This window comes from Ammospiza nelsoni, chromosome 8 (assembly GCF_027579445.1).
Source record: "Ammospiza nelsoni isolate bAmmNel1 chromosome 8, bAmmNel1.pri, whole genome shotgun sequence".
NCBI classification, from domain to species: Eukaryota; Metazoa; Chordata; class Aves; order Passeriformes; family Passerellidae; genus Ammospiza; species Ammospiza nelsoni.
In genome coordinates this window covers 19,122,581-19,266,759 of record NC_080640.1, presented here as the reverse complement: position 1 = coordinate 19,266,759, position 144,179 = coordinate 19,122,581, and the positions used below count along the sequence as shown (strand labels likewise).

The window sequence follows — 144,179 nt, the reverse complement described above, 5'->3', positions numbered from 1 at the left end:
CTGTCCTAATGCCTACAGGGGCATTGTCTTTAGCTCTTTCATTTTTATGCTATTTTATTGAGATTTTCATCTTATGTTCTTTGGACAGTTCTGCAGAGTGGTGCTCTAGGGTGCTGGTTCATACAGCTCATTTGGGCATGTATTCCTTGCAGTTTACCCTTTGTTGGCACCCCTTTGTATGCTGAAGGATGAATATTGATGGTGATTTCAACTTTGTCATGATCTACCTGCATGCTTTTCTGCTTTTGCTGGAGGGTATGTTGTCTCTCTTAAATGGGATTTACATATTTCATGCTCATTCAGCCCAGCAGCTTTTGCTCTCTTCACAATTGCCTTAAGCCTTTGATGATTTTCTTCTGCTGTTTTACCCCAGCTTAAAATGCCATCTGTATCCATACCATCAACAGTTTGTTGTTCTAGTAACAACCCAAATGGCAGTCTGCACAAACAGCATTTCTCTAAAGGATGTGCAGTCTGCACAAGTGAGAGCACCGTTTTTTTTGAATACTGCTGATATATCTACTGTAGAGTGTCAAATTTTTTTCTTTGTCCAATACTTTTCTTCTTGCAGACAAGAAAATCTATTCCTTTTTGCATTGTTAGTTACCAATTAGTCTCTACAGTAGTAAAAGATTCTTCAGCCTTGTCCCACAAAAGCCAAAGAGCGTCCTCATTTTGATGTTTCTTCTGGTTACATTATGATTTGTAGTTTTTTTTAGCTTTTGATTTAGCAACAATAGAATCTGAGACAGCACAGCTTTTCCACTTGTATTACTTACTGTCCTCATTCTGACTCCTTGTAATAGATCTTTGACTCTTCTTTGATAGTTTGTCTTCCTGGCACTCCAGTTACTATATTTGCTGTGTAACATCCAAGATGGTATATTTTTGTATATCATCGTGTACTTTTTCCCTTGGTGTTGTTGCAATGAATATTGAAAGATGTATTCTTCCCAACTTGTGATTTTTCTATATGATCCTGCCTTCACTTTCCCCCCACCTCTTATTTTGACCTTTAAAATGACTTATTTATAGTATTTTTGATAATATATTGGCTGAAGCTCATATATCCAGCTGAAGACTATCAAGTATCTCAATTGTTCTGAAGCTGGTAAAGCATTCATCTTAAACATCTTGTGCCCATACCACCTTGGAGGAATTTGGAGGGCTCTGGTGGTACCCTCCTGTCCCTGCCTGTTGCTGGTGACTTCTTTATCTGCTGCAACGACTAATCCAGAGTCACACAATGGTTCTGTGCTACAAGAGGTAGCCTGAAACCTGGCTTTGGGTGGGAGGCTGGACATCACCCACAGCAAGGTGGGGGTGATAGAGCGCATTGCAGCAGCAGAATGGTTGTGCCTGTCTAACACAGCACAGCAACACTTGCTTCTTTTACTGGGAAGCAGTAGTGACCAGCTACTTTGCCGTTCACTCTTCTCTCTCCTTCTAAGCCTTGGTGGAAATCAAACTTTAGGGCAAAGAGCAATATGGCTGCCTGCACCAGCTACCTACAACAGTTTTGGTGACAGCCATACCCAGCAGACACAAAAGCTGTAAGAAGGGGCCTATCTGATAAAGGCAGTAGTTGGGCATGTGCTGGCAGAGAGGTGGCCTTTTAGAATAGGAGTAATCAAATGCTCATTAGATTAAAATGACCACCTTCAGATGCACTTGGGAGCAGATGGGAAGCTGGTACAATACCCAGAGGACAGGTGGGCTGTGCTTATTCCAGGTTGCTTGTCTAAGCAGGTGATTTCTGTCTCTGGACTAGCTGAGGCTCTCCAGGGGTCTTTGAGGTGTTTCACTGTTTCTAGCAGAAGGAAACAGAAGCCATGCACACACAGTGTAAACTACATTAACAGCTAGGCAGACAGCTGCCTGCTTTCAGACTAGGGCTGTCCTGAACTGAGCAGTGCACTGTGCTTCCAGCAGGGCAGCTTGGCACAGAGCACTTGCTGTGCCAAGTGCTGAGAACATCCTCGGTAATGCTGTGTGTTTGTACTTCCTCAGCTGAAGATCAGCAGTGGCCTTGGAAAGGAAGGAGCTCCTGTTTATTAGTACGGCCTTGATGTGTAATCGTTTGTGTGCTGCCAGCATTTAGGGCCTTATCTGAAATCCACTAGAACTGTAGGAATCTCTTCAGCTTTTAAAAGTAGATATTTAGTTTTCCCTGTGCCTGCAAAGTTTCCCTGGGGAGAAACAGCAGTGCTTTCCAGGTTCCAGTGTGCAGCTGCAGATCTGAGCTGTGCTATGTGCCAGGGTGGCTCCAGCATACAGTGATCAGATGGCCCAGAGGTGTTAAATTTAGAACTCTCAGTGGTGAAGAAAACCAAGATAAAGGGATGCTTCATGGCCAAATAATTTTGTAGCTAAACCTACCCACTGCCTGGGAAATACAGGCGCTTTTGAGGCCAAGTGCTGGCTTTCTGAGCAAAACCTGTGCTCCAGACACTTGAAAAACGTCTGGCCACTGTTTTTCATTAGTAACAGAGTCATAATACCTTCCCATTTACACCATGCTGAGATACATATGCTCAGCTCAGTAGCCCCTGAATGAGGATGGGAGATGTCAATGGTGAGAGATTTCTATTTTTCTCTTCAACACTCTCCCCCAAAGAACCCTCAAATTGATTGAAATTATGTGGAGGAGAAAGAGGGGCTCACAGAGAGAAGCTGGCTCGCTTTACAGGGTGTATGGTGAGTTGGGTTTTGTTCAGCTAGGAAGAAAGTCAAATGTTCCCAGCCACCTTGTCACATTCAGAACTACAGGGACAATTACTGACACACTGCTTTCCTCAAAGACTAAGGACATCTGAAAAGGAAGGACACCCTGTCACAACAATTCATTAAAAAAAAAGGTAGCGATAAAGTTCTTTAAAACCATTAACCAGACACACTGGTAATCGGTTCATGATAATTTCCTTGCTTGGTTGCCAACTCTCTTAGATTCAAGAGGTAGCCCTTGAGAACAGACTTGATACATTGAGATGTACTTGGCCTCAGACATAGTTACTGCTGTGTCTTCTTGGTGGTCATCAGGAAAGTCCACTTCATCATCTGCATAACCAGTAATGTGGATGATGGAAACTTGGGTTCAAAAAGTGGTGCAAATGTGTGAATTCTGTTTTTAAAGACTTGAGATAAACTATCATGCTGGATCTTCTGTCTGTTCTGGCTGTTTTTGGTGGAATAAATAGCTTCTAAAGAAACAGTTGATCTTTATGTAAACATAATCTCTTTCATACCTATCTCTAGTTTCCTCAGAACAGTCTTAAAACTGAGGAATAAATTCAACCCATAGGGAGCTGCTTATGGTTTCATCCTGTGTTACACTTAAGTATTTTCTGAGTTGTAGGTGCCTTCATATTCTTACAGAAAACAGGATGGCTATGGGGTCACCAGGTCAGTATGCAGTCGGTCACAGCCACCAGCTAACCTTGAAGTAGACTGTGATCTACTTCAAGACACAGGAAAATGTAAAATGAAACAGAGGAAAAGCTCAGCTGAGCAAGGAAGGCTGGTAGAGCCTATTCTTCTTATCTTTTTCCTTCTCTGTCCCAGATGGGTACCAACAAATAACACCTGTTTGCTGACCACCACTATTTCACTTCTCTCCTTCTCTTCTTTCCCCTTTCTGGTCAGATACTTCATTTTCTTGTATAGAAATGAACTTGGCAAGAGAGCACACCTTACCCTCTAAGAAAAATTCCTTGATTATTGTGAGATTGTTTCCTTTAGATCTGTGCTGAAGTGCAGTGGAAGATTTGTCTATGGCCAAACTCCAAGTCTGTGGTGAATGCAGACAGGGAGGATGGAAGGACAGAATAAGAGAAAGAGGGAAGGAGGAAAAGGGAGGCACTGTGACCCCTGCACCGAAGCCTTGTGAGCGTGGCAGAGACTTCTGTGTGTTTGTGTGGAATGGTGGCTGTTTAGATAAACAGATGGCAACAAATGGCATAAAATTATATACCCATAATGTCAGTTCATAACATTTTGTTCGACATACTTGATTTAATCGCTTAGCTGACGATTTTGCTTTTGGGCCCATATGGTGGCAAATGGCAAATGAACCCTCTTTACACAGCAACTCCAATCTGGCACTTTTATCACTGAGACTTAGAGAAGAATCCAGGAGGAGAGAGATGCAGATGGAAAATGAATGAGCAAGCAGGGTGGGGTACATGTGTGGGAAGAGGAGGTTTTGAAGGTGCAGCCAGGGGAGTGTTCTTGGGAGATGGAATTGGGGGGTGGTGGTGAAATGGGAAAGGGAGGGCTGGGGCAAAGGAAATCAGGATGTACTATTTTTAAGAACATCTAAGATGAAACGAGGAATTTATCAGGGAGAATCTGAGAGAAAACCTGTGGAGAGAAAATCCCCACATGAAAGTATAAGGAGAATGATGCCAAGAAGAAAGGAGAGAAGTAGACAAGGTAGGGATAATAGCAGACTTTTAGGAAGTATATTCAAAACTGATCTACAAACATAAGTGAAATGAGTGCAAAACCAAGAGAACAGATTGATTGACTGGACTCTTCAAAAGACCTAGGAACAAATTAATAGGAAATGTACCTGATGAGATTTAGTTTTCCTGTGCTGTTATCAGTGTGGTACTCCTGAGAAGAGAGATCGCGAGAAGGGCAACACAACAGTGATGACTGAGTTCCTATGGCAGATGACTTTGTCACTAAGACTTTGGTCATATCTGGCATGATTACTTGTATTACAGTATTCTGAATAATTGCTTTCTTCCACTTAGCTTTTTCTTAAGTTTTGAGAAGGCTGGATCTTTGAATGTTTTTTTCAGCCAGGGTGTGGTCTTGCAAAATGTTGAGGACTATAAGTTTGCCTGTCTGTCAGTGAGCAGGGCAGTTCCCTCAGGCACATCCAGTGTGCCTTCATGTATTTACTCTGTGATGGGGATTTTCTTTTGCATGTGCCAAGGAGAAAACAGAAGAGGCACCCTTTGAAAGATGCTGCTTCAGTGACTAGGAAATAGTCCTCAGTAGGATGGAAGTGATATGATCTGGCAAGACTGAGAAGTTAGAAGACAAATGAAGCTGAATATGTGCCTTTTGATAAGACATTTTTCCTAGCACATCAGCACTTCATTGCTTATAGTGCAGAATGAAAAAAAAAAGCATTCACCAAAATCCTTACTTAATCCAAATAATTGGTCAATAAAGGCTTGGAGAAATGTATTTCCTGTGGTTCTGAGAAGTATGTTGCCAGGGAAATTTCATAATGGCAAGATAACGGTCTCAGAGTAACAATACAAATAAAAAGTCCAAAGACCACAAGAAATTTATGACCATTTAGGCAAGCTTTCTCTAATATCTCTTCCCCTTTTTTGGTATTCTTTTGTGAGCCCTGTTCAGTAGAGAAATGCCAGGCTGGTTCTGCTCATTGCACTGTGTTGATTGGTCCAGCAGTTGATCAGAATTTGGTTTGCACCCTACTTGGGATGCTGAAGAGGGCTAGCTGCTGGGGAGTTTATAGCTCCTTCATGGCAAAATTGTATCCTTCTAACCTATTGTTGTATATCTTTAATTACTGGGGGATTCAGCTACAGAAAATAAATTCTGTCCAAGTTTCTTCTGAGATGTCCTGTGCACATCTGGGTGTACTGAGCCCTCAGTTTCACTCTTATTTCTCCGGATCTTTGCTTCATGCAGCTGTGGCTGGGACTTCCCCATTGTTCAACTAGTTCGCTTGTGACCAATTAGTACTGATTAGTTTAAGACTTCTTGTTTGATTGAGACTTGCTGTAGTTAAGTCTAGATGTGGCTCATGTCTATCAAAAGGTTAGGGTGACTCATATTTGTGGTCACCCTACAAATCATCTCTTTCTGATGAAAATTAGGGCTTCCTCTTCTGCCCAGCTTTCCTTTTTTCTTCTCCTGAACAACTGAAACTGCCTCCCAAACAATGCAGTCCAGCAGACAGCCATGTAGTGGCAGTTGGCTGTGGACTCGGTTGTTCCCAGCGTTACTGGATCTTGTGGTGACAGGTGCTAGGTAAGTCCCAAATTTGCTGTCAGAATCCACATTGAAGGATTATGGACTTCCAGGGTAAGGTTTGGGTGTTGGAGGTTGGTTTCCCTCCTTTCCCTCCCTGTTTTATGTGTTCAATTTCAAAGTATCTGCAAACTAGCCTGACACAGCTCCCTCCTTCTCCCTTACTCCCCCCACCACCCTCCCCCGTTCACATCCCCCAGGCTCTTTACAACTAAACAGTTTGTCCTTTTCCCAACGTTTTGGAGAATCTGGGAACGTAAGTGCTCCAATAACTCATGTCTGAGCTCTCATTTACCCCCTGCCGGCATGGGGATGCTGCGCACCAGCCTCTCAGAATGCCAAATGAGTCGTGGCTGCCGCCTTGTCCCCCGCGCCCCCCGAGGCCAGCGAAGGGACCCTCTGCCTTGCTGGGGCTGCTCAGAGACAGCCAGCTGGGCATCCTCGCCTGCTCCTGAGTGAGAACCTCTGGAACTGGGAGGTGCTGTGTGCAGGACAGGTGACTCCACTGCTTCAACTTTTTGGATACAGGGAGAGAAGGGGGAAGGCTAGGTCCCAGAGCTTAAGAGTTTTGTAGCTTGGATCCTAAGAGATGGCTTCATGCAGGGAACGCCTTTGAAGTTTGCCTCTGCCACTGGTATGTCCCATTGTCTTGGCTCAGTCACTTAGCTTCTGCCCAGTTAGCTTCTGCTTCAGTTTCTCACATTATCTGAAGGACAGAAGAGCATTTTCCCCCCCATCCCTATGCAGCTGTGAGGTTCACACTGAGAACTGTTGCAAAATGTTTTGAGATCCTTGATTTGAGCAGAGCAGACTGCAATGAAAACCAGGATAGAAAAAGACATCAATAGCTTTTGGAAAAGTGGGGATGCTTCTCATGCACTGGGCTTTGCAGCTGATGGACTGGACAGCTCCCAAATATCTTTTGAAAACAATTGAGGATGATTGAGGGTTTAAATCCAGTCATGGTAGGACTTGTTTTTAATCTGCAGGAAAACTTTGGAATTGTGGATTTTTCCTGACACCATATCTTCCCTTTGCCTCTGACTACATCAGCTGCTTTTCATTTACATTCACCCTGTCCCTCCTTCACTGTTCTCTGAGTACTCTGGTGTTCTCCCCAAGTGTTGTGGTTTTGGTTTTTTTTTTCTTTTTGTGTAACTGGCACGGGTTTCACTACCCACCCAGCTCATGAAGCTGCGTCTGCTCACTTAAGGAGTACTATTCTCATTTTACAGAAGGAAGCATGGCACAAAATGGCCTAAGTCTATTCGTCTGCTCTGGTCTCAGCCCAGAAGTGGTGACTCTCTACACAATTCTCACTCCTGTGAACCTGCAAGCTCATTGCGGTGTTACCAGCACCGGCAGGTGGGTTATCAGCTGTTTGGTCCCTGAGTGCCAGGCCCATTTTCTCTGTGCTCGGGCTGGCTGCTCGACTGGATCGGACCCAAGCCCCGGCCTGCGTTGCCGAGGGATGGTGCCGGCAGCGGGCGCTGACCCTGTGGTGTCGGGTTTGCTGCCATGAGGAGGTGGCCCCGATCCGTCCGTGCACGCCTTGCAGCCGCTCCCCACAGGGTGCAGGGGCTCTCGGGGTGTCTGGAGAACAGCCTGCTCCCAAGCTTCCAGAGACGGGATGAAGCTAGCACTCCCTGGAGCCTCGGGAGAGAGCGATTCGAAGGCGTCTCTTTCCGGAGCCCTCGCTCACGCTCCTCCCTGCTCTTTTTCCAGGATTCCCTGGGGAGGGGGGGTACCCAGCCGGGCATCATTCGGTGGTCGGAGCGCCGCAGACCGCCGTGCCGGAGCCTCACTCACCGCGGCGTCGCTCACCCTCCTTCCCCCTTTCGCGTTCCCTGCCTGTGGCCCTGGCAGGCGACGGGAAGTGCCAAGGATGAGAGCAGGTCCCTGGTGTCTCCTTTAGCTGCCATTGCAGTTAAATTAGAACAGAGACCTGCAAATAAAGCACCCCCTCCCCTACCCTCCCCCCCTCCCCGCTGCCAGAAGCTCTGCATTTCACTCAAGTGCCCACCGGGGAATTTGCCCATTTACTCTTGTTATTTGCATGATAAAGGCTGTTCTGCTGCCTTTTCTGCAGCCTGCCTTAAAAAGGCAGGGAAGTTGGAGCAGACGGGTAGGAGAGCCAGAGAGGTCAGGGCACCCAGCCCCGAGCCCTCCGCCCCCGGCTGAGTCGCCGAGGGTGCTGCGGCGAGGAGGAGGGAGGGAGGAAGGCTCTCCTCAGCCCGAGGTTTTGCTTTCCAGTTTTGTTCTCATTAGCGTCTCTGTGCATTCCCTTCGCTCCTCACAAAGACGCGGATTCTGGCACGGAAATGTGCCCTCTGGGATTCACTGAGAGAGAAAGGGAGGGGAAAGAGGGAGATAGACGGAGAGAGAATAGGCGTTTATCCTGGGTTGCATCCAAGCTGTCTTAGCTGAAAGTCGGGATGGAAGCGTAAAGGTGGCTGTAAACCTTTCTGGTTGCACCACCCCAATCATGGATTAATCACCTGAAGCAGTCTCCGTGTTTTGCTAGTTTTGTCCTGGCTTCTTCTGCCAGGTGTTTTTGAAATGTAATTTTCTTGAAGTAAGATGAAGTGGAAATACTCTGCGGTGATATGCCACTTTCAGTTCAGTTTTCACCCTGGCTCTGATTTAGATGAAGAGCCCCATGTCCCTTCTGACTAAGGAAAATTTACCAAAATGAAAATATGACTTAGCAGAAGAAACACAAATTTTGAGATCTAATCAGCAGTCAGGAAATTGTTTGGCTAGCTTTATGGGGCAAGGGTGGCTGGTGCTCAGCCCTGCCCTATTCCCATGCTTTCCAGCTTGATGAGGCTTCTTGTGCCTGTGATGAGGCCAGTGGCCACACAGGAGCTGCAGTAGTGACACTTTCACCAAGGCAATCTTCTGTTGTCTGCTAAGCTGGCATCGCATGTACTCTGTAGCTGTGGAGCTCTCTCTAGCCAGGCCACAGTCACGGGCCATAGTGGAGCTGCATCTTTAATAGTCTGTCTCCCTCAAATACCTCTCAGCTGAAGTGTACCCTTTTACCTCCCTGTCAGTAAGTACAGCCAGCCCCAGCACTCAGTCTCTGAAGCACTATGTCTGTGTTGACTGTAGCTGCCCTCAGCCTTCTCCCAAAGGCTACAACAGGAGGAAACTGTGAAGGCTATGTAAAAAGATGGCCTGAGGAAAGATGTCCAGAGAAGGGAAGAAAAAAGTCCTCTCTGTCTAGGATGTTGAACTGTGTCATGTGGTCTTTTTTCTATGTTTTATTCCCTTTTTAAAATTCTCATTTCTTTGTAAGTGGCTTTACCGCACACTGTGTGTACAATGTGACAAAAGTTTGGAAGCTATCCCCATTCATTGTACACCTCAGGCCTGGATGGGAGTATTGCCTTATGGGGAGTCCATATGGAATGGGGTGTAGGACTTCTTATAATTGATATTGTACTGACAGTGTATGCAGGAAAAGAGAGAGTGTTTGGAGTCCTGATGTAGAGATGCAGTAAGATCTCTTTGAAAACATTATTTTCCTTTTGCCCTTTCTTTCTTGTGATGCTTCTCCAGAGAGGAACAGTGCCCCAGAGTGAATGTGTGGAAAATTTCTGATCTGTGCATAGGATCTTTTTGTGTGAACTTACACTTCACTTGGACCCTAAACCCTTTTGAAGAGATCCCAAGGGCTGTCCAGCCAGGAACATCCCAAACTGCTGCTCTCTGCTGCTTTATTCTCTTTTTAAGCAATTTTAAAGAGGCAGAGGAAGGTATGGGTGTGAGGGTCTGCCCTCTGGATCTCAGCTGGAATTCTCCACTGAAGAAAGCATCACTGCATCTGTAGGTTTTGAGGTTTTGCACTCTAGCAGTAACCTCCATAAAAAAAAAATACTGCTGTGCATTGGAGCCTTCTAAAAAATCTTGCAGATGTTTGAGGGTAGGTTCCAAAATTTTTTTACTCAGTGTAGATGTCCTAGGTGTATATGGAGCGATTTACTGATCCAGAACTTCACAAGCAGAATTTGATCAGTGTTTTTACATTTCCCACCAGACTGCATCCTGACTGCATCCACCGAGGGCTTGAGAACCAGGATGCTGCTGGTGTATGGTCAGGCTAGAATGTGGAGTGAGACAAGGCTACTGCAGAGCCTGGGACCAGGCCCATTGCAGTTTCTCACTGCTGCTCAAGATGGGTTCCAGAAACAAAGCTCTACAAGCTTGCATTAAATTAGGGAAGCAGGTTTCTGCAAGCATGTGGCAGGCTGCACAGCCAGGATTCTGGCATCCTAAGTGGCTTCTGGAGCCAGCAGTCTGGGAGCTTGTGGCCGCTCAGGGCTAGTGCTCGGGAAAGGTTCCAGGATGAGGTCTCAGTGGCATCCTCTTTTTTCACCGTTGATCAACAAGTTCAGAGCATCTGTTCTTGAATCTGAATTCTGTATCTGGTGAACTTTTACATTTTCAGCATGGGTAATGATACCAACTCCATCCTCTCTTCTTGTCTGAAGAATCAGATATACAGCCCTACCTGTTGTATGAGTGCTCCTTCCCAGCTGCAAAGCTCTGAATCTTCTGGAACAGGATCAGTGTGGAAATTCCTTTCATTGTCTTACTAGTAACTTTGCTCCCCAGGTCTGGTTTTCCCTGGCACACTGACACCAGTGTTACATCTGAGAATAAACATTCCTTCTGAGATTTGTAACTTACTTTTTGGTGGTATTTGTTGCATGGTTGACCTAAAGGAGGCGCTCAGTTTAACAAGGAGCTCTTAACTAGTGGGTTTCTGGGAGGCCTGTCAGCCTCTTCTGATGGCTTTCATCTTGTACTATTTATAGATTAAAATTAATTTGAAATGGCTAAGCAGGGGTTTTACTCACTCTGAAATGATTTTATTTATTCACTACCCTTGCCATCAAGAAGACCAGACATAGAGAGAGAGCTTGGCTGTGTCTGTTTCTTGCACCTGGAAAGCACTGTGGGGAAGATGGCAGAGGGATGTTGCAGGCATGTCCAGTAATAGTCTGGATAGGTTCAAGTAGTCTGGCTGAGAAAAGCACTGCTGAGGGTATTGGGCAGGTCTGTCTGATTAGTGACATCCAGAAAGATGGAATCAGAATGCAGAGACTAAAGCTGTGTAATTCCTGGCACCTTCCACTGTGTGCTGGACAACCACAGCATATTTTATGTGCCTAGGATGTCTTCAGGTAAGGAGAAGCAATTCTTTATTTGAGCACAGACTTCTTATGTAGTTCGGAGAAAACCATTTAAGGTAGGGTTTATCTCACCCTGCTTTAAATATCTGGGAGTGATCTTATTCTAGGATACTTACCTACACTGTAGTTACCACCTGTAATTACACAGCATGTTACTACTGTTAATGTTCTCTCCATTGTCCACAGAGGGCCTACATAGATGAAAATATAGCTGGTTTTAATGTGGCAGGAACCTGGTGTGGTGAGTGTCTCTGAGCCTCAGTTTTCATATGAAAGGTGGAAGCATTGCATAGTGAAATGACTGCACGGTTAGACAGGGAATGGCATAGTGGGCTATGATTCTGCATTGGTGAAGAGGCAGGAGAGGAGCAGAGGAGGTGTCTGTGGAGTAGTTTACCTGTGACCTTCTGGCATTTGGCCCTATGCAGGTGGAAAGGAGTTTAGGTTATTCCAGTAAACCTTATGAAAACTCATTTATGTTTTTTTCCTCCAAAGCCATGTTTAGGTTGCTAAAACTACACTAGCTGTCTCTTGGCTTTTCCTGGACAATGATCAGACAACAAAGAATACAGTATACATCATCATATCGGGAAACAGCATCATAGCTCAGCTGCTGGTTTGTTTAGAGGCATCTGGACTATTTTTTCACTTTTTCAGGTTTCTTTCTGAAGGTTTCACTGCCTAGATGTAACCATTATGGACTTCTGCTCTCTATTTTTACCAGTTCAGATGGGAAATGTTTAAAAAGTAGAATGAAACAAGAATGAAAGCATTTAGAGTCTCTTCCTCACTGCATTAGGAGGCCAAAGGTTATGAAAGGAGAGTTTATGCTGAAGACATTCTTTGAAAGCCCTCTCAAGCAAGTGTTCTGCTTTTTATTACTGGCTTGAATTAAGATTGATTTTCCTCAGATTCCTGGTCTCCCTCTTGGGACCAGCTCCAAAAACCCTGAGGCTCAAATGAAAATGGAAGGTGCTAATTAAAAGCACCATTTATCTCTCTTTGAAAATAGACCCCAAGAGTATGTGGGGATTGGCGGGAGTTGCTCCTGGAAATAAGCTGCTCTCCTGCTTGATGTTGCAGGTGTTCCATGCTGTCAGGACTGTTAAGAGTCATATGTTAGTGTCAGAGATATGTAAAATATTATCTGTGAGCCCTAGGTCTGTCTCAGTACAGCCACAGCTTTGGGGTCTCAGGAACCTGTGACCTTTGGCCATTGTTGGTCAGGAATTACGGGGACTGTTGTGTATCCAGGAGATGAGTGCATGCAATATCCCCACTGTACCCAATGTAGTGTCAGAGTTGAACTGAATGCTGTTAGCCTGAACATCTTGAATTAATTTTTTAGGGTATTGGCCAAGCAGGGCTGTCACACTCTAACACCTTAGGACTGAGACCATCCTCTGGCTGTCTGCCTTGTTCTCTCCTTCTATCCCCAAACCCAACAAGCCTTGGAATAAGTTATGTTGGCACACCAAGAAGAGGAGGTGGAGCAGCCAGGGACTGATAATGAGGAAATGATCCAAAACCTTCCCCTCCTTTGAACTCAACTGAGTGCAACCAAATGGTCAGTTTATTTATTCTTTCATCAAGTAGACCTGATCCAAACTGCTGATCCAGGATGATGCTACTATCACTTCACAAAGAATATAGAGCTAGGGCTGTATTAACTCCTCATTGGAACAGAACTGGGAAGTCTGCTGTGTAGGATCATGGAATTGTTTAGGTTGGAGATTTCCAAGGTCATTGAATCCAATCATCAACCTGGCACTGCCAAGTTCACTACTAAACCATATTCCTAAGTGCCAAATCTACATGTATTTGTACTGCAGAAGATGCACAGGAAATTGATATGAATAAAAGTAAGAAGCCTTTCTTACTTTTATTTTACTTGCTTTAATTCACATTTGAGATGCTAGGCAGTTAGTTAAAGGGTCAAAGTAAGAAAGCCTAACTGTTGCTATTTAATGAGCTATTAAAAACAGACTCTGGAAGTTTGGTATGAGATTGCTGTAGGAACCAAAAAGGCATACCTACCTACCTTTGTCTTCATGGATATTCCTAGTCTGACCATAGATGTCTAGAGTTGTTTGGATGAGGTGCTTCCATCTCATGGTGATTCTCCAGGGTGTTATCCCTACCATGCTACTTTCCACAGTCAGATTATCCTCATAGTGCTGAGTTTAGTGCAGTCTCTTTGCTCTCATTATACATACCTAGAAAATGTTTAGATCATTTTGTGCAGGCAGAACTTAAAAATTCTGTCCTTTAGAGGCTCCCAACCCATTTAAAAGAGTTCAGAGAAAATATATGCTAAAGGAGAAATATCATCCCTGATCTCCTATTGCCTGCTTCTTACTGTGGGTGGCTAAATGTCTCTTGGAACTGGTGATGGGATAGGAAATATTTTGTTTTTTATCATTGGCTGCTAATGCCAGTGTACAGAAGTTCTCAATTTCTGCAGCCAAACTGGGAAAGTGTAAGAAATAAAGATCTGGAAGCTGAATATGGTTTTTGATCTGTACAAATGACAAAAGAGTAAACACTTTTCTAACAGTGACAGAGGATGGACTAAGCTCTGGATCAGTGAGACTGGGGGGCATAGTTTCTTTCCAGATCTGGAGGAACATATTCTCTGTTCTAAACCAGCTAACTGTTGCTTTGGTGGCAAAAACACCCCAAGCCATGATGGCTGGCTTCCCTGTCTTTCCCTTGTATCTGTTGTTGGTTACTAGGAGAAAGTGGCCACAATTTGGTTGTCATGGTGCCCCAGCAGCCAAAAGAAAATGTCATCCTTTTGCCATTGTAAGGAGAAGCTTTGCTGCAGGAACTTGGCAAGCTGGTCAGAGGGGAAATGATAAAACATCCCTGGTACCTATCAAGGGGTTAATGTTGATAGTTCTGATACAAATGGCATCCTGCAAGTAAAACTGCAATCACTATGCCTGCTGTTGATTTCTGGGCTATAGCAACTGCTCTGGAATGCTTGTGCCTGTCTTTTCCAGGTCTCTGTTGGCAGTTTCTGTGGAATAACCTGTACCAGCTCCATTGCTGCCAGGTTGATGTATTCCCAGAGTAAGGAATCTGTGTTCTCTCATATTTTAGTAAGAGACACCTGATTTTCTGCCTTATAATAAACTATTTCAAACTAGTCACATTGCTGTATGCAGTTCATTTTCTCTACTAGAGAATCAGGGACAAAGTTACCATTGCTCTTTGCTAAGCCTTTTCTTGGCCTGAAGTGGAAGGGGCCTTCTGACATCTTCATGGAGAGACAGACAATGGATGCAGGAAATCCACAGCCCAGATGACACAGGCAGCATCCAGGAGATTTCCCTATCTCATTCCAGCAGGGAGACACAGGTGACACCTTGGTAAACGTTTCCAAGCAACTTGGCCTGGAGCAACGCAGGAGAGCACTTGAGTGTGCTCCCCACCGAGTGTCCCAGTGCCCCGTGCAGCATCTTTGGCTGTTGGAAACCAGATCTGGGCAGCATGGAGCAGCCAGACCAGGAGGTGGTGAGGGCAGGAGGAGATGGGCGCGTGTGGAGTGCCCTTGGGGCTGCCAGGCACCTCTCATTAGAATACATTTGTTCCACAGTATTACAGCCGGCTGGTTCATCTCTTAGTCTCTTTGCAAGACTGTTGCTTACAGAAGGTAGAGGCAGGGACTTGGTCTGGGTCCAAACTCTGGTGCTGCTCTGCCTCTCCTCTCCTCGGTCTCTCGCTGTGCGCAGAGCCGGGCCCCCTGCTGTGCCCTCGCCAGCTTTTACAGCCGCCCTGCCTGTCAGAACAAATGGTACGGCTCAGAAAATAAACTCATCTCATTTGTATGACAACACGGCCCCTCCGGTTAGAATGCTGCACCATTGCTTTTAACAAGGCTTTAAGCTGTTCAGTTCAGAGATTGTTACAGCCCCTGGTTTATTGAAATACAAACCTTCTCCTGCTCAGTCATCCTAGGCATGTTCCCTAATGCCTAACCTAGGCTATGATACCCTCAGTGCTCTGTGCCCTGGCTAAGGATGCCCAAGCTCAATGATTTCACTCTTCTGCCTTCATCATAACCTGGGCCCTACATCCCGAGTACTGCTCCCTACAGGGATGAAAGGAAGGATGAAAAAGACCTTTATTGCTAAATAGTGAAAGTGTGCTCTATTGTGACTTTAGCGTGTGTGCAGGGCACTGTCTGGATGTGGCTCCGGTGGGGTGTGTGTGTGTGAATGCAGGCAATTTTCATTTCTGTGTGTCTCCCATGCTGCGAGAGTCTATGTTCATAAGGGTTGAGTTTATGTGTTCCTGTTTACCTGTGTGTATCCACCTGTGTGTTCATGTCTTGTTTCTGTGTGTTTGATGTATTGGGTTTTAAGGATGCTTCTGCCTGTGCCTGTCTTTATGTAGCCAATGTTTTTGTATTTATGCCTCTCAGATGTGTATATGTATTCCAGTGAGCATGCTTTCATAAGCCTCCTGCTTACCAGTACTGAAGGGTGTGCAAAGGTTCTCATTATATTGCACGTTTCCCCTTGGTGTGACACATTCCAGCAGTTCATAGGCAGGTGATTGACAGTGTCTGTTCCTTACATGCTGCTTGGAGCAAAGTAGCCCAAAAAGGAACCCTGGAGCTTTAGATGATCCTAAAGGGTGCCTTGTTAATAAGGAAGGAAAAAATTACAAGGAGATGGAAATAAATATTCAGTATATATTTGGTGGCATGCAGCTCTTTCTAAAGCACACCATATGTTTTTTCTGATGATAAACAGAAGATCTGGTCCTCTACTGTCAAAGGAGTTGCAGATTTTCTAGGGTAAATGGTTGCAAAATCACATATGTAGAACAAGTGAAGCTGTGCATTAGATAGAGATGGACACATGTGCTTGTAGATGGGTCTGTTATTCTCCCTTTTCAGCACTTTCACTACAGAGTAACTACGGTGTTCCTGTCTTCCATACCTGTTCAACTTGTGGTGGACCAAATGTGTAACTGTTTCATCTTCTCATTAGCGCAAATGCATAGAATCAAGACACCTGAATCCTTACTTTGGCACTAGCTTCCTATGTGACCTTGACAAATTACTGTGTGTTTATGCCTCCTTCATTTGCAGGAAGGGCAACTCATAGTGGGTGACCTTACAGGGATGCCAGAGGGCTGACATTGCTCACATATTTTGAGAGCCCCAGAGTAAAGTGGTACTGGCAATCACAAAGTATTAACTCTTTAGCAATATTAGTGTTGCTGACAACCAAACCTGTGATACATCCTTAAGCATGTGATGGATTTCCCTTAGGTGAAAGAGAATCTCTGGGATGCTAAAAGCAAAATCCTGGCTGTCAGTAAAACATGGGGTCTAACATGGATCCAGCTGAAAAGGTTTGCTCCCCTGACTGGACAATAGGTAGTGGATGCTGCACTCCTTGATAAGCTGGGCTTTGGCTTCACAAAGCTTCTGTCCCCAGATGCTGGGCATAGGGGCAGAGGCTCCCCCTGCATATCTTCTAATGCCTGCAAACAAGGATTTCCATGGTGGAGAGGGAGCACTAATGGAGTGCACAGCCATTTGTTAGCCAGGGGCTTGGGGGTTTGCAGAGCTGTGCACATTCCTGCTGACGAGTGCATAGACAGAGGAGTAAACAATGGCTGTCAGATTTACTGCTGCAGCAAAAACAAACCATTTGTCAAAGCGGGGATAACACAGGGATGCCAACAACTTGAGGCCACACCTCCTTGGGATGTGACCTGGTTATACCTCTCAAAGCCAGCAGGATGGGACGGAAGCTCTACTGGGATTTAGCCTGAGTCCATTCAGAAGTGCTTCCTCCAGAGTAGTAGAGAGGAGAGTGCTGAGGAGTTAGCAGGGGGTGCACAAAATATTTCTTTATACAATGTTGTGAGGTCCTGGCAAATAACAGTCTAAGTAAAAACCTAGTGTTAGTCTAAACTCTATGCTGTAAAGCATTTCTGTCCTATAAATCAGATGTTCCCAAACACAATGCAAAACTAGATTTTTCTCTATAGACAAAAGATGGTCTCAAGGCTTTGCTGGACATTCTACATTATTTTAAGAGAACTGCTCTCTGCATGTGATACAGCAGCATTGATCAGAACATTTGTGGTAATTAAAAACCCCATGGCAAGTTTCATCAGGGACAGGTGACAGGTCAGTTAATTATTTTTAGGAAGCAAAATTCCCTCTTCAGTTCGGAACAAAAGATAAAAGTAACAGCAAAATTAACCTTTCCCAGGGGTGATGGGATATTGTGATAATTATTAGTAGAATATACTTCCTTTCATATTTGGCAAAATTTTGATGAATGGTAATATACAGTATACATTAATTTTGTGTTTGGTAAAAATTAGCAAGAGTTAGCAAAGAGTTACTTAACCTGGAAAACTGAAGCTGATTTTATAACAAAAGGAGATGGAAATTTAACCTGAAACACAGATTTCTAATAGCAGGAATAATGCTGGAAAGTAGAAACATTGATACAGGTTTTCCTGATGAAAAGTTAGATGCTAGAGTGTACAGAGATATGTCATGAACACTAGTTGTCTTCCCCTTGTATGTTGGTATTACAAAACGTTTGTAATATTTTCTATATAGTTAAAGTGGCATGATACTGAAAGGGATTTGTCCCCTTAACTTTTCACTGGAGTTACTGACTCCCAGGTTGACAAATTAAAGGGATTAAGGTTTGGTGAAGGACCAGGCTTTGCCTAGAGATTCAGCATGCCAGAGCACTGCTGCAACAGTGCTCCTTTGTCTAGGTCCTGGCAGATGCAAATTGAAATACATCACTTGTATGAGCTTCACTACTAGGGTGGATTGTCCTGGAGCACGAGGAGTTTGATCCCACTCACACTCTGGATTGTGACTGGATGCAGAATAATGTGGGGTACTTTGGTACCGGGAGGAGCATGATCAGAGAAAAACAGAGCATAGCATAGCACAGGCTGAAAATTCCCTTACTTGTAAGAGAATTGAAAGGTCTCTGTTAAAATCTGAGAGAGCCTTCCAACTCCCAACAGAATGAAAGTGGGAAGGAGCAAACATCAAAATGATAAGCAGAATTGGAGTAAGGAAGATGGAGTGCAGAGTTCTGAAGATCTGTGCCTACCTATCTTTTATGACTGTAACAATTAAGATTAATTGTCTAATGTTAAGCTGCTGTTTTGTTGTATGAGAAATTTAATGACTCCCAGAGATGAAACTTGCAATTGCTGTAGCTGAAGCTGTTACAAGGGGATTAGGCTTTGATAGTCTTCATGGGCTGGGCACAGGGTAAACCTAAAAGCTACTGACAAACAGGTTATCCTGGGATCTTTTGTACAACTGCAGAGCAAACACCACAGCACATTCTGGTCCAACACAGCAGAACTGGCTCACATTAGGCCCTTGGAAAGGGTGTGATGCATGCACCCAGTTGTCTGCCATGTTCAAGGGAGCCATGCTTATCACTATAACATCCCTCTTCTATAGGCAACCTACCACCTCTACCAAAAACAAGAATGAAAGAAAGCCTAAAAAGGTGAAGAAGGATTTTCATTATGAAGTTAATTAGCTTCTGAGCCAAGCTGCACCTTTTCAAGGGGAGGAATTAGAGGGATTTAATTGCTTTATCAGCCTTCTCTTTGATTTTCAGCAATCAGGCCGATTCCATTTAATTTAACTGCCACAGATGAGAAGAAAATTGATGCACTCACCTGCCTTGGAGCAGAAAGAGAGAGTGAGAAAGAAAAGTTGGAGAAATTGGCAAATATAGTGTCTGCAGATTAATGAAAACCAACAGCATTTGCTCACAATTGGAAATGATGTGCCTGCCCTGAGGTGTTGGAGCTGTGCGTGTGCTGCTGTGCATGGTGATGTGAGGCCCATGTTAATGGCAGAGAACAGGGAAAAGCGGATGGACCTGCCCTGGGGAGAGAAGGAAATATTTGTGAGATGATCAGGGATCAATTAATGACTGGATGTGCGGGGGGGTAGAGAAGAATGGGGGAGAAAGTGGCCAAAGACTCCTGCTAGCAGACAGGCAAGCAGAGGTCAATGTGCTGAGTGGCTTGGTGTGATATCTATTGTCATCCTCTACCAGTGGGATGCATTTCTGGGTCAGAGGGTTGGTTCATGTTACAGGTAACTGATGTTTGTTTGTTTTACTGAGGTACAAGGGAGAGGTTAGAAACGGCAACACAGGTTTTTGGCATACATCATGCCTCTGGTAAAGCGCCTTTCCTTGTCAGAATGAGATTTCCTGTTGCTTCCTTCAATGTTTCTAGAAACATTTCATGCAGGCGTGAATAAGACAAAACCCAAGGTGTTGAAGAGAAAGAAGGTGAATAGATGTGGTGGGAGTAGCAGAGGATGGTCCATCAGGAAGTGATGAGGAGAAAGTGGCGTGAGAGGAGCTGAGACCTGTAGAACTGTGACCCACAGGGTGAGAGTTGACTTCCCCCAGCTAAGGTGTGCCTTTGGAGAGCATCTGCTGAGCTTTAGTCACCTGTTAAACAAAACAAGTGCCTGCAGCTGTCTGTAGCCATAATAACAGTCTGGGAAAGATGTGTAGTTCTCAGACCCTTCCTTTTCAAAAATGAGGACTCCTAGAGGTGTCTAGAGGTAATCCTTCAAAAATGGGCTCAAGTAATTGTTTTTTAAAGTGATGACCCAAAATTGTAACGTGACTATACTGGGAAGTTTGATTTTCAGTGGCAGAGTACTTGAACAATGCATTGCTTTGGGAGTATATGAGCTAATTTCTTCACCTTTGCTGGTCCCATTTAAAGACAGCTCCTCCCTGACTTAAAGAATTTTGGGCCAAAGTCTTGACTGGAAAACTTTGTGTCCTTTTGATCTGTGCAGGAGAGGTGAGACTTCTTCCTGGTTCTCTGGCCAAGTCTTCATTTGAGGGAAGATGGTAAGAGTGGGTAAATAAAAAGCATTCCAGAAGATGGCACTTCCTTTTTCTGTGTCCTCTCAAAAAAATATAATTAAGGGAATGTATTGGTATTAAAAGAGTGTTTCCTGCCACAGAAGATTGTTTAATTGAAAAGAGAAACTTATCTCTGAAATGTCAGTTTTACTGATATTTTGTTTCACAAAAGTTTTTGACAGAAGCCTGTTGGTAGAATTGTCACCTTCCATTTCCCTTCTTCAAAAGGAAAAGGTGTTTTTCACTTTGAAATGACTTTTTTTCAAGAAGAATTTGATTCTGTAATATTCAAAGGGGGTTTAAATCAGAAAATTAATTTTTTTAAAAATTATTTTATCAAAATAAAAAATTTTGACCCAATTTTTTTTTTTTGGCCAGGAAATGTATTCTATTATAGATTTCATTCTGTGTGGATTATTTTCAGTCCCATGCTAAACAAATTTCAAAATTGGAAGCTTTTTAGAAAATGAGAATTTTCAAATTCCCTATAGTTGCCAAAACTGGGACTTTCTTATCCCTGGGATTCTGCGTCTGATTTCTGTTTCAGCACTACATATTGAATTTAAGACATTTCTTATAAATAGCACTTCTCCCATTGTTTAGATATCATATTATCTTTGGTGCAACCTGATTATGAGAATGTCTAATTATTTGTTGAAGTCCACATTAAATTTTGAGCCGATTAGCTGCATTATGTTAGGTCCTACTGGAACTCCATGTTAAGAAATGGCATTTTCTCAGGCAAAAGAGCAGAAACGAGGGAAAGGGAGGGTTGAGTGACTTGGCCAGGGCTTTGCAGCAGCGAGGAGTGGACTTGGAAACACTGTCCATGTGTGTGGACCTGTAGGGAATTGGTAAAAGCTGATAGCTTGGGCTGTGTCTCTGTCAGTTCATTGCTGGGCTTGACATTGGTGGTCAGTCTAGAGTAGAAGCAGGAGCATTTAGAAGCTGTCATTGCCCTCACAAATCAGTTTATAGGTCTTTTGAGATGGAGGTCATTCCTTTCTGGAATTTAACACCTTTAGGTATAGTTTCAAGAAGCAGCAGCTTTGTGGGCTGTAATTAAGACTCTGGAGGAGAGTTTTTTTCTGGTGATTCTCTCTACTCACCCACAGCAGGTTAAATGAAGGGGTTAATAAGGTATTATTTCCCCACAAAAGCCCTGACGGTGCATTTCCTCACAGCTTGCCTGCCAGGCTTGGCCTAGCTCTGTGGATCAAAGGCTGGTTATCGCTAATATTGAGCTGTTGTAACCTCTGTCCCCTTTGATTAAAGTGGCGCTGCTGTGAATTTCTCAGTTAATCACACCTTGGCTCACAGGGTCAGCTTGCAACTTGGCAAGTTCAGAAAACTACAGCAGAGGAGAGAAAGGTAAAATGTATTATGCAAATGCAATTATGATTGAGTCTGACTCCATCCGGCCAAGGCCTTGTACTGCTGGAGAGGCTGGAGGGAGAAGAATCAATATCCCATCCTTCAACAAGGGCCTCTAGGCAAAGAAAAAGGAATGGAACAGGAGACTCTCCTTTCTTCTCCCTAGAACTTCCCACAGTATTGAGGAGAGCAGCATTTTGAGGACCCTTAAGCCTTCGGCAGGTGCAGTGTGTTCAGAGGAGAATGTGACCTCCCAGACATTTTCCATCCCTGGGAGCTATGATTTACAGTTTTTCCTTGGACTACATCAAAATGGGAGCTCTGCCAATGGGTTCAGGACTGCTAATTCTGCTTTCCACTCCACATCACTTCCCAGAGCCTCAGGATGAGAGGAATCAGCAGGCATCATGGCAATGTGGCTCCAATTTCTAAGCACACAGTAAGATAAGTCACCAGGTGTATGTGCAGGGCAAGAGATGAAGATTTGAGCCCCAGGAAGGCCATGGTGTGGAACGTGAAATTTGACACAGTTGGCAGTTGAATTAGGTTAGTGAACACAGCAGCCTAACCTTGTTTTTAGGATCCTGAGGGACAGGACTGCTGAATAGAAAGAAAAGATAATAAGAGTTGAGCCTTTTTATGAAAATCACTTTCCTGTTGTACATTTTGATTTCATTACCTGCAACATAGAATGTGACTGATTGTCCTGCCAGATGGAGGGGGATATGGGAGTTCCTCAGCACTCAGGATATGGGCTATTTTTTTATATAGGAAGGTGCCCTATTCTTAGCAGCATTTCAATGGTCTGTAGAATCAGCCTGTCAAGAACTGGGCAATCTGCAGGCATGTGGTAAAGCCATATGTACATGCAGAGATTTTAATGATGTAGAAACTCCAGGATGACTTATCAGTTTTGCAACTGCAACTGAAAAGCTTCACTGAGCTCTGTACTTTCCTAGCGAATCCAAGTGAAACGAATTATGGCTATAACTCCATTTTTGCTATTATTATTGCATCTTCAGGTGTGGTTCGGCCAACCATCTATTTATCAGGGTTCAAGTCCTCAAGCAGAGTTGCTCCATGAGAGGTGTGCAGCCTAGGAAAGTGGATGGAGTGACGTGGTTACGAACAGTTCAGTAGCATATCCAGGAGCAGAATTGTGTACCCAGAGCTACAGCCCCTCATGTGACAAAATTCATGCTTCTGGTGGCCCTGGCTGACTTCAGCATTGATTCTCAGATTCTGCAGGTTGCCTCCAGGCAAAGGGTATTCGCTGTTTTCACTAACTGGCAGCATCTTTTCTTATCAGTACACAATCTGTTGGAATCCCAAATTAATACACTAAATTATCACATTCCTACCTTTCTTCCTACTCCTAAGGAAAGAGGTGTTTTACTGCCACTGCTGAGACCGGTTGTGCTTTGTAGCTGTGACAGTGAGAAGAGGGAGAGAAAAGAATGAGCTGTTTCTAGGGAGACTGGTGTTCAGGAGTGCTGGTTGTGGTGTCACAGGGGGCTGTTTCAGCTCCAGCTGTGCTGCAGAGCTGAGGTGAGGGGAGCAGGCACACAGGGGCCTCTGCGCTGCAGTGCGGCTCTGAGCGGAGCGCTGAGCACAGAGTGGGAAGGCTGGAGGACGAAAGAGCACGGCAGGGCATTCTTGATCAGACCCACTAATTAACTGCTTTATCTTCTTTTATTTACTCCAGTCTTTCTATTTTTGCATGATTTGTTTCCTTATTCAAGTGAAACAGCAAGTAACTTTTTAAAATGTAAATTCAGAAGTGCTGGAACTGAGTTCCTGCTGGGAAGAAAGTCTTGGAACTCTGCTCCTGATGGCTTTTGGGAACATTTTCATTGTCTCTTGCTCCCTTCTAAAAGCAGGTACCATTCTGCTCAGTGGGGGCATGTGGTTCTTATTATGCTATCAAACCTCACAAGCATGGGAACAGAACCACAATTCCTGCTGCTGTTTCAAAGACCCCAAAGCTTGAATTTTAGTAGGTAGCACATACAGGCATCTTCACATTGTGAGCTTTTCTTCACTTTATGTATATCTTTCCCTTGTGTGCTTCTCAATCCCTTTGCACTGTTTTGTTGCTCTGAATTCCTAATGTATGATTATTCTGATTTTCTTAGAGATGTCAAAGATACGATCTAGCTGGCTCAAAGGTGTGACATGGTCCTAAGAGGATTTTAATTAAAATTGTCATTAATAATAAAATATAATAACAATAATAATGCTAAATTACAGCTTTTTTTTTGTCAAAGTGCTTTGGAAAGGTAATGGCAGTGGCACTGCTGTCTCCATTGCAAGGTTAATGTGTCTGGGAGAAATGATTCACCCAAGGTCATGGGTGAGGTTTGTACCAGAGTCGGGAGGTGAATAAGTGTTCCTGGTAGTCAGTCTGTTCTATCATGGCTTCCTTCCTACAGAAAGTTTGCTTTCCTCCAGCTTCCATTTTCCCATGTACTGAATGTCCCTCTGACTTCTGTTCAAGACTCCAAGAGAAGAAACGGGCGTTGTGCTCTGAGCCAAGGACTAACAGACTTTGCTCAGGCCCAAAACGAGTGATTCAGTCTAAGCACTTGCAGGTTCACTGTCCAGGAGATAGTCATGAAACAGCCAGTGAAACTGCTCCTCAGGACTCAGGCTTTGGTAGGGCTCTACAAAACAGGAGCTGTGCCTTGGACTTTCTCTGTAAACTAATGCAACTCTGAAAGAAAGGGTGTGATGGGCCAAAACCAAAACTCTTAAATCTCTGCTTCTTACCCCACACACATTATGTTTCACCTGGCAAGAGTGAGGACCTTCATCCCAGATGAACCTTTCAGCATCCTTTATGTGGTTTCCTTTGCAAATCTGGATCATCTATAAATGTGATCAGTAAAGGAGCTCAATGAAATTAGGCTCCCAGGTCCTTTTGAAATCCAGTGGAAGCTGGGCACCTCTAACTATTCACTTTGTTAAACAAATCTCTGACAGGGACATAAAATGGGCTCATCAGAGCAGGCTTCTTTGAAAGACTTAATTCCATATTTCTGTAGTCATTCATACCTGATCCTCTAATATGGTTGATTCAGCTGTGGTGCAGGTGGAACTCCTGTTCAGTTTGATGGAGCACTTGGTAGTTTTTCTAGGCATGCAATGTTTTTAAGCTTTACAGGGCATGCAGGAGAGTTGTGCCTGGTCAAACAGAAGTCATGGTGTGATGGGTCTGTGACTCAGGTCGTTATAGAGTCTTTTGAAGAGATATTTATACGGACAGTTCTTTCCATAAAATACAGCATTCTGGAAGCTGCTCTGATATATTCCAGTTTCCCCCTGCAACAGCCCAGTATGCCAAAGTTACACAGGAGGTAAATGCTAACCCCTTTAGTTTAGAGGTCCAACATAAAAGCTTATTCCTTATTTATTTCATTTTATTTTTTCAGTGGTGCCTATTACTTTAATGTCTTGCTTTCTTTCCTTGCACTTTTCCTTTCCTCCTTCTTCCTCTTGCCCTTCTTTTCTTTCCTTTCTTCCCCTCAGCCCTCTACTTCCCTGCCTCTTGATTAAAATGTTGACTTTAACTTGGAATTAACCTGATTAATGTAATTGAAAGTAAAAGTCCGCTGCTCAGCACTTTGGGTGATGAGTGGAGATGGATTGAGAAAGAAAGCTTTCAGATTGAATACACTTCTCTCCTCTGGCTGTTAATTGCACCGTTTACTGGTACCTGACTCACTGACCGTCAGTGTTTAGTCCAGTTAATGATGATACACAGTCCATACTTTCCAGAGATAATTAAAAAACATTCCAGCAGACACTGCTGCACAGAGCTTTTCTATCTGTCGCAGTCAGCAGGCCCCAGGGGTTAGGGGTTCTAGTGTGTAAAGACAGAGTTCTCTGGGCAGAGTTGAGCTGGCCTTGGTTATGCAGGCATTTTGAGGAGTATCACAGAATGGTTTGGGCTGGAAGGGATCCTAAAGATCACCTGGTTTTGCCCTCTGGGTTGTTGGCAGCGTTGGCTTCCACACAGGTGAAAGGTGGATTGTCCAGCTGTGGGGCTCAGCCACTGCTCAGCAGCTGTCTCCCCCAGCAGCCTGTGCATGCCAGTCTCCCCAGCTGCTGACATACAGGCTGCTGAGGCTGCAGCCCTGCTCCAGCTGCTCATACACACCATCACACTGGCCAGGAATTTCCAGGTCCCCAGTAGCTGATCCACCTGATCTGGAGAGCTGTTCCCAGTGGCTCATGGCTGTGGGTTTCACACCTGGAGAACAGAGCTGATGAAGCAGCATGGTAACTACTTCACATGTTGGCTTTAGTGGGTCTGTCTCTTGACTCTACAGTGCAGTGTGCAGGTGAGCATGGAGGCTTTCTGGAGCTGGGAGTCTGCTTCTGTACTTCTAAAGCACTTTGCCTAAGACATAAGATTTTTGAGTAGAGTGCTCTCCCCACAGTCATTTGAGATCTTATCCATACGGGATAAGAGTTCAGTGAGAATTAGACATTTAAAGCTTTATGCATCAGGATGTAGGTCTCTTGTGGCATACTTTTACATTTGCAAAATAGGAATGCTCAGACTTACAGGAGGGGCACTCTCAAACTACGCTGGACAGAAATTTACAGAAAATGCCTTGGTTAACATATTCTGGAGACTCACATACACTGAAGTGATAGAAAAAAATTCTTCAAATATGAGAATCCATTAAGAAGCAGACTGGCAAGGGGTATGGTGAAAATTTTCCTATCACTGAAAGAAGTATTCAGGCAAAACAGGCAATCTGTAACAATGCCAGAATTGGTTAATATATTTGTTAATTATCTGAAAAAGTAATAAATATACGTAAGAGGAATTTGTAGGTGTGACAAAGTTTGGCATGCTGATCAAGATCAGGAAAGACTATAAGGATCATGTGAGGGACTGGCAGCAGTGGACAAGTAGGTAAGAGAAAAAATTGATTTGCACACAGAAGGAATCCTGAAATAATCTACTTTGACCTCCTGAGCAAGACATATAGTGTACAGTTTACATTGTGAGAATAAGAACTCACTATTTCGGTTGACGCTTTCAATTGCTAATCACAGTGAATTGAAACAGTGGAGTATATTTTTCATCTGAATTTGTGTTCTATCTTCTTGTGTTCTATCACTGTTTTTTGTTAGGCTTTTTTTCTACTAGACTAAAATAAAATCCCTTTTATACATTGTTTTTTCTCTGTTCAGATACTTCTCTGTTAGACTCAGTGCAAGATTATGCACACCCAAAGCTATGATTTACATTTCTTGTATGCTTTATGCTGTCAACTCAGGGAAAAAAAGCTAGGTGTCACTGTGACCAGCTCAACAAACATAAGTATTCAGCATGTCCTCATCCACCCTCTCTTGTCCTGCTGCCATTTCCCTTTACACATGGGCTATGTTCAGTGACCTGACTATGAGCAGTGTTGAAGCTCTGGGGAAGAAGATGAGATTTTAATGAGAGGAGTGGGGTTAGTGTTTGTGTTACAATAGCAACGAAAGGCTCTCGTGAGATCAGAGCCCCTGTCATGATAGGATTTGTCTCTTGTTTAAAAAAAAAGGCAAGCAGATAATAATTTGGCTTTGTAATCCAACTGATCTGAAATTTGGGAAGGCTGTATCCTCACACACAGGAAATCAAGTATTTGGGTTTTCAACCACACAGGGGAGCAAAATGAGAACTCTTGCTTATTAGTCCAGGTCTGATTTTGCAGGATTCTTCTGTGTCTTGGGAAACTTTTATATTTTTACTTGGATTTAGAAAGAGTAAAGATGGTGCTTTTCTATACTGTCTCCTACTTCCAAAAGATTGTAAGTCTGTATATAGTCATGGTATATTTTTATACAGTGAAATGAATAATAATAGCAGTTGTAGTAAATTTTAGGGGCTGCAAAGCTCCTCTTCTCTGATCAGGTGACTCCTCTAGGGGATTTTCAAGCATTTAAACCTGGCCCGTTCCAGACACAGTGTCAGTCAGACATCAGTCTGGATACCTAGCCAAAGCATCCAAAAATACAGAGTCCTGCTTCCCATCTGAAGACATGTGTTATTTGGGGGTTTGTGGTGTTTTTGAGTTTTTGTTTTGGTTTTTTGTTTGTTTTTGTTTTGTTTGGGGGTTTTGTTTTGTTTTTTGGGTTTTTTTCTTTGTAGAAACTTTGAAAAATCTCTGGGAAATCCCAACTTATAAGAAAAAGGCAAAATGTCAGAGCATGAATGAAGAGCTGTATCATGGCTCTGTTCCACAGCCTTTATCTTTTTAAATTTTTTACTTCCATTCCTATATCTGCTTTAGCACTTGTTTCATGATCTTTTCTATGGTTATCCCATCTTTGGTGCACTTCTCTCTGCTCTGTATCACAGCTGCTTGTACCCTTCCCACATTTATCTTTGTCCATAGCCCCACATTGTTCTTTGTCAGATTTACCCTTAAGGCCATCCCATGGAGTATAAGGAGCACTTTTTCTCCATTCAGCAACAGAAAAAATAAGACTCAGGAGAGCAAAGGGGCTTGGGTAGGAACCACTAGCAAGTGTTGACTTGGTTTGACCAGCCCCTAAGACCAGGGATACTTAGTCACTTAAGAGCTGGATAACCTTCCTCTAGATTTGTAGTGGGATTTTCTTCGCTGAAATTTTCCCCATCATACTAAGAATGCTAAGGTGAAAAGAGGGATCATTTCCTTGCAGTGGGCTGGTTCCTGCTCCTGACTGACCTGTGCCTCTGGAAGTGGGACACAGATGCACCTGAGGGCAGTGTCCTTGAGAGCTGGCCACTGGGTGGGTTTCCAAGGGACACTGACCTGTCACAGTGGAGACTAGTCCTGCTCTGATTGCCTTGGGCTTGGTCTTGATGCTGCAGTGGGCTTTTGATGGTGCCTGAGTGTGGCTGGTGGTGAGGTTTGCTGAGGCAGAGCACAGAAAGAGGATGCTGCCATGGGACCAATTGTGCTGGCACCTGTGAGGAGGCCAGACTGGCTGTTGTTTGCTATTCCCTGCACACACGCAGGGAGCCTCGTGCACTAAGTGACATCAAGGCTCATTATTTTCATCAGATGCCACATTTGTAACCTGTTACCAAGTAAATTGTGATAAAATAGACTGGAGCAGCCCAGAGTCTGACACTGTGTGCTGAGATGGCTGCTGTGTGCACAGCAGGCAGGTACAGAGCTTTACAGGACTGCTGCTTTCAGCATCCTAAAGGAGCGGGGAGCTCTCATGGATAGCAGAGTGCTCAGGTCAAAACCAGCTTATGATGCATCTTTTGCAGACACTGTGTGCTTGGATGAGGGTGAACTGTCTTTCCAGTGTTTCCAGGAGGTATGTCATTTACCTCCCTCCTTCTTCTTGCTAATGGGGGAACTGAGACAAGGGGAAAAGAAGTAACACCCAGTGTCACATAGTAAATCTACAGCTTCATGTTGTTGTTCTTGCCCCTGTGCTTGGAGCCAAGAACGGGTCCCTCACATGTTGCAATCCAAATGGTAGGGTGTACAGCAATGTATCTGCAGTTTTCACATTCTCTTTCCCCCAAGCTGGAATCCAGATGATGTGTGTGATTTGCAATGACATCTGAGGGCGCAGAAGAAAACCCAGCTCATTGCTGGAGTTTAGTTTTCTGTCTTTAAAGATTCTTAAAATCTGCCCAGGATGTTCAGGTTTTTGAAGATGAACTCTGTGTGTTTCTGAATTAGGAGATACCAATTGTTTTGTTTCTGTTGCTTTGTCCTCCCAAGCCTCTGTCTGCTCTACTGGCAGAGACAAATATATTTGCCCTACAACATATTGTGGAGCTGTATTAAGTAATATCTTCAGTTTGTATGTGTAGAAACTGAGGCAAATGGGAAGCTATTCAATGTCTGCAAGGACTCTTCTGTGCCTTTGAGAGTTAGAAAGCTGGGAGCAGGAGCCTCTCCAGAGCTCTCCCCACTTTGCAAGATTTCTAGCCTGTTTCTGACAACAGAAGAACATGCTGTGGTTTTAAGGATCAAATGGGACCTTTAGTGGAGATCAAATCCTCCAGTGCTGTGCATATACAGAATTAAACTAACACACTTTATTTGCTTCTAAATAAATGTCTTTTTACAGGACTAATAGATGCTGAATAGCAAATACTAAAATGCTTCACATGTGAACAGTCTGTGTTACTTGTGGTGCTGCAGTGGAAGAAGCTGGAGGTAGTCATGATGATAGCTATAAATAGAGAGTTTCTTGGGAATCAAAAGTATTCGGTGATCCATAATAGTTGGAGAAGTTTGGCTAAACGGGAATGAAGGAATTTTAATAGCAATGTGAATGTTTCACTTTGGAAAAATTACCATGATATTAAATTTAGAACCCTTCTGTATTCTGGCGTTTACAAATAGAAGAAAATGTTAAAGTGAAAATGTTTTTAATAGAAATACAAACAAATAAACTGGTAATATTTGCTTCCAGGTTAGTTAAAAATATCTTTGGCATAGCTAAATTATGAAATACTTTATTGTATTGATATGAAAGGTATATTGAGGGGTGGAAGGGGAGTGCATGAACTTTTTTTTTTTAACTTTAGCTTTGTGCATCTGGACTATGGTTACCAGCTAACTAGGTCTTTACTGCAGCACTTCTTTAATGCTTACTGATCCTTTATAAATATAATAGAAGGCGTGCTCTACTCTCTGCCCCAAAGGTCTTACAATTTAAATTGGCAGTTCAGAAGAATTATCTCCCTATTTCAGGAACTGGAGCATAGCAAGATCAGTGATTTGCTCAAGGTGACATGGAATGTACAAAAACCAGCCCCAGCTCATTCCACTGTCCGGCTGAGATCCATCCTCCAAGTTACCCCTCACTTTGGGAGCGCTCTGACACCTGAGCTGCCTGGCTTTACTGCCCTGAGGCTTGAGGTGTGCACATGGCCAGTGGCTGGGCTGGGAGTGGCTGGCCAGCCCTGCTGCAGCTGTCGCTGCTCTTTGTTGACAGTTGCTGTAATCCATGGTACCTGCTCCTATGGAGCTAATGAATCTCTTTTAATTAATGAAATCCTTCCACTTCATGTTCCTCCCCTTCTTTTCCTCTTTGCATCTCTCCAGCTTCCACAGCTGAAACCTTCAGCCCTCCTTGAGCAGGGACTGATAAAATCTCTAGCCTTTAAACATCTCTGTGTACTCATCTGTGGCAGTGCTGGTGGCTCCATCTGCTTTCCTCCTTTGGTGCAGTAGCAGCTTAATCTTCATGGCCTGTTATCTTTAAAGCACACTTGATTTCTCAAAAGAAAAACAGCTAAGCATTTTAGCACCTGCTGCTTTCCTTCATAGGCTGCTACATGTCATTGCTGTTTAATCATGGCCTGAGTTTGCAAACACTGTGTTTGTACAAAGTACTCCTTTGAATAGATTTATGGGCTTGATTGGGACAACACATCCAGATAATACTGCTTGCCTGCATCTTTGCACTCCAGGATTGCTTATTTTCTTTCATTTCATCCATTAAGTCCTACTCATAACCTTTCCTCTCTTCTCAGGGCACAAATTCTGATTCTTGCCCTTTTGCTATGAAACTTGTAATTCCATGTCAGGTAAATCCACAAGCAGAAAACTGGCTTGGGAACTGCAGGACTGGGTGTATCCAGCCTGTCCACCAAGTTATCACTTCTGGTATTCCTAAAAAAGCAAGGACCAGAGCACATTGCATAAACAACAACACACAACAAAATATAGTCTTCATTCAGTTCATGTTGGGACACAGACCACCTTTCTGGCCTCACAGAGACATGTCACTGCTTGGCTGAAAGGTGATAGAAAATTCTAGGCAGCACAGCCATCAGCATTACAAAAGAAAGCTTCCATACTTCTGCATATTCTAGTGCTAATCACAGCATAATCTTCCCCTCTGTAAACCCTGCCAGATAGTTCTCTGTTTACATTTTTTTCATCAGCTTCTTTACCTCTCTCAATATCTAAGTTTACAGTGTCTTTCCTCCAGCTCAAGTGGCTGATTTACATACAAAAGTGATCAGCTGTGGGATGAACAGTCTAGCGAATCAAATAATAAGTGACGTTAAGTGGCATCTAAATGACATTACTTCGATTCTCTGCTGAGCTATGAGTTGCAGTGTGACCATGCACACAGTAATTAATTCCTGTGCCTCAGGTCCCCAGCTGTAAAATGGGCAAGGTTCTGAGTTCCTGGGAAGTCCTGCATTAGTCTGGAGTCAAAGTGAGCAGTGCCTGTGCAGAACTGAGAAACCATGGGGGTGGGATGCATTCAAACATGTCCTTAGAAAGCTGCTAGAAAGGCAGTTACTGTGAGTGAAAAGAATTATATTGTGTCTTGTTTATATGACAGAGAAGTGCTTTTATATGAAATAAGGACTGCATAGGGATCCTCTAGTTGTATTGACTTTTGGTTTTTTTTTCTGTTCCTCCCCATCCTTTTTTGTCAGAACATACAAACAAATCAGTGAAAGGTAGAATTGATTGATTCATTAGCATGGCGGAGGTCCAGCCACACAAAGCACTATAGGGAGATACAGTGAAATCAGAAAAACTTGCATGGCTCATATAAAATTTAATAGTTTAGTCAGAGAGAGAGAAAGAGAGAAGAGACAAAAAAGCATGTGTAAAGAGTGATCATACAAAATTTACAGTAATAGAACCCAAACAAACCCAAATAATTCTATTTTGCTGAATGCATCAACTCACACTCTATGATTCTCACTTTCCTCATGGACTTACAGGTGTAAATCTGTAAGATTTGTTCTGTTAAAGTCAACAAGAATAAAATAATTTTCAGTGTATGTTTTCCATGTACTTGAACAAAATCAAGTCACTGCTGTATCATCAAGTCACTGTTACACCAGAAACTGTAAATGCACTGAGAAAGAGATATGGTTTTTAACAGTAAAGGACTAGATTATTTTCCTGGTTGGACTCATGTATATCACAGATGATTTTTTCCAGGTCAGGGTGAACCCTGACAGGCTGAATAAAGCCTGATCAAGATGCAGAATTACCTGGAAAAGGAAGGGAGTAACAGGGAGACCACAGAAACTTGGTAAAAGCTCCTTTCATCACCTTCTCTCATGGCTGCACACAAAAGCTCTACCCCTGCTTAGACTGTACCAAAAATACACCCCAAGCATCCCTTGCAGAGACCTTTGCCTCTGGATCAGGAGCAATTTCAGCCAAGCAGTGAGGTGGGCATACTGACCTTTTCTCCCCAAGGACAATCTCATCCCTCCTTGAAAGGAGACCTGAGCAGCAGTGTGCAGTCTCATGCTCCACCACGCTTCTCAAGTGGTAAATGGGTAGCACAGAGAGAGGCTGTGGCATCTCCACTGACACCAGACATGTCACTGAGCTGCCAACACAATGGGAGCTGGGAGAGCTGCTGGCCTAGGATCGGATGTCAAGGAGAGGTGGCAGGAGGTGAGAAGTGCCAGGAATACTGCTTCCCAGCTGGCTCTGGAAACAGTTTATGCCTGTGTCCATCTGCACTCAGATCAAAGCCTCCCTGAATTATTCAGGTGCTCTTTGAAAATTTGCATCATGCAGAAAGTGAAGGCAGCTTGGCTTTACCTGCTGGAAAACAAGCATTCATTGTAAGCTCCAGGGCCAAACCAAGGTTCTTCTGCTCACAGAATGACAGCAGCTCCTCCCACCTTTATGGTAGAGTTCTCTCCTCCTGTTACACCAAGTTCTTACATATATGTCTCAAGTGTGTATATGTCTCAGACCTCACAGGCTTCAGTAGGTACTTTGCATCTAATTGAGGCTGGCCTCGCAGTCCTGATCCTGCCTTCTCCAATGTGTTGGGCATACTGATACGTGTGCTTAAGAACAACCACTGGCAAACACACCTGGATGGTGTTGAGTGCTTCCAGCTATATCAGTGAGAAGAACATTCAGTTCAGCCTAAAAAAATAAGATAACAAAAACTTGAGACTTCCAGGAGGGCAAGGGCATCAAGTGTGATCCTTTGTGCTGTGATGCTGCAAACACTGTTAAAGTAATTGGGCCCCAGCACTGACCCCCATACTCTGAGAGCTGCTGTGTACAGCAGCTTAAAATAGAAAAAATGGCTTGAGAAGGAGGAGATGGGGTCAGAGCTCTCTGCTGTCCTTTAAGCTATCAACAACAACTCCTTCTGGGGCGTGAGTCCAGAACTCTTTGTATTAGAAGAGCTGTTTTGGTGTCATGGGCAGACACATCTGTTTTATAAGAAAAGACTATAGACAGTCTTCCTACTGCTTTCTGCATAATAAGCCCTCTGCATATCCAAGGCTGGAATGACTCTGGCATTATAAGCTGTTACGTCTTTATAATATTTTAATTGTGTATTTTCTTTTAAATGTCAGCAGCAGGAGAAAAATTATTACCCTAAAAACTAACTTTCACTTTAGAATGTAGCTTTAGTAGCCATGTAAAAGGTGAAAGGGTTAAAGTAAGATGAAAACACTCAGTCATCCCTGTCATTTTTTGCTTTTGGACTTTTCAGGCTGTTTTCTGACTTGCTGAACACTTGCAGATAGCAACCCCCATTATTAGAAAGCTCATCAGCCAAATACCACTTTTCATCCTCTGCTGTTGACTAAGTTAACAGCCTACGGAGTCAGACTGTTCTTACAAGAAAAGGTATCAGCAATAATAGTGCTCATGACGGTCCATATTGATCTCCTAGAATCACAGGATTCTTTTCTCTGATTGTCAGTATTAGTTACACTGCAAAGTCTGTGTCCTTGATATGCATAAGCTCGGATGATGATGGTCTGTACCCTCTGAAACCCCCAGCCTCCTCCTCATAAATCATTATCATTATTAGCTGCATCACAGTGTAATTTCCCAGTACACAGTGAAGTGGTTTGACATTTTCACACTAGGAACTAATGACCTGTTGTGTTTTAGCTTAGGCAGGTAAGTTGCTAGGTATGTTCTCCCCTCTGTGTACCGTGATAGGCAGGGAAAGGATTTCTGGCCTCTTTAAACTGAACCACGATGGGGTTGAGAAAGGTAAAGGCAACATCTTTTTGCCAAGATACAACTGCAGTAGTTCATAAACTCAGACTTTTGCTGTGGTTTTGCTTTTCCTTATTATGCTGATGAGAATGAAGAGACAGATGTTTATTTGGAGAGACGTCTGCAGAAGAAATGCACTTAAGCCTTGTTCTTGGGTATTCCCGAAGGTTAGTAAAATCCAGATCAGGAATCAAAGACTTGGAAGTATAGGTCTGTTTCTTCAGGCATCAGATGAAATAATATGGCAGAACAGTCTGACTTGGAAGGGACTCACAATGATCATCGAGTCCAACTCCTGAGCGAATGGCTCGTATAGAGATTGAAGCCACAACCATGGCATTATTAGCACCTTACTCTAATCAGTTGAACTAATCTCAGAGTCAGCTGGAAGGGTCCAACAGTGCAGTTCTTCACTGGACATCAAATGTGAAGGAAAAGTTGTTTCTTCTTCAGTGGGGGACTTGAAAGAGCAGAGCTACTAGTGAGAGGTCTAAAATCTGCAATGCTAGTGCAGTATCACCACTCCCAGGATTTCTTCATGGTTTTAAGCTGTCTAATGGAAGATGAAAATTTGGTTCTACTGACCCAGTTGGAAAATTCATGTTCTGTTAGATTAAACTAGAATGCATCCTGTTGTTTTATAAGCAGGCAAGAAAATATTAAAGAGCAGCCCATGCATCATCTGTAAATCTATACCATGTGGTAGAGACATGTCTGTCTCTTACTTAAAGGTGGAGATACATTTCAGGACCTGGCTTGATGGGTTTTTTTTGTGAGGGAATTGATGTTTTCAAACTCTAAAGCCACGTGCAGGGTGAAGAGCAAAATGGGGTGGTGGAGCACTGAGGAGGACTGTATTGGGAGGTTGTATAGCCTTTTTTGTTGATAAGACTTGTTTGGCCAGACAAAAAGGTTTAGTACTTTAACGGTGGTTGAACCTGTCTTGGCAAAGGCATGGTCTTATCAATCTCCTAAGGCCAACTTCAGTTTTATTTTCTGTAATTCTGTGAAAGGACAGAATTGTGTTATAATAATAATAATAATAATAACTTATTATTATAATAATAACTGTTGTTATTATTCTTTCTGTTACTACCATTTGAGGAGGACTTCTCAGAGATCAGGCATTGCCTGGTGCTGTACTTGTGTGTGAGAGAAGGATGGTCTTGCCCTCAGAGAGCTTACGAATATGAGCCAAGAGGCAACGGCTAGTACGGACAGCTGGGGGAATACAGCAAGGAGCAATGAGACACTATTGATCAGCAGGATAGGCAGTACTCATAATACATCAGCAGCCTAACTGCTGTCAGATTTTTGCAGGCATCATGGCTAAGGAGAGTTTGAAGGAGGATAATGAGGAAGCTTTGCAAATGAAATCTCCAGGCTCCCACCATCCCTGCTCTAGAGCTGGGCAGCAGCAGGATAATGGTTTGCCTTCTACCTCTGGATGTCCTTGTGTCCCCATCTGGCGCTGCCCACTCTCACTGAGGGCACAAGTGGTCCTCTTCCAAACTTGCTTCTACCCTGTATTGTAGCAGGGTGGCAGGAGACAGAGCCAGAAAAAGGCCTGGCCCTCTATCTCACATGCTGTGGGATCTCTCCCAGTGACAAGAAGTAAAGTTGATGAGTCTGTATCGAGACAGTGAAGTGACCCCCGTGCTGCTCCACATAATTAATAAATAAAGCACTGGGGGAGTTTTTGCCATGCCGGCTGCTATGACAGGGCTGTCTACAGTGCACTTAAGCATTAAATGACCAATTTCTGTCAGACTAACTTCCCAAGCCTCTCTCTCTCTCTCTCTCACACACACACAAAGCTAGCTTCCTCGCTCCCTGCACTTGGAGTTTTTCAGCAACTGATGGCTCCTGGTTCATTTCTGTGGAATTAATTGGTCCCTGAATGAATTCTGTTGACAGGGCAATTTATCATGTGTTTGGGTTGACAGTGTTGGATACCGGTAAAGGGGGGGAGTGGTGTGTGAGTAGGATGAGGGGAGATGGACAGGATGGGGGTGGGTGGGAGGATGAAGAAGAGGAGGAGTAGAAGAAAGAAGAGGTGGAGGAAGAGATTGCTTAAAAAATAAAATGAAAGACAAGAAAAATTCTGTTCCTTTTCGGCACTCTTCATTACAACTCAGTGCGATGGATAATGCACAAGGAGGATTGGGAGAGGAAGGGAGTGCCACGTCTCTCATAGTGGGAGTCACAGTGCTGCTTTTCCACAAATAGCACCATGACTTGGGAGGAAGAAAAAGGAAGAAAAAAACCCCAACAATAAAAGCTCATAGTTGTTCTGTGGTGTCTTGGAGGCTCAGCCACAAGCTTCCACCTGTAATGCTTACATCTCTATTTCTCCCTCATAACAAAGTGACTGGGAAGTTAGGGACACATCTGGTTAACCCTCAAAAATCTGATGGGTGCCCAAATACAGTTTCAGTAGATACTGAGTGATGTCTGGCACCTTGGGAGTGATTGGTGTCTGTCATTGTCAGGGATGTCCAAGAAGGCATCACATCTTGCAAAACAAATTCTGTGATTTGGGTTCCTAGTTTTGTCTCTGTATGAGTTGTAAAGGGGTGCCTGGTCTTATATATGTCACAGATGATCCCAGGTTATATAATTTCACATTGTCCACAATTGAGACAATGCAGGGCTTCCCAATATAATTAAAATTACATCACTGTTACATTTTCATTAAAATGTCGTGACTCTCACATAGGGATTCAGTTTTTAGTCAGAGCAATGTATCTGATCATTTTACTGCTTTTGACTTCACAACTTCTGAATGCAGAAGAGTGGGTATGCATGCACATGCATGCGCTATAGCATGGATAATGTTAAAACCAACCAAAGACAGAAAGAAATTCAATTTGGGTGCAACAAAAGTATGTGCATAAACATTAAATGAATTTTTAAATTATGTATCTTCTAGGAATCTTTGAGTGTCCTAAAGAGATGTACTACAGACTTGGTCAGGGAGAGATAGGTCTGTGAAATGTTGGTTGTATGCATGGGTAGAGGACCAGCTTCATTATCTTCATCTTGACCTCAGCCTCCTCCTGTGGACTTCTCTCTCCTGTAAGTGGGATGTATCAAAATAACTCAATGCTGAGATCAGTGGAAGAATTACCAGTAGCATTCCTGCTCATCTCATTGCAAGCAGCATTAAGTCAGAGCTCAGCATTTCTGGAACAGCCATCCAGAGCCTTTAGCTGCCGGCTAGTTGGGCATGTCTTGGTTTTGGAGCACTGTGGCTCAGTTTACCAGCCTTCAGCCATCTTGGGACTCAAGATTTCATCAGTCCACCTGTCAAAATGAGTGTCCATATCATAAACAGCCTGGAGACAGAACTGAATTTGAGCGGCAAGCCCCAAACTGGGGGTGGTAAAACACAACAATGTGTGGTAGATGGTCTCTCTTTATTTTGTTCGGTCATATTAAAAGCAAACACAAATATAATTCTCATCTATTAAAAACTGTGTAACTGGGCTTTGAGGAGACCAAATGCTTGTTTATGGTTGTCTTTGTATTGTTGCTTTTATGCTGGGTTGGGTCAAGCCTCTAGCTTTCATCCTGCCAGACAATGTACGAGCATCAGAACTTGTAGGGTGCTAAAACAAAGTAGGTTGGGTGAGGAGATGTAGGAAGCCAGCAGCTATCATAGTAAAACTGCAAAGGATTTGAGACAGTCTTCTTGTAGAGCCCCCAAGTTTTCTGCCGGTTAGAAAGACATTTAAAGCTACTGTGCTAAGAGCAAGTGTACAGGAAAGAACATAAGAATAGTCTCTTATTTAGGGTGACTCCATACACAGATGTAAAGTCTAAATTCAGGTTATTTATAAAAGGATTTATTTCCTCCATATAAGTAAGATTAATAGTGTTACAGTTTACAACAAAAAAATGAAGGACATATTGTATGGTAGCAAAGAACTCTGCAATATAGCTTGGTCGCAATTTGCTATCTGAGAAGCTCCAGCACCTATAAGTTGATACCAGGTAAATTCAACCAGAAAAAATGTGCATATTTCCAACAGTGCAGGTAATCAGCTGTCAAAATATTACAGTTAGGGTTCACTGTATTTTCCAGCACTTGAACTTTTACAGTTGATAGCAAATGTTCCTCAGAAACAGATTCTCCTACTTCAGCTCCAGTTATTGGACCCACAGCAGGAATTAATTCAGAGCAGCCCTATGGGTATCTCATATCAGAGGCCAGACAAGATGATCACAGTGCAATAGGAGTTTCCTCTGGGGTGGCTGTGGCAATGAACTTGAAAACAGCTATCTTAAAAGTCAGTGCCTGATTCCAGTTTCACTTGCTCACTGTTTACATGAATGTTACTCTTTTGACTTCAGAGGGCTGACTGACAGTGGTGCATACAGAAGGCAAATCAAGCTTCTGCGAAAAATGGTTATGATCAAGCTGTCCTGAGCCAGTGAGGTGAACATGACATAGGACACATTAAAGAAGTAAACAGGCATATTTTCTCCTATGACACTGAATCTTTGAGACAGAAACACAAACAATTTTATTTAAAAATTACCCCTAAAAATTGAAGAGAGAGAGTAAAACCTGAAAAAATACAAATCTTCATGCATTGTGAAATACAGATGAAAACTCCTGTTACTGAAGAGGCAGTTCATTCAAAACTGAACTCTGCATAAAATAATGGAGATAAAATGAACCAAAATAAGCTTCAAGAGGGTTGCATTTAGAACTAACCAGGATATAATAGGTAGCTAAAGCAGCAAGACAAATTACTTAAAATTATTCAATATGCAGCTCCTTCAGCAGGCCCCACAGTTAGAAATGCAAGCCAAAGTTGCAGGCTGTTTCCTCCCTTTTAATGGTATTTCTGTGTATTTAAAAGTATAGGATTTGTAAGAAATGCTCATGTTTTGCATGGTCAACCATCTCTAGCAGTAGTTTCAACAGATTCCTCACAGGAAGGTAGAATTGTGCAATGGGCAGACAGAGGAATCTCCTCCACTTTGTTGTGAGCTTAGATAATCTGCAGAATGCTTGTTGGGTGCTCATAACTCTGGATTTTTTTTCTGTTTATAAAACTGTCAAGAATTTTCTGGAATCTTCGTAACTTCCTGTGGTTACAAATTCAGTTGGTCAAAATACAAACTGGTGGGGAAAAATTTTAATCAACTTTTAATTTGCTACTTTGTAGTTTAATCAATTGCCATCTTTTTCTTGTGTTCTTGTGACCTGCAGAGTCTGGTTCTGCTAAGGAAGCCTGTCGCTTATCTTCTGGGGAGTGTTTAGGAACCTTTTTAATGAATTCCAATTAAGAGTCTTTCTGACACCAGGGGATGCAGAGGTCAAAGAATGCCCTGAGCAGCACAGCAACAGACCATGTGGAGCACAGATAAAGGTAAGAAAATGTCACAATTATGAATTTGAACATAAATTCCTGAAGACATGAAAAGCATTTGAATTTGGAAGAGTTTTTGAGTGAATTGTGCAGCTAAGATTTCTGCCTGGAGCCCTGAAGAGCTATGTACAGATTCTTGTATACTTGGTGGAGGAAGTAATAACAATGCTATGCCTCATTTATGCAGTGACTAATCTGGAATGGAGGTTTACAGAAAGTTGTAGATGGTCTAGTCAGAAACAAGAGGTTTTTATTCATGTGTGACTTGTAAGGGAGAATTATTGTGGTTGCTTGAAGATAAGAGATCCCCGAGTGCCTTCTGATTGCTTGTGATTCAAGCAGAAGATGGCACTGGTCTTCATAGCAATTTGTCTTTAAGCAACTCTGTTTATGGCTAGTAAAATGAAATTTAGAGGACTAACCTCATGGCCAAGTGGATACTCAGTCAGGAGCAGAAGTGACAGATTCTCACTGGCATTTGTAGAGTCAACCTCTGTTTTTAGCACAGCGCAGGTAACTTGTGGTACCAATACTGCATTGTTAACTGAGCTTGATAGGAGCTCTCCAGTGAGTCTGAGTGAGCTAACCATTATAAAGATGAACATCCTGCAAGATTAAGAAAAGGTACAGAAAGGACAAAAAAGCAAAATCTCATTGTTCAAGTTGTGAACCATAATTGATTGTATGTACAAGTTGGTTGCTATCAATATCATATATTTTCAAACACTGGAGTCGTGCCTGAATTCACAGCAGAAACTTCTGTAAGTATCAGTCTGCTACTTTGGCAGCACAGAGAGTCACATGAAGGAGTTCTTTAGCACTGTGTTTATTCAAGGGACCTGAAGCCTTCCATGGAGGAGGTCTGGCTGGTGCTTTTGGTTTCAAACTCTTTCCCCTCCTCCTTCTAATGACCATTTTCTTCTCTCTTTGGCTTCTTCAGTCTGGGCTGTATCTTAGGTGACTTGCTCAGCATTTAAATAAGAGGTTGACAAAAGCTCATTTTAAGGGAAAAATATAATACAATAGGAATAGATGGCAGAAACAGTATGTTGTTACTATTTTGGCCCTGCTAACCAAAACTAGAATCCTGAATTTTTTTCAAGGTTGAGCAGTTTAGGAGCAAGCCATATTAGACAGACTGCCCACTAGTTCTGAATGCCAAAGGAGAAACAGTGTCAGGAAAAATGTTTTCTGTCTTTGCTAAGCAAACCAAATGATCAATGGCTTACATATTTACCGTGCTTTGAAATAGGTGAGAGGACCTGCAATCACAACACTTATGTCTGAAGAGAAGGAGTGTAAGGAAGTTCTTGCCTCTGTATGATTGTTGTCAGTATGTATCTCCTGTAGTAGCAGCATCGGGTGTTTCAAAATTAGTATCTGTTTTGGCAAATTAGGAACTATTCTGGAGCATAAACCAAGCTCATTAGTCTAAGCTTTCTGGGGTTTTTGGTTGGCCATTTAACGTGTGCTCTGGTGCTCACTGTTAACATGCACAGATAGATACGTATCGCACAAAAAACATGTTCTGTGCATAAGCAACCAAATAATCCAGCCTCAATTTTGCTGTGTTCTGAGTGGTTATGCAAGGGAAGAGATACACCAAAGCTTTGATTTTCATGAATTAAAATATTTGTAGTTCAGAGATGACAAAAATAACCCAGTACCCTTGCCAATGTATGACTCACTTAGAAGGAAAGACTCCAAAAAGCCTTCCAGTCACCTTAGAATGGAACACAAAAATGATGAGGCCCAGCCATGAGATATGTCCTTGGAAACATCTGCCTTTCCCTGCAGACTGTTCGCCATGGGTCTCAAATGTTCTGGTGTCTCACTCTTCTGAGGGAATGGATGATATCTGTGCTCAGACTCAGCTTGGGACTGCAAATAAAAATGTTATTTCTTTTTTTTAGTTTTGTTGTATTATCAAAGCAAAATACAAATGAAGATGTAAAACACAAGAGTAAACAAACAATAATCAGTCAAAATGGGCAATCCATACTCAAAGACAAAACTAGAAAGGCATTTTTGACAATATCAGAGATATTTATAGAGACTGACAACTCTCCAGAATCAAGACTGTTCTGAGATACTTTTAGTTTTGTTTCCACTCTCTCCCCTCTTTTGGTGGAAACTTCATATCTAGCACTGTGACCCAGAGCAGGAATTTCCAGGAAGGCAGTAATTTCAGAGAATTCACCTCCAAGGAGAAGATACATTCAACATCACCCAAATGTTTCACAACAATGCTATTTGGTGGCCTTTTCTCCAAAAGTATTTTGCTGTTCAAAGTTTATTTTGTTGGGAGCTCTTTGAGGTTTCTGGAGGGGGCCAAGAGCCCACTGTGGTACCTGTTGTACAAACACAAAGCAGCAAGAGAATTTCTGCTGCAGACAGTAATATCTACATCTAGTGAGAATGATCAGCTGATACAGACAGAAGGAAAAGCACAATGAAATAGCTGGAGACGGGGTATAATTTAAGTTTGTTTTGATTTATACTAAAATTCAAAAGAAAGTTGAATGGTGAATATGTAATCTAGTTGGTAGAAGAACAGGATGAGTTTTTCCTAATCAACCTAAACCCCAGAGCTTTCAAAGAAGAGCAAGTTAAGCATAAATGAATTAATTTATGTGAGTAGATAGACATGAAAATCATGGATAGGTTTTCAGGGGGCTTTAACAAAAAAATTCAAAAAAGCTAAAACTCATTGTATAATGTGCAACTGAGTGTCCAAACACTTTTCAAAGTCTTGTAGTGAAAATACTGAACTGTACATATTTACATACCTAGCTCACATTTGAACTCTTTAGAAGAGCTGGTCACAACTGCAGAGACTGAGCCTCTGGAATATTTTGACAAAGGAGAAACCAAATAACAAAAGATTATGCAGTTCAGAATACTGGCCAGTATCTTGCAGTTGTTGGGCAGTGAACCTACAAAGCAGAGTCCTGAGGTGGGAATAAATCATGGAAGGAATTCCACTCCTGCGTGCATCCACAACAAGAAAAGATGCTTGTGAACAGGGAAGGTGCTGGGCTCTTGGTGATTCTGGGAAACCTGTGATGTTTGGTTAGATTCTTCAGTATGAGTTACATTTTAGAGAGCTGCTTTTGGAATCTTGGCTGAGTGTCTCCCGAAACACTTAAAAACTTTATGGACATTCTTTGGCCTATTGGTGTGCTCTCTGTTAGCACTTTATTTCCACAAAACAGCCTTATAAAGTTTCTCTTTTTTTGTCACAGTGTTTTCCAGTTCATTTGCATAGACATTGTTATGTATTACATGTATGTACTCCCCTGCCAGAATATGATGTAGCAGGTAGAAAAGCTGTGTTGAAAATTTATTATCTCTTCTTTCATTTACTGTCACAAGAATCTGTTAAAAAAATAATCAAAACAAAAAAAGAAAAAACCCCAAACCAATTGATGATAGTTCCCTTTGCTTTTATCCATACCTGCATAAAGAGCAGGAGGTTCCAGCTGGCAGAGCTGTTGAGATTTATGTGCTGTTCCTTTGCTGTCAATGATCAGGTGAGCAGCTCTGAATGAGTCACTTTCCCTTTCAGTTTTCTCTAATGATAAGTAGGCTGCTCAGGACAGGAATGATGTCTTACTGTGTACGGTGCATGAGGCACAGAGTCATTGTCTCAGGATCTGTAGGTGATATTAATATGGTTGATAGTCACAGTTTGCAATGTTCCTTTCCAAGGTTGCAGCCTGTGGCTATGCTGCTTTGTGTATTCACTCCTTACTCTGTAACCTGCCTGCTAAAAGCAGTCTTTTAGCAATCTGTTCAAGACCTTAGACACCGAGGTACAAATTGTATTTTGGCCTTATATGTGTAGCCCAGCAGGTGTGTATATGAGGCTAACTAGTATCACCTGGTCAATATTTTACCAGATTCATCTCACATGAAAATCTGTACTATGTCCAGTTTGGCAAGTCTCATACACCCAGTAAGTAAGAATAATGATATGACCTTTAATATTGTAAAGAGCTTTTTTGCAGTTTGATTTTAGGCTTTTTGTCTTTTGTTTTTGAGCCTGTAATTGACACTGGATGGTAGAACCAAAAGAACTCACAACTCTTTAGGAAGGCTGAGGTTTCAATCTTTTATCACATATCCTTCTTGGAGCAAAAGCACAAAACTTTGATGAGACTTGCATGGTAACTGTGAGAAATAGTCATGTACTGTATTCTGATTTTGAGAGAACTGTTTGGCTACTGCCTTGCCAAGATAATTACAATGATTCCTGCAAACAGTGTAAGTCACATATGAAGGCAGGGATGTTCTGAGCAAAAAAAGTAGAAAAAAAAAAGGAGGTACCTGAGATGAGGTTTGTGATGGGGTGCCTAAGAGGCAACATAAATCCACCATCAAGCAACAGTTCTGTGGAAGAAAAAGTTCCTTGATTGATTTAATAGCAACCTAAAGCAAGTATGCAAATGAGAACATTTAAAAAAATAATTTCAAATCAGTTTTTGGAAAGCAAAAGAAAAAAATAATAAAGATTTGGCCTCCTTTTTTGGGGCAGACAGCAGAGTTCAGAATTTTCCAGTGAAAACTGGACAAGTTGAGATGTCCTATGAAGTTCTGCTCTCTCTGGGGTTTGTTCCCAGAGTATCATCAGCTCCTAAGTGCCAGCTCCTCTCAGGTCTGGTGGAGTGAGCTATTGATCTTTGCTGCCATTTTATTCCCTCTTTTATGCCTTTATATATGAAATACTTCCTTTGAAATGCAAACAGTTTGCAAACCCCTTCTTTCCTAGCAGAGAGGTAAAAATACTTTCTCTGCTTCTCCTCAGTGGCTGACCAGATAGGCACAGTGGCACAGCAGCTTTGGAAAGGGGTTTGGAATATGTCCTGTCTCTCCTCTGGTATTGTGGCTTAGTTCCCAGAGCCCCAGGGATATGGCATGTCATATTTACTGCTCCTTTTAGCCACCAGAAAACCTGCAGTTTAAGAAATCAAAGTGCTTGCTTAAGATGTGAAAAAAGCATTTCCAGAACAAAAGGTGATGCCAGTTCCTTGCCTCCCACCAGTGCTATGAGGAAGGAGCCAAGCTGCAGATTGTACTGAAAGTGAGAAGGGTAAACTCCCCCTTCCTCCTTTCCCATGCCAGCCCCAACCCAGCCCCCAATAAGGCTTCATCTCTCTGGGAATGGAGTCCCTCTGAGCATGATGCTGAGCCAGAGGAGTGACAGGTGCCTCCTGATATGCCTAAATGAGAAGAACCAATCGGAGGAGCCTGCCCAGCTTTTGTTGTCATCTGGCTTTGCTCACGAAAGATGAGTTTGATTGACAGATGCATCAAGGTTCACAGTTTATTGGTTTTTGCAAAAGAGCCAGATCTGCCAATTTAGACAGGGGAGTGACACAAAACTTTCCATCTAAATGGACTAATTTTACCACAGGGAATTCCCAGGCAGAGCGCTCCAAGGCAGGCGCAGTCCTGTTTTATATTTTAACAAGGACTGAATGACAAATATAAACGACAGTTCTAGGCTGACGGAACATCAGCATTTGACACTTCACAGGGGAGCGGTGAAATAAACAATAGGCAGAGAAATTGAATTAGAATCAGATGAGAGTCAGCTAGAGAGGGCGAGGAGGGCCTGATTCTCTACCAAATCATTTTTAAAATAGCAAACTGAATACTAAGTAGCTATAACATGCTCACATCCTGGTTGATTAGGAAATTTAACCTACTAGCATATTATACTTGCTTGATGTTAATGGGTTGCTGGACAAAGGTGGATGATGGTGTGTACAAGGAGTTTCTGTTCATGATGGTGCAAACCCCTTCTGCTAATCTTACCCTGTTACTAATAGACTACCAAGTTAGAGAGCAAAAAGTATTACAGGTTGATTTAATTTCTCTCCTGTTCCCTCTGGCACATTGCCTGCAGAATTCTGTCCAATCTCCCTGTATTCTGGCACTTACTAAATTTTGGGTACCCTCCTTTGTTGCTTTGGCTCAATTATTGTACTACTCTTTTTTTTTTCTCTGGGACTTTTCAAGTTCAAACAGGCAATTCACAACATTTTAAGGAGAATGATTCTGTGCAGAGTCTGTCTGGAACTTTCTGACTGTGAACTGTATTGGCCTGAGAAAAAAGGTTGACTTAGCTGGTAGCATTAGCAAGCTGTTATCCTATTTCTGCTCAGTTTTGATGGGAGATAGGATATATAAACTTTCCTGATAGGTCAGACAGCTAACTGTTAGCTAGATGTTACTGGTTAAAATTTGGGTTCCTGGATTTTATGTCATGTTCCGTGATATGAAGCATATCTAGATAAATGATTTTCAATCTTATTCAATTAGCAAAGAGTAAGAACAAAAAGCAAGCAGTAGAAGAATAACTGCTTGTACAGTCCATCTCTGTCCACAAGCTTACCTTTCCCAGTTACATTAAAGGCATTTTCCTTAAAAATAAACCAGTGATTTTAAAAGTGTACACTAAAAACTACTGGTCTTGATGTTAGAGAAAGCAGCATGAAAATAGGGGGCTTTGGGTTGATTTGCTTGAAAATGATGATTTGACTTTCATATATGAGTCTGTGAAGTATATATGTGGAAGCTGCCTGATTATTTAGGCAGTGTAACTAACCCTTGCTGGTGTATTAAAGACATTCTAAATGCAGCTCTGTGGTTTAGACAGGATTCTCATGGATGCTAACACAGAAAAAAAAAAAAGCTTCTTTCTTCTGTGAAGAGAGGTTCTCTACCTGTGTGAAGTTTCACCCTGTTCAGTCCATTTGAGTTTTCTGTGTAGATTTTGTTTGTCTTCCTTTTGTGGATGTTCAACAGGATGTGTTTGAAATTAGTCTCAGGTTAAAAGTCATTACAGAATCGTAGAATGTTTTGGGTTGGAAGGAACCTTAAATTTTGTCTCACTCCAACTCACCTGCAGTGGGCAAGGATGCCACCCTCTAGATCAGGTTTCCTCAAGCCCCATCCAGCCTGGCCTTGAACACTTCTTGGGATGGGGCATCCACAACTTCTCTGGGCAACCTGTTCTAATGTATCACCACCTCACAGTCAAAATTACTCCCTAAAAATCTAATCTAATCTAAATCTATCTTCTTTGAGTTTAAAATAAAACCAAACAAACCCTTCAAAACAGTCCCCTACAGCTTTTCTCCCAATGGTCAGAAGCCACAGAAGGTTGCAGTTTCAGAGGGTCAGCATTTGCTTACAAATTGCAGAAAAAAGTTAGGGTGCTGTAGTAAAGATGTTGCCTCCTTCCTGAAACTTTCTGTTCCTTACTAAAGGAGACTGTGAAGAACAATGAAAACAGTAAGGACAGAGAAGTTGCTTTGAATGTGTGAGGGAAATGGAGTAGTGTGGAGAAGCCACTAGTACCTGAGCATGGAGTGTAGGGTGCTGGATGCTCTCCCCAGTGTGTGTAAGAAACACGTGGGAGGTTATACCTGGGAGGGTAGGAGGAGAGAAGGAGGAACAGAGTTTACAGACAGTCCATGTATTCCTCATTGTGAGCAACATCAGGGGTCAGCATGCCTGGGGAAGAGCTGGCAAGGCACAGAAAGAGATCTTGAAAGAAGGGCCTGGCAAGAAGCAGCCAAGGTTCACAAGAGGGGTTCTCCTGGTACATGGATAAGAACCAGTGGAAAACAGTCCTTTCCAAGCTGCTACTACAGAATGAATTTCCAGGTAGAATTTTGAACCTGAAATTATCAAATAGGCTTTGGATGGCATCTTCCACCAAAATGTCACACAGGAGAAAACACCCAAGCCTTTGATAAGCTTTGGTATCAGACCAGCCCTGTCAGCCTTGCCAGGAGTTGCTGGGCCATTTCCAGGTCTTGTGACATTTGAGCTGCTTCCAAAAGCACTGAGCCACAAGGTCCCTGTGATGCAATGAGATGCTTCCTTTTCACTAGAAGTAAATTTCTGGCTCTTACAGAGGAAGAGGCACCATTAATAATGTAGCTGTAGATGTCCTGAGAACACTGAAACTAGAAGTCAGATAAACATTCTTTTGTATTTATGTTATATTCATGTATATAAATATACATATATACAAAATGTTGTTATATACAAATTACATTATTTCTAAAGTATCTTGTGATTTTTGCCTGTACTTGGATCATGATTTTTAAGTATGAAGTGCTGACAATACAAACATTCTTTACTTCGCTGCAGACGGGGCCTGAATCATGTAAGTTAACTGTCCTGAGGATTTTTCCAGTTTTTTTCTAAAGAAGAGAAAAATTTATATACAGACTGTTTATAAGGCATATCTTCATTAACTGCTACTTTTTTAGCGAGTGGATCCTTCCCTTAATATTTTCAAGCATTTTTCTTTGGACACAGACATCATTGTATAGGTTTGCTAGACTATAGTTTTCAGGATGGTCTTTTTCCTTGTTCCTTTCCACTGATGTCATGTTTGCTGTTCTTCCATTTTTGCCCCTCCTCAGGTTTTTACGGTTTTTCAGTACTGATTTTGTGTCCAGTATATTCATCTGCTACCTAAATGAATACCTTCAGATGTGTATTATCTTTTCTTGCCTACACTCATTATTAAAGAGTGTATTTAAAGAAGGTTGTCATCATCTCAGAGTGTTCAATCTTTTCTTTATTTTTCTTGTCAGAGTAATCATAAAGAGGATTTCTTTACTTAGTGTTGTATAAACCTTCACAATATCATTTTCCTCATTAGGAGACAGACTGTGGTGCTCTTTTTAGTTCTATCATATAACATTTTCACACTGAGAAAACTCCCATTGACTATGCAGAATTATTAAAGGAAAATAATACTAGTCTGAATGGTGGAAATAGTTCTTTCATGCAAGTATTTATTTTTGCAAGATATATAAGTTCTTGAAAGTTGCAAAAGTTTTGCTGTAGTTCTACTGCCAGTTATGGAGACTTACACAGGAATGTCAGGGCAAAGATCTCTGGGCTGTATTTTGTGATACAAATGAGATAATCATGCTAGTTTCTAAATCATTCTTATAAGATTATTTTACCAGGATGAATTTTGAAAATCCATTTTGTGTTTGTCTGACACATCTATCTGGTGATTCTTAGCCTGTCTTTCACCTCTGACAGTGAATGTACATTAATAATTTCCTTTTATTCCAGTCAATTTAACATCTAGAATTCATCTATCAATTTTCTTTTTGATTCTTATCACTGAAACTTTGGTAGAGAAAGAGAATTCTGATGCATAAAAAGTGTCCGAATTGGGGAATCCAGTTTTATTCCAATTTTGAGTGCAAGCCTATCCCTACATCACATCCCAGGCCTGTCTCTCGCAGGCAGCAAACCCTGTCAACTTGAGGCCTCCAACTTCAGGAGAGTTGCCAGGTAGTTTTGCTGCAGTATTGTGAAAACTTTTGCAGTCTGTCTGGATTTCAATGAACTGACTTTCACTTACAGAAAATGTCCTGTTGGGGGATTTTCAGCCTATGCTATTAATACTGCAAGGGAAAAATAGAAAATAAACAAAAGGCAATTTAACTCTCTGATGAGCAAAAATATTTGATTTCATGACAGCACTTAGGGCAGACTTGCCTTAAGATACACATGCACTGGCAGAAAATGGGGCCCACTGGCTTTTATGAGGAGTTATGAAAATATTTTATAATGACTAAAATTGTAGGAGCAAAATGGGTTTGGCCTAGTCTGACTTCTTGCTACATTTTTAGTCCACCTCTACGACCTTAAACTGTACAGGACTTCCTGGAGAACTAATGCTTAACTGAGGAGGAATTGACTGAATACCTCAGTATTTGGTATGTTTATAGCATACCAGAATATAATGCCCAGCTTTTGTTAGGTGGATGACGAATAGCTTGGAGAATGGGTAATTTATGACTTTACATTGGGTTTTGTTCCCCAGTTCATCTAGACAGAGTCTCCCAGTTGGGCTATGAGGAATGGGATTGAAGAGGGAGGAGGCTCTGCGTTTCACTCCACATCTTTCTGATGTTGTGGCTACCCAATAGCATTTTGATTTTTCGAACTACCTGGGGGTACCTGATGTGTTATGGATCATTGGGAATCAATTGAGTGAGATCAATAGAAGAGGGAGTCCTGCTGGCAATGCACAGGAGCATGTGGTGGCTGCTGGGGGCTCAGAGGCTGGATTGTGCTGTAGGGTGTTGCAAGCATGTGCAGTGCCGTCCATCACGCAGCGTGGTGGAAGTTAACAATCATAATGTTGTTTACACGGTGCCCAAAGGGTGCCAGGTGCAACAAATGTAACTTCCCAGAGACCTCAAGGCGAATCTATTGGAGAGTGAAGTGTTGTGGGAGTGGAGGAAGAGAGAGAAAGAAGGAGAGGGGAAGAGAAACAAGCCAGAGGCCACAAAAATGACATAGAAAAAAAAATTTGCTTTTATTTCTCATGTGCACAAAAGAGAAAAGAAAAGAGTCAAACAGAACTGAAGTGATGAGGAAAAGCCAAGAGGGGCTGCAGAAGCCTAGAATGGATGTGACCCTGCACCTGGCACTGGCCCCCTCCCTCCCTGGTCTCACATCTGGCTTAGCCTGGAGATCATCAGCAGAGCTGCTCTACAGTTACATTTGTTATCAGTTCTGTAATTGTTGGTTTGGTCCCTCCTTCCTGCTTTGCCAGTTTGCCACCATCCTGGGCTCAGCCAAGGAGCACTCTGTGGTAATTGTGGGTCCCTCAGAAGCCCTCACTCTCTCAGTGCCAAAGGGGGCAGCTCAGCTGTGATTCTTATTTCTTTTTCCAGAGGGGTGCTTTTCCTTGGGGACAAAAGGGTAGAGTTTTTCCAACAGTTCAGCAAAACAAAAATTCCTTTAGGAAAATGTTAATAAGTATATATAAAATTATATTCAAGAGAAGAAAGAGGTGCAGGGCTTTTTGCTTTCCTTTTCTTGTTTAACATCCTCACATTTATGTTGTGATTAATTCCAAAGTCTTACTCTGAGTTTGATTCATCGCTACTGATGGGTCAGACAGCATGCAAACTTCTCCCTGTTTCCACGGCAGGGCTCATTGCCACCAACCCTCCCCAACAGATTTACAGGCCATAAGTGTCAGCTTTACTGCATCCACCTCATGCAATCCACCCCACATCCCTTTGGGCCAAAGGGATGAGAGCTTCAGAGGGCAGGACTCAAAGGTACTGCCCAGTTTGGAATGCCATGGTCCCTGTTGTTTCCAGCCAAGCACAGCATTTGAGATTTGGTAAGATTCTTTCCCCATGATCGAGTAGAGACTGAGGACACCCAGTCTCACAACATTTCTGCTTGGTCCATTAGCTAAACCAAACATAGCAACATAAGAATGACTTGAGAAAAAAGAAGTGAAGGGAGAGCTAAGGAAGAAGAATAAAGAAACAAAGAATGATTTGTGTGAAAAAGAAAAACAGAAATGTCATGGAAACATTAATTATTATTCACAATAATGCTTAAAATTTTGATAGAATTTTCTATCCAGAATCTCAAAGCACTGAGCCAGTGCTAATTAATTCAGCTGTGCAATCCCCCTGTGAACTAGAAACTGTTGTTATTCCCATTTGACAGTGTTGGAATTGAGGTGTTTGGGGAAGTTAGAGTTGACAAAGGTTTTCTAGACCCACAAGGAGAACTAGGATGTTTGAGATCCCAGAAACCTGTTCTCATATCAGTAATGCTCTTCTCTCCCTGGATAGAAAAGCACATTGGGAATAAGAAATAATAAAAGAGAGGGATAGAAATTGATTGGAAAGAGAGTATGAGAAAGAAATGTGAGAAAGGTAAGAGACAGCAGAATGGAGGAGAGGTTTGTGTTATAGGCTTCACTGGATTTTGCATAATGATTTCTTCCTCCAATCCTTGTTCTTTTTCCTGTAACATTTTTAAAAGGAAAATAATTAAAACCCCCCACCTATAGCAAAGCAGCTGTTGGCCTGTTGAGGAAAGGGTCCTTACAAGGTTTGGCTGTTCCCTCAAGTTCTGGATTTGTGCTGTGCTTTATTGAACACATTGTTTTGTTTTCAGTGAGCACAACGAGACTTGCACAGTACACACAGCGTGTTCCTTATCTACAGGATGAGACGAGGCTGTTTTAATAACTACCATGATGAAGATGGAGATGAACTTATATACAAGAGGAATTGCCTTCACATTACACACATTATCTTCCTACAAAGCAGCAATTGTTTTTTGCAAATAACATAATATTAAATAATTGGTAGAATTTTTGCGTTTCCTGCATAGTCCAGTCTAATGGAATCTAGATGAATATTGATGGTTTTCTTCTGCATAATATCACCACATAAATCCCCATGTCAGCTACTAGACTTGGGCTATAATACTGCTTTACAATGCATCCACCGACTGTAAATCAAAACAACCAACACAAGAAACTCTTTGGCAAATGTAATTCAGTACATTCGCATGAGGGTCTACAGATGGTGGTGGAAGAGGATTAGACTGCCCAGTCCTTTGCATAATTCTGCTTTTCTTTGTATTTTCCTGGTCAAACTACATGCTGTACTTATGAACTTTCCAGACCAATTCAATGCCTGGTGGAAATCCTCTTTTACCAGTGGAGTTAAACCAGCAATAGATTTGGCCTTCCAAGAGTCAAATCAAGCCAGCCATGAGTGAGACAACTAAATTCTGCTTTCAGACTCTAGCTCATGTCCACAAGTTTAGTGAAACACCATTAGAAAAATAAGCATTTCTGAGCTTCTGGCTTCTCTCAACCTGGGCCCTGGGCTTCAGGTGGCCAAGTGTGAGTTGTGACACTCCTTTTCTCTAGCTTCCTCAGGAGCTTCTCTTTGCTGATCCTGGGGTTTCTTGCCTGTGCACTACCTCCTGAGTGAATCTGTATGGTGCACAAGTAGAGCAGAGGTTGTACTGAGAGACTAAAAGAGAGACCATTCTAACAGGGTTCAGCATCTATCTGGTGTCTGTGAAGGAAAACAGAAGGAGTGGTGAAAGCATTTGTTTAGAAATTGAACAGAATTTTCTTCTCTCACAGAGTAAGATCAGACAACAGGCCAAATTCTGGTTGTGGTGATAGTGTAATCACTCCGCTATATGAAGCAGGTTACTCAGAGGTAAGATGTGCAGAATGACACTTTTAATAGATCAGAAGTAACCTCTTGGATTTTATTCTGTACAGGAACAGATTTTAGCTCTATATCTTCTATGTAAATGTCCCCCCAAACACCCTTATTCATTTGGGCACCCCATTAAAGAAGACACAGACCTATAATCAGCTAAAGCCATGCAGCGGCTGAAAAAGTTAAGTGAAAGGGGCCTTTGGGATCAACACAGCTGTTTACTGAAGGTGGATTTCATACATACAAGTTAAACTTGGAGACAGAATACCAAGTCCACTACCACATCTCCTCAGAGGCTTGGAACTTTGGATTTTATACATGATGTTGGCTGTAGAGATTGCTCCACTGTTCACTTTTATGCCCTTTGGGGGTTTTATTCTCAATCCTGTCTTTGTCCATGGACAATAGCCCATGAGTTTTATCTGAAACATCTCTAAAACAACAAGGATCTACTTTGGCAGACTTGGTGCCCTGGGGACAGGCTATAGCTGCCTTCATGTTTTCTTTGAGTAATTTTGAGGAAGTGTCAGTGCAAGGAACAGTTTATGAGTTTGCTGACAATACAGGATAATAAGCATTTCTATTGACATTCAGCCTTTGCAGAACAGTGTTTGTCCATCAGTTGTGAACCAAAATGAGCAGAGAATCCCTTGAGAATCATCAGGTGAGCATTTGGGATAAGGGGTAGATATTAGGGTGCACAATACAGGATTGAAGATGAAAAGATGGGACTGTATATTGGGTCTGGCTGGTAGGATGCAAGCATATGGATTTGAATGGAGGCCTATAAATTAGTAGGTGTATGAGCAGATGGGTGGGGAATCAAAGGGGGGGCCCATATAGCAGGGCTGTAATGGTTAGAAAATTAGGTGTTGAGCACAGATAATGACATGGTTGTCACCAGCAGTGGAGATCTGGAGAATGGGTGTTGGGCATATGTAAAATTGTAAAAGTTGGGATGCGGGTGAATTGAAGTCATCACAGGTACAGAGTTTAAGGTAAAAGGACTGAAGGCTAAGGACTAGGGAACCAAGCAATTATCCCAGCCAATCCTGAATTTGTCCATCTCAGTCTCAGCTGTCCAGAGGGCAATCAGATGGGCCCACATGAAGCCCCACACTTTCCACCACTCAGCGCAGTGAGAGCGCAGCTGGGCTTGTTTTCTTTGTTTGCCAACCAGTGACATGGAAAACGTTTGTTGCCTCAGAGTGCTTTTTTTTTTTGTCGACTGATGCATTTGGTAACTTTGTCAGATGTGACTTGTCCATACTGCTCCCCAGAGACAGGATTTGGGAAAGGAGGGGGAGGAGGAGGCGACTGGGTGGAGCTGGCATCCAATCCTCTCCAATACCATCATCCCATTGTAGTGCAAAACAGAAAGGAAACAAAACCCTAGAGTGAAAGAGGAGCATCAAACGTCAGAGGAACTCTGTCTGCCATTCAGGTGGTGGGGAGGGATGGGACTTGGAGTTTTATTTTTGTAGGGTTTTTTAATTATTATTTTGGTTTTTTTGTTGGTTTTGTTTGCTTGGGTTTTTTAGAAAATTGGGGATTTTTTTGTTCCTTTTTACAGACCTTCATGACAAAGCATAAAAACACAGTTATATTTATATATCTATTTATATATTTCTTCATTTCGTCGGTTTGTTTGTAAATGTTGCTCCATTCTCCTGTCTGAGCTGATTGTGTGTCACAGAAATTGTGGGTGTATGTGTGAGGTTCTTCCCAACTCAGGCCTGCAAAGTCACCACCTGTGAGGTGCAGCCAACTCTGGGGGAATCCATGCTGGAAAGTGGGGATGAGGTGCACAGAGAAGCCCTCATGGGGTGCAGATCTTTACTTGGTCCTTTCTTCATTTGCCAGATGGGCCAGGTGCTGCCATCTTTGCTCTAGCCAGACTGTTCCCTCTGTCCAGGGAAAGAGGGTGAGCATCACAGGTTACATAAAGAGTCCACCACAGAAGAGTATATCTTTGGGGAACAGTGTTTCACAAGCGGCATTCTCCCGTGCTTCCCTGGCCCTTACCGCTCCCAGAAAGGGGTCCTGTAAGGCAATGGTTGCCAGCTGCATTGCTTCCCAGTGCCCCTGGAGTCCTGGAAGCTGAGGGGACTTGGCATGGCTGAGCTTTACCCAGGGGTGTTGGAGGGCTCCTGCAGGGGAAGCCACTTGGCCGCAGGCTGTTTCCGCGGAGGCGGAGGGCAGGGGGAATGAGGGGGTCTCAGTCTCGTGTGGTGAGCGTTCGGTCTGGCGCCTTCGTGGCGAAGAGGAAGGAACTGGACTGTGGGGAGGAACGGAGAAGGTCTCTTCACCCTTCCCAGGGATGGAGGGAGGTGATCAGACAGGTACAATGTGGAGGCCTAAGCTGTCGCCCTGCAGTTTCATGTGGTTTCCATGGTAACTAGTGGCGGTCATAGGCAGCGGCAGCAGTGGGAGGTGCGGAGCCCCGGGATGTGGCACTATAATAATAAGGGGAACCTGAAAGTTAACACAGGAGAAGAATGGACTGGTTGAAAGGACAAACAGTAAACAAAAAAAAACCAAAACGAAACAAAAAACAGAAACAATCAAACTAAGAAAAGAAATTAAGGACAACTGAAAACAAAAAGAAAGGTAGAAAGAAAGAAAAGCAAAAGAACCAAAAGAAGAACTTGGAGACTGAGCTCCTAATGGGATTAGCGAAAGGCAGTAAGTGGAAGCCAACTGAGGGCCATACTTCAGTCGATACATGCTATGGTGGCCTCTGGATAGGACACCCCTCTACGGCAAGGAGATCTTTTTGCATCCTCTGACAATCAATGAATAAGCCCATGAGCATTTGTGCAGGTTTTGGCTGGGGTAGAGTTAGTTTTCTCCACAGTGGCTGGTAAAGGGCTGTGTTTTGGATTTGTGCTGAGCACAGGGTTGATAGTACAGAGATGTTTTTGCTATTGCTGAGCAGGGCTCACATAGAGCCAAGGCTTTTTTGCTTCTCCTGCTGCCACACCAGTGAGGAGTCTGGGGATGCATGGGAAGGAAAGAGAGACAGCTGGGACAGATGACCTGAACTGGCCAAAGGGATATTCCAGACCAGAAAATATCCTGGTCACTATCTGAAAACAGGGGAGGAAGGAGGAAGGAGAGATGTTTGGAGTGACACTGTCTATCTTCCCAAGTAACCATTGTGCATAATGGGGCTCTGCTCTCCTGGAGATGCCTGCCCATGGGAAGGAGTGAATTCATTCCTTGTTTTGCTTTGCTTGTGTGTGTGGCTTTTGCTTTTAAACTGTCTCAGCCCAGGAATATTCTAGTTTTTATCCTTCCAATTTTCTCCCTGATCCTCCTGGTGGGAGAGTGAATGGGTGGCTGCATGGGGCTTGGCTAATGCCTGGGGCTAAACCACAACAAACACTGCAGCACGATATGGCACACCTCATCCATAGCCACAAAGAAAGTGTCAGGGCCAGATGTTCTGAGTGCATCTGACAAAGTGACTTTAAAACCAGTAGGGGAGAAAAGAAACAAAATTACAGTGTTTTATTAATTGGGACTGGGGTCACAATTGGCATGGAAGCTCTTTAGATGGTTATCGAATGTGTGTTACATAGTGATTGATTATTAAGATCACATTTACTGCAGTTTAACGGCACTGGAATAAAAATGTGCATCTATTATCCAGTTGTTAAACCTCAGTAAATACATAGATAATAATCTCAACTGATTTATTTTACATATAGTAAATATCTTCCTATTCCCCTGCAAAGAAATGTTGTATTAGAAGCTAATGTCTTATAGGAAGTTTTTTCCCTTCTGAAAAAACCCTTGACTATTTCTGAGCATATCAGTGACTGGAGATGGATATATATCCCTGCATGGGAACTCTACTGACTATTATAAATCTTGTCTCCTGCTCTAGACATTAGTCCAACTTTGTCCAGTAGGAAGAAATTCTATGAGATTTAAAGATTTCCTAGGAATTGACTCTGGATTTAGCCTGGGAGAGGAGTGAAACCTTACCTGAATTTTTAACCAGGCCTTGAAAGTATGCTGGTTGTGGCTTAAGAGTAGCAGAACCTAAATTTACCTTTTGATATAATTTGTTGATGTAAGTGTGGATGCAGCCCATGGAGAAGCCAGAGCCAGAACTCGAGTTCTGAACTGTCTCATGAAAGAGGAATCCACTTCAGAACTGGTACAAAATATGCATGCGGTATATACCCATGTCAAACTGGACTGGAGAGTGAGGAAAAAGGCCTCTCACCTGCCCAAATACTTGAAACCCCTCTTCAGAAACAAACAAACAAACAAAGAACCCAAAGAGAACAAAGAAAAGAAAACAAAGAGACAAACAGAAGGAGCGCGAGGCTGGGGGCGTGCTGTGGGAAGGAGGTACTCACTTAGTAATGCAGGGTTGCTGAACCGCCAGGCCTCGTTGTAGGTCGTGTACTGAGGGTGGCTGTAGGGATTCCCTGAGAACTCGCTCCCTGGAAGAAACCAAGGAAGGTGTGAAATGCAGTAAGCAATAAAGATTAATGTCTGCTGTTCCATCAGACCAGTGTTCATGCTGAATCCATTTGCCAGCAGGAAAACTGGAGCATGTAGCTTCCTTATCTAACTGGAACTCTTCCATTCAAGGCACTGCTGTGCCTGTTCAGTGCAAAGTTGCTTACCCATACCATTAAGCATCACAAAATTGACATCTTCACAATCAAGAAATCAGTTCAAATTCAATAATACAAATAAATTATTTAAGTGGGGTGGCTTTTCTCCTTTTTTTTTTCATTGCCTTCTGTCTTCCAATTCTCAAGCTGCAGTAGGACTGCATATGCAAGTTTTTATGCACTTAATTATCAGCTTTCTTATCAATAACATTGAAGGTTCTCCAGTAGCATCGAGACAGCAGGCATGGAAGGTTAATGGGACAAGCTCACAAGAAACTCTTTGGAGCTAGCAGTGCTGTTGATAGCAATACGTATTGCTAATTTTTTTTTTTTATTAGGGTACTGAGGGTGATGGCATAATTGTGAAGAAGAGTATCATTCATTTTTGGAAATGTTCTGAGTTGGCTGTGCTTAGATACAAAACAAAATGGAAGACACATGAATCACTTTCTTTCTTACTCTGGATGATGGTATTAGTCAGAAAAGTGATTCATACATGATTAACCTCTCTTTTATGCTTAGTTAGTGAATTATAGAGAAAGCTTCCTGCATTCTAGCTCTGGAAAATGTTTTTCTAATGATTAGCACTTTAGGTACTGTGCTGAATCTGAAAGACAAGTTGTGCTACAGCTCCCCTTTTCACATTAGGAAAATGGGCCCAAAACAAAATACTTCCAAATTTTGTGACCTAGTAACGGCTCTGAACCCAGATGTGAATGGTGCAGAGTCTTCCAAAACATTCAGTTTTATTGTGCAGAAGGAGTTGAGTCTCCCTGTTTCTTAGAAGGCTGTGCAGGGTATTTGGTAACTGAAGGGGTCTGGTGCTGCATTCAAAATAAACAAATCTCCAAACTTAAACATGTATGCTTCTCTTATGGAAAATCATGACATGATCTGATCATAAGCTCAATTTAATGTAGTATCAACAAACTGTGGACAATTAAGGCCATGTGAAAGGCCTTATGTGCTTAGAATACTGTAGGTATTAGCTTCTAGTCTGCCTGAAGGCAGAGGTGGAATTGTTCAAACAGAAGTGTTTGAGAAGCACCTGGCAGTTCCTGCTAGATAGCATGGAAGAGGAAAAGAAGGTAATGCAAGATGGGATGGATGCCTGTGATACAATTACCAAAGAATGTCAATTAATTATGGCATAATCTCTGCAAATCTCCTCTCACTGGAGTATTAAAGCCAAAACCACAGATTCTCAGATGGTGGAAATGAAGTCTGTTCAAGTTAGGGGATTTGCACTGCTTTAAACTTGAAGAGAATCTTTCCAGCAAGGTTTTTAGAGGTACTCAGGGTGATAACCAAAGTACTCAGTGCAAAATTGAGTATGAATCAAACGAAATAATAATCCAAAGATATTTTAGTCACAGGAGCATTTAGTTTCAGTATAAAACCTCATTTTGTGTGAGAGTTCTTGCTAACTACTGTTTTAGTGATGATAATTCAGCATAATTCCATAGCTAGAAACATCCTGCAAGGAAAATTGGCAACTAGCTAGGAAGGAATAGGTGAAACCTGTGAAGATGACCGTGCAATGCACGGTCCAGATTTTTCTCTACTGAATTGACTTATCTCTGGAGTATACTGGAATTGGTTTGCTTCCCAAAGAAGGAGAAAAAAACTATCCTTATGAGAATTTCTGCTTTTGAAGTGTTTCATATGACATAACTGTATGGAGAGACATTGTTCTGGTATTTCAAGACTTTTCTCTCACTCCCTGCTGAGTTGACACACTAAACTGTTTATAGTGTTGCTAAAGCATGGGTTAAGCACAGGAGAAAGAGCCACAGCTATGGAGCGTGGGGAGGAGGGAGGGCAGCCACTGGAAACAGTGTTTATTGACGAGGAGTGAAAGCATGCATGCAGCAGGATAATGAGCTTTTGAGCTCAACTGTGACCAAGAGGAACTGAGCTATCGCCTTCCCCGATCACTAATGAAACAAGTGTAATTTCCTCATCAACATTGGATTCTGTTTAACGACTCCCTGCCGCTGCCGTCCCCAGCCCTCTGCAGGCTCTGCACTGCTCTGTGTAAACTTCAGTTCCTGCAGTGGATGCTGACTGCACTAAAACAGTTTGCAGAAACTTGATGTCCTTTCTGGGAAAGAGGAATAATTGAGACAGGAATCAAAGGTATTCTGTTACCTTTGTGGGAAACTTCTCTCAGATGTGTAGGTTAAGTGTAGCCCAATACCTGATTCATCTGTCTGAGTGACTAAGCCCTGCTTTTCCAAGTGTGTGCTCAGGACCACTGGCCTTCGTCCATGTTTACAGCCTGGGACCTGAAGTTACAGGAAGGGCAAATGCAGGGATATGTATCTTGTCATCTGCATAATCCTCAGAGACATTTGCATTTGTTGGCCATGCTGCATGAATGCAGTGCAACAGGAGACACGGTTTTCTCTAGACTATGTGAGTAGAAGTCTAGTGAAAGGTTGTCATGGGTAGAAAATAGCAGCTTTGATTAGCACTGGTTAAGCAATCTTCTCAGAAACAGTTTTCCATTGGAAAATGCTGTCTCGTTGAAATGGAAATGTCTTGCTAAAGCTTGTCAGCTTCAATAGAGTTTTGGAAAGAAAAGTTCTGAAGTTATTGCAAATTGAAACAAAGTGTTATGTTTCAACTTTCTTGTTTTGTTTCATTTTGCCTTTCTTATTTAATTTAATTTCCTTTCAGTTCTTTCATTATTTTAATATGCCTTGACATCTAGAACATGTTGATGTTATTGAAATGTTTCATCCTGATGTTTGCAAACTGAACTGTTGCAGGGTTCTGACTCCTCATACCAATGCAAGATGAAAGCAAATATCAAGGAATCAGAATTTTGAATGGGTTAGAAATCTGATTTCTGAACAGTTGTGTGTTTTGCTCTGCACCTTTGTTAAAAGAGGACAGAGCCTCTTTCCTATGTTTTCTCACATCTGAACAATAGGTTTGTTTGCATGTTAGTGGCTTTCTTAAAGATACTTCCTGAGTAGTCATATTGCTGGCTTCTTGTTTCCAGTGTAGTTAAAGCACTGGCTTCTGAACTTTCTTGGCCTGAGGGCACATAACAAACCATTGGCATCATTGTATTGGATTGTTCAAACTGGGCTCCTGACAGAGGTTGCAAGTCAGCACAGAGGATTGATCTCAGGAGGCCTGTATTCTGTGCAATCTGTGCTCAGGGAATCTTTACTAACACTATTTCTTGGCATCTGTATTTAAATCTTAATGGTTTAGTCTTCTAATACAGAAATGATGAGGCATGAAGTGAGCCTAGCAGGTGGCAGGCTCAGAAAAAATAAGGGATATAGTTTTCACAAAATATGTAGTTTAGCTATAGAACTTTTTGCAAAAGGTTTCTGTGCATGTTAAAGTCTTATATGGGCTCAGGAGACATTTTTTACATTTTTAGATGGAAAACCTATCAAGGGTTTCATATTAAATAGAAATAAATCTGGCTTAAAAAATTTCTTAGCTGCAACACGGAGGCTTGGAGATCTTTCAAGAAAGTACCAATACATACTTGCTCTACTCTTACACCCTTCCCCATATTTCCCCTGTTGGCCCCTGACACAAAGTAGTGGCTGCAGAGGTCTGCAGAGTGACCCATTAAAGGAAAATCTTCTGTTTCTTCCCAGGAAACCTCTTTATCTCCATCTTGTTGGCTTCAGTCGCACTAGAAAACAGGAAGAAAAGGGCTTCCTGGCTGGGTCTGACCAGTGGGGTATGACTGAAACAGCCAGAACCTGATGCTCTGTTGAAATATGCAGTAACTACTGCAGGATGCCCAAGCAGGCCACTGGAAAAACTCCCTCTGATTAAATGTTGACATCAGATTTAATGTGAAGGTATCCATTTGACCAGAATAATTTTTTTTAACTTTGAAGTATAACTTAACTTTTTCTTTGTGTATTATTCTATTCATTTTGTTTTGGGGAATATTTCTGGGTTGCCTTTTTTTTTTGAGGACACTACTATCTTATATGCAGCCTCCACATCAAGGAGCTGAAATACCTTATTCTTGGATAAGTGACCCCTGATATTAGTGGTCTTAAAAATTATGTCCCAGTTTAGGAGTCAGTATCATCCTTGTAATGACGACACTAAACTTACATAGTAATCACTGAACAGTTTCTACTCAAAGAGCCAGCTGTTTTGATCTTATTAATAATTTCCATATGCTGTGACCTCCTATAAGTTTTGATCAGAAATGATCTAAATATTGCCAACTGAATTTACCTATTGTTACTTGGGGGAGTTGTGTGTGGGGTGTTAATTGATCTTATGTTGTCTTAGTGCATGTCTGATTCTGGATAATGAATCCTTCCTGAATAATTTAGTGTAGGACATCCCTAAAATTTGCCACCAGAATAGGTTGCCCAGAGTAGTTGTGGATACCCAGTCCCTGAAAGTGTTTAAGGTCAGGCTGGATGGGGCTTTGCACATCCCCTAAAGATGTCCACTGATGACAGGGTGGTTGGAACTAGGTGACCTTTAAGGTCCCTTTCAACTCAGGCAGTTCTATGATTTGTCACTTTAAGATGTTAAGACTTTGACCTGAAAACATTTCCTAAGAGTTATATTTTCACTGTCCTCACTGATGTTAATGTTCATTTAGCTATCTATTCTGAGGTCTGGGTCAGAGTTAAGTTAGGCTTTCCACTCGTAAGGCCTGGCAAATCATATGATAGTTTAAGAGCTTTCTGTCCTCAACTTGTTGCTGCTTTAGTTCTGGACTCATCCCTTCAGAAGCAGAGGCTGCAGAATGGCTGTGTACCTGCCCTTTAATCATCACAACTCACAGCCATGGGCCGTGAAAAGCAGAAATCAGTGGCAGATGAGTTCTGAGTTCGGAACTACCATGTCTGAGAAAAATCCTGCCTCTTCATTTATCTACTGGGGACAACTGTCATCAGAGGAGAGTGGGCAATAGAGCCTGAGGTAATAAACTCCTCAATTTTCCTAGAGTAAATGGTTCTCTCTTCTTCTGAAAGAGTGGGAGAATCCAAATGCTGAGATAAGGTATTTCTCCAAAGCATTGGGTATCAAAGAAAGTTCGTCTTTGGATGTAGGATTAGGTTGGTAATTTCCTGGACTGGAGGCACTATTTTACAAACAGGAGGTGGTTAAGTAGTTGGTTGCTAAGAGTGAATAGTTAGTTTCTCATGAAATGCTGTTAATAATTTCTGAGTTCTTAGTAAGTTTAGGCTATATAGACAGTAGGTCTTCAAATACTGCAGGTATTAAATTGCCATTGATAATTTTCATCTTGATGGCCATGGATTTAGACAAAAGGTGAGGTGTCACCCTTAGTTAGTGGATAGGTGAGTATCTTGAGCCATGAGCAGTACATAATAATCTGCATGGGTCATTGGAAAATAATTACATTAGTTAATGAATACTAGGGTTAATTAATTACCAATTAATTGCCACAGGTTATAGCTAGCTAGCTGCCCATAGCAGCAGTGAATCAGTTACTAGGGGGAAAGAGATACATTACAAAAAGGGTTGTTAGCTACATTGGTTATAGGCTCTTGATGGTTTCTTTATGAAAAGAATAGCTCTTCATGTCAGCAAAGCAATAGCCAAGCCAGCTGTGAAAGCTCTCACAATGCTGGTAAGCGTTCAGACATGTGTGCACCATTACTGAGGGCTGGCAGCTGACTTACCAGGAACCATTCCTGCAAGAGTTGATGTTGGGTAGCTGCCTTGTCCAGTTGGGGGAACATGGGGTGGGTAGCCAGGCAAGGTGGTGCTTGCCATATCACGACCTGGAAAGGGAGAGAATCAGGACAGGTGATCAATACAGATAAGATCTTTCAATATTGATTTGGTATCATCTCTTGTCCCACTGTCACATGACTTGATAGGCAACTGCTGCACAGCCTTCTCTTACATGAGTTCTGTCTGCTCACTGAAAATTTTGGGTGAAGATTGGGGCACTTTTGATCTCACACTGTAAGGATGGATGTAAAAACTTAGCTTTGATGAGGCTCAAAAGAATTTGGTTTGATTTTGGATCTATTTTAACTAAATCAAAATGGCCTTGATCTGCACAGAGAGTGGCAGCATATTCATTGCCAGAGTAGCTGAGGTCCTGTCTATATGCAGTGGATGCGGTTCCAAAACTGTGGTGATGTTGCTTTAGGGCATGATCAATGTGCAAGGCACTGGGAAGTGATCCAAGAGTTTTCTGTGCCTCTCTTCCCACCTTTGTAATTCACCTGCATATGGTTTTAGGCAAGTCACTTTACCTCTCTGTGCTTCTTTTTGTGCTGCAAACTCTTTGGTGCAAGAGCACACTTTTAGTACATTTGCATAGTGCTTAACATGAGACCAATAATGGTTGGACTCCTTCCAGGTATTGGTGTACTATATGTAATAATAGGATCGTGCAAATTAGTTTGAGTCTCACTTCATTTTTATCGCAGGTACAAGTGTTTTTGTTTATAATACTTTAAGTTGTGATAACTTTTCATCACCAAAGAAGCAGAGAGGGGTGTGGATTTGGTGTACGATTGTAGATTATTTTTCCTCTCTTAGAAAGTGCAGCTGGGGGTTTCTTGGTTGATGCCAGAGGCATTTCCTCATTTGGACTGGTTAGCCTGAAAATGGGCCAGCCAGAAGGGCATTTGCTGTTAGTGCTTATTGCATTTAAATGAACTAAAATAATCTCAGAAGCTGCTGGGAGTTTCAAGCCAAAGCAAAACAAAACAAACAAAGAAAAATAAAACAAAACAAAAAGCTAAATAAATTAAGATAATCTTTCCCCCACAGCTGCTGAGAGATTTACAGCTCAACCTCCAACACTGCCTACTGAGATGTCAGCCTGTTCCAGGCATCAAAAGCCTTTCACATTCCCTAGGTGAACTATAGCTCACCAAGAAGTTTGTGCTATTTGTTATTCTTTTGTTAAATTTTGTCTCTCCTGGCAAGAGTCTGATTCACCTTTAGGAGTGACAGGCTAAGTAAAGCCCATTAACACCACTGCAGTCACAGGAACCATGCTGGGATATGCCAATGAAAGAAGAAGTGTTTGGTTAGCTCTACTACCGGCAGAATGATAACTGATAAAAGCAGGCCCTGGAACAAGCATGAACCTTGGCTGGGGAATCAGAAATAATTAACAGTTACAAGGCAAAGCAAAAACTAATAAGCATGGAACATTAACCTGAAGGGAGGAAGTTTCTCTGGGATGAGGTAGGCTAAACCAGTGCCATTGCTTTCACAGTTTTAAGTAAGGTTTACTGAGGTGATTTCCTCAAGAAAACAGAAATGCAAGTTCATTCTTTCTTCCAGAAGAGGTTCCCTATCAGTGGCTGAAGGACATAGTTTATGTCCTCTTAGACAACCGCTAAGCCATTTTCCAGCCACTCCCCAATACTGATAAAAATAAATACATAATGTATCAGGGATTAATATTCTACACTCTTTTACTCTTTTATCGCCATCATTCCTTTAGTGACTTGTTGCTGTATGTTAAACTTTATGAATAACACCTAGTAGATGTAGTCATATTTTTCTCACTTTGGTTTAAGGCAAGAAACTTTTATGCTTAAAAATCTTGTGCTTTTAGTTTCATTTATTGACTAACCTGAGAAATAACAAGTGATGAGTGAGAAAACAGTGTCACTGAAAAGTTAGAGATAACATTATCTAGCTGCAGGCAAAATTAATTCATTTTGACGCTTTCATTCAGGTGGGATCACATATACACTTACTCTGCTACTTGATGTGTGCACATATGCCCTGTGTTTTTATTCAGACATGAGCACACAGAGGTTGATGTTCAAAACTGAGCATGGAAAATTTGTTGGGAAGTGATCATTTGTCAGAATCCCAGTCTTGAAAAAGAAGATAACAAAGAAGTACTTTATCAGTAACATCAGTAAGACTCCCACAGAGAAACTCTTCAAATGCTGTTACATACAAACAGGCCCCTTCCATAACCTTCTGTCATTACAAACAGGTAGACAGGATTATTAAATTCTTGTACTGCAGGGCTATGGCAAATCTAGCTCATAACATGCTTCCAACTGCAGCCATTCTTCTTCCTGCAAGAACTTTCTGAGTGAGGAACAGCACTTGAATCACTGTGACATTGCGCTTTTGAACATTTTTGTTCCAAGTCTAATTCCCTCTAAGAGTCTTAAGGCATGTGCCTCTCAAGAAACACAGAGCCTTCTAGGCTAGAAGATGGTCATATATAACAGTATCCCCAGATAGATCTCTGCTTTGGAGCCATTTCTTGCCTTAGGAAGTGCCCAGAACTCAGAGGCTCTTACTGGCTGCAGTAAGGTAGGACCAAGATGCTCTTATGAACACAAGCCTTCTTACTTGCTGTTTTCCTACATGGAGGTTTAGAAATGGAAATCTCACGTGACAAGACAAAGGAAGGATATTAAGTCAAAAGAGAAAAATAATATAGGAACATGAAGAAGGCAGAAGTAAGAAACACGTTTCTTGAGTGTTAGGAAGAAGATATGTTTCTTGAGTATTAGTGTGGTCTGCACTAAGTCTTATCTTTTCTGAAAAAGCCCAGATTACATTGTTTGAAAAATAGTCAGTGGTCACCCAAGACGATACCCACTATTTCACCCAAGTCACCCCTGAGATTCTGCAGCAATGTTGCTTCTGTCACCTTGTTCAGGAGTTTCCCTTAGTACCTACCTGAAACTTGACCTTCCTCCTCATCTTTCCCTCCTGCCTGCTGCTCATAAATGCTGCCATCTTCTGCAACCTATTTCTTCACTTCTGCTCTTCTCTTAAGGGCCACCTGCTCTTCCCTTAAATGCTACCTCAGCTCTGTATTCCTTTGGCTGGAAAACACAGTCTTTCACACATCCTTCTTGCTCTTGACATTCAGACATGATGCTGGGTTTCTTAACTGCTTGATCTGCTGTGTGCAGGCGCCAGCTCACATTGACACTCCCAAATCAGGTGACTCAAACACTGCTCACAGCACAGCTATGGCAGTGCTCACCAGCTGCTCGTGTCTATTTGATTTAGTATCTGCAACCCATGCTGAACAACCCAGGCAGGCCTAGAGCTGGCTGGAATCTTCACGCTGCTGTCATCTGCCTCAGGCTAGCTAACTGTATTGTGCCTGCAGTACATGCCTACTCATGGCTATTGAGTCAACACAGGATTTTGCTGTATGAATGTTTCTATGCTAAGTCCCAAACCCAATCCAATTGGGACACCCAGTCACTTCTAGGTAGCTTCTTTTCCCATTTTATTTTATAAAGAAGGACAGCCATGAAAACTTTTGATTTTTCATGGAGCTGAGAACATACACTGCAGATGCAGACCTGGAACATGGTTGCTCTGGTTCCCACTTGCACTCAAAGAGCTTGCAGCATTTACTTGCCTCCCCATCAGACGAAACTGAACCCCTTGCCTACAGCATCCCCGCTCAGTTTGTGGCCAAGGCCGGTTACCTGCTATCAGAGGCTGGCTGCTGGACTGCCCAAAGTGGGCACCATGATGAAGGAAGGCACTGTAGCAAGGCGTGGACGCATCGTCTGAAAGGGCCATGTGGAAGGGCTGAAGATCAGCCTGCCCAGAGCCGACCGGCGTGGTGGGGGTGAAAGGGGTGAGAGAGGCTCCATGAGGCTCTTGCTTTATACTGAGGGGAGAGGAGAGGTTTTCTGTGGTAGGGTAAGGGATGGACACAGACAGACAAAGGGAACAGGGGAAGGAAGAGGAGGGTGGGGAAGGGAGGAGAGGAAGAACAAAATGGGTAAATGAAAATGGAGTGGTTAAAATCTACAGGGAAATTAATTTTAAAACAAAAATAAAAATAAAAAGGCTAGGAGTAGAGCAGAGGAGCCAGTGCTGAGACAACAGCAGTAAATATGCCTGGGGGCTAGGCTCAGACTGCAGGAATACCTCTGCAGAGCAGCAGGAGATGAGGGGAATGGAGTGCAGTGGCAGAGGGGAGGAATGGGAGGCAAGAAGAGAAGGAGGTGAGGGAGGGAACATGCAGGAGAGGGAGGACAGGAACAAGCATAGGATTGGGAAGAAGAATGCTCTGAAGCTTTTGTGCTCCCTTTCCTGCTGCTTTTTTTTGCTGGCCAAAGGCATATGAAGATGCTACGCTTACACAGTTTGGGCCCAAGGAAATGCACCACTTTTTCTCTTCAAACCCAAGGTAACCTTCCTCAGGAGAGTAGCCTTGCTATAAGCATCTATTAAACAGATTGCTGGGTGTAATGGCCAAAGCTTCTCTACCCAATTTCATAAAAGCTTGACAGAAATGGTATAGGTGGAGTTTGAGGTTAAAATACAAATGGGACTGTGCAATTAATAGGTGGATGGACAGATGGATCAATCAATTGATCTTGTTCACAGTGGCACATTTTGGAGATTTAACCATAAAAACAGTCAAGACTGACTCTGATTGCTCCCAGAGTGTAGTTTTGCCAGATAGATACCTTGACAGAGAGACATAATGGAAGAGAGGAAATGTAGGGGACTTGTAAAAGATCTAATTTTCATTGTTGTTTGCATTGGGCCTCCATTTCTGATCGATTGAGCTTTGTCACTGTTCCTAATTGGCTGCCAAGTATGATGTTTGGGAATTTAAGAACTCTGTGACCTAAAGCATGGGTACTCCAGAACACCCACTGCTGTTGGGTCAGCAGTAATAGAGTCCTGTATTTGGACACCTGAAAGCAAAGCATGGATGATGTGAATCAGATCCAATCCAAATTATCTACCAAACCATCCATCCTCAGGTCATCAAATTCAAGCTAATAAATGAAAGCCATCTCTCTGCTGTGATGGCAACTATTGCCAATGGCCTATGAAATAAGTTAGTTCTGGTGGTTTTGATTTATACAGAGAAATAGAAATGTGACATGTAATTAGGACATAAATCTGACTTCATTAATGTAGAACTGGCTTAATTAACTTTAGGCACCTTGTTGTGAGGCTGTAGTGCTCACCTAGACAATAAAGGGCTGGGCAATTTCTCTCTGTGAATGCTGTTTACCCTGAGATATTTGTTTCCTAAAGATTTGCTTCCTGGCAAAAATGATAGTTTGCCATCTGTGTTCTACTCCAAGTACTTCTAACATGGGTGGCCAGCAAAGGTCTCTCATCACCAAGATTTCTTTGCAGCAAAGACATACGCTCATGTTTCAATTAGTTGGGAAGGATCAGTCCTGGCCTAGAGGGATACACTTTGTCCTCACTTGGTTTACTAAGTGAAGTCACTGGTATGCTAAGTGAGCATCATCATTTCTTTTCCCTTTTTGGTACAAAGCTTTGTTTGCCAAGGACCTTTTGTGGAGGGTATGGGGAATGGAACTTGGAGTATCTGGATTTTGTTTTACAGTTACTTAAAGTCCCCAGAATAGGCAGCCCATCAGCACCCAGCTTCTGCCTTACAACCATACACTGTCCTGCTTGTCCCACTAGTGAGCCTTCATGTGCCAGAGCCAGTGTCTGTAGATCAATAACCCCCCCCAGCTATTTTTCTCCTGCATCCTCTGTCCTCTGCAAGGCAAAGAATGCACAGATTTACTTTCAGACCAAAGAGGCAGAGTCACCACCAGCATTCTGGGAGTGCTTGAAGCCTTTATCCAAATAATGTTGATACAAGATAATTTGGATGACTAGACCTATCTGCAGGCAGAGGCCCAGAAGTTCCCTGGGCTTTCACAGGCTGCAAGTAAAGGGATATTTTTCAAGGAAGTCATTTGACAGTGATACGTAAATAAACTGGGGACACTTCAGTCCTGGGCATTTTCCACACTCTTATTTCAACTCTTTTTATTATACAAGAGACAGCAGGTGTGGGGAACTGCTGAGGAGGAAAGGGCAGAGAATAAGGTGGACATGGAAGCGTGGGTGGGCAGAAGCAAGAGGTGCTATGGGCAGGGGTTAATCCTGTTTGCACAGCCCCCAGGCACGTTGGGTTTCCTAGTCCCTCCCCTGCTTTATTTCTCTTTTAAAGCATGGAATTTTCAGCTATAATCCTTCCTAAACCGCAGCATTTTTCAGGCGCTCTGTGTAAGTGAAACCATAATCTCTGGTAAAACAGAACCGCTTAAGCTGCTGTAGCATTAGGCCAATCTGATCCAGCCCCTGGATTTCCGCTCTGCCCAGCCACCACAGAGAGGATTTCAGCCTGAAAGACTGTGTAAAGCCCTTGCAATGGGAATAACAGTGCTAGGCCTTGCCTTGCAAAGCTGGGAAGGGTTAAGGGACCAGGAGCTATTTGTCCCAATGTTGTGAGGCTATTAAAACCCCTGTCAGACTCACAGCGGAGATGAGCCCAGCCCTCTCTTGAACACATCAAGGCTTATGAAGAAAAATTCCTCACACCTTCCAGAGCCATCGCCACTTACTCAGTGTGTGGGGGGATAAAGAAGTCAACAGTAACATGGCAAAGAGACTTGAACACAATAATGCTAAACACTCTTCTCTCTAATAGTGGAAAGGAGGCAAGGATAAGGTCAGACAGCGAATGATTGCACAACCAAAACTCAGACTTATATGTGTCTATTTGTCTATCTTTCCCTCTACACTCTGCAACTGCACAGACATAATTTATATCACATGTATCTTTACTGATGGATGGCATTTACCATTTTTTACTCCTTTGTTGTCCAACTCTCCACTGACTAAAAGCACCTGAATTCTGTCTCTGGTATAACTCCTGACACTGCTATGCTGGAATAATTGCCCCAGTAGTGAATTATAGCTCCAAAGCATGTCACTGTATATGAAATCAATTGATTGATCTATCTATCCGCCTGTGAATGGCACAGTCTCATTTTTCATTTTAACCACCTCAAACTTCAGCTGCATCTTTTATGTTTTCAATTTTGATTTTCTCCATTCTCTAATTCTTTCATATTTGTGATGGAGAACTTGCCTCTGCCTATCCTAAGTCCCACTACTGCCAGCAAGCTGTAGAGCAGTGCAATTTTGGCTTGTCTATGTTTTGTTGGGAATGTTTCTTAGTAAGGCTCCTTCAGTGAATCCCAAGGTATATCTTTCTCCTAGGGCTGGAATACCAACCTGAAATCAAATGGGAGGAGAGTGGAGGGAAATGAGCAACCCCTTTCCAAATCAGCAGAAATATATTCCTGCCCCAATCTCCTTTATTCTTCTAAAAGGCAATATCCTTGTTTATAGGTGGCAAAAAAATATCACCCACTGTTGTGGTGGGGGAAACTTGAAAGTCATCAGAGTGGGGATATAGCTGGAAACATAGCAGAGGACAACATTTTGTGAATCACCTACTCCTCTCTTTCTGACTGTATTTTCTGAGTTATGGTTGTTTTTATTCCATTCTAGCCCTCTCTTCTGTTATTTTGGCGGAGAGCAAGAACTGGTGATCTCTAGCCTAAATTCCTACTGTGAATGAAGGGATTTTGGCCAGACAGAGTGAGAGGAAGATTCACAGCTTTGGGTTCCTATGGAGACTCATCTCAGCTTTTATCATGTTCTCTCCTGCTGAAGGCAAGGGAAGTGGGGTGGGAGTTGGTTGCAGGACTACATGAGCTGCTTGTTTTTCATTGCTATTTTCCTGGAGGATAAGCTATCTGCATCCAGTGCTCCTTTTCTTTATAGTACACAAAGAATACCAAGATGGCACATCCATGCGTGAGGGATGGCTCTCACACACCCACTCAACCCTGCTTACTATCTTGACAATGTTTCCTGTTCTTTGTCTTTTCCTGAGGTCTCTACCAAATAATTGTATGACCCCAGTGCCCCACCCTTCACAACACATATCCTTACAGCATTGCTTAGGAATCACTCTTTTATCTGTGAGGAACTGAGCCCAGAGAAAAATACTCAAGTTTGTGTAGGGGCCCTGTGCCAAAGCTGAATCTTATCTCAGGTGTTTTGAATTCTATCCTTGTACCCACCTCTGAAATGTCTTTTTTCTGTATTTGTGTTCTCTATGCCTTAGAAGAGTTTCATTGTGGTAAATAGAATGGGATTGGGTCCTCAGAACTCATAGACTGATGAGTTTACATTATAGGCAGTGGAGTTACATCACTTTCTCCCTTGTGGTGATCTTGCCTCAAATTCCAAAAGCCATACAAAAGACCAGACAGGACTCACACAGCATACTGTTCCTTTTGCTTACTGTCATATCAGACTAACCACTTTTCCTATTCTTAGTTTCCTAGGTTTTCTGTTGCGAGAGCATTTTTCAAGCTGGACATAAAATAAATACCATCCCGTGTTTTTTCTCTTCTCTGATCATAACAGACCCTTGCTAGAAGAACTTGTAGGTGTCCTATGATTAACCGGCTTCTCGTTATACCTTTCTTGTCTTCCTACTGACTGGAGAGTGTGCCTTGTGTGTTCAGATTTTTTCTGTTTGTGCACACATTCACCCATGTTCTTAACAACCTTGGGCTGCTTTCCCCTAAGAGTCAACGCTGTTGTGACATCACATCCCACGTCAAATTTTGTAATGTATTTTCTGTATTTTTTCATTTAACTGAATATTATAAATCTAGATTTTATGTCTAGTCTGATCTGATCAACTACTGCTTTCCAAGTAAACTGACATGCTAACTCTGTATATTACTTTGAAGAGAAAATTGTATACCCTTCATATAGAGTAAAACATGGAGCTTCCAGTAGACCTGTGATCTAGACTTACTCTTTGAAGCTACTTGAATCCTAATCACTTGGGAACTCTACTGGAGCCTATTTCATGTGGCTGTCAGTACATTTGTTTAAAGATGGAGCTGAAGAGGAAAGATATGCTTTGAAGTCCTGGGTGGAGGGGAGAAAGATATGCATGCAACTTGTGGACTTGACAAACGGAGAAGTTAAGTGGAGTTTATATTGTTGCCTTTCTTGAGTCCCAGCCCATTGGATCTGGCAATTTCTACCTGTCTTGAAATGTAGCATGTACTTATTCCTTGCTGTTTTGTGACTTGAGTGTTGCCTCTTAAACAAAATGCTTTTGAAATATATACTGGGCAATGCAAAACCTGTTAGTTTTTCGTGCAGTCCTCATTATAGGTAACTCCAAGGTTCCATCATAATGGTATTTTACTGATCACAAGATAGGATAGATCTTCCTGGGTAGCCCACAGCAGTGGTAAAGTTAAAAAAATGGAACAAAGATTACTCTAAGCTTTCAATTTCTCTGAAAGACTGCAGTGGGCAATTTTGGTTGTACAAAAAGTGAGCCTGATTGAATCCAGTACAGTTGACTGACACCAAAAGTTATTAATGTCTGCTTAACTCAGGTATAAAGCACAGTCTTGCTACACTGGGCAAATGTATACATCGCAAGAATTTTTATCAAAGTCATACTCATTGGATCCTTCATTTAACTTGAGAAGAAAAGGCAAAACTTAAATTGCTGGAAAAACAATATAATACAATTATTTTCTCTGAAAAGTTCCCTTTTGTCCAGCAGCATAGAGTGTGGCAGCCTGCAATGCTGCCTCTTGCTGAAGAAAATTGGACTGGGAATGCCAAATCACTGCTATTGTCATTATTGACATTATTTTCACTCACTGCTCTTGTCCACTTAAATGCTAATTTAAGGAAAGCAAAGATATTATTTCTTTTAGGCCCATCCATTTCTGTGTTCTTCAGTTGAATATGCCTTTAAAGCCCACCAGCTGCTTTTTTCAACATCATAAAGTTACTGTCAGTGAAAATTCCACTGAATGCATATAAATAGTTTACGTGATTCCTTCCCCTTCACCCCTGTTCCTGTCTGTTTCAGGGATCATTCATCTGACCATCTATCACTCTCAGCCATTTGGTCCCAGAGAAGAATAGTAACACCTTTTGCTTTTACAAATTCCTTGACTAGATAAGAAGATGCTATCTCTTCTTAAAGAAGGGAAATTGCTGATTAAACTTGGAGGTCCTGTGGACTTCTGCTTTGGCCAGTTCCTCATCTTCAATTTGAGAGTCTTGCTCACAGAAAGTACTACCTTCATTTTAGTGAGGCAGGGTAGTAACAACCTTGTAGTAGATGCATGATTGATAATCAAATTCCATTTTCAGGGCATTGGAGCACCCAGAGCTGACTGCAGTCAGGCTGCTGAGCTGCTGGGTGGGGTCAGCATCTGGGATCTGCCGCCACCAAAGCCAACCTGGGCCCCCCAGCAGTTTGCTATGCAGGTTATTTAAGTCAGACGAGTCAAGCCCTGACCAGGACCATTGCTTGCTGGTATCAGAGGCTAAAGTGGACTGGAGTAAGGCAGGAATTTTTCACCAGTACAAACAAAGAAAAGGAGAAGAAAATACTTCCCCTCTCACTGTAATGTTATAAGTGCCACTGAATGTAATGGTCAATTTTAGTCATTATTTAAAACAGCAAATTGGATCAACTTGTTTTACATTTCCACTGTGAGGCTGTTCGCTACAAGCTTGAATTTTATGGGAGGTAACAAATATTTTGACAAATACAAAATTCACCCTAAACATAGTTATTTCAGTTTTTGCTAAGTAGATGAACTACATCATGTGCACATTTATTTAAGCAATTATGTTGTTTAATATAATTTGTCTTCACATATTATTACATGGCAAAATAGTGAACGATGAGTCCATATTATTCTTTTATTAGATAATTAACTTTTTACTTGTTATCTGTGTCAAGTTATATTTGGATGGAAATTAGAATTAAATTAAAAACAGTATTTGTAATTATTCATGCTAATTAAATAAAATGACCATAAGTTCCCTGACTTCCTAAATACATTAGAACAGAAAAAGCAAGCTTTTCTAAGCAGGTTTTGCATTAAAAAATTATTTATTAACTGGAGGGAAGGATAGCTATAAGGAGGAATTTGGATTGGTTTAAGAACCATATTTTAAAAATAATAGATTTCATTCTTTCCTACCAACTCTAATTCACTTACTTTGAGGAAAACAAATGTTCCTGCTTTTTCAAATCTGAGTTTGTTTCTTCATTTTAAATGACCAGATATTGAACTGAACAAAATTCTCTTTGGTTCACTTGCTAATCTGAAATTAAGGAAATAACATCTGCAGGAGGCTAAAGTTCTCGAAGGATTGTTTAGCATTTCAGAAAATCTTTCCAATTGTCTAGCCAGTGATTTCCCCATGATTAGCATCACTGCTTTCCTGAAAATCAGATTCTGTTTGAATACTACTTTATGTCTTTCAGGTATAGCAAGAATCCTTTTTTGTCAGTAATTCCAACATTTTTTGCATATATTCATGTCTGAATTAAAAAATAAACTGAAAAAACCCTGATTGTATGCCAGAGAGGGGAGGTCTGGAGGAAGGTAAAATCCATGAACTTTTTTCTCTCTCTGAATGTTCACAATGCAATTGAAAATGTCTGCATTGTCTGTTCCATATGAAGGACAGCAGGGTAGGTTTCCTAGCCTAGTGTCCAGCAAGTCACTAAGTGACAACTCATTCATGGACATTCCTTGAACATACTTAACAGGGAGAGATAACGATGACCTGTTTGCTCCATAGTAAAAAAATGGTTTTGTTTACTTGCTTTCAGAGATTTGAGAAATAAATGAGCCATCTAAGATGTGTTAATAGAATAATTGTCTGAAAGGGAGTGTTTGATATTGGCAGTACTAGGCAAGGCTGGGCTGTACACAGCTGTGGTGCTAAGCTGTGTCTTTGAACAGATACCCAGGGCTTTGGGGAGGGCCTTCTGGCCAGTTGAAGAGGTGGCTGCCTGTTTTGCAGCATTTCCAGCTCTTCAGTTCCAAGAAGCTCCCAGACAGATAAAGGGACTTCAGCAACACCATTCCTTAACTGTCTCACTGCATTTCAAGATTTTAGGTAGCTACAGATTGTTGAGGGTTTGATGCCTTTTGGAGGGGTGAGGTCTCAGAATGGTGTGAGCTGAAAGAGCTTGCTGATGACAGTTAGTCATGAGCCAGAAAGAAGGACTTTCTCTGAAGTCTTCAGAAAGGAAGACCTTCTGAAGACTGTATGATCTGGTATCATACAGCTATGGTGTGGAAAGACCTAGTACTATGTTTTTCTGTTTGGGAAGACTAAGCTGGGGAGACTTGCCTGCAGACTGAAGCTCTAAATCTCACCTTGTGAAGTGACCCCACACAGAATTTGTACCCTGAATGGGTAGGTTTGTTTCATAATGTGAAAACGTGAGTTCAGGTGTCAGGTATCACCTGAATTCACAGACTGCCCTGGACATTTTGTGAGGCATTTCAAGGATGATACCATAGCAGCAAAAGAGGCACCCAGCAAAAAAATTCACTATTACTCCAATATCCTTTCCTGGGATCAGGAGCTGGGTGACACCAAAGAAATCTGCATGCCTCTTCCTTAATTTTCTAGCTGGGGTAGATCAGGAGGCAGGACTGAGTTCCTCACATCTCTGCTCCTTCCTGAAAGCATTGCCCAGCCCCATAGCAAACATATCATGAATCATTCATCTTTAATAGATTATGCAGATTGAGAACATCAGATCAATGAAGATCAATACCTGCAACCATTTAATTGCCAGCAAAAACATTTTAAGAATGAGCATTATCTGAAGTCCTTTCTTGGGTAATGGCACCATTAATCCAAACATTGGATCCTGGCCTAAGTGTACAGGAAAAATTCTCCACCCCTCTTCCCTTTATGCCTTTCAGGTTGTTGAGGGGCTTTTTCTTCCCCTTTTCATTTCCAGTTTCTGAGTTTCTCCATCATTACCACCAGTGAACAGCTCCCAGTGCTAATAGTTCTGCTTTTGTTACTCTGCACTGATTGAAATGTCGCATACAGATTGAGATGTTAGTGCTAAGTTGCCACCTGGGAATGTCAAGCTGGGTCTGAAATGAACTTTTCTCACTCTTGGATCCAGATGGATCAGATGGGGATGTTCTCAAGCTGAGCTGAGAGTGTGGCAGGGAACAGAGTAGGGGTAGCACAGGGTGGGAGGGACATGAAGAAAATTTTTTTCCTCAGCCTACAGTCTCTTCTGTGAGACCAAATCTGCCTCATGCTGTGCCCTTGTGAGAGTCATGTCTGAGGCTTGTTTAGTGTCCCAGCCTTCAGGAAGCCTCCTCTCACACTGACAAGCTAGAATGCACCATCTTCACTTAGGCAAAAGGACTAAAAAGAACTATTTTCATGGCTTCTTTGAGTCTTAAACTGATTGTAGACACATCACCTTTACATTTAGCTGTGGGGATTTGCCTTGCTCTCCTACTGGCTTTGCCCCTCAAAGACAAGATATTTCCTGTAAGAGATGTGAATCTGCTAAACAGTAGATGAATGACAGCTGAGTTTTGCAAATACAAAGAAAGGTAGAACACTTTTGCCACAGCTAAGCCATTTTTTTCTGGTTGGCTAAGAAACTGCATGTCTACAAGGATTCTGAATCAAGCCTGATAGCTGTAAAAGCCATGAAAAAGGTCTGGGATGTCATACTTTCCAGACATTTCCTGAATAATATAGTTCATCTCCCATACTCTCCATGAGATTTTGCAGACATGCTGGATGTCCTCTGTGTTTGAGTTAACTGTTACTAATCCTGCCTGATCCCAAAGTTCTTGGTAGCCAAGAGTTGCATGCAACAATATGCCTTTGCTCAACATTTGCTGAACAAGCAATGACTGCCTGCCTCAGCCATGAGCTGCCCTGACATCAGGAGCTATTAGCTGGGGCTTCTGCAAGAAAAAATTAGAGATACATACTCCAATGCTCTTGATTCTGTGCCATCAGAGGACACCTTTTTTGTCAAGGGACAAGAAGCTTCTTCCCTTACTAACAGGACTTAGACCTTTGTCATGAGTTGTTTCTCATCTTCTGCCACGAGGTTTCAAGAGGGGCTACAAAAGTTGTCGAGAAAGGGGAATATTCCAAACAGGGGCAAGTCACTTGAGCCTTGCAGCCACTTTATCTACCCAGGAGGAGATGTGCAAGTGTGGTAGCTGCAAAAGGAAAAGGAGAGGCAGCCACCAATGGCAACCAAGGCCTTGAGAAGAAGGGCTGTGACACCAGAATATTTCCTTACGGCTCTAGACACACGCAGAACAGGCAGCCTACACCAGTATCAGGGCAGTGTGGGAGTGACCCGTGGCCTCAGGCCAAACTGTGCCACTCAGGTTCTGCATGTGCTACCAGCAATATGGAAGTTTCAGTGAAGCATCTGCTACAGGGGTTGCTCCTATTTCTCTGCATCCCGATTTGTCTGCTTTCATGTGCTTGCTCACAGTTTCTACTCTCCCAGACACACTTGAGTTTAAGGCGCCCACACATGAGGAAAGGCTGTGAACAAATATTTTTGCCAGCTTTCCTAAGAGACTCATGGACTTAAGGAGGAGGGAGTTTAGAAGTTGCAGTTCAGTAGATCTCAGTTTTTAATTTGCAAATGCCCCTTCCAAATGCCAGGGCTGAATAAAACTATTATTTCTCCAAAAGAAAGCCAAGTGAAGATCAAGGGTAAGCCATGACCCCATTGTTCTTAGATACAAAGGAAAAAAATCAGTGTGTATTTGGACATATTTGTTCTCCACCAACATCCCAACCTTAAGCCCCATCTGGGCACACAAGTTTGTGATTCACATCTGGGTTTGCCTATTTTTGAGTCACACCTGGACACATCTAAGTGTACTCAAAACTGCCAACACTCTGAATTTCAAACTTCTATTGAACCCTTATGTTCTCCACAATCTTTCTGTCTCTTTCCTTGTTTGCCACAGAGGGGTATCTTGCATTAGCAGAAAAAGCAGAAGCTAATGGTGATGAGGGAAATAAATAAAAAGCTTGGTTCTGCTGTTTGGTCAGGCAGCTTACCGGTCACCACAGGGTACGTCTGGGGTCCTGACACATTTGTCCCCAGGTCTGGGTTAGCAGAGGTGGATAGACTTGATTTGACTTCATCGAGACCAGGGGTCAGAGCTGGGAGGGAGTACTCATTACCCTGGGGAAGAGAGGAGAAAGACAGCTTGCTATTGATGTGATGGGAGAAAGGGAAGGGTGCACAGATGGGGAGGAGGAAGAGGAGAGATGCAAACCCTTGCACAGATGGAAGAGGAGGAGGAGGAGGAAATGGAGAAGATAAAGTGACAAGAAGGTTGAGGGGGATGAGGAGGGGGTATCCTAGGATGAACTATCCCACCTGCCTGCTTGATGCTGTGAAGGGGAAGAGAGGTGAGGGATCTGGCCTGTTATCTGTGGTATGGCTGGGCCCCCATTTGATGCTGTGGGGATGGGGATGGCTGTCTGTGCCAGCCCATGGGAAAAGAAAGGGGAAATCCACATCCCCTCCTCTTGGCTGAGTGGAGGTGGGAGGTGTTTGCCCTGGTGACAAGGACAGCTGGGGCATAGGACTACAATGACATGACTAGGACAGGCAGGCTGTAGGAAGCAGCCAGTGTTGGCGCACTGTCACCAGGGTCTCTGCCTGGGTCGCCTTTCTCCCCTCCGCTGTTACCTCTGTCCTAGCTTTTTAAAAACAAAGAAGCCTCATCCCCTGCCTCTGTCACTCTGTGCATTGGGGTATGAAATTGGGGAGGGGGGAGCCACATGGCTAACAGAAGGGTGGGAGGGGGAGAGCCATTGAATCTGAAAGGGTGTCCTGTCCGAAAGCCTCTGGTAATTGCCTTTTTATTGTGGCAGCCTCCAGACCAGACGCAGGAGCTGGAGAAACCAGGAAGGCTACAAAACAGCAGGAAAAGTTGCTCTGATTAATATTACGTTAAATTAAAACTGATTTTCTGCTCTTTCTCCTCTGTTTTTTTCCATGCACTTCCCCAGCCCCCTCCCCACATCTTCCCCTCCTCCAGCAGGTTCCACGCATGCTGCCCCCTCCCCGCCCCTGTCCCTGCTTGGCTAGGACTGCCTAGTCATTTCCAATTCCTTCTTGTATTGATCTTCCTGTAGAAATCAGTTTTGTAATTAGCTGCAAATTAGGCCTTCTACTGGGGGTGAGCCTGCCCCCTGATTTATCACCAGAGTAATTCGCTGTGATCGGAGAGAAATTAAAATGAACTCAATTAGGCTTTGGATTTGCTTTATGGGCCCTGCTCAGAGTTTCAGGGGGAAAAATGACTGTGCTGGTGCTTAATAGTCTAATGAAAGTAAATAAAGGTTATTCATTGTAATAAACCCAGGGACTCTGGGATGAAGGGAGTCCACAGCCAACCTCTCCTTCTCTTCCTTTGTTGGTTTATGGCTTGGGGCGGTTTAAAAAGACTTTTGATTTTCATTTTATTAAGACAAACAGCTTTTGGGATAAAAGGCTGGGAGAGCGGGGGAGTAAAGAAAAGGTGGGCAGAGCTGCAGAAGTGTGGAAAACTATGTTGGAGATAGGAGTCGAATGTCAGCTTTGGGCCATGAAGGAAAATGATCCATTTAAACCCAACACTGTGGCTCGCTGGTCACCAGTGTGATCTCAGGGTGCAGGAGTTTCTATGCAGTGCTGTCTGCCAGTGAACATAGATGGGGGGTAGGCATGTTCATGGCAAGCTACAGACAGGTCTGTGTGCAGAGGGAAAAGTGGTCATGGAGATGTAGGGAGAGCACAGTGTGCACATTTATGGCAAGTTTACCAGAGGAGGTAAAGCTTGTGTATAAGCACAGTGATACAGTTATGAATAGACAGGGCTGTAAAAGGTATGTGCAATAACAGGTCAGCATGAGAACAAGGGACAGAGAGGAGGAGAGGGATTTTGGTGGGGGAATCTCCCTGCCATCATCCTCGCAGTGCCTGTGGGTTCCCATTACCAGGCCAGGCCCTCACCTGCTCAGATTTGATGTGCTCTGATGTTTGAAAGACGTCAGGGTAAGAAGGACGCTCAAAAACTCGATCTAAAGCTTCCAGCTGCTGCTGGGTGAAAGTGTCGCCACGAAGGTGCTTCCGCAAACTGTCCACGCTGCTCTGGGAATCTCCATTGGGAACTGAGCCCTCGGATACATCTGCAGGGCACAGACAGAGAAAACAGGGAGTTAGCACCACCCTGGCTTGGATGGGTAATGGATGCAGGACAAGAACAGAGCAGGAAAGAGGGAGGCTCTGTGCCTCCACCCAGGTAGCTGCGCCACTCCTGAGGGAAGAGGAGGCTGCAGGGGTCCAAGAGGAACCCCCTTCTCTCTGATGGAGTGGCCAGGCTGCTCCAATGGGTTCTGTGGGATTCTCCTGCCCAGGATGAGTGAGGCTGTGGAGAATGGCACTTAGCTCAGAGATGAGTTTCGGTTCCGCTGATTTTTAGTGTTAAAAATTGCCAAATCTCCACTGCCGAGCATAAAATGGGAGCAAAGCACAGCGATTAGCATCGCTAGAAGACCACTGGAGAGGCAGTTCACAGAGAAACAAGAGTGCTAAGGATGGGCTGTAGTGGAGAGGACTGGGGGAGCCTGCAATGGGAAAAAGGCTCTCTTGCAGTTTGGAGGGGAGCCAGTCTCTGTTGTAGCTCCCCAGTTCTATGAGCTGCTATCACTGTTCTAATTTCTTCTGATCATATCCTTTCATTCCCCTTAGATAACAGGGAAATCTGGTTTCTGACTCCATGTTTCACCAGAGACAAATCTCTCCCTGCGGGGCAGCTATCCCATCCAACATATGTTGGTTTCTGTCCCATTCACCTATGTGTAGCTTGTGATTTATCATGACCCATATCTCTGTTATAAAACTCCCTCCAAAATGAGATGAATCTTTGTCTCTGCCAGTCTCCCTTCTTATCCAAAATGAATTACTGTATTACAAAACCTAGGTGGGAATTACAAAATTCCCACCTGCTCAGTGGGATCCAGCCTTCCTTGTACTACTTTGTTCTTACTAGGAATATAGCTGCATTCTGGTAGAAGCTTCCCTGGAAGTGCATCTCTGTCCCTACAACAGCCCTCTGACACAGTCCAATCTCACAGCAGTGCCTTCTGCCATGCTCCAGGGTGTCTGTATTTCTGTTGTGCCATCCTACATCCCTTACAGCTCACTCATCCCCTCTGCTGTGAATCCGTTATAAATGCCCTGCCCCATCCAGAGTGATTTTTTTCCTATGATGAACCATCTGATCACCTATCTGGGTTTGGTTTGGTTTTTTCCCTCTGTTATCCCCCAATTCAAATGAGGTGCATTTTTCTCTGTTATAACCCCTTTCTATCTAGAGTAAGTCTCCTGCTATTAGCATCTGTCATGTCCAAGGTGAGTCTGTCTGTTATAACCTCCTGTCCCAGCTGAAGTGAATCTTCCTCTGTCATAATCCCTCATCTCATCTAAGGCAAGTCTGCTCGTTATAATATCCTCCAACTGTGCTGAGTATCTTTCTGCTGTCACATCTCAGCCTAACTTTGGCAATAATCCCTCCTTCATCCATGCTGATACACCTCCATACTCTCCATGCTGAATCCTTACCTACTGTGCTTCAGCAGACACAAGTCTGCCTGCCTTATCACCCTGACTAACCTAAGATCAGGTTCTCCCTCTTGTGCTGCAATTATCTTCCTGGTTTTTCACTAATATGCCTCATACTTAAGCCTTTCTTGGTGGCCTCCAGTCAGTGAATCTCAGAAATTTGCTGTCAGGAAGTTGGTCCAGGGTTCTGTATAGACGTTTTCCTTCCTCCATGCAATCATGAGGTGCTCATGGACACTTGATGCTCCCAGGAGCCCGGAGTGACATTCACTGTGCAGCATCCAGAACAATACCATTCTGCTGCTTCCTCTTTTAGCTCATGGATAGTGCCAGGATGGTATTTTCCTGGCACAGTTAATGCCCAACTGGTGGCCCAGAGTTATGACTGAGCCTGCTGCCTTCTGGCTATGAGATATATCCGTTTATAGGTGATTATACGATATGATATAATCAATAGTACATTATATACAGTAGCGTAGTACAGTACCACTCACAAGACCATAGAAAATATTACATATTGATTTGTCCCTGCCAGCAGCCTTCCCTCAAGCAGCCTCTTCTCTCTTTCTTTTCCACCCCAAGCCAGAGCAAGGCTGTTTACTGGCACTGATCCCTGGAGTTTTCTCCTCTCCCCAGGCTTATATGCCCAAGAGAAAGTTATAAATTTCCTGAAATCTGGAGTTCATGACAGATTTGACTAAGAAAACAAAGCAAGGATTAGGCTTGGTGGACTGCACACTGTGTGGGTCAGTACAGTTTTCATGTTTTATATGACACTGGGCTGTTTCTGCAGGTGCTGAATTTCAGGACTAGAACTCTGGTCTTCCCTGCAGAAAGCTAGCAACACAAGACCAGAACTCCTGAGTCCAGACTCAGGAAAAAAAATGTTTCTGTATCAGCCTGAACGTGTCTGCAGCCTGTGAAGCTGTTTGTCTTTGAGGATTTTTCCACGTGTCAGTCAGTGTGTATGATTGTACACACCATGACACTAATACACATGGGTATTTTTGCAGTAGATAATTATTCTGTTATTCTTTAGATTCTGCATCACAGTACATACCTGACCAGGCATTTGTCTGTGGCTGCTGGTTTTGGCTATACCTGATTTTCAAGGATGGCAGCCTTAAACTCCACATGGTGTTTGGTGTGAGTGGCCTGATGCACAGTAAAACTTTCACTGATTGTCATTAAACTAGATTTTACCCTTAGTGAGTTGCCCTGAGTGGTTGCACAGATTTGTGCACACATGCACAGCTATTTGCAATTCTGTCTGCCTTCAGAGCCCTGTGCACATGTGTCTCCCGCGTGTGCACAGGCCATGCCTTTGTGTGAAGAAGCTGAAATCACAGCTTTCCTGAGTCGCTGTAAGAGTCTCTTTTCCTTCATTTATTCAGGGGCCCTTCAGATCTTGACAAATCTGTCACTCTAAATTTGCGGGAGATTATGGTGCTCTCTGCCTAGCACGGAGAGAGGTGATATATGATATCTGCTGCCCCTATTGATTGCCTGATCTGGTGGCAGAGGGCTGGCGAAATGAACTTGAAATGAACATCATGCCTCAACTCATTGTGCGTATAATACACTACTTAATCCCACATTTTTGAGCCGCTATGGAATTCAATTGATCAATCATGTCCCTCTGATAGTACTGTTTTAGGGGTTATTGCTGCTCTGCTCACTGACCTTTCTATTTATTTATTTATTTATGTCAGAGTGTGTGCGTGTGCATGTGCACACATAAGCGTGTATGTGTATTTGGGAAACCCAGGACCAGCTGATGAGAGAGCATCTGTACAGTCTACAGGAAATGAAAGAGAAGGATGAAGGAAGGAGAAGGGTAAAGATTGGGGTTAAATAAGAGATAAGATTGATCAAAGCAAGCAAATGGATAGAGAGGGGTACAAAAGTTGTAAGGCAAAAGACAATGCTTTAGTTTAGGTTGAAATTCCTGGAGGGGAGAGGGATGAAGGAGGGGGATGGGCCACTCTGCCCTAGCCTATGCTTTAAAATCTGCAAAAGCAAGGAAACTTTGACAGAGGCCTGCAGGGTACCTCAATGCCGATCTTGTCTAAACAGCTTGCAGTAGGATTTGGCTTAGTAATGGTAGAATGCATGAATCCCAAACTTCACAGAGCAATTATATGAATTGTGCATATATATTTTACTTTTGAAGCAGAGGTTTCACACAGGTGATCCTGAAAGACAGGTTTGTATGTCTTGTGTTGCTAAAGCTGAGACATTCACAGTCACAGATCATTTTATTTTCTTCAAAACCAAATGATTGTAAGTCCCCTGTGTTTGTCTTCTGGTGTCAAAACCTACAGAGGATGTGTTTTCATTTTTTCTCTGAAACTGCAAGGGCCAGACACTTATATCTGATTTTAGATCAAAGTTGAATTCTCATCTAAGGGTATGACTCTGTAAGCTGGACTGTCAGGAGAAGCTTCAAATAGTGTAATATACAAAGTATAAGAGCTGACAGCCATGTGGGTATGAGCAAAGGTGGCAGAAAAGACCAGAGAGGACTTTGGAGAAGAGATGGAGTCCATCAGAGGGCTGAGGGTGCTAGTGAAGAAAGGCCTTGTGGAGAAAATCTGATTTGGGAAAGTCTGTCAGATCCTAGGAGGAATGGCACTGTGCTGGGCAACAGTCACTTCAGCTGATGAAGAACAGTGCTAAAAGCTTATAGGACAGGTATTTGCCAAGAAAGCAGATATTGGAAGGGGTCCTGTTCAAAGGAGTAATGGAAGACTTCAGCTGCAGGATGAGTCTGAGGATGCCACGTGGGTAACTGTGGTAACTGTACCCAATCAGGAATCAGCATCATCACCTTTCCCAGTTCCCTTTTAGTGGAAGGAAAACCTCTCTTTAAATCATAAGAATCTTAACAAACTGCTTGAGAGGCAAACCATGGCCTCAATCACTCTGTCCCTCACAAAGGCACACATTGCTGTCAGTGTGATCAGGCCTTGCACATGTGACAGGAAATATCTCTCCTCCAAGGGACAGCCAAGGGAGTGCACACAGTGAATGTTCAGAGTAAACCCTCAACACAAAACACAGAAATGCTCCATGGGTGTCACAGAGCTATTCTGACAGATAACAAGGAAATGCTGTGCCAAAGAACAACAGAACAACCTTGACTACATCTGACACAGGGAATATGCCTGTTAAATAATTCCAAAACAAAGAGACATTCTCAGGTCTGGAAGCCACAAAAACACCAAAATGGACAAGTAGTGCAAAGTAGCATAATTCATTACTTCCCTGGCCACATGTGACACACAGAACTCTTGCTCAGGGTGGGACAGGACCATCTCAACAAATAACTCAGAAGTATTGCTGACATAGGGAGATCTTTGTGGCACAGAAACATCTAGGAAGGTCATGAGAAGCTGTGCAGCTACCACACAAACATGGAGATACTGCTCTCTTTTAGGGAAGGGGCTATTACCATTCCTATGACGTCTGCCTGCAGTGCCATGGGGGCTTGATTTCAGCTGGGCCCTTGCAACTCTACCAATAAAAATCACAGTCATAACAAAAGCGAATGTGACTGGCATGAGAACTGCCAGCCAGGTGACACAGCAGAACCCATCTAATTGTCAAAGGCTCTGAGGGAAGCACAACTGTCTGATGCAGTGATGCTGAGCTGGCGGCTGCAATGCTGTCCCTCTGCACCAGCAAGGCGACCCTGTCTTCTCTTGCAGCCTGCCTGCACCATCCCTGCCGAGGTGCTGAACTCAGAGCAGCCCTCTCCTACTCCCTGAGCATTTGTGGATACATGTGCTGCCCCTTCCCAAATCACACTTTTGTGTTAAGACTGCTCTTTCCCTTTTTCCGATTTCTCTTCTCTTTTTTCCCCCTCTGATGTGTTCCCTTGTCCCCATGCAGCCTGGGCCTGTCAGGCAGCTTTCCTGTCCATCCCGGGGGGCCTTTCCCCACACTGCCAGTTGTTGCAGTTTCAAACTCAATTGTTCTCCTCGGTACTGAGGCAAATGGAGTCATTAATTACCTTCTATCGGCTGGGCCGAGTTCAGAACGCGATCGATAGCCAGTGCTTGTCATTCAGGGCAGCCAGCCCTGCGCAGGCCCTCGTGCTGCCTTCAGTGCAACACGAAGGACCCCAGCACCAGCAGACCTGGCCTTCAGACCCGGGTCTCAAGCTCCCCCTGGGAACAGCACACATCCTGCATCTGTGTCTGAACTGACCCCAACCAAGAGAGAGGCGAAGGACAAGGACCTTGTCCTGAGGTAGTGGGTCACACATTTTCAGAGGGCCAGGATTGTCTGGTACTGATGTCCTGATCCACACAAGCTCATCCAGTCTAGCTGTCACAATGTTTCTAGAGACACTGTTTGCATCCTCGGTAATTATTAAACTAATACTGTACTCCCTCCAGTAAGGATAAGCACAAGGACTGGCAGTCCTTACCTGGTGATCTTTTTGCCTTTCTTGCCCCACTAGTTAGAGGTTTGGAAAAGGAAGGCTATAAATTTTGGGTTACATTTCCTTCCAGGAGAATTTTTGTGGTCTTTTAGACAGTGCAAAAGATGTCATCTCTAGATGGGTCACTTCTATGTTTTAGCATGTAGTAGTGTTGCAAGAATTCTGAGTGCTTTGATTGTAATAACTGGTGGGGAGAAAGATGAACCTCAAATTCAGATGGGAAGGATCCTAAGTGAGTGCAGAATAGAGATGATGGAGCATGGAAGGGGCTGGCAAGGTTCAGGAATGCACAGAGAAGGAATGTTATCAGGGATGTACGCTGCGATGGTGAAAGAAGATACGTTATGTACAGTATCCTGCAGAAATAGGAATAGTGGGACATAAATACTGGAGGATTATCACCTCAAGGAAGACCATCAGCCTTCATGAACTCCAGACTTGTTCAGATTCCTGTGTCCATTTGCCTCAAGGGAATCCACAGACCTGAATTTCAGTATGCTAATTGATAGTACTGTGCTGGTCCATGTGTCCCTGTAGTTGAAGTGTGTCAGCAACACATAGACTGTATGTATTTCTTTCTTACATGCTCAGGCTTAAAGCAGAAAGGCTCAGAAACAACAGATTTTATGTTTTGAAATGAGGGTATAGCTCACATGAGGAATTGGTGAGTAAGGAAGGCTGCTTGTGCAGGGAAATGAGTGTGCCTGACTGAGGAAGAGTGAGATGTGTGCTGGTGCCTGACAGCAGTGCTTTTTACACAGGGTTGTGTATGACTGAGTACCCTAGATGGAGCAGGAATGGGCAGTGCAGCTTGAATACAGGCCTTACATGAGCAAAAATGGCAGTGCTCAATGAGAATGTAAATGTAATGAATTGTGTGTGCAAATGTGTAATGAAGTGTGTGCCCAGATCAGTCTTGGATTATCATGGGAGCATGTAAAATGCATTTAAGGAAGTGAGTGTGTATATGCATATGAAAATCATATGTATTTACTACTGTATCTAAGTGTATGATTGCAAATTTGGACAAGAGCATCTGGGAAACTAAGCCTGTGTTGGATAGTAAAAATCAGCACATCAGCCTTACTGAAAATGCCAGCAAAAGTCTTTCCAGGTGTTAGGATGCAAGCAGCTGTCTCAGATGTGTATACAACACGTACTACAGCATGTGTGGGTGTGCAAGTTTAGCCTAGGTAGTAGTTTCCTCGGTCCAGTATCTCTTACTAGTGCTATTAGGTTTGACTGTTAGACAAACAGAAATGCAGCTGCCTCTAGAATCCAGTACACTGCTTTGTTTACATTGACAGAGTAGCAACTGGCATTCTTACATTATACAGTGAGCCAGATCCTCTGGTCAGTGTACATCTGTAAGTCTCTTGCAATCAGTAGTTATACTGATTTACACATCCTAAAAGTTATCAGAAGGGTTATGCTGATTTATGCTGTTATGGTGTTGTGGTGTCCACAACACCGCCTGCAGCGCAGTGTCCTCAGGTACAGCTGCTGCTGCAGGGAGCTCAGAGCTATGCTTTCCCTCTGCCAGAGAAGGTGATGCTCCCAGCATCATTGGTGTGGCTTAACTCTCTTCTCTCATCTTCCTAAGCATGTTTGTTGGGGAGCTACTTCTCAGCAGGATCCCCCCTTGGTGAGCATATAAAAAAGGGGTGGCTTTTGTTAGCTCCAAAGGAGAGAAGCAACACAAAAAATTACATCGCATGCAGCCCTAACTATGCTTGTTTAGAGAAACTGCTTGCATTTATGAAGTCTTTGGTGCGGAAAGCAGGGTTGCAAATGACTGCATCAGAGCGACAGTAAAGGCCATTAATTTCCTGTTATGTTTTCCTGTGTTGGGGGCTTTATTAATTTAATTTTACACTGTCGAACAACAGCGAGCGCTGACACCGCCACACTTGGAGGGTTTTTTTTTTTCCTCAAGCAGCGCTTTGCCTGACATGGAAATCAACACTGCAATCAGGATTGCTAGACACAAAGCAGGGAGCCCAGAGCTCGACTGTCACCATCCAATTCCACCTCCCAGTTTGTGGGAATCCCTGAGATTCCAGTGGAGAGCACTGAGAAGACACCAGCATATAGACCGAGTGGATCTGGGTCAGACCATGGGCAGTCTAGAAAATATGAATTCCCCTTTAGACTGCTTGGTTCCGTCGGCTTGGTCCCCCACTAATATGCCTCCTTTCCTTCTGTTTCCCTCTAGACTTTCCCTTCCTTTCATTCCACCTATTTTCCCCTCATGTACACTTTTACCTTAACCTCATCAGTCAAAGGAGTCTGTACCTGCCCCTGAGCCAGATACTTGTGAATCATGTTATTGGAAGCTCTTCTGAGTCAGCACTAAACCAGTATTCAAGCAGAGTGTTTTTAGAGCTGCCATTTTTGACGTGCCATAAAACAAAGGCTCCAATCACTCAGAGTCATTAAAATTCCCATGGCATTTTTTGCAAGAGTGCAGACATTAACCTGGCTGTCCTGAACAAAATCCAGCCTGAGTGATTACCCACAGCATATCTTAATTCTCCTGTGGTTTCATTTGGACATGGCACAGCAAAATTTCACAGTTGATGCTCTGTATTGTTCAACATCTGCCATGGTCCACCTGAGAGTCAGCCACATTTCAGTAGAAAATGAGATCTTAAGAATGGGAAGGTTAATAAACAACATATGATACAGGATGGGTAATTGTGAAATGCCATGCAATAAAAGAGCTACAGGCTTGCAATAGGCAGCAATCTGCTTGAAACATCACCATGCAAAATATTTCTTTTTTGAATCCTCATTCCTATAATAACTGTTAACCATTAGAATAATTTGTCATCTTTCTGCATGAGGTCACACGAAGGCCATTATAGGTTCATGAAGGAACTTATACTGATGTGACCTCTATAAAATGTATATTGCAATATGTTCCAAATTGTAAGAGCTAGTCTCCAAACAAGAGAGGGCCCAGCCATGGGCAGCAATCAATTTCACAAACAAGTGAGGTCTCTGCAGAGAAAAGCCACAAGTATTTTTGAGGATTAGCTAGTGGAGTATTGTTTTTTGTTTGCTGGGATTTAATAAAGTTGTCCCAAACTCTAGAACAGTTCTGATCTTCTTGGAAAGTCAACCCTTCTGTTCAAGGCCTACCTCTTATCAGACTAGATGCCAAAAGGCAAAGCAAAAGAGCACCAAGTCCTTTGGGAAACCAGGCATGGAAGTATACCTGTCCTTTATAATAGCCTTTTCTAGGGCATTTAAGAGAGGAGTACAAGGCACTCAAGGTTTGATGAACATTTCATAACAACAATCACCTCATTAAGGTTTAATCAGATGTCTACCAATCTGTTCCAATGCAGATCCCCTAGCTTAAAACCAGAATAGCTCCTCTGACCAAAAGAAAAAGTCAGGGCCAAAGAGAGAAAGAAATCCTGACCTGATGCACATCCAAAAGGAAACCATGATACCCATGACCTGGCTCCTGTTCTGTCTCTGTACTCATATGTGTTTTCCTGTAGCTGTTGACCTCTGTGGGAAAAGGCCTTTCTACTTTGAACCTATTGGGATGTAAGCAGTAGGATGCTTGGATGAATGAAGGAAAAGTGAAAGGAAAATGTGAATCCAGGCATTATTTTTAGGCCTCTTAACAAAACTCTGACATTTTAAAGGGCCTTAAGATGGGCATGAATTGCATTTGACACCTATTTAAAGCATCCTTTATTTTATCTGATTGATTCTTGGAAAAATCATCTTCAAAGAGCTATGGATGGAGACAGAAGACAGAACATGTCTGGTGTGTGTCAATAGATAGATACAAATATGTATCTGTAATTGCTTCTTTCCAGCCATCTACTACTAAGAGAGTTATTCCTCATATGCAATATCCTAGAGCTTAGAATAGCCTCTGCAGGTCAACACAAAATGCTGGTTTATCAGCAGAGATAGCTGGAGTCCTGAAAGTCCTGAAAGCATGATAAAATGTTCACAAACAGCATTTTTTTCAAGCAAGGTCTGGTGACAAAATTAAACACACTGGTTTTTCTTACTTTATCCTCTCCAGTCAAATTGCCTCCTTGCCCCTCATCTATCCAGTCAAGATTCTCACGGGCTAATCGCTTGGTGAGATCTTGTTGTTCCCCTGGGATCCAGTGAAACAAGGCCAGAGGATCTGATACTATCACTTAGGGAAGTAAAGAGCTTCTGCTTTCCTTCCAAACAGCAGGAGCAGCAGCTCCCATTTTGGGAGGAGGGGTTTCTGTGGCCCTGACTGAGAACAAGGTGCTTAGTGTTTTCCTTTAGCACAAGAAGACACTCCTCTATAGGAATGATTTACATCTATGAACAGCAAGCGATGCTTAACGTTACACTGATGTAGACTTGGGAGTGCAGAGATAGCCAAATTAGGAGCTAATTGGTGCACTGGGGACTGACTGTTGGGCCCCCTTGGCTGCTGGATGTGATCACGAATAGAAAGAAAAAAAGGAAGAAAGAAAGGGAGAGAGCAGGAGCCATCCTCCAGCCAATGCCTCTCTAAAGGTTGGGATTCCTGAGGCCGCTTCTGTCTAGTGCTGTCAAGGTCAGCAGGTTCAGGTTCACTGAACGGTCAGGATGGTTTGAATTACTGGCACTGCCTGCCGATTCCTCCGCTGATCGTGATCCGTCTTCCAGCACCAGCTGCGGGATGATGCTCCCCAGCCATGTGCTGTGCACGGTGTGGGGCACAGGGAGTGTCAGAGAGGCAGATGCTCTCGTTAAAAGGATAAGTTTTTAGGAAGATTTAAGGACCCAAGGCAATGCTGAAGAAAGGCACATGCTCCAACCACTGAGCGTGTGGAGACTAGGTTTCTAGAAACAGCCATTCTGGTCCATTTTTCTTTTACCTGGATAACTGCACATTAGTATGTGCAAGTAAACAACACTGCTTGGACATTTTCTCCCCAAACACATATAGCTGTGTGATCAGGCTAAAAGGCAGGGTAGCCAGCATGTTCCTACAAGGCAGTCTGCAGAGAGTGCCAGAAGGTGCTCAGAAAGCTGACTGCCAGTGTGTCCTGCAGCAGGTAGTCTTGGAGCCACTGAAGAGACCTCACCAGAGCAGGTGGCGAGAAGCCATGCCTGCAGAGGTATGAGTTTGCATAGCCAGGCTGGCAGTGTCACAGATGTGTGCCTGCAGTGGCACCAGGGTGTGGCTGAGTGCCTACGTGTGTGTGTGTGTGTGTGTGTGTGTGTGTGTGCCATCCAAGCAGCCAAAGCAGCAGTGATAGCAGAAGTATATGAGAAAGAAAGTGGCAGGAAAGAGCAACAGGAGGGATTTAGAAGACAACAGGGTTGTGTAGAAGTAGTGTCTGGTGTTTGTCTTAGATGAGAACATGTCCACAGGCATCCTTTACTTGCTTTCAGTAGAGTTGCACTACAGAGAAATCTGGCCCTCTCAATCTGTAAGCTGAAGTGCTTACTCTTGCTTCTTGTTCTGAGCTCTGTTGTGTTCCTCTGTGAGTCAGTCACTCATGTGCAATAGCTATGGATACGCAGCTTTTGTACTCACACCTCTGTGTTTGCTTGCCACACACATTTCTACACCTGTTGAAAACTCCATGTAGAGCTGTGAATGCAAGAGACTGCCCATACCTTGTGCCCATACATGAGGCCTCTTGCACAGCACCCTTGGTGCTCACCAAGATGTGGAAGAGATCAGGGTTAATGCCATGAGATCTGCTCCACAGAAGGGAAGCCCCCATCTCCTCTAAGCTTAGCCCAACTATTCTAACGAGCTCTGTGTGTCGCCTGCTCTAGGAAGCATGTTGTGCCTACTGTCACCTCTCTTCAACTCCTCTCCCAGTTCCCTCTTCCACTGCAGAGCAAGGGGCTATGGCAAGAAGGGTCAGAAACAGTGCCCAGTATCATGCTGGTTTACATTAATGAGATACACACAGTGTAATCTGGCAATGGAATCAGCTCTACAAAAGGAGGTAATAGCAGGCTGCCATGAGCAGAGCAGCTCAGGTAATTGGTTTATCTATCTAGAAGCAGTAGTAGCAATCTCTGCACAGACAGAGTAGCAGTAAAGTCTCTTCCTTAAGGCTATTTCCTTTGTCTTTTCAATTGCTTGCACATCCATGTGAGATAGAGAGAGAGAGAGAGAGAAAGAGCTAGAGAGAGAGAGAGGGAGAAATGTTAATTTGTGAATTAATGGCTTTTCTCTGCGGAATTGTAAATTCAAATGTCACCTCACAGGGTGACACTACGCTGGGCTGCTGAGGAAGCAATGATAAGATCCCCCCCATCCCCATGCCGACATATACCCATGCCCCTCCCCTCCCTGAAAGATAGCTACGAAGTGGAACATGCTACTTTTAATTTGCAGTAACACCACAGCAGAGGGATGCAAGAATGACTGCTTTCCAACCCTCCCTTCCACAGCAAGCTGGGCCACATCTTTTCCTCTCTACCTCCTTCCACCCCCTCTTCAACCCCTCCCATTTTAAACTGTGTCCAAGACAACACATTATCTAAACTCCCCCCACCCTGAACTAATCAAAGGATGAGCTAAGGGAGGGCTCTTTAGAATGGATGCCTCTGCAACCCTCTCCTCTCCTGCAATAATCAGGTGAATTAATGACCCTGAAGTTAAAGTGAGCGCTGATACTCAGGCGTTGTGCAGCGTAGGGGAGAAAGCCTTCATTGTTTTCGAGCAGGAGGCGGGCAGCAGCAAGGGAGATTCATGGATGGAGATTGAATATGCAATTTTCTTTCACCTTGCCAAGAGCTGCCCCTGGGCTGTGCCTGGCCTAAATTTTTTTTTTCCTCTTGCCATCTCTGCCTTATCCGGCCCTCCCACCTCCCTTCCATTCTTTCCAGAAAATTACCTTCAAAATTGATTTCCACTTTTACAAACAAATATAATGGGAACATGAGGGGGGAAAAAAATCTTGGGCTGTGATGAATTAGGGCTGTCAGGTGCTTCCAAGTCTCCTTTGTTTTTGTTTTACTGCCTGTTAGGTTCTTTGTTTTTCCACCAACTGGGAATAATGCCCCTCCCCACAGTCCCCATGGTGCATGGCTACCTTCACAGGATATGGCCACCACCTGATGTCATCACTGTGTTATCCCTGCTCTCCATCACTGTGAGCAAACAGCCGCTGCTAACAGGCTGTCCTGGCCCTTCACACCAGGACACACCTGATCCTGTGGAGACACTGCATGTCCCAAACTACTGGTGATCTGGGTCCTACAGCCCAGGTACAGGTCTGTTGATTTGCCTCTGATCTTCTTCACCCTCCTCCTCCTGTTTTCCCTTGCCTTATTCAGCTGATGGACAGATCCCAGCTCTCCCTGTTCTGACAGATCAGCCTGGGTCATTGGCATGTCACCATGACCCATGTTTTGTGTCAGTGCCATGTCACCTTTATTCCATGATAGTATTGCCCTTATGTCTCATTGCTATGTCACTTGACCCCAAGCCAGTGTCTCTCACTTGTCATGGCATCCTCATCCACTGTTATACCAACAACCCTCTAAAATACCATTTGCCTGCACATTGCCAGCTATTTCTGATTCCTTTTGCAGTTGATTCTGTCATCCACTGTGTGTTAACCTGGGACCCTCATGGGTTCAGACACCATGCCCTCTGACTCCCATACTCTTTGCCTCCATGACAACTTATAACAGCCACCTCCATGATTGCAGGCAGACCCAATGTAAGACTCATATAAAATGAACAAGAAGATCCAGAGAACCAGGCATCTAGCAAAACTGGTGAGCAGCCTTTGCACAGGTAGAATCATTGAGGAGGCAGAGACACTAGGAGGAGTTGTAGCTGCCTGACTCCTGTTGACATGTTAGCTCCCAAGAATGAGTCAAAAAGTGGAAAAATATCTAACCACAAACTAATTACTAGTCAGAAAACCACACACTTACGGTACTCACACAAATAAATGTAAAGAAAAGCTCTATGCATAAGTAGTGCCCATAAAACATAGCAAATTAACATTAAAGACACAAGAATGCAAACTGAGACACACAGAGGTACTAATGTAGGTGCATGTCAATTAAATGTAATTTCTGAATAAACAAATAACTTACAAAAGTATATGTACACTAACTAAATGAAAGCCTGTAACTCAAAGTAATTTCCTTAAATTAACATGTACAGAATCAAATAAAGTAAACAAATACAAAATATTTACATAAATAAACAGCCTTTATACAGGCAAGAACAACCAATATGTGTATATATAAATATATATATAACATACACACAAATATATAACCTCAATGCAAATACACATCTGTACAAACTATATACAGAAGTGCGCAGCATTAGCAGGCTACATATTCATATCCAGCAACCACAAAGATACATTGATACTCCAAGTATGTAACAACACATACACTCAGAATATACATACAAATATACAACATTCACATATAGTCTCAAAATGTGAATACAAATACCTCGCATTCATAAAAATACATAGCACTAATACTGAGCCTACATGCCCAGAGATCCATATGAACCACAGTACCCATCCTCCTACTAGGCAATATTATACACAGCTTAACATACACATTTTCTAGGTCTCCATAGGCATGCACAAAAATACGGGTCCAACCTGCCACTCACCCCAGTACACAAGCACAGATAAGTAGAGACTAGTGATCCTAACACAGAAATACAAACACCAAACAGGCGTGCATTCCTAGAGATACAAATACACAATCAGAGATGCACAAATACAACTGCAGCCAGACCAGCTTGTCTTCAGAGAATAGCAGCCCCTGCCAAACTAAGCAGCACTATAAGCTCTGGAAGCAGGGCATTCTATCCAAACTGCTTTCTGTGATGTAAGCTGTTAACTCTCCCTTACCTGACTTCTTTCTGAGCAATGTGTACTCCCCAAACTCTCAGCATATGTGCAGACACCTCACACAAACACATGTATCCTGTTTCTCCTGCTCACAGACTGACCTCCAGATTCCTGGTGCAGCAGCCCACATTTCTGTCAGTGCTGTACTGCTTATTCACTGTCTTGTGCTTCATCCAGTTTCCCCCTCCTCTGTTTTCCTATACACACTCTCCCTTTTCTGACATCCTCCTGCAGCTTATTTATAGAGGTGCAGGACGAGTAGCAGGTGCTTTTCTTATGTCCTTCCAGGGGTCTCACTAGCTGAAGACCTTCAGGAGGGAGAAGTGGGTGATCACTTGGAATAAACTCCCTCTTCAATTTATATTTTCATCTAGAATGGCAGGGAGTGTTTCCTAGACTTGTGTGTATGAACACAGTGAGCCTGGTCCCCTGTGACTGCTCCTGTTTGCAGAGATACACCATTTCTGCAAGCTGCCAGTCACTGGAAACTCACCCATGCTGCATAAAACCGCAGTCCCAGAGAAAGTAGGAGAAAAACATTGTGAGAGTTTGAAAGACTCCAGAATCTGCTCAGCCCATCTGCACATCCATAAACTGCTGTGTATACACCCCACAACTCCGTGTGATAGTTGGAACATAGGGTTAGCACCTGAGGCAATATAACTGCATGTGTCTCTGGTATCATTAAGACTATTGCTGACCTGCAATAAAGCAGCCATATAGAATAACACAAACAAGTCAGCTGTGGTGACAAAAAATCACACTGTGAAACAATTCAGGCTCGCCACAGACAGTAGTGCTGTTCCATCACCTGCAGGGGTCCAAACAGACCCTGTTGTGTTCAACAATTATTAGGGTTTGAGGAGAACAGAAATATACCTACTATGCCCAGAGATGGACATACATCAGGCCATGACACAGTCAAGTGGAATGACTCACTCATATTCTTAGCAAACATATGCAGGCAGCATAGAAAAATGAATGAATGCATTTCCCCATAGGACAGCTCTGGGCTAGACCTCTGCTCTGGTACAACTCCAGCATAAGCAAAGCATCACCATGCAGATGACAGCATAAGCACGCTGTATGTTCTGAAATGACCCCAGCATGCTGTGGAGCACTAATATCACATTTCATGAAAACACACCATTCTGAATATGGTGCTGCAGTGACGTAGCTGCATTGACTTCACTGTCATGGCCAGTCTATTTTCAACCAACACATTATATCAGCTGCAGTAACAACTCTATGAATTGCAGTGACAGCACAGTAGAAACTGCACCAGTGAACCAACAATTACCATGTTGAAACACCCTTACTGCATGCCGTGATGCAAACATACCACAAAAAACAATTCACAGCTGCTCCTGTGAAGAGTGTAATGGCCTTGAGTGTAATGGGGCAGCAGACCAAGTAGTGATACAGTTAATCTCATCATTAGCATCACAAACCCACAACCTATAGTGATAGTTACAGCAGGATAACCACAACCAAACTGCCTGCAAACACATACTGTGTGCCACTGACAATGACACAGTCGTCTGAAATATCATAGCTGTGTCTCTCACACCGTATTATCCCTGCCACTCTGAACAACACAAATGGGATCATACTTGCAGTGGCATACTCAGCTGCTGTATACCTGCTCAAAAACTTAGACACATTACACACCTCTGCTCTATGCTACTTTCCACTTGAAGAAAATTTTGAACCCAAGTCTTTAAAACAGTTTATGTCCTGGGGCAGTATTTTAAAAAACAACTTTCAGTAATGGAATTGTCACAGATGTCCCTGCCTCGTACTTCATCAGAAGGAGGCATTTTTACTTTTCCAATATGAAAATCAGATCACAACAAGGTAGGAAAAGTCCCAAGCTGAACACTGTCAAGACCCTGCTCTGCACTCAGAGTCCTCCCATTTGGAGTGAGGAAAGAGAAAGCCACCTGTAACAAAAGCACTGATTTTCAGTAGAGGATCTTATGGCAATAACAGTCAGAAAATTATATGAGCAGCAGCAAAGAGAGGGGCAGTGATGCTACCTATCCTATAGCTCCAGGATTAACAGTGCAGATACTCCTACAGGTAGTGGCAGCACCCTGTTCAGCACGGCCCAATTCCATTTGAGGAGTATGGTGAACCATCTGCACTGATACAGTTAACTCTTCTTGGAAAACACCACCAGATCTGTAGAAATCTTGGTGACTCTTCATTGTCCCACTGCACTGACACAGCCCTGCATTACTAGGCATCAATGTAACTCGCTGTAATCATCAAAATGACAAGTGAAGGATGGGAAGAAGGGACTTCTTCTGCCTTTTCAGGCTTGCTCCCCCATCTCTGTTGGGGATTTCTTCACTGCAAACACCGTATTATTGCCATTTACAGTAGCAATCACTCAGTCCCCTCCTCTCCCACAAACCTAGTGCTGATATTAGCACTGATCACACTAACAAGCCTTTGGGTTTTATTACTACTGATACTAATAATACTGGACACATTACGTCTGCTCCCACCAATAACAGGCTGCAGATATGATCCCTGCTAATGTCGATAATACTGGGGGATATTATCTCTGCCATTGTCAGCACTGCAGATATTATTGCCAGTAATGCTGTCAAATACTACAGATACTGTCAAGGACCAAGATTAATAATGCTGAGAATGTTACAGCACCAACCTCACTGGAAGTTGAATCCCAAATGAGAATTTAGGGTTAGACAGGAAGTCTGTTTGCAGTCTATTATGGAAAGAAAGGGCCATGTCTCATAAGAATGGTTTCATAAAAATTGCTGAAGTTTCACCCAGCTGAAGATGCAGTGTTATATACTCTATATACCCACGCTGGCAGCAGCGTGATATACTCTTTTCCTGTTATCTAATTACTTATCTATCTATCTATCTATCTGTGTATCTTTCTGTTTATCTGTCTTTCGCTTTCTCGGCATTTCTCCTTTTTTTCTCCTTGTACCATGCTCAAGACTACAGTATGAGTGACACTAAGTTTTTGTTAGTGCCTCTGGGTCACCCCAGTTCTCGTTCTTTTAGCTGTCAATTAAGGGATTATGAAAAAGCAGAAATAGTTGCATATTCTTCCCCTTTGTCCTTCTGGATATTGTATCGCTGCTTCTTAGTCTGGCAATGACCCTGCTGAACATGGTTGGCCTGCCAACACAGAGTACTACAATACTCAAACCATAAAGAGCCAGGAATTCATGTTTTCTGATGCAACTTGATAGTGTAAGACCCTCACTGGTCTTGAGAAAGTCATCACATGCTGCAGGGTGACCTCTGCCTTTGGAAGATGGTGGGTATAAGTGAAGGAGGGTGTAAGGTCAGAGGGAAGTTACAGCTCCACTGGCAATGCCCACAGTGCTACACAAATGTTTAGTCAAACATTTTAGTCAAATTAATTTCAAAATCGCAGGAGACCAGCTCTATCACAAAAGTCAGAAATTTTGCAATCACTGGTTATAAACTGAAAAAAAGTGTATTTTGGTCTTAACAAGGCAAATCCTGACCATCCATTCTTGGCATTCACCTGAGGAAGACATACTGAGTTTTGAGGAAAGACTCATGGCCAAAAGTTCCTTGTTGTGACTAGTAGACACTCAGAGGTGCTTCCCAGCTAGCTCTCTCTCAATGTCATACATCACCCAGGCCACCCTTGCACTTTCAACCAGCGAATTTGGTAGGTTGGGATTCCCACTCTTTCCTCTAACTCCCTGTGGGGGACACACCTGGCTGTCAGCGTCCATCTCGGAGCCCACCTCATGCATCCGTCTGGCTCTTTCTGTCCAATCGGGAGTTCTGCTACATCATCTTGACACATAATTATTTCTCTTCTTAATCATCTGTGCTACTGTCTAATGTAGACACCAGCTGCAGCAAGGAGGACCTGGGGGAGGGGGTGTGCTCACAAAGAAGCTTCTCTGTCTTTCTCCTACCCTGTTCCCCCCAGCCATCACAGAGGTTGCTAACAAGGTTTTCAGAACTGGTGATTCAGGAACGGTTTGGTACTTCCCCTTTCTGCTGAACTGCATTCCTCACAGAGGAATCCTTGCAGCAGAGCTGGTCCAACAGAGCAGAAAGAAAGAGAGAGCAGTGCTGCTTCTTCTGCCTCCTTTAGGGAAGAACCACTCCCTAAATGCTTGGAAAGTAGATGTGCAAAGCTCACAAGGGCTTTTCAATGTAAGAATAAAACCTGAAGTTAAGAAAGAAACTGCAAAAAAGTGTTCAGAAGCCCTGGGAAATACTGAGAAGGTGTATGCATCCAGCATGAACATGAAAGAAATACGTTGTATCTCTTGACAAACTTTTCCTACTCCCCATCTCAACTAGAAACAATCAGAATGTTCAGAGCTACAGAGGAGACTGCCCAGGAATGAGTGAAGATCACTGGCTTTGCAAAACTTCCCCTTGCACCCTTCTAACCTTACGACTCAGCCCCGCAAAGGGACAATATTTTTCATAATTTCTGAAGGCCAGTGGGAGCCCAGATAACTCAACTCATGGTTAGAGATGTTGAGCAGCTAGCTGGAGGTCCCATGTGAACTTTCTCTGGGTCAGGAGCATGTGTCCCTGCAGCAGATATCTGGGATGGCAGGATTAAGGCTGTTATCTAAGGCAGTTGCAACCATATCATGTAACTGCCACCTAAAACTCTGAGAGCTAAAGACAAACAACATCTGCAGAATTGTCTGGTTGGAACCTTTTTGATTCCTAGTAGGATATTTGGGCACTTGGCCAACAGCAAGGAGCTGCATAGTGTCAGTTGCCTAAATCAAATCTGGAATGAATTAAGGACAGACACAAAGACTAGTTCTTACCATCAATATATAATTGTGAAGTGTCACAGTCTTAGATGGCTGCTGTGTTGTTTCTGTGTTTAATTGTATTGTTCCAAAGAAAGCTCAGGTTCTGAGGCTGGAAGTGACTGTGTGGCTGCATCTAAAGTGGGATGATCTTTCCAGGTATAGCCTGAATAGTAGCTAAAGCCAGATTGAAGAGCCTAATTTCTAATGAGATGTGGAGACACCATGTTGAGAGATGGTGATCACCACATTGGACTGTATGAGAACAGGGATTCTCAAAACCCTCAAATAACTGCCAGGAGATCTGCACAACTGTTAGAGAAACGTGTCATTCAGTTTGAAATGTCACTATTTCCTGTGTATGTAATGATGGAAAATGCTAGAAAGGTTTGCAATATTTGTCTTTTATTCCTGACATTTTTTGACTTTGAGGCATTGACTCAGTCCTTCCATTGCTACACTTTTTTCTTAGCTGGGCCCTACTGCCATCTAGCTGGGAAATGGATCTTCCTCTGGGGCCCCGATCCAATTTCCAATGACATCAGCAAAAATCTTCCCATTTGCTTTAACAGAAGCTGGATTGGGTCCTTGCTTCTAGTTTTACTTTGTATAAGGGAGGAAGGAAACATGATGACTGCCTGTTGTTCTTAGGATTACTGTGTTTGTTTGGATCAAAAACTTACAGATGTGAACCTCACCAGAACCAATACTGAGAAAATTACTAGCAAAACCTCAAAATGCAGCATCTGTCTCAGGAGAGCTTTTTCTTCTCACCACATATCACAGAGAACTCTCATGTTCTCTTGCGCTGCACAGCATTGGGATTACAGCACACACAGCACCCTGAGCCACCTGTCCTAAGAGGTCTTTCCATGCAACAAGCAACACAACATACTGAAGTCAGAGCTGAACCCAACAAAACTGCTCAGCCAATATTCTTTGAAAAGTTCACCTCCTGGCCCTCAGGTTTAGAACAAATCAAATTTAAAAAGACAGACTTAAGGAAAAGTGTTTGAAAGCCACCATAAGAGCACCAAGACCTTACCCACCCCTCCTGACTCAGTCTATTTAGACCTGAGGCTCCAGCTTTTGATTCATTTCAGGATCTTTGCCCTGGATACTTCACAGCAAGTAGGAGGCAAAAGGAGAGAGCTTAATACTGTTTCATTATAGCCTTATTGAAAGGCTTAGAAACAACCTTAGGATCACAATACTCAGAAGACCTCCTGTTCTGCTTTCAGACTGTTGCAAGCATGACAGCTTTGCTGTGGTAGATGCTACTCATTGAAAACTGGGCCCTTGTGATCACCAGCTAATGTAGCTCGTGGCACATCACAGGGCAGGAACTTGTTTGCAAGGGGAATGAAAGACAGCTCCCACATTGCTGGTGCTTCTCCAAGATGGCATTTAGTTTGAAATCAAGTGAGTCAGGGAAACCATGTTTACCCACAGTTCAAAGTCCGGGCACCTGCTGGCTCCTGGGGAGCTCAGTTCCAGCCGTTTCCAGCAGTGAATGAACTTGGGATCAGCTCCAGCAATGGAGACGGCTCTCTGCCTGCTGAGCAGATGTCTGGAGACGCAGCCTGTCATGAAAGGCCTCGGAAGAAGAGCATTCCAAGCCAGCAGGGCAGTGGCGGGGAACTGGTCTCTGTTGCTAAAACTGATCTAGCCCCTGGAGCAGCTGCAAACCTTGGCCTGAAATTGGAGCCTGTACATGGGGACAAAGAATATAAAAGGGAGGATGAGCTTCTCCCCTCCCCCTACCTTCATCACGTTTCCTCTTCTCGCCATTCGACCGAGGAATCCCCAAGATCCCGTTAATGGAGTAAGAGCCCACTGGATCATTGGAGGCACTGGAGACAGGAGGGGATGCTGTGCTGGGCACTGGACGAAAGGAAAAGGGAGAAAGGGCCATCAGGAGAGCAGCACAGCACTCAGGGATCCCCAGCTGAAAGCTATGCATGCCACCAGTCTAATAGGAAAGCCTGGGCACTAAGCAGATTCCTGGTCCTTCATGCTGAAGGATTTACTCTACTGTATCCCAGCAAAGCTGCATCCCAGCTTTGCTTGTCCACTGCTATACTGTAGCTTCACAGCCTTCCAATACAGGGCCATTGATAACAAGTAAGTTTACTCCATCAAGAAGCTAAATGTTGTTACATCCCAGTTCAGAGCAGGCTTTCAAGGTAATCCAGTGAAATGCTGCATAGGCCACATTCTCTAGTGACCTTATAGTCCATCCATATTTTACCAGATCATTTCTTCTCAGTATTTTTTCACCAGGAGTGCACATGCTCTGTCTTAGACAGACTAGACTCTTACATGCCAACCTGAAACACTTAGTGAAAAAATTACCTTCTTAGCATAGGTTAGAAGCACTTCAGTACTAGCCTATTAAATTCAGTTCCCTACTGGAATGACTGGGTGATACATACTACCACCCAGATTAATGAAAACCTAGTGCCTTCCCTTTGTACTCACCAATATCAATAGGCAGAATGCTCTGGCCACCTGGCTGTCCAAGATTGCTCATGAATTTCCAATATATCAAAAGTGACAAGTAATCCAAATTAAAAATGATCCCTTTGTGATAATCAGGCCTTTAGAAAATAGAACAGGTAGACCTATGCATCCAGCAGGCATACCTATTGTGTCCCAGTGTGTCCCAGTAATGGAAAGAATATCCCAGTTCTCTTACAGGCCACTATTCATCATTCAGCTCATAAAGCACTGATCTGAAGCAATCAATACATCCAACAGAAGCCTTTCAGGATGGAGCAGAACCTTTCAACACTCTCCAATGTAGACCCACTTCCTAGAATATCCCAGAGCAATGAGACTCCACTAGAAGCACTCACAATCACTACCCCAGCTCAGCCATTGCATTCCCTAGACATTGCACTGCTGTTCCAAGAAGGAATCTGCCAGCTCTATCTGTTGTGATCAGTGATCGCCAGTCCAGTGAGCAAGTCCATATTAAAAGAGCATCCAGAAATGTTCTTCCATATTTGCCCATTGTAATCCTGAATACAGTTTGTGTACAGGATATCTACCAGCTCTGTCCCATGCAGATGAGCATTTTCTGGTAAATCCTTGTGTAGCAGCAGATTCTCCATAACCAACAGAATCTAAGAAAGTCTTAGGCCACAAATAAACTACTGTAATTCACAGTAACCCAGAATACTGCATGTTTTTCCTGCTCTAGTTTGTCACTAGATAAAGCTCTGCTAACAAGGGCAGACATATCCACCCCACAGTTCACAGATTAGAAAGTATCTCATCACACATCTAACACAGTACCTCTAAACAGACTAGGAGGCATTTGGTCACTGTATAACAGCCTCCATCTTCTGTTCATCTCAACAAACTAGCAAAACATCTCCCGCAGCATTCTCAGTGAAATACACCCATGGGATACCTGACTGCAGAGCTAGAACAATGAAGAACTTAGTTGTGAGGCAGCTGGAATATCTTACCCATGTTTGTGTGTTACTACCATTAAAAAATTGACCATTTCCATCAAAGGGAGAGGAGAGGAGAGAACAAAAATTGGTAGGGAGGAAAAAGAGAGTCAGAGGAAGGACAAGGGAAAAGGTGAAGACTGATGCTTAGACAGGACAGCAGTAAATAGTTCTGTATAAGGAGATGAAGGAGAGAGCATGAACATGAAATGGACATTAAGGCAGAATCACTTGGGCAAACCCCTACTTTGGGGTAGTTTCTCTGTGATTCACTTCTCTGCATTGCAACAGGGGAGACAAAGAATAGAAAACTCTGATTTTCATGGAGGCTTCTTTCCCCCCACCCCTCCTCCCTTTTGCTCTGCTTAGCATCTGCTTGTCAGACTTTGTTCCCTCAACTAAGCTTCATCCCTATTTCCACTTGACCTGTCACCACCCCTCATGCCGGTCTACTTACCAATAGTATGTCCTGGTGCAGTCACACCTGTCCCACTCCCATCTGGTGTTGGGTGAAAAGGTTGCTGAACTTTGGTTCTGATGATCCTGGAAAAGAGTGAAACACATTCAGAACTCAAATGCATCTTCTCTGTGCCTTTGCAGACCCACAGTCCCAGATATCAGAAGCTGAAGGCTCGATCTGAGCTCTCAGTGCAGCAGAGTGGCTTCATTTGCCTTGTGGTCCTGATTCTACTGCTTTAATAGTCCAGCTCTCAGAGAATCATCCTATTTCTGCTCTGTCATCTTTATCCCAAACTTGGGTGTTCACTGCATAAGGATGGTGTTCAGTGAGCATGCCAGGATCTGCTCTGTGTTAACAGCTGCATTGTCATTTATGGTCTGGTCTGTGAGCATAACAACAGTGCAGTCTTCACAGCTAATAGAGACATTGCTGAATTTATAAATGGAGTAGCTTTAATTTTGTTGTCTACCTGAAAAATACCCTTCTAACCAACTAAATGCTTTGTACTGTGTAAGGTTTGCCCATAGCCCTTGCCCTTCATAAATGAGGTGAAAGCAGAAGGCATCTGTAGGGACTGGTGATGGGATATAGACCACCAGGAAAAAAAGGTCCATAAAACAGAGCAAAAATTGGTGTTTGTCAGATGGTGAATGAACACAGCATGGGAAACTCAAAAAAGCTTATAGTGTAGCTTAGAATGGCAATAAACTGAACTGTAATTGTCAGTGCTCTGTTTCTTGTTACATGAAATCTTTCACCTCTAGGTCACTGGTTTAAATCCAGCTGAGGTCAGTGGTGAAAGAAAATCACTAGTACCTAGTACCTGACTGCAAGGTCCCTGACTACTGGCAGATATTGGGTATCTGTGAGTTGGGAACAGCTGTTCCACCAAGGAACTCAGTAAATAAGCCATGACCTGTGGAGGCCATGGAAACCAACTTCCTTTCTGAGATTAGAACAAGCCTTTCCTCTCTTCAGCCACTCCAGCTGGGGTGTAGGTGCAGATTCTCTTCAGCCTCAGCTTCTGGAACTCTTAGCCCTGCATTTTATTAGCTTTATTTTCTACCCAAAAATCTCTCCAGAAAGTGAAAGCAAATAGAAGATTCATCCTGCCCACTTGAGAGCTTTCCTTAAAAAATTGTTCTGAAGAGTAAGTTGACAAAACTTCAAAGAGCAAATGTGAGTGATATGGCATGGATAGAGATAGGCAGAGACATTGTGGGGGCAATTTTTAAAAAACACTATTTCTGAGAATGAAGCCTTCTTAGGAAAGGAGAACATCTCACCTCAGCATGTTAGAAGGCTCTGCTACTAGCTTGATGAAGCCTGACCTGTAGCTGGAGTGCCTGGGACATAGCTGGAGACAGAGAATGTCAAGGTTCTAGCTGAGGATGGAGATCCAGATCCTCACTTCATAAGATCAGTGGTACCAGATGCCCTAATCTACAGTTGCTGAGAACCTATACAAAAAGTGTCTGAAGACCTCAGGGCCCAATTCTGAGGTCATACAATTTGCACTAGGTGAAGAGCTGATCTGAAAAGTGTGCTATGGCAAATAATATAACTTTTTTTCTTCTTTTCTCTTTTTTTTTCTTTTTTCCCCTCTTCTCTCACATTCCCCCTAAAACCCCCTGAAGTGCCACTCTGGTTGTGTGAGTTTATTGATTTCCCCCAGCCCAGAGAAACAGAAAAAGGGGATGGGGTGCAGGCAAAGGGATGGAAATAGAAAGCTATAAATTATTTGTGACAGGAAAGCAATAGTGCCAGAGTGCTGAGCACAAGTCCCGTGTCACTATTAGATTCCTTTTAGCCTGATGACACTGTAAAAGAGGTTAAGTGTCTGATGGAATCGTACACCTTGGGGGCAGGGGCAGTCCAGGAGCAGAACAAGCCACAGAGAGCGGGTATATCAATTCTCCACGCCAATAATATTCCCCTCATTGATCGCAACACAAAGTTCAAAAATCTCATTATAGCTAGGCAGTCGTGGAACTTTTTTAAAATCAATAGAGTGATATAATATATGTATACTTTGTATAAATGTTTCTCTCCATCCATCTATCCGTCTATCCAAAATCTGCCTGAGGGTGTCTAAGTTAACCTACACATTATACTGTGTTATGTTCTATTGTAGTGTAGCATAGTGAATGGATTAGAAGATTTCCCCTGCAGCCTTAGATGACATATTATAAAACGTCCTGTTAGCACTGAGGTGACATCAGATGGTTCCAATCATACTGAGATGTGACATCAGTTTTTCCATTTGTACTGGGAGATGGTACCAGACACCTCAGTTTCTACTGAGGGGAACCATAAGATGAGTCTAATTATACTGAGATGGCAGATCAGGCTGTGCTGAATCATGCTGCATGAAAATTGCAAAGTTTCAAAAACCCATTTAGAGTAAAAACAGCCTGTGAAACGCTGCAGGTATAAAATGCCTGTCCATAATATTCCAAAACCCAGGCAGGGGATGAAGAGGAAGGTTCAATTTCCTTTCCCATTCAGTTCGAGGTCTCTTGGCTGAGAACACCAGTTAGTGCCAGTTGTGACTGTGTTTACTGAGATGTGTCCATTAGGAACTGGCATGAGACTCACCAGCTCATTGCACCAAGTAGCTGTCAGCTGGTAATGATTTTCGGTCACTGCCAAGCAGGGCCAGATTTCTGCTAGTGACCCAGAGGTGAAAGGCTCTGTTCAGAAACATCCCATTCCTAAGAATGAAACCAGTCTTATGTCAAAAGAAAGTGTCTGAAAACCGTGAGCAGAGGAGAGCAGTTCTGGTTGTGCTGCCTCCAGTGGCTTGGGTCAAATAATTTGTGGCATCAAATACACAGTGAACCTAATGAGGTATCTGGTAGAATGTATTTTCTATGGCTAAAAGAAGAGGCAGGTCTTGAAAAGACTCTCCCCATCAGTGTTCCTTTGCCCTAAAGTCATGACTCAACTCCAGTGTTTTAAGGGAAGAGGGGAAATTCAGGACTCTAATGCTCAGTACAGAACATGGCAGTGCATCCCCCGGGTCGATTCACTTAGGGGCAGTGATAAACAGCAGAATAGCTAGGCAGCACTGCTGCTGCTTTGAGAGGCTTCAAGTGAGTCTGTCCTACAAAAGACCACCTAATGAAACAGCAGATGAAAGATGAACAGAGCTGACCTGGCCCCATAGCAACAAATGCAGCATAATAATGCTGTCTTTAAACTTCAGTGTTGCTGAAAGCTTCTCACCCTTACTAGGGATTGAAATACGCACTAAGCCAGCTCTGCTGCCTCAAATCTAGGATTTCTGGATTACTGCTGTGTAAGAGGTCACAAAACCTTGATCACCTCTTGCTGTCTTTGATGGGTTGTTCTTGCCTTCAGACACTGAAGGAAGGGAAGTCTTGCAGATTACATCCTCAGCCCTTCCCAAAAGCAGAAGGGACACAAGTCCTGACACATCAGTTAGCAGTGCTGATTTCTTGAGATAAATGCCAATATTTTCAAACATCTTTTTCCAAGAGAATTGACCCTTTGGACTAAATTCATCCCTGCTCTAATTCCAGCACAATCACTGACTCCAATAACAGCCTTTGTATTTAATTAAGAACAGAAACTGGTACTTACTGTAAATTCCCATTTTTCATTTTCTGGTGGGAGATTTTTGTACAAGTTGACTACTTTGAGTTTTGGATAATATAAACAGATTTAATACATAGCCTTCTGAAGTTTCAGCAACAGGACATTTATAGATCTTTGATTGCAGTAAAGCAACTGAACTTCATTTCACAATCTGAATTTAATATGCAATATTATGTTAAGTGATGGCATATAATGTCATTACAGTAAATAGTATCATACTGTGAATTATACATCCATCCTGGAATTCATGAGTTGCTATAGTTGGCTTGTAGTAACTCCTTCTAGACTTAATGTTACATACAGCACCAGCTGAAAACAACAGCTTATTTCCAAATGCCTTTGACTTTTTAAAATGCTCAACATTAGATCATGAATTTCCAATGTTTGATTTCTATTTCATTATTTTTGTCCGTTTTAATGGAATTCCTTCTCCTGATTCTGAATACAGATGGACAGACAAAAATCTTCTAGTATTACGATAGTAACAAGCTCTAATCAAACAGTGTAACAAGGAATATTAGAACTTAAAATTAGCTGAGCCAGAGTGCTTCCTGAGAAGAACTTTCACTCCTTGTAAATAAGCAAGTAGAAAATCACTTCTAAACTTGTGGAAAAATTACTTGTTAAAAGAACATAGAAAAGATGGCAGAAAACTCACCTTGCTTCTCTGACATTTCTATCCAAACTCTCTTAAAGCCTAACATACTTGGTGCTTTCTTCTCTCTTACTATGGCTGGCAGAGTGTTTTGACAATATCTCAAATAAAAAAAACATACTAGGGCTGATCAGAGGGAGATAAGGTAGGACGGAATAATCTGGAGTCACAATCTAGACATTGTATTAATCCTAGAAGAAAAGAGTGAAGTTGAACTGAAGGAAAGATTGTTGTGTCCTGCTGACTCAAGAAGACCCTGACAGGTTTCAGAAAACATTGGTATCCTCACTTTGATCAGATTCCATTGTCGTGGATTATTTTTGAGGGTGGAAGGACACACTCAGCAGAGCACCAAACTCCTTGTAATTGTTTTGGAGTATTCATATTTTAAATGCTCCATATTAGAAGCACATTACAAGACCCCAGGGTGTGCATTACTGGGCAATTAAAGCGGTTCTTGGAAGGCTGACATTGTGAAGCTTCAGCCTTTTCTCTGCGCTGTGTCCAGGGGAGGCTGTGATGGCCAAGGCACACACACCCTGCTGTGCCGCGCTGCTTAATTAGCGCTGGGCTGTACTGCCGAGCCGGGCTGCCTGCGCAAGGCGGCCTGCGGGCACACGGGCAGGGCTGAGCGGGACAGAGCCTCCTCTGCATCACATGGCTTCCTGCAAAAGGGCTTGTGACCATCCCACTGATGCTGCCAAAGAGGGACAACATCGGATGAGAAGAGGCAGCTTTGGGGTCTTTGGTGAAAGCCCCCATGGAGCCATCAATATCCCACCTGCAGATTGGTGCTGCAGAGGCATAAAGAGCTCTGAATGTGGCTTTGCTTCAAACAGAGGCAGTCTTATGTTTCTGGGCGTAGGTTAAAAATGCAGCTGAATTCACGGTTGAGCAAAAGATGAGGGGAGGGAAAATCTTGTTTGCCCAAAGTTCAAAACGGAAAGCAAGCTTTGTAACATGGTGAGGAAAAACAGCCAAGGGATTTGGGGGTGAAGGAAGGGAAATAGAAAAGTCTGATAGTTAGAGCCTAATCCGATTTAGGGAAGGGCTTCAGTTCTTGCTCTGTCATGGACCTCTCTCATCAAGAATTTGGACAAATGGCATTTCTCTCTGTGCTCTGTTTCCTGCCTGAAGTGTGAAGATAGGAGCATTGCCGTGCCACCTGGGGCACAGTGAGGACAGCTGGAAGGAGGAGTGAAGGGCTCAGACTCTCTAATAAACAGGGGCCAAGTAAGTGCTTCAGCGAGCTGTAGCACAGTATTGGCTTCATTTTCCTGCTTGAAGCAGAAGTGACATGTACCCTGCTGACAGTGGCTCTATGTGAAGGGAAATGGGCAAAGGCAACAGGACTTGTGTTTCAGCTGCACAGACTTTGGTGGTGGTGTTTGCATTTGCAACAGCAGATGTAATTGGGAAAATCAGAGCTGCAGTTGCTACATAAAAGCCAACCAATAATTTCTCATAGGAAGTAGGGTGGGAGCAGTAGAAGCTACTGCTCTCAAAATCTACTGCAACACTTAGAACCTTCAGAAAAATAGCTGACATTGGCAGGAGCAGCTTCCTCGCTAGCTGGCCTGGGGCTCTGGCACTCCCTGCCAAAACAACAGAATGCCTTCAAACTCTGCCATATTCAGGGGCCACAAGCAATATTCACACATTCAAACTTGCTTCTATCATGAAAATTGCATTTCTTTCTCTCTACCTTTTGGAAAAGGAGAGAGAAGATGAGTGATCATGTACTATGTTAGCATATAAGCACAAGTATGATAGATTAATTAGATTGATTAGATTGATGGTCCTAAAAGGTACATGAAGAGGGATTATCTGTTTTCTCAAAGCTTCCAAATAGATGAGAGGTCAAAATGGAGATGCCTTACATACTTCAAAAGACAATCCCAGCCCTCTCTGAGGAGAATTGACTCTGTATGTGCTGTTAATCTGTGTGGGTCCATCAATTTCACTGGGGCTAGGCTGACATCATGCCTGCAGACATGGGGAGAAAAGTGTCACTTTGTTCCAGGTTATCCTGCTCACTACGAACAAGAGAGAAAGCCCAATCCTGCCCATTTCTCTCACTGCATTTCTTGACTGCACTCTAAGACACACAATTCACAGCATCAGTTTTACTATCTGAAGGGCTTAGAGTGGAGCTAGGATTTTTTTGTTGTTTTAAATCAGTGACCCATGATGACACCATATGGTTTTATTTCATTTAATTTGAGCAGAGCATTAACGTTCAGCTTCTAGCAGATCTCTACCCATTCCACTTCTGCTGTGCTACATGGTCCAAGTGCAGACATAAGGAAGAGGGGTAGAAAGAAAGAAAGGAGAAGATGTCTGCCTTCTGAGGGTAGATGTGCCAGGCAGGAGGCTGGCCTGCCACCTCGTTCTGCTGAGCAATAGTATGCAACTTCATGGCCCTGGCACTGATGATTGACAGAGGTCAGCCCCATGAGGATAGGTTGCCGAGCCTGACCCCCTAGAATGAATTGCTGCACGAGGCTGTAAGAACCATTTGCCCACCTGGGAAACAGGTGTACTTGAATATTTGCTGTGCTATGCAAAGCTGTGGCTACAGAGCCATCAGGACCCAGGCTGGCTGGCTTAAAGGTGGCTAAAGCATGTCTACAAGAGCTGCACTCAAGCAGTGACTGCAGGATAGAAATGTCCTCAGGCAGGTGTTTCTACTTTCATTTTACTCAGTTCATGTCTGGAAGGCTTTCTTCGAGAAATTCATTAAAATACAAACATTTAGAAGGTATCGTACAGGTACCAATATATTGTATAGTAAACTTGATCCTGGGTTTTTGACAACCCGGTTTTAAGGTGAATTGAGGAAATCTTAAATGACAAAAAGAGTGCTACTGGTCTTGGATGTAGAAACACAGACCTAGGAGGAGCCACCTGGGTCATCAAGTCCAAATTTTAATACCATAGGTAACTATGGAGCAGACATTCAACTCAGAGGATCCATCAAAATATCCATTAAAGCAGGTACAGATCTACCTTTCCCCCTCAACAAATTCATAATCTCTGCAACAGAAGACCAAAAGCTGTAAAACTAACAAGCCACAGGAAGAGAACAGGAGAAAAGCATCACTAGTAGCTAAAGTCCCTTTCATTAGCAAGACATTTCTGCAATGAAAAGGCCCAGAAATTTTTGACCTCTTAGGAATTAAGAATTGTTTACTGATTACACCTACTGTGCAATGATGTGTAGTTCAGAGTGCCAACTCTGCAGTTCAGAGTGTCATCTTGTGTTACCTCTAGCCTGGCCGGCTTGAGTGGTGCCAGCAGTGCTGCTGCAGCAGCATGGAGCCGGCGTCGGGCACGGCCCACGAGCTGCCAGCACGCGGTCAGTGCCGCGCCGCGCGCTGGAGCTGGCAGAGCAGCGCCGTGCCAGCGGGTGAGTTGAGAACACCTACAGAAACACACGGGCTTGCCAAGGTTAAATATCTTAATCTGGAGTATGGGAACTTTTAATTGAAAGCTTTGCTTTGAGCCCGTTTCCAGTTATTAAAATTCAGGAGTCTGTGCTGAATTCCTTGTGGACATTCATTTTGATTAACAGAAGACATGTGTGTACTAGGAAGGGAGTCTTGAACTGGGAGGAATCAGATAAATGTAGATAACATTCTCAGCCCTCTTGCAAGTTATGCCATAGCTGGTATTTTGTGTAAAGCCTTAGATCTTGAAGATAAACGATTAGTTCAGCTTTCATTTAATACCAATGTATTTCTGACTTTCATAACTGCAAGGACCAGGTGGAAGTGGGACCTGGCTGACTCCCAAGGGGCCAGAACTGGAGGCAAAAGGAAAAAAAACCTGATTTACAGCATTGGGAATTTTATGCCAGTCTCTTCATTACGGAGGGTACTGACTCAGGACTTTTTAACTTTTGGTTTTGGCAGCATTGTGTATTAGCTGTGTATTATCTCTGTATCCTGCAGAGTGCTGCACTGCAGTGCATGCTTGCATGTGTTGGATTAGTAAATGTTTCCCTTTACAGGGATGTACTTTTGTGTGCCTCCCTTACAGTCCTCAGAACTGGGGAAAATTTTCACAGTGGACCCTTTACCATTAGAAGATTTTTCCCAAAAAAAATTTTTAAAAAAAAGTGCTGAGGATGTATTTATTAAATCTAATGTTCTTTTTACCTCAGCTTGTAAAGAAATCAACAAATTTGTAAGAAAAATGTAAATATTATTAGAGAGGAAAAAATTTGGGGTTTCCCTTTAAAATTACCTTTTTCAGGTGAATTGTTGACTATGTTAAAAATAAAAATAATATGTTTAGATTTTATTGAAAAAGAAGGTTCTAACTACTCTGAAATGTAGAATTTTAATAAAGTTTTGATTCAAAAACACACAAAAAATATTCACAAAGAACCCGAATCTTTCCTTTCCTGCTCTAGTCCTTGTTGTTCTTGGCGTCATTTATTCCTTGCTTCATCGTGTCACCCAGAGCAGTTAAGCACAAGTGAGCACTTCAGGGTGTGGGTGCTGCATAGACTCCCAGCATCAAGTTGGTGCCTGTCTTTGTAGAAGATTGTCTAGTTTTTGTATTTATAGGACAAAGTCAGTTTTATATAGTGAAAAGATAAATCTGTAACCAGTCTTTTTGGGTCATATAAGTCACTGTCAGGTCAAGTGTTTAGAGATACAAGTTGTATGTTTATGTGTCCATATTGTGTTGGCAAATGCATTAGCATTTGTTTCTTGGCGTGTTTTAATTCCCCACACAGACAGCATACCTTGTTTACCTATAGGTCTGCATTTATAACTGTGCCTACATGGAGTTAGACATTTGGGTCACATATTAAATATTCAGGTCTCATGAAGAATTTATAAATGTTTTTCAACCATTTCAAGTTTTAACAGAGTTTTATGGGAAAATATTTAGATGTCTTGCTTGAAACCATCATCAGCTATCTATATGGATGTTTTTGTACAGCACATACATATTAAAAATTATATGTCACAATCACCTAGCACTAGTCTTTAACAAGGCTCTAATATCTATGATGTAATAGCTAACATATCTGAATACTGATCAATAATTTATGTGGAACCCTGCTGTATTATAAGGCCCATACTTGTGTGTACATTTGCATAATTGTGTAAGTTTGTGAAGGCAGAACTGCTCTATTCTCAAAAAAACATATCTGGCTTCCATCTTATTAACTACAGAACTGTGGGTTTCTGTGAACCTTCATCAACCTACATCCATCCTTTTCTGTTACAGTTGCAGTGGCTGGGGGAGTACCCTGTGCCTCTGGGTCCCCTTTTTCTGGCTCCTGCATAAGTACAGTCTCTGTCCATAGGAGTTAGCAGATTAAGGGTTTATCTACATAAAACTCTGCAAATTAACTGAATATGTGAAATTAAAGTGGTCTAGTTAAACTGCATTACACCTCTGACTCCCTTGTTTAGAATTAAGGCAGCTTTAATTTAGTTTAGCTTAATTCACTTTGGAAATGAAGTGAACTTAATTCAATTTAGGACACTCAAATTTTGAATGAGCACCTGAACAATGTTTTAATGCTTTTAACAATATAGTTGCAAAGTTAATTCAGATTAATTTTCCTGTCTGCCCCTGTGTAAACAAGCCTGTTTTCTATGCCCTCTCAATGAAACCATCCCAGCTGAGACTCCTCCAACAACTCTGAATTGACAACCAACCTCCCAAGAGGAGCAGTTTAAATGATGCTCCCACAAGCACAAGTGTTTCCTTATCCCTACATCCCCATGCAGACAACTTTTCTCCCAGTGAGCTTTAGTGATCTCTAAGACTGATTTGTCTAGAGCTTGACTTGCTGAACCAGGCACTAGCTGGGGTAAATACAGAAGAGATGCAGCAATTGTTCAGCACTATCTGAAGACCTGAGTTATCAATATTGAATTATTCAAATTTTGCAGTTTAGGATTTTGCAGTGGAATACAATATTGCAAATTATGATATATTATTTCTGCAAATCATGATATCCTAGAGAATTTTAGTGATCTTATTCAGTTCCATTATTTCAAAACATGGTCCCCTTAATCTGAATTAAGTACTTGTTCACCTAATGAATCAGAATGTCTCCAGCTGTAAATCAACATGTATTTAATATTTTTAAATCTAACTTAAGTTCAACAAGATCAGATACAACCAGAATTCATAGGCAGAGGAATATAGATGGACATCGGCAAGGAGATTTAAAAAAAGTATACTCCTATACTCCCTTTACTTTTTTTCTTGAATGTTTTGTAGTCTAAGAATACAGGAGGTAGCATAAGGTGAACCAAAGATGCTATCATGTCATTTTTAAAAGGCAGTTGCAAAATCAATCATGAACAAAATAACCTTAGAAGTAAGACAGAAGTATATTTTAATGCAGGAATATTATTATTATTTTTAGAGCATCATTATGGAAATTTCAAAATTTTCATTACCTTCCTTAATTTTAAAACATACTGTGTATTTGACACACTGTGTATTTGGTCAAAAGATACCTTAGGAAGGAAATTCTGTCAAATATCTTTATCACAATGCAAAAAAGCCCTCGAAAAAATTGCCTTTTGGAAAATCTCCTCTCAGAAAGCAGCTGCCCTACGATTTTGCTAAAAAGTCAACCAGACTAAAAAAAAAAACCAAAACCCCAAAGAAATCAAAGAAAGCCACTTAAATGTCCCAAGCCATCCAGTGCTCTTTGATTAGATTGTTAGGCAATATTTTGTGTGCTGTTTTTTATGGAGTTATTGCTTATGAATAGTGTCATTTGATGGCTACAGCAGTCTCAGATCTTTGAGTGGTAGAAGATTAGCATGGTTTCACTGAAACAGTCACAGTGCAATGCAATAAGGAGAAAGTCCTATATATTAATGTGTTTGTGCAGAATTCACTTCAGTGTATGTGGGCATCCATTTATGTGCAGCTAGCTGAGAGGATGCCCCTGTGAGTAAAACCTGGGCTTGCAGAAGCAGTGACTGTCAGAGTGGCTGTGCTGCTCTGTGGGGCTGTGCTGCTGTACCAGTGTGGGTATGTGTGTGCTTGTGGGTTTGTATACACGGGCCACTGCAGGTCTGTCTGTCTGTCTGTCTGTCTGTGTCTCTGTCTGTCTGTCTGCAGGTGTGCTCCCACTTCTGTGTGTGTGATCTGGCTGTGCTGCTTTCTGAATGTCAATGAGCTTAGTAAAAGCATGTATGTATTTGTATCTGTGTGTGCATCTATCTGCATATGGATGGGCTTGTATGTGTCTTTAGATCCATTTCTTTGTATGGTTTGTGTGTCCCTCCTGTGAGATGGGGGCCTTCTTGAGGCCTGATCTCAGTCAATGTGAGCACTTTCATTCTCATAAAAGGCACCATCATTCAACTGCAAAAACACAAACTGGGCACCAGGAGACCTGGGTCCCTGTTGATGAGCTCTGTGAGTGAGCAGTCTTTTAATTCACTCTGTGCCTCAGTTTCCCCTCCCAGCCTTTTTTTAAACTCAGACTGTGGACACACACTCCTTGCTACTATATGGGCATAATATAATTCTCTGTGAATGGCTCTATCTGCTTCAGTCAAGATCCTGAGCCCTGAGAGGCCCTTCTGATGCTGTGCTGCTGCCTCCCAGTAACATCCATCCCTGCATGTACCTGCCTTTGTGTGTTCATGTTTGGGGTGTCCATCTGTGTACTTTGTGGCTGGCTATTTGTAGTTTTTATCTCCCCCATGTACAAACAGAGCAGGGGAAGATGGAAAGGAAGGAGTTATTAAATGCCAAGCGGATATGCAATAAATCCCATTGATTTTACAAACTCCAGCTTGTCTTCAATCTCTTTCCATTCTTTATCCTGGGGGCATTGCAACAAAACCCTATTTTAAATACCTTTTCTTTCCCTTCCCCCTTCCTCCTCCTCTCACTCCCAAAAAAGTGTCAATATTTTATTTGGATTTTTAACTTCGCTCCATAACAGTTGTTTGACCTCCTGACTCATGTGAGTCACATAAATTCTGGGACTTTATTCAGGAGCCATGTTCCTTCTATTGAATAAGCAATTTGGGAGGGTGAATTAATGACTTGTGCTGTTGCTGGAAAGTCCCTGAAGAAATATTAAAATTGCTTGCAGACCAAATCAATACTCACTGAACACCCAGCATGAGGACCTGGGCTTTTTAATGGCTACAAGCAGCAGCACTGGGTAGAGGAAGGGGAATTCCTGTACACAAAACGCACGCAGGCACACACAACCAACAGCAGCCTTCCCCCAGCCTTGCTGGCTGTTTCAATAACAGCACATTCCTGTGCACACAACCTGCTACGAGCTGCTGCCTGCTGTGCCAGGGAAAGGACTTACAGACTGGTTCCCCCATCTCCCTCCCAAGAAGATCATGCAGGATTTGCAAAAGCTGGCTGTTTGGGCTGTGTGTTAAGCGCTTGGGTTAGCATGGTCTGGCACAATCTGCAAGGCACAAGGAAGGATGATTATTTGGGGTGTTATGAGCCTGTTCTATGTGTTACTTTGCCTTTTTCCTCTCTGAAGAGGAAAGACACTGCTCTCTGTTAGGTTTGGGGGTGCTGGTGTGGTTTGGAAAGAGGATTTGTCTGTGTTACAGAGGCACGTCTGTGAGATAGGTCTGTGGCTTTGGGTGCTGAACAGTATTTTGATCTGTCCACAGTGTGAATTTGTTTTGTTTGCAATATTCTGTAGGCTTTCCTTTCTTGTAATGGCTTGTGTTTTGGTGAATGTCATGCACTCCTTCTTGTGTTAAGAGTGCCTGCATGATGCTTTTGGTCATTGAGCAGGTGTCACTTCACTAGATCAGTCTATTTCAAGGCTGTGGGTGCAATTCTGAATGGTTCTGAGTGCCCTGGGAGTCCACCAGCCTTACGAGGACATGAATGTGCTCAGTTGTGCTGTTCAACAAGGCTTTTACTATTTGCTTCTCACTAGACTGACAACTGCCAGATTTTGCCCATACCCTAAGACCCCTCTGGCAAGGGTGGGTTTTGTTACCAGAGTTTTCAAGTCTCCCTTGAGAATGTGGCCCCATGTTTTGGTGTTTTGCCCTGTGGTCGTGAATGGCTGTTTTGTATTCGCTTGTTGGGAGGCTGTTATTGTGTATTAACACCAGGCTGGGTGTGCTTTGTATGTCTGCATGTCTGTCTCATTGATTCCATCAGTATTATTTTGTAATCGTGTGATTGAGTTAGTGTGCATTTCAGGGCTCCTGTGTATTGAATAATGATGTCAGGGATTGGGTTGTTTGACTGGGTAATGGCCTCTTTTCAGTGTTGTAAGTGAATGTGTCCTTCTCCTGTTTCCCCTGTCTCAGCTGGGGCAGGATCATTTACACTAGGTGATTCCTTAAGATGCTCACATGCACTAAAAGAATATCCCTTTGGCTCATGAGCTCTCCCTGCCCACGGGGCATGCCAAAGGTACGTCTCGTGTGTGTGTGACACGTGGGGTGGCACATCCAGTTGGTTCTCAGCTGCATGCTTCAAGGTGTGTGTGTCTTCTGGTGTTCTCAGGGATTTTGCTAAGACCTTTCAGTTACGTTTTTGGATAAGGTTCTTCACAATTACATGCAAGACAATTCTGTGCGGTTTCAAATAGATTTGACTGAGTCTGTGAAAGGATCTATAAATTGCTACATGTCTTCAGTGAAGTGCACGCTTGCCTTTGCAAGGGTCTTCTTGTATGACTTTCTGCATTAATGCATAGAAGGGCATCAGTGTCAGTTAACAGATGCTTCTGATCTGTGTGTGACTGACTAGCAATGTTCCCAAGTCTCAGCTGACCTGGGTCTCTCATATATGTAAGAAAGAATGGGATTCTGTGTCAGCAGCATTTAGCAGTAAATATATGTGTTAAGAAATTTTAAACGTACAATGAATCTCTGGGTTTGTGCAATGGCTTCTGACTGGTGTGGGTATTGTGCAGTAATGCTTTAAGACAGTGTGGCCACATTTGGTCCCTTGGAAATGAACAAGAGAGTTCAGTTATTTTTCAGCTGATGATTATGTGTCATTGCTGCATGAATTTATTTGCTCTGCACAGGCAATGTGTCTGGCATTGGGCCTGCTCTGTCCTTCCTCAGCCATTAGGATTTAGCCCAGCAGCAGTCACATCCAGACAAAGTCTATGAAAAAGGCCATGAAAGATCCAGAAAACTTCCAGAGAGAGTTTTCACTTGTACCCTCTCATCAAAATATCTCATCAGGAAAAAAATCTATGACCTCTCTCAGTCAGGCCATCTATATGGCTGGGATTTAGCAAGCCAGTGAATTTAGCTTATATTTTTCAGTGAGGTTGCTAACAGGGAACTCCTTACTCATCCTTGCATTAGCTCAAGCCTTCTTACTTCCCTTGCTCTCTTGTTTGTGCTCTCACACTCTTTTCCCCACTTTCTCCTCTGCATTCTGGCCTGAGTTTGACCTTGAACAGATTACATGGTCCTTAGCCCAACCACTGCTTTACCAGATCCCACCCCTCACACTGGGGTAGCAGCATCAGGGTAATAGGGAGAAGGGAAAAAAATGAGGGAGTGAGGAAGGGGGAGAGGGAGGGAAAGAGGGAGAGAGACCTGTTTGAAAAATAATTGGAGGCTGTTAAAGAGAGGAGCCCAGCATATCACTCTAGTAATGGAAATAAATTCCATTGTATTTGCATTTTAATTTTCCACATAAACAAAGGCCCGGAGTGAGCTGGCTTCGCCAGAATCACCGGCCAGAATTTAATTAGAAATGAAAAGTTTATAGGGTCCTCTTTAATGCGATTAATGCACAGTTAACATTTATCACATACATATGCTGGAATCGCCTTTTTTAAGCAACCACCGGCCATGAAATGAATTTCTTTTCAACTTTTTTAGCATGCGTGAGGAAGGCTGTCTCTGGTGAGGCGGTCCAGTGAGCACACTCCTGACAGCTTGGTAAACTGCAGCCCACAGAGGCTTAGTAGCCCCCATCCTCACTGAGGAAAGTTCAAGGTGGCTTAGAGGGAAGCATGGTCTAGTGGTTAAAGCCTGAGGTTGGGAGTCAGGGGATCTCGGTTGTATTCCCAACTCTGCCACATGCTCACTGCATGACTGACTTGCTCTCAGCGTCTGTTTCTCTGGGTGTTAAAAATAAAAGAGAAATCAGCTGGAAGAAGATATCTCAGCCCCAGACCCCTCCGTGTCTCAGTCTCTCCAGCAACTTGCCCAGTCCTGTTGTATGGGATCTGGATTGTGTCCTGGACTGTGCTGACCCCTCAGCTCATCTCCCTGTGCCTGAGCATTCCTATGCCAGCTGCAGGGACGGGGGAACATCCACAGAGCTTGCCTGATGTGGGAGGCTGGGCCTCCTGGAGGGACTTCTTTACAGTGCCCCAGCTGCCTGCACATTCATATGCATCTCACATGGGCATGAGTTCCTGTGGATCTCATAGGCAATCTCACACGGCTTCTGTGAGATACGCATCTTCCTGCCAATGAGCATGAGTCAGGAGTGCAACAAACTCTGCCTTTGCGGTGTGGGAGCCCCAGCAGCCCTGCCACAAGGACCTGTATTCACTGCTGAGACAGCTCCATGTTTCTTAAGGGGATCCCAAACATGCCTGTTTGGTCCAGAAAACTACTAAGAACGTCTTGTGAGATACTGGGTCTGTCAAGCCTGAACTTCAGATTCTAACATAAACCTACTCAGGAGCAGCTACCAGCTCTCCTTGTGGAAAGGGTAATTATGCCTCAGTCACCCTGAGGGGCCCTGAGAGGTTGCCCTGTGAGTGCTTATAAAAAGCTTGAGCTTGTCTGCACATGGATGCTAGGGAAAGCAAGTCTAAATAAAGAAAAATTATCCATATCCTTTCATTGCAGAGCAACGATGAGATAAAAGGCCAAAGGTGAACACCTCCCTTGTTAATCTGTGCCCTTGCTAGAGCCAGAAGGATATCAGACTTCTCACCTCCCTGCCTCCTCATGAGTCCCAGAGAAGACTGTGGTCCCTTCCTTATGCCCCCTTGCCTGCTCTGGCTGTGTGGCAGACAGGGCTACAGCCCCATTCTACTCCCACACTTCCTTTCCAGCCTTGCAGACAAGCAGAGTAAATAAACCAGGCCCATGGACACAGAGTGTTAGTGTGTTAGGGACACAGCAGGGGAAGGAGGAACATGAAACCTCTATTGATCCCTTGAGGAATGATGTCCCTTCCTTATCTTATCAGATTCTCTTCACTCTTCAATTATAGTCTGTTGAAATTGGCCTCTTAACCCAAACAAGATAACCTGGGTAATGAGGAAAAGAGTGCAAAGGGAGGGGAGAGGAGAGAAGGGCAGAGTCCAGTGCATTAAACTATAGCTATAATTAGAAATATCTCATTTTGTGTAATCTCCTTTGCCCCTACTATCCCTAGGTATCCTCTTCTTGCATCATATATCAGGTGAGCTACCACACATCCACTCCCTGACAAACGTATCACGCCATATACACCCTTCATTCCCTCGCTCGCACTTGGTACCCACAACAGGCGCATGTCCCTACATTTGTGCATGATATTTTCTTTTATATATGTATTTGCCCTGTCATACACATATTGTGTTCAGCAGATGCCACTTTGTCATACACACTTGCACACGTGTTTGTGTTACTGACACTGCCCATCTCACCAGCTGTGTTTCCTCAGCACATTGGTGGTACAGCTCCCAAAGCACCTTATCCCCACATCTGTCCAAAAGAACTGCTGGTGAAGATATGAGCACTGTTAGGACTTCCCCTGCATCTGCTTAGAGCCATAGCTCATCAGTGCATTTACAAGACTCTCTGGCCCTTGGGAAGCAGTGGCGCAGAATCCCGTGCAGAGTCCCACATATTGCTGTGCCTTTGCTCACCACTGTGACTCCCTGCATGTAACTGCAGAGTTGCGACGTTGTTTCCATGGATAAGACTATTCTTAGTTCTTACACAGACCAATAATACCTACTTGCTAAAAGTCTATACTCCCAGCTGGACATGTTGCCCTAGTGATATGCCCAATGCTCCTCCTTGTACACATGTCGCGGGGTATAGGGCATGTCTCGCCCAAATATCCATTACACAGAAGATTGTCTAGTGGAACAATAGAGACTCAAAGGTTTATCTGCACAAAGGCACCCAGGTTTCCATGCTCAAATTACTTCACTGTGCACAGAGTGATCCTGGAGCATATTCAAGAGGTGCAGAAAGTGCTTTCATTTTGGAAGGCCGTGCTCTGAGCAGTGCTAAGGCTTCATTTACAGGCCTGGCATCCTCCTCATGCATGCATGCTTCAAAAGACTGTGTTCCCCAGGATCACTTTATCCCTTGTCTTTCACTGGGCCAGGGGCATTTCCTTGTATACACATCCACCTGAAATGGACCACACTCCCTTCCATTTTATGTCACCCTCTGCCACCAGCTCTCTATTTTTTTTCTGTGGGGCATGAAGAGCAATAGGTATACCATAAATGTGTATTTTTCTTTAAATATTTGCAGGTCACAGAAACTCATGCAAACTGCAAAGGGGGTTTAGAATTGGGGCACTCATCTTTTTACAAATTTGTTTGTTCTTTCTCATGTGCAAGCATACAAACTCATCCATGCAGTTCCTCCCTGCTCTCCAGCCTGCACCCCTCACATGAATCTGCATGCAGCCAGACCCACTTACTCTGTCCCCATCCTGTCTGCCTTCATACTCACAGACCCTAAACTCAGGTTCATGCGTAGCCTGAAATTGTTAAAGCCACATAAGGGAGCTGGATGTTAATACTGAATGACTCGGCATCTTCTTTGGCACAGTGGCCCAAACTGCCTGCTGGGAAGCTGCAGCAGGTCTCATTTTGACAGTATACAATTCAAATCTGCTTCAGCCTTTCCCTCCATCCTTATCTCTTGCTCTTTCCTTATCCAACCCCACCCAACTGTGTTCTCTTCCTATTTTGGAAACTTCATGTTGTGGCTCATCTGTCAAAATCAGCACTACAAATATTGTCTCTTTTAAACTCTAAATTTTCTTTTGTTCCATAGAGAAAGGGAAATTGGGACATTGCACATTTTCCACTCTGCCTCTGCTGGCACTGCCTTGGCGTGTTTGTACATAGTGTATCCCTGAAATACACTTCCCCATGCACTCGGATTGCAAACATTACATCCTTTTCTTCAGAAATGTTATTCCTCCCTTTTCTCTTATTTTATACATCCCCTCCATTCATATTGATTTTATAAATTTATATATATATTTTTGTATGTGTAATTTATGTATAAATTTTTAATTTTTCAAGTTCAAAAGTCTGAAGTTAAACAACCAAGAAGTGGCGAAAATTTAGGCAAATATTAACAGCAGGCACTATTACCTAGCTACATCAGGCTATGGTCTTTCTTTGTAGAGGCTGATGACCAAAACTTGTTCTTAAAAGTATTTTTAGAGAAACTTGGGTATATTGAAAGGCAGTAATCCCTTTAAGAAGAGTCCAAATCTTAGTGCTCAAAGAATCTAGTGAAATTTTAAAGTGAGAGCTTGAAAGTGAGCAGTGGGATAATGATGCTGCTGTTGTATTTTCGCCCAGCTTGAAACAAATGAGGATTGATTTTGGGAATAAAAGGGCTGTGATATTATTCCTTCCTGACCAATGAAATGAGTGCTCTTTTTGTTGCCAGAACTATGCAAACTACCCTGGAACTAGAGGTGGTACAGGGCATCCTGTCTGACAGATACATGAGGGTTTCTTTTGTGACTTTGTTATCTGGTTGCAGTGTCTGCTTTTCCTTGTGTAAATTAGCAAGCAGACATCAGTCTGGTTGCAAAACATGGGTACCACCCTTCTCAAATGAAATACAGTGATGGGCATTTTGAGCAGAGCTGATCACTAATCTTGAAGCAATTTGTCTTCCAAGCAGAGATGGCTATTTAACCCTTATGCCTTGGAACCATAAGAGAGGGAAGAATTCTTACCTTGAAAGGAGGAGGATCTGTTGAAAATGGAGCTAAATATAAGAATAGTAATTTTTTTCCCAGGAGTGAACAATTCTTAGAGGCAAGCTCCATCCTACCTGTGTATGTGTGCATGTGTTAGGGAATTGCTAGAAGTCTGGGAAACAGTATGCTGTGCAGGTTTTAGAAATGCTACAGGAACTGCAGAGTTAAGGGATGACGAAAGCAAGAAATGTCCTATTTCTATTTTTCATAGAGGCAGGGTCAAGCCACCAGAATCTCCCTTCCTGAATTAACAGTGAGGTTTGGGTAAATGTTTTATATATAGCATTTTCTGGGAAGTCTATCTGGGTACTCACAGTCTGTTAGCTCGGGCTTTGGCACATCACTCTCCCTCCTCTCTGTCAAAACTAGTACACACATAAATCCCAAGCCAGACAAAGGACAAAGGAATATCCTTCCCTGACTGCACTGAACTCCTGAATATGCTTCCTTTTGCAGAGCAGCATTTTGTGTCACCATCTACGTGCCTGCTCAGAGACACGTGCCCTCTACCATATACCAATATGTAGTATCCAACCAAGAGCCACGTTTTCCCAAAGGTGCCTATCTGCCTTGCACTTACAGTCCCTGTATAAATGTCCTGTACAAAAAATGCAGTATAATTTGGCTTTTTTGTTCCTTATACCCACCTCTGAACACATTAACCTTTCAAATCTGCCTACTATATACTAATGTACCCTGTACACTCCTTCTTACCTTCACTCCTCAATGTCAGTATGGACAGACTTATTCTCTCCATGTCTCAAACATTTCATGCATATATCCTGTCATTCTTCATACCTCAACCACAGCTATTCCTCTCCAATGGCTCCGGGATTAAACTATTGTGTTGTCCATTTCCCAGTGACAAGGGGTCTAGTTACAGGGTTATTGATTAGTTTTCATCCAGACAGATGGATCTGCCTTTGGTTTCCCCACCAAAATCCACCTCTGTATGGGCTGATTGTCACTGCTCCAGGGATAGGATTTCACCAGGAGACCACCCTCCATGCAAACATCCTTCACCCAGGCCACAGATGGTAATAAATGGAGTCAGGCTGAGCCATAATAAAAGCAATTGAGTGGGTTACCTGTGCAGACATGAGATTTATACCTCCTCATATTTGATGTGATTGTTTTATTGAGTTCTCAGTGCAGTTAGGATGCCATTTATTTATTTATTTATATGCCTACTTATCATGGGAAAGGGGGGAGGCTCTTTCAGCCTGGCTGGTGTGCAGTCTCCATCTTGTCAAATATGAGCCTATAGAAAGGGACTCTTCAGTTTTGCTCTGCTTTTTACCTAGACTTGGGCTTGATGAGTGAGGCCTTCCCACATATCTCATTTCCTATGACAGACAAAGATGTTTGTTTCAGGACCCCTGAAACCTTGAGGACTGTCTGAATTATGAGCCTAGTAGAAGCTAAGGGGCTGGTATAAACCACAACATGTGTATATGCTGATTTTCTAAAAGTGCCTCTTGAAAGAAATTCCTATTTATGCTGTGCCTGTTTTGGACAATGGTTTGTGATCTATGCACAGAGCCTCTTTATGCTATTGCAATAGAAATAGTAAGCACTGGCATTTCTTCTGACTCTGTGATCACATGTAGGCATTGAGAAATATTAGCAGGTGTAAATTGATTGGAAATGAATATTTGTAAGTGCACCCTGAGGAATTTGGAAAGCAAGTGATTAGATTTGTGATTTTCAGCTGGGTAGATAGCCATGTAAGTGCTGCAAAATCAGCCCTCAGTTACTGGCAATAGAGAAAATTGGAGGCTAGTGCTGAATATCATAGTCTTTAGTATTTCATCACAAGCCGAACCGTGGTTTTTGGGGTTTTCCATCTCCTCTAGTCAAGTGGTAGCATGAGAATTTCAGTTCTCATTTAATAAAGTATGTTGCCAGTGCTTGTGGGGGCTTGAAAAGGGACCTGTCAGCTTTCAGAGGACTCAAAGGACTGCATTGTTAAGATGTTTTTAAAGATGTTTAATAGGAGTCAGATATCCAAATCCCCTTTAAAATTTAGAGTAGAAAAGAGAAAACAAGTGAAAACAAACCTACATTGTATTACAAGTGCTCATGATTCTTATGCCAATTACACAGTTTAGGCTCTACCTTGGCATTTTTAAACAGTTGGGACTGATAAATATGGCAATGCAGCTGTAGGCTCCAATAGGTTAATTTGAATTAGAGTGGAAAGAAATCCTCATTCCTGTTAGTCTCAGTTTAAAAAATAATCATTTGGGAGAAGAACTCAAACCCTTCTGATGCTTTCATGACTAGTAATCATTGTTGGAGCCATCTACACACAGATGCGATTTCCTAAACCCCCAGTGAGTATGTGGATGTCAGACCAATGGCAAATGCTTTTAGAAGTTTTTGGTTTTCCATTTATAGAGACCAACAGCAAAAGTGTGATGTCTAAATATTTTGCTGATTTTCAGTGGAGAGCTTGAATTCCATTTGAATTTCACTATGCCTTAATTAAGGACAATAGAATCTAAGTGAAGATCAGTCTTGTTCAACTGTTTTGAAGTCGTATACTGTTATTCAAGTAAAATGAAAATCTTTTGTTTGAATATGCTTTGGGGTTAGAGATGGGAGTTTTCTGATATTTGATATATGTCTGAAAACACGACTTTGTTTTGTATGTGTCATGTCATATCATAAAAGGTCCAGCTGGCCTGCTAGACCATTATCTGTCTCTTTAGCCAACAGAAGATTATTTTTTATTGTATATTTGCTTGTTATTAATGCCACCTACTTTTATATATTCCAAGAAATCAGGAATTCCTATGGGATGCAATTCCACATTTTAATGGACCTCCCTATCAGAGGATACCTTCTGCTACCATTTAAATGTTTCCTTTCTTATTTGCCTCCCTTCATTCCTGCCTATAGTGCTTTGTTTAAATGTGAATAATTCCTTTCCTGTTGGAAGGACTGTGCCCTTCAGATCACTATATTGTTCTCACCCCTTCATCATTTCTTGGCCAAGCCACTTATATTTTCTCCTCTTTTCTCTCAAAGTCAAATGAGATTTTTCCACATAATACTGATTCTGGTAAGTGAGGTTTAGCTCCATAAGACTCACTCACCCAGCGCAGAACTGCAGCTACCTCTATGGCAGAATGCAGCAATAATTCAGTAGTTGCAAAAGCTGGAAAATATTTGACTTCCAGCAAAAAATCAAGCTTTTTGTACATCTATAGAAAAAGGAAGGGCTGGGATTTTTAGGTGATAAAGGGGCCGATACGGTTCTGAACTTCAAGGTTCAGAGAACAGGGAGTTCAAAACTTCCCAGGCACAACCAATTCTACTTGCTGACTGGCTCTGTTGAGCTAATATCTCTGCAATATGAAAATTAGAAAAAATGCAGCTAGCTTATTGTACTTCCCCCCATACAACCTTCCAATGGCCAGATACGATGAATAAGACAAAGAGAAATGCTGTGAGCATTCATTTACTCTTTCAGCTGCAGTAACATTGTTTGTAACCTCTGCTTTATGAGCCTGTCCTTTATTTGCAATGATAAAAAGAAGATAATAGCAGGTTTGTGTCTGATGGAAAAGAGTCTGAATTTAAAGGAGTATATTCCCTGTAATGAAGCCCTGTGTGACCCGATTACATTCTTTGCTCCGCTGAAAGCAACTGGCTAGGAGAAATCTTCTACCTTGAGAGTGTGCCCTGATGCAGGAAACCACATAGGAACCTTAAACTCAGCATCAGCTGGGAGAGAGGATTCCTGCTAGAATCCCAAGTTTCTTCCCTGCGCGCTAGGAACGCCAGTTTACAAGTCCTGGTAATCTCCACTGAGTACTGTTGGACAAGTTTTCTTCACCCCTGCCTTGCACCAAAACAATGTCAGACGGAGGCAAACCCAGTGTATCTGACAATCGAATATTTGGTGGCTATATTGAGAAAACTGACATGTGCCTGCTAAATACCAGCAGTGGTGATAGGTTTGTGTGACACGCACACCCACACACATGCTTGCAAGTTAAAACTCAGACAGTTCACCCCAAGCTCACTGCAGACAATGCAGTTGTCACTACTTTTGATCACTATGAATAAGCTGCCATTGGAGATATTCTGTACTCTTACAGCTACTCCCTAGACTCAATACCTGTCTTCCAAGAATTCCAGATTTGTTCAGGGAGAAGGAAAAACAAGGAGATTCACAGTGACTTTGGTGGGATGTCCTTTGGGGATTTCTCAAGTGCTGCTGGCTAGCGAGGGTGGCTCAGAAAGCTCTGTTTGCGTAATACTGATTTCTTCATACAACACAGCTCCTGCCCTAATGTGCCTGCTTCTTGGCAGATAATTGTCTTGAAATGTTACATTTACCTCAATTGCATGAGCTAAAGCCTCAGCTGATGTAAAACAACCTAGCTCTAGTTTTGAACTTTTTATCGTTATGTACTCTATTCAATGGAAAGTTTTAGTGAAAGATCATACTGAGTCTTACAAAAGTAACTAAAAGCTGTTATTTTTGTTTTACAGATGGCAAAACAGCCTTCTAAGGAGTCCGTGTGACCTGCCTAAGATCAGTCAGAAAAATAATGTCAGAACTGGTAAGAGCAATCTGATCTTTGAATATGCCATTCTTTGCTCTAAACTACAGGCCGGTCTGCAGCCGCTGAAATTGGCCGTATGCGCAATAATATTTCAATGTACAAGTATGTTTCACTGGTCCTTATAACGCAAGTCAATGTATGTGTCTTTCCATATGTATTTTTAAAAGCACATCATTACTGGAGACTTTAACTAGGCATCATTAGCCAATTGCTATATCGTGAAAATGGAAACATCTCCCTAAACCATATGCTTAACGCTAGAAATTAATTGGTACCCAATACCTAAGAGAAGATCGAAAGAGCATCTAGCAGTTTGACTGAGATAATATGTGAACTAAACTCTGTTCTCTGCCATGGGGTATCAGTTAGGTCTGTTCTCAGGAACTCAGGGTCCAAAGTGTATCCAGAAGACTGACTGAACTCTGAAATGCTTTACCTTTGACATGCATTGACTAAGAATGAACTGGGAGTTCCCAGTACTGAACCTGGCCATCCAAGAACTGGGATAGAGGTGAAAATCAGGGGGAGGTTGTTTTGCTTTGCCTTTCTGGACCTCATTCATTAATCCAAGATATTTCATTAATTTAAGAGAAGCAGGAAATAGTGCTTAAACAACAATTGCATAACTTGCAGTACTGTGAAAGTGTTCCGTGACGTGCTCCCTCCTGTTTCTACTAACGTACACTGTCTAATTTCTCTGGGACGATTATCATCTCATGAAACCTATGTTCTTAGGTGAACTATATGATTTGCTAAACAAAGGAAAAGTTTTCACTAGCACCTGCCTCCAAGTTCATTTTTAGGAGACTGCCACAAGGAGCATCTAAATTTAGCAGTGTCTAAATTCACTTGTAACAGTCTAACCTGAAAGGACCAAAGAGAACTGGTTTGTAGTCATATGATAGATGGGAAAGTTTGGGCTGGCAGAGTGCTCAAGAAGCAAGGTGCTCAAGCAATTTAAAACATTAATTGCATACCAAAGAATTAACACTTCTGTCATTTGCCTGCTTCTCAATTACATGCACTGTGTATATGTGTGTGAGTTTACATATATACATGTACATATACACGTTTGTATGTATGTTATGTGTACACCAAACATACACAATTGGTATATGCTGCATAGTGCTTATTGTATGAAGAGGGAACAGGAAAGCGCAGAGATAACTGATCTCGGTCCTGTCATTTCTGGTGCACTTTGCTTACGAACTCATATACTCCCTAGATTTTTCCCGTAATTAAAAGAAATCTACTGTATAGCAGAAGACTCTAGTATTTTTTCCTGAATCTTTACAGGGTAGTTAAGACATGTTTTTTTCACTAGAACTTGTATCTACCCTTTGTCTGCGTGAGTTTGGAATGAAGAAGTTTTTGATATAACTCAGAACTAAATAACATGTTGTCCCAAAAGAGTCCTTCTAGTCTCAGTGAAGTAGTGACAGATCATGGCAATGTAGGCAAACAGAATTTTAAAAAATCGTAAAAACATTTTAAGTGTTTAAGGGAGAATTTTAAAACTGAATTGAAACTGTTGTTCTGTAGTCTCTCACCCAAAGACCTTTACTAATGTTAGACTAATTCTCAGAAGGAAAATAAAAGGTAATTAATAAATTTTCAGAAAGTCTTATAATAACCAAAAGTAATTTTTTTCTGTCTACAAGGACATCTCCATTTTGAAGCACAGTATTCACAGTCTATCTAGGGATATAGGTAACTTCTTTTTCCACAAATGCATTGCTAATTTGCCTTAAGATGCTCAAACGCTCCTGGATGTAGTTCTAACTGTTCTAGACATTGGGTAAAACCAGATTTTGTACTGGAAATGCCACATTTTGCAGAAGTAAGAAGACAGATATTTATTGATGGCTAGGTTTTAAAATTGTCATCTCTCTGAAGCTGCTCAGAGACTAAGTGTTAGATTAACTCCAATTTGTGATTGGTGATCAGAGAGATGACAATTTACTGCAGGTAAGGGATTTGCTATTACAAAGAAACTGTCCAGATTCTCTATGTGAATTTTTACAATGAGGGAGAGAAAAATGTATATTTAAATTGTGAGCTTCTTTGTGTTTTGTGAGTTCTGTGAGCTGGAGTCATGAAAGTCACTGGAGTGATGAAACTCACGCTACTCTCCACAGCACTAGGATTGGGCGCTAATATACTCAATATTTCCTATTTCACTGCAATTTTCCCCCTGTTCTTGTCGTGTTCTTGTCTAAGACAGACTTGCAAATTTTATGACTTGTGTTATGGGCTCACTTCCTCACAGATGTGAGTTTTGAGGAGCTTCATACAAAGGTGAACAGTGGGAAGTTTGGTGTGAATTTTTTAAAGGAATGGGGAAAAACTCAATCTTATGAAGCTAAAATGCTCTTGAGCCTTGGGGACTACACACTCAAATACCATTGTCATGGTGGGTGACAGCTGAGCTTCTCTAGTATAATAATACTTAGTAGCTACAAAACACTTGTCCTCAAAGTATTTTATAAGCACAATCTAACTGGCATCTGTTTCCACCTCCTTCTGAGAAAAATTAGTTTTCATTTCCAGTGTGGGGAAACTGAGGTACAAAACTCCCCAAACCCCGCCGTAGACTGGTAGCATGGTGGGAGCCAAATCTGGTGCTCAGCTTTCTGCCTGGGACAACACAACCCAGACGTGAGGCACAGGGTCCAGCTAGCATGAGACTGAGACTTCAGTGACTTTTGGATGCTGAGATCCCTTAAGCTAGCTCAAGTATAAATATATGTTGGGTCTGTACATGCTGTTTCTCCAAAGAGCCTATGGCCATTCCTCTGGACTTCCCTGCCACCAGCTCAGTTCCTTACAGGTATAGTTGTCTGTCCTTCCACAGCTGCCTTTGTAAGGTGTCTGAATGTCAAACTGTTATTATTTCAGTACCTGACCGAGAGAGTAACAGAGACCTGGAGGTTTTTTAGGAGGGTGTATAATTAGCCGATCAGTATTATGTTACCCTGTTCATAACTTAATAACCATTTTAATACAGATGGCACACACAGGGATAATTTCCTAGGGTAGCCTAGCAGTATATTACAGAGACAGTGTGTCTGAGGGAATCTTTCTTAGCCAAGGTACATTCCACTAGCTAATTCTACCTGCTGTTTTCAAGATGATTTGGGATAATTCCATATCATTTGCAAAATATTAAAACCCATTTATATAGGATGCCAGATTTGGAAATACACACTCTGAGTTATTAGACATATTTTGATAAATCTGCCATGAAAAGTGCAAGACAAAAAAAATACCACTGTGCTTTCCTTGCTATTTATTTTTTGCTTCCCTTGCTAGAAATACACCAGGTTTTGGTTTTGGTTTTTTTAATCTGGCTAAATTTGTTATATATCAAAAAGGCCAGTATACTGATTTGTGCATTTTATCTATGTAGACACTAAAAAGCCTGCATGCTTATTTACACATACACTGTGTATATATATTTGGCTGGGAAGACCCATACATTTGGAATTGCATCCAAAATTTCATGTATTTTTACTCTGTTGGTGAGGTATTTCGTGCCTATGTATGTACCTTTTGCAAATATCTTTGCATTACTCTGTTTCTAGAGGTTGTATTTCTGTGTGCACAGTCAGGGTATCTGTACATACATAACACTAAAACGGTGTAATTACTTTTACTGTGTGCACAACAGTGTTGTGTTGCCAAAGTGTGAAGATCTGATGTACGTTGTGTTTGTACGCGCAGGCATGTGAGCCGTCTGAGTGCTTTGACGTCTGTCAGTACTTGATTACATCTATTCCTTTTTCTCCTGCATCGATCCTGATTTTTTTTTTTGCCTGTCATATAGTTATTTTTGTCACCTCAAACCTGAGACCAAATCTGAGTCCCTCCAAGAACAAAATCAACAAAATCTGCACCCTAGTAGCCGGGGGAGAAAATGAGGCAGGAGGAGCGGGGCAAATGGTTTGCTAGTGCGAAATCGATTCTGCTGCTGCCCAGCCTTCTGCGAGATCAGGGATCAGACCGAGTCGGGCCACAGGGACCGCGGAGAGCAGCGCTCCCCAGCCGGGTAGAGAACCGCCCGGCGAATTTAGCCGTTCCCTCAGGCTATCGATGGCGAGTGAGCCGGGGGAGTGGGTGCAAGGCAATCCTTCCTCCCGCGCCCAGCGGCTCGCGGCTCTGAGCCCGGCTTGGCAGAAGATGACGGCAGCCTTTCGGCTCAGAGTTCTAGTACCCTGGCAAGGCTGGAGGTCATCTGCACCCCGGTAGGGGTGTTCGAGAGACTCGGGAAACCCCGGCTGCGCAGCCCGTCACCCCTCAAGCCTGAAGAGCACCCAAACGTTGCGGCAGTGCCGGGCTGCTCGGCGGGAGCCCAGCTGCTCTGGCAGCAGCGCTGCCCCGGCCCCCGGCTGCCCCCTGCCCGGGCGGCGGGCACAAGCTGCGGCCCTGCCGCCGTGAGCCCCGGCCCGGATCCGCGCTCCCGCTGCTCGGGGCGGCTGCTGCGGGAACGGGCAGCTGCTTTCCGTCCCGCTGCTTTCCGTCCCGCTGCCCGGAGCTGGGCTCGGAGGTCACGGCGAAGCCAGGGAGCGCCCGCTGGACAGGCCGGGGACTGGCGGGCTATGCCCACGGGTCCCGCTGCGGACAGGGGACCGGAGAAGGCTGGATCTACCCTGACTGAGGAAGGATTAGGCCGTCCCTGCAGTTGGAAGGGGTTTTATGGGGCCGTAAAGATGCGACTGGGCCGCGAGCTGCGGGGTTGCTCTTACCTGTTTATGGAGGAGACGCTGGGGACCGTGTCGTTGTCGCAGATGCCCTCGGCCAATAACCTGTCCCGGATCTCCCAGGCGAACATTGTCGGGTTTTGTCTTTTGTACTCGGCGATTTTATCCACTACTTTGGGGGTGGCCACTTTGGGTTTGGAGCCTCCGATCACGCCGGGCTTGATGCTTCCCGTCTCGTAATACCTGCACAAAAGATGGTCAGTGCCCTGCCATCCTCGAGCACCCAGAGCCCCAGTGGCCCCCAGAGCGCCCCGCGGACCCCTGCCCCATGTCCCACCTCGGTTTCGGCCCGCGGGTGCGCGGCCTCGGGCCGTGGCCGCTCGGGCGCTGCATATCGCCGCTCCGCGAGGCGCCAGGCGGCATGACCTGGGGCTAAGGCAATCCCTTCGTCTCTCTAGGGCTCGCTCTCCTTTTATTTTTTTTTTTTTGTTTGATTTTTTTCTCTTTCCCCCCACCTTTTTTTTAATTTTTTTTTTTTTTTTTTTTTTTTTTTTTTGGTATGTGTGTGTGTATGCTAGAAGCGAGGGGCTCTGCCTCCCTCTTCCCCCGCTTTACGCGCACACACTTCTTTTAGGCCCTGGGGTCGGGAAATTAAACAGAAACCCTCTCGCCGCTGCAGCCGTGCGGAGGTTAAGGCCGCCGAACGCGGGATCGGGCCGGGAAGGGGGCGTGGGCAGCGGGCAGTGGCGGGCTCGCACTCCCCCGCCTGGATCTCCGGGCCGGCCGCTCCGAATCGGGGCGCTGGCCGGGCTGCGGATGCAGGAGAAGGGTTTATCCCGGCCCCGGGGTGCCTCTAAAGCGGGCGCTGGTAGCGGGCAGCGCCAGCCCGCGCCCCGCTGTCCGTGAGCTCCGCTGGCCGCAGCGTTTCTGTGCCGGCCCTCGCCGGGCACGGCGGCGCGCGTAGCGCTCGCACGGGCGGCTGGGGCACTGCCGCCTGTCACAGCGCTCCGCAGCCGAGCGGCGGCCCAGGGCCCGGGCTCTGCCCGAGCAGCCCCTGGGGATATTGCACACCTCATTTGGCGGTGATCGGTTACCGCGGGCTTTTATTTATTTATTTGTTTGCCCCGTTGTTTATTTACCCGTGTATTTGGTAAGGCTGCTTACGGCTTGTTGTGAGTTAGGATTTTTTTTGTTGTTGTTGTTCCTGATGGATTGGGGATTTTTGGTCGTTCTTTCGTTTTGTTTCTCCTGTCCCTTCTCTTTTCCGCCCTCCCACCCACTCTTCTCGAATTATTTTGTCCTCCCAGGAGTTTTCAAACACCGCCGGTGAGGGAAGGGGGGAAGCGGGGGAGAAACACGTCCTTGCCAGCTGGAGGAGGGGGCCCTGCTCGGCCGCGGGCTCCCACTGTGCGAAGGTGCCGGGGCCGCTCGGGGTCGTGGCGGGGAGAGCCCGGTGCCGCGGGAAGGGCGGAAGGTCATACTGGAGCGGGGAAGGGATGCAACGTTGCAGTCTCAGGGGAGGGGAAGGAGCTGCCTCTTTCCTTACCTGCCCAAGATCTTGCTGACACAACCGTGGCTGACCCGCAGCTGCCTGGAAATGTCACAGGGTCGCACCCCCTGGTGAGCCAGCTCCACTATCCTTTGTCTCACCACGTCAGGTAGGGGCCTGCCGTTCACAAACACCCCCCCGAGCTGGTTCACACCCCCGTGCCCTGCTGGGGAAAGAGAAATAAAAAAAAAACACAACAACCCACGCACACCAGAAACACACCGTTAGTCGTGGATTCTTTACCACTCGGACTGCAAATTCTCCAGTCATTACAAATGGATGGAGGTGATGGCAGGGAGTCGAGAGTGGGGAACAGGACGTGGGGAAGCGATAGAAGATAAAGAGGGAGAAGGAGAGAAAGGAGCTAAAAACAGGGAGAATGAGAAAATGAGAGAAAGAGCTAGAGAAAGAAAGAAAAGAAAGAAAGAAAGAAAGAAAGAAAGAAAGAAAGAAAGAAAGAAAGAAAGAAAGAAAGAAAGAAAGAAAGAAAGAAAGAAAGAAAGAAAGAAAGAAAGAAAGAAAGAAAGAAAGAAAGAAAGAAAGAAAGAAAGAAAGAAAGAAAGAAAGAAAGAAAGAAAGAAAGAAAGAAAGAAAGAAAGAGAAAAAGAAAGAAGAGGAGGAATGATGCAAAGATGGAAAGGGAAGGCAGAATGAATTTTCCCGAGACGGAGGAAGATTGTTCTCCACCTTCCCGCACGCCGCCCTCCCTCCCCGAGCCGCTCTCCTCCTGCGGTCCCGATCGGGATGCCGGAGCGGTGGATTCTCACGGCCATTGTGATGGGCCGAACATGGAAACAGAGCAGGGCAGAGATGTACTCCCAAACTCCAGAGCTCGACCTCTTAGAGGCTCCGGGCGGACTCTGCCGCAGTCCCCTTTCTCTTTACTCCTGGGCTTTTTCTCTCATTTTCTTTCCAGGATTTTCTATCACGTTGTCAATTACAGTTCCTCGCGAACTCCGCCCTCCCTCACCCCGCGGCATGTCCCCCATGCAAGCAGTCCTATCCCGTTATTTTGGGATGCGAGTTGAAAGGACTCACAGAAAGAGAGAAAAGGAAAAAATGGAGGGAGGGAGAGAGAGAAAAAAATATTTTGAGTCCCACAGCTGGTGTTCCTTTACAGGCAGACTTTCTCTCTCATTAGGTTTCGATGTTTACAGAAAAAAAAAAATCCAGAAAAAAAAATAACAGACCCGTACTGTTTCGGGTTTGGGTTTGTTGTTTTGGTTTTTTTGTTTGTTTGTTTGGTTTTTTTTCCCACCGTACAAATCTAATTCATGGAGAATTTAAATTCTCCGTTTTCCTCTGTTCCCCCCTTTTCAGGCAAAAACCTGCTCTCGCTCAGATAGCACTGCTAGGATGGCTTTTTTTCCCCCCAATCTGTCTTTCTCCATTTCTAGAAATAACTTGGGGGGAAAAAAAATAAGTATGCACCTGCTAAGAGTGGACACGAGAAACGGAGTGGCGGGGATTAAGGGAAATATCTCCTTTTGGGGCGCAATAAGACAGTTGGTCGTGAATCAGACGTGTGCGTTCGAGCCGAGAGCAGCTCGCCGTTGCCAGGGCACGGGGAGATGCCCGCTCGCAGGCGGCACAGCTTCGCTGGCGCTGCTACCTGAGCAGCGGAATATCCAGCTGATATAGCTGTGCAGTGCACTCTGTATTAAAGCTTTCCTTTCACACAACCCTAACCTCCAGTATTTTCCTCTCCAAGAGATCTTAGTTCGTTTTGCAGTTTGCTGAAAAATGATCTGTTTGTATTTTCGTTGTGGTTTTTTTCTCTCCTGCTTCTGACACTGACTTATTGGCTCTGAACTTAGTGGAAACTCTCATTGCCCTGCGATCGATCCAAGTCCTTTCGTACAAATAGAGTTTTTCCCATCTCCCCCACCCCTTCAGTAACACCTTCACACATCCCCTCCCAGCCCCACCGGCCGGGGCGCCGGCTGGCTTCCCCGTCGTTTCCCGCTGAACCGGGGTTATGTTTTGCATTCTTTTGTTAGTCTTTTTAAAAACATATTTAGGGTTTCAGAGGGGACGGGGGATATTTATCTTCTTCCACTAAAACCCGCGGGTATATATTGTTGTGTTATTCCTCCATTTGTTCAGAACCCCTTCTGCACATGTTGCCTCTAAAGTTACAAGATAGCAATTTCTTCGGCAACTCCACGATAAATAATTCAAAGCACCTATTATAACTCGCATTACAAAGTATTAAAGGGCAACAGATGCAAAAAGATTAAAAATTAATAATTCAAATTATTGCAGTCCGGATATTTTTCACACGAGTTTGTTTTGTTCTGCCCCGTGGTTTTCTAAGATTCTTTCTATCAGAGCAGTCAGATATTTGCGTGCGTTTGTCTGCATGTGAGTGCCGGCATCTGTGTGTGCACAGGCTCAGTCGTGCCGCTGTGGTACCGATCGTGTGTGCTGTCTGTATGTCAGAGCCTGTGCCCGCATCTCTTTAAATTGCTTAATAATATCCAGGTCTGTAGCTCTAGAAATACACTTTAGGAAACGAATCAAATGTTGATGGGGTCTTATTGTTTTGTTTAGATTGGGTGTTCTTTTCCCCTAATCGGAAGCCAAAAATTGGTCGGGAATCTCCCTGGAGTTTTTAAAAAATCAGCGACAGTGAAATGCCTCTTTGCTCTGCTGACATGTTTCGGATCGTACTGGAGCCGGAATTACTGACATCGCGTCTGGAAACCGATCGCACCGCTGAAAACTAAAAATAATGTCTAAAGCACGGGGTGTTTGCTGTTAAAGCTCTTTGGAAATCAAACCTCACATTTTAAGCAATGTATTCTGGAAATCAGTTATTAGGAAACAGAAAGGCAATTACCTACATCCGCGTTTGGGGATTTAATCTTAGGTTTGTATTTCTGCACATTCCTTCTCAAGGCAAAATCGGGATTTTTTTTTTAAGTTCAAGCATTTCCATTTTCTATCTTTTCGATTTGTGTTTTATGCAGCGGGCAGGGCGTGTCCTCAAAAGTTTCGGTGTCAAAAGTTACAAATTGCTCTTAATTATTCATTTCCTGACTCAACATACTCTCAATCTCGGTTTTCTGTTTGTATTTTTTCTTCTTCAATTTAAATCTCGGAATTATTGTCTCTCTTGCGGTTTAATTAAAATCACTGGAAATTCCTTGTTACAGTCCCTGGTAAAAGAGGCTTTTCACGTTCCTTCGTCCCCCTCTTAAGAAAGGCTTTTAAAATTGAAAATGTAGCACGAATGCCCTTTCCTCTGTAGCAGGAATGTATTTAAAATTTACACCGGGTATCTGGTAAATAAACTAGGAGGGATCGTGACTTCTAGGGAGCCTCCAAAGCCATTTCATCTCCCTGCCATACAATTGTCCTATTTTTTCCCGCAGTCCAACCTTTCGCCCAACGAAAACGACTCACAGAACAGGCACCGACTAACCCGCCATTAATTCGAAACTGGCGTCTTCCCTGTCTGCCACCGAAATCCAAAATCAAAGCAAAGAGCATCGCATCGCGGGGAAATCTGGGGGGTTAAAGCCGCGGAGCGTTGCGGGGAGTCCCGGCCCGGCTGGGCTCGGACAGGGAAAGGGCCCGTCCCGGGGGCTGGCACGAGTGAGTCAGAATAAACTCTTGTTGTCTGAGGGGCGATGGGGAAAGTGTATTTGCAGAGCATAGCTGCGGTTCGGAGGGGGCTTTCCCTGGCGCGCTCAGGGCACGCAGCGCAGGCACGGCAGCGCTCAGACCCCTGCCCTCGGACTGGGGGTGCTGGCCCCCGCCCCGCTGCCGGCACGGAGCTCTGCTCCCCTCGGCTCGGGGCTGCCCGGCATCCTTGCTCTGCCGCTCGGGCCGGCAGCCTCCGTCCTGCCTCCTGAACGCCTCTCTAAGCCCGGCATCGGCCAGGGTGAAAAGGTGGACCTGGAGGAGGATCAGGTGAGGAAGGATGGCTGGGGAAGGAGGAATGAAAGGATGAGAAAGGGACAGCAGCGGAAGGAGCCGGGCTCCAGTACTCACGGTGCATTGCTGAGAAGGGGTCTGCTTTGCAGTGCATATCCATGGGGAGGCAAAGGAAGGGGAAGAAATCGGCTGAAGCCGCCGTGTCGCCTCTAAAACTCAACTTCAAGACTTAGGGGAGAAAAAAAATGAAAAAAAAAAAACAAAACAAAACAAAACAAAAAAGCACACGAGGAGAGGAGAGGAGGGGAGCGGCGGGATGCGCTGGGCCCCCGGCCCGGCGGAGCGGGCAGCGAAGTACTTTCCGGGGGGCGGGAGGGCTGCGCCGGCCTTGGGGGAGTCAGCAGAGTCCGTGGGAGCGAGGGACTGGCGGCGCCGGGGGGCAGGTGGGTGTCATGGCTGGGAGGGCTCAGAGCATCCCCGGCGGCGGGGAGGGGGTGCCGGAGCAAGGTGCGGCCGGCGGCCAGGCGGCTGAAGGCGCAGGAGGACGCGGCTCTCCCTCCTCCTCCTCCCGCGGTCCGGGGCTAGTTCATTTAAGTTCAGAGCGGAGTAGCAATCCCCGGGAAAGCGGCGAGCGGCGGGCGGGCGCGACCCCTCCTCTCGGCCGGGCGGCGGATCCGGCGCCCGGCGGACTTTCGCCCGAGGTGGGAAGTGCTTGCGAGAAGCCGGGGCCGGAGACTGGAGCCTCCGCTCCCGGTGTGTGTCTCTCTAAAAGCCGCAGCGCCCTCAGCCCCCCGCCCGCCTCCCCGGAGATGGATGACTTGTCAGACAAAGGCAATAGATTCCGACACTCTCTGATTCGCCAGCGCGCCGAGCCGAGCGCGGCCAGGAGAGGAGAGGAGAGGGGAGAGGAGAGGAGAGGAGAGGAGAGAGAGGAGGGAGAGGAGGGCCGGGCCGGCGGCGCTCGGCGCGGGGGGGGCCTCGCCTGCGGGACCGGCGGCGGGGGAGCCCCGGCCGCTCGCTCCGGAGCGCCCCGGGCCGTGCGTGTGCGGGGCGGCGGCGCCCCTGCCCGGCCCCGGGAACGGACGGGAGCCCCGCTTTGTTGTCACTTGCGGCCCAGGATCCTTAACTCCCTTATTTAACACAAGCACACACGCCTTGCTAGTTTCACCTCCCTTCTCACGCTCCGCGTTTTTTTACCGGAGACTTTACTCGGTGTAAAGCGGGACAGGAGGGGGATTCGATACACATCAAGGCTTCCGTGGTGTGCGGCTTAGTGTGGGAGAAAGAAAGAAAGGAGGTGAGGGGGAGAGAAGGAGGAAAAGAAAAAGGAGAGAGATAGAAAGAGAGGAATGTATAAAGAAGGAAAAGAAAGAAATATAAATAGAAACCAGACAGAGAAAGAAAGAAAGAACGAGACAGAACGAAAGAGCAAGCAAGCTTCTCGCACCTCTTTAAACCAAGAGATTAGGCCCGTTTCAGTCATTGCAAAGTTTCCCCTCACATACATTTAGGGAAATAACAGCAAATCCAACCTCACACTTTCCACATCTCTGCTGCTTCTCTCCCTCTCTCTCTCAATTTATTTTTTTTTATGTTAGAGTGGGATTTTAAAATTATTTAAATTATTTTACAAATAAGTCTTCTTATTGTAGCAGTTTATTACTGCTAAAATAGACATGGCTTTGACTTAGCAGAGAAATATAGAGCAAGTAAGAAGCACCTTCTTAGGGTAATAACCAGGGGCAAAAAGGCAAGACAGAAATTGCTGTGAGCTCAATTTTGATTTTCAGACTTGAGAGTTTACCATCACCTGAAATATACTTCCTTCTCTTTTCTTCCTTCATTCTTCCCCATCCCTCTGCTTATCTGTCACAAAGCCGCTCCCCCCCCCCTTTTTTCCCTAACCGCTTTAAGTAAAGAATGTCTGAGAGATCTTTATGAAATATTTTTCACTGTCTCATAAATCATTTTGGCACTTCAGCTGATGTTTTATCTTTCTCTCTCCTCTCTCTCTTTCCCTTGTGTGCAAAAAAAGGGATGATTTGGAAAAGAAATTTTTTTGTTATGCCACGGGGATTACATGGAAGTGAGTCCTCGGTGACTGCGGGTTTGAGCTGCGGGCAGGCGCGGCTGAGGCGGCCCTGCCCGCCCCTGCCAGCAGCTCCAGCACAGGGCGGACTTTCCACGGGACTGGGGGCTCTGCCCTGCCCACTCGGGATCTGAGCTGCCGCCCGCCCGGCGGAGGCAGAGGCACGGCTCCGTCTCTCCCGGGGAGCTCCCGCCGCACGCCAAACTGAGGGCCGCCGCTTCCCGCGGGCTGCCCCGCTGCCGGGCCGGGCCTCCCCGCTCCCCGCGGCTCTGACCCGCCGGCCGCAGCTCGCCCAGCCGCCAGGGCCCTCAGCAGCGCTCCCGGCCCGGCCCGGCCCGGGCCCGGCCGCGGCGGGACCGCCCCGCGCAGCGCCTGAGGGGCGGCCGGGCTCAGGTGCGGGCGGCGGCGCTGCCCACGGCGGCCTCTAGATGGAGCCCTCCGGTCGCTTGGCGGAGCGGAGAGGAGCCGGCGGCGGGCCCGGACCACCGCCATCCCGCCGAGATCCCCGGCACGGCCCGGCCCGGCACGGCACGGCCCGGCACGGCCCCTGTGTGTCTGTCGGTGAGACAACGGTGGCTGTCGAGTCCCCCCGGCAGCAGAGTCTTCTGGTCACAGCGGGGCCGGGAGCCCGCTTATCGCCGCTGCCGGGAACCCCTCCCGCCGCTCGGCGCCTCCCGCGCTGCCCGTGGCTGGAAACGGCCCTGTCACAACTCTCCGTCACCGACCGGTCTAGGTCGCTTCTGGTCCTCCAGCAGTCACCCCCGGCCTTGCTCCCTTCCGCCCCAGGCAGCCCCCACTGCCCCGCGCTCAGGCGCTCAGCCGAGCCGAAGGCAGAGCGGGAGGTGCGGACAGGAGCCCCCGGCAATGCCGGGTGGAAAGGAGCTCCCTGCGCCTGCACTAACACTTGGTGAGTTCATGGACCCTCTCTCAGAGATGCTCCGAGCCTTTGGAGTTGACGATTGCACAGTGAGGAGATAACTTGGTGGTGGTCTGGGGCAACCGGCGAATCTCAAACCTCTTCCCGATAATGTATTTTGCCTTAGTTTCTTCACTATTTTCCCATATCACTGAGAAGAAAGACAGGAATAGCAGACTCGAGAAATACAAAAAATGAGCACTCTGTGACACGAAGCCTGAATCCCACTCAGGGAGGTAACCCGAGTAAACCGGGGAGCCCTGAGCCTGGTAGAACAAGACGGCTTTCTGACAGGGAAGGGAAGGGAAGGGAAGGGAAGGGAAGGGAAGGGAAGGGAAGGGAAGGGAAGGGAAGGGAAGGGAAGGGAAGGGAAGGGAAGGGAAGGGAAGGGAAGGGAAGGGAAGGGAAGGGAAGGGAAGGGAAGGGAAGGGAAGGGAAGGGAAGGGAAGGCTCTCCACTTGCTGTCCCCTTCCCCCACCACACATGACAAAATATCACCTGGTACCCCTTCCCACAGTAGACTTCCTAGAAGTGTTGCTTTGTCAACATTTAAATCCACTGAACAATTTCTGCCAACCAGAATTAAAAATACCGAGCTGTCTGCGCGTCCCCGGGCACTGCCGTGTGCCCTGAGGGACTGGGCGAGGCCAACACCACGGGCCTCTTTCCACTCCCAGGGCTTCCCATCTATTCCACTTCACGAGCCCTGTGTGCTTATTTCCCTCTCCCACTTTAGATTAATATTTTCATTTTTTCTAATCTCTTTGCTTTGCTTTGCCTTGGTTTTTCTTTTTTATCTCCTGCTTTTATTTCTTTTTCTCAAAGAGAATCAGAGGATCTCCCCCTTCTTCTCTAACCCAGCCTTCCCCCCCGCCCGCCTTCCCCCGAGCTAGAAACATTTACACTTCAAAAGAGACGGCCGCCTTTCTGCGGAAATTTCAAGAAAAATAAACTTTTGGAGGAGTTACAATGATAGCCATCTTTCGATCTGCTTCATTAGCCGGCTTTCTCCATCTGATCAAGTCGAAATCTTCTCCATTGATCCTGTTTCCCACCCTTGGTTCCAATACACATAACCTCGAGGGTCCTGTCAGCTTCCCTTCGAAGTCATTGGAGTTCTCCCGAGCCGCCTTGGCTTCCCTAGCCTGCCGTCCCTGGGAGCCCGGTTCTACAGGCGCTGCTCTCGGAAACTGCTCCCCCTGCTCCTCTCTCGGCTCGGGAAGGGCGCCGTGCCCACAACAACAGGGGTCGGGCGGAGGGGGGAGCCCCTCGGAGGGCCCAGGCCTGGAGCAAGCGCTTGTGCCTGCCACCGCAGTTGGCTCCAGAGCCAGGGCTTGCGCCCACGTTGGCTCCCTGGTTTCTACGGGTTGTCTGTAGCCACTTATGCTGGAAAACAGCTAAACGCGACCTATGGCCACAGGATGCAGGACGGTGTGCTGCAGAGGTAGAACTTTTTGGATTTACACCATGGAGATGCCGCTAAGTTCTCGGCTCCACACACCCTGTCTGCCTTCTTCCTCTTGTCAAGTGCGCTAACGCTTACAGCCTAAATGTTGGTAGTTTGGAGGGGATTTAGCTCAACCCTTAATATTCTCAACATCACATTTAAGAATTCACAGAATAAATCTACACTGACCGTCTAGGTGTGTTTTTGTGACACATAGTTTCTGCGTCAACTAAGTTAACTCTCACCCTGAGAAAGTCAGTGGCTAAAACCCTGTCTGCAAAAAGATAGAGGAAAAAATTATAACACATCTTCCCTGCCCAAAGATGTGAGCATTTAAGGGAAGTAGTCGGTATGTGTGTGTCAGAGAGATCTTCAAGGAAGCGGACGTTTGAAAAAAACATTCCTGGACGACTTTTTGGGTGCTTTGTCTGAGGAGAGGATGATTCTGGCCTGAGATTTCTCGCTGCCTCTCGCCAACCAGCACCCAGATGGAAGGGGTATGCACATCTTCGCTGTATGGGTGCTGTGGTCTGATCATACCGGAGGGGAGCGGCTGATGGGGCAGGGCGGAGGCGCCAGCAGTAGCGTGGAGACATGGAAACAGGGCCGAAGCTGCGGGAGATTTCCGAAAGGTGCGTCGGGCCCGGCAGGGCGGGGGGAGGCAGCCAGCGTCCGGCTGCTCCTCCCCGTGCCCCCCAGCCGCTCTGCCCAGAAGAGCCGCGATTGCTCTTGGTGGTCGAGCTTAGCAAATAAACATAAAGTTTAGGTTTTAAACGAAGTAAGAAAGAGGGCGCGAAAAGAATAAAAGACCCCCATCCTTCCCCTCCCCCTGTGTCTCCGAGCCCCTCTTCCCCTCTCCCTCTTTCTCCCCCTCTAAGCACCTCTGGTCACGTTGGAGGATGAGTTTTTGGAGAGCTTCTGGTACAATATGGAGCACCACGGGCTGCAATTTCACACTCCACAGCACATTCCCCCTAAAGCTACTTTCTTTTTTTTTCCCATCTAAGACCCCCTCATGTCTCCCCCTCTCTCTTTCTCTAGCTCTTTTGTGAGCCATGGGTGGGTTGCATGTCTGGGGGACGCCGGGGCCGCGCGGAGGCCGGCGGCCGGGCCCTGCCAGCGGGGCGGGTGCGTGTGTGTACCGGGGGGCTGCGCTCCCCCCTCGCCCTGCCTGCTGCTGGCTTTTCCCTTCTCTGCATTTGTTTGCCCTGAATGGTAATAGCCCACGTGTGCTGCTCTTTATTCAGTCACCGACACTTTAACCTCTCCTCTTTACAAGAGAGCGTTTGCCACAAAAACGAGACAAGCCGAAGACCTTTTGCAGCCTCATTGAGGAAAAAAAAAAAAAAAAAAAAAAAAAAAAAAGAAAGGGGAAAAATAGAATAAAAAGAAAAAAAAAAAAAAAAAAAGGAAAGAGTGGAGGGGGGGAGGAGAGCCAACAGTGTGAAGAGACACTTCTGCAACAAAGCCGCCTCTCAGCGCACCGGGACGGCCGGAGCTGGGGTGACTCTCCAAGCCTCCCGGGCCATAGACATATGGAGACAGGGGCGGCCTCAGCACAGCCCGCCCCAGCCTGCCCCTTCCCACCCTAAGCAGGCCGGCAGGCAGCGGACACACGGCTCCCAGCACCGAGCTCGGCTCTCGGTCCGTCCCTGCCCCCGAACATCGCACCCAGTGCGGGCTGGAGGAGCCCCCGCTGCAAGTGGGGTCCCCAGAGCTGGTTCCCCTCGAGGCGGCCTCCCCGGGCCGGCTTCGCCCGCTCACTACAAACTCCTGCCACTCATCTCTCCGTTTGTCTGTCTCGCAGTCCCAGAGCCCCTCTGGTCTTTGCCTGCTCATTTCTTTGCCCCGGAGCGGCGGAGCGG

The 144,179-nt window shown here is 43.8% G+C and overlaps 1 protein-coding gene across 3 annotated transcripts; it reads right to left on the bottom strand.

Moving 5' to 3' along the window:
- Positions 1-52,943: 52,943 nt before the first annotated feature.
- Positions 52,944-138,082, bottom strand: PAX2 (paired box 2). 3 transcript variants are annotated; one of them, XM_059477594.1, is made up of 11 exons: positions 137,980-138,082; positions 133,978-134,143; positions 132,477-132,674; positions 103,927-104,012; positions 101,773-101,892; positions 80,276-80,451; positions 78,328-78,454; positions 67,017-67,226; positions 63,246-63,347; positions 57,322-57,408; positions 52,944-55,423 (listed from the first exon to the last, which is right to left on the bottom strand). In XM_059477594.1, exons 1-11 carry the CDS (start codon positions 138,020-138,022, stop codon positions 55,347-55,349), a joined length of 1,392 nt encoding a protein of 463 aa, XP_059333577.1. In that variant the 5' UTR covers positions 138,023-138,082; the 3' UTR covers positions 52,944-55,346. The 3 variants fall into 3 exon arrangements, with proteins under 3 accessions (XP_059333577.1, XP_059333576.1, XP_059333579.1); XM_059477593.1 differs by lacking the exon at positions 67,017-67,226 and having other exon boundaries at positions 137,980-138,059; XM_059477596.1 differs by lacking the exon at positions 67,017-67,226 and having other exon boundaries at positions 52,944-55,404; positions 137,980-138,059.
- Positions 138,083-144,179: the final 6,097 nt, after the last annotated feature.

What these genes read in the sequence shown, in the direction of transcription:
- PAX2 (XM_059477594.1), bottom strand. Translation starts at nt 138,022, where the DNA reads ATGGATATGCACTGCAAAGCAGACCCCTTCTCAGCAATGCACC. An exon ending in TGCACCAGGACATACTATTG is followed by an intron (nt 101,893 to 103,926) that starts GTAAGTAGACCG and finishes CCTTTCGTCCAG; the next exon opens with TGCCCAGCACAGCATCCCCT. An exon ending in TCTTGCAGGAATGGTTCCTG is followed by an intron (nt 57,409 to 63,245) that starts GTAAGTCAGCTG and finishes GGTTTCTTCCAG; the next exon opens with GGAGCGAGTTCTCAGGGAAT.